This window comes from Vanellus vanellus (assembly GCF_965231255.1).
Source record: "Vanellus vanellus genome assembly, chromosome: 15".
In the NCBI taxonomy this organism is placed as follows: domain Eukaryota; kingdom Metazoa; phylum Chordata; class Aves; order Charadriiformes; family Charadriidae; genus Vanellus; species Vanellus vanellus.
Genome location: NC_138920.1, coordinates 10,318,884 through 10,463,062, shown reverse-complemented (window position 1 = coordinate 10,463,062; position 144,179 = coordinate 10,318,884). Strand labels below are relative to the sequence as shown.

Sequence of the window (144,179 nt, the reverse complement as noted above, 5' to 3'; positions counted from 1 at the left end):
AATATATTACTGCATTACTAGTCACCTTCAAAATAATTCTCTTTAAAGGAAAAGTGTGTTTAGTTAGCCGTAGAACTGTGCAGCTCTGGAATCATGGCGTAATTCAGAGTTTGGATCTGGACTTGGAGTGATCTTAAGGAGGGTGATTCCTTCTCTAGCTATGACGAGTACCAGCAGCGCCTCCCGCGTCCCTGACTCTGCCTTGCTGAACAAGTACGGCACAGAGACAAGCCGATGTCAAAAGGTTTTACTGGTAAATTAGCTACAAACACAATTTTTCCCTTTTTTGCTTTCTCGTATAAAGCCACAGACAGTGCAGCCTCCTTTCTTTGTGGATGCCTCTCACAGAACTTTAGGGGCCAGAAGAAGATTTAACATAGTAAGTGCTGTTCCTTCTGATTCAGCTCTAGGACTTGACCACTAACATGCGCTTGATTTAGCACGCTCCAAGCTAACCTGGAGCAAAAGTACCAACTTCATCTCTCTTGCATGTGCAGTGGCAGAGCCATGGGTTTCGATCTGCTGAAAGGGGTGAAAATCAGCTTTTTTTCCTCTTTGTTTCACCGTACTCCCCCACCAGGGGTTGGGAAGACGTCTGCAAGGAGGGGATATATTCTCTTAGGTGGAATCACTGCCTTCAGATAGTCTTGTGTCAGTGCAATAGCTGGACTCTAATAAAAGTCTGGAATTACGTGTCACATTTAGGACTTGATGCATGTAAAAGTGCCGCTGAGGTTCAGGAGTCCAAGATTTGCTTTTGGGGTGGAAATATGGGCTGCGGTGAGCAGGGTGTACTCAGGATGATGTTCAGCTGCAAGCAGCAATATTTTTCGTAGTTATTTGAAGGGCCTTTTGATAGACTGATTCTTCATAATCAACCTTTCACTGTGAGTAAACTGAAATAAACTCATATCCAGGTTCACATCCTGGCAGCAACACAAAATAGGGTAGTTTAGCAGCTGGCATAATCATTCCAAGTTTCTGAGGTTTTTTTTCAGTTTTAGCTCTGTTGAAAATAGGAGATTGCATAATGCGCTACGGTTTATATAACAGCCTCACATGGCTTTACGTTATAATTTCACATCAGTTTTACCTCAGAGTTTCTAACAGGTCAAGTAACCTTCTGATTTCATTTAAAGTTTCCATTATTCTCTCCTGAAAGGGAAAATCTAGCTCTTGTTTGGACAGCTTTGGTAACTCCAAAGGAAAAATTGGGCATTATAGTGAATACAAAAGATTCACTTTCCATGCATTAGGCTTTTCAATTGCTTTCTTAATGCAAAGTTGGACAGGAGAGTATAGGCAAGAAAAAAAGATCATTTTGTGTCCATGGTCAGATGTCAATATTGACAAAAATAAATGGAATGTAACAATAGATCCTTGCAAAGATATGAAGGTCATATGACTAAAATGTCCAACTAGACCTTGCACTATAGCTGTATCTTATTGCTGTTTGTGATAAATTGTTGGGGGCTTTTTTTCCCTAGTTTAAAACATGCAAAAAGAGAGTAAGCCTGGAATTTTAAAACTAGCCTGTTTTAGACAATAATATTGAAGGTGAATCAGAAGTGAAGCACTTAGAGAATTAAACAAACAAACAAACAAAAAAAAAAAAAAAACAGGAAAAAAAAAGGGGGGTGTAAGAAAAAAAAAGCCTAGGGAGGTCAAGAGTATTGGTCTCACTGAGGTCTGTGCGCATCGCTCCCTACTGCATTTTTCAAAATATCTTTCTTCAGAACTTAGATGATGCAAACTGCTCCCTCTGCCCAGGGCAGTGGGCTAAATTCCAGTTTGTAAATTGGGTTAATTAGTGATAGCCTGTAAACTCATTGTGTCTTAAACTGAGAGTTTTCTTCACTTCAGATTTTCTTGCCCAAGTCTATCCTTTTATGAAATCAGCCTTTGAGATTCTTCTGGGTTTTTTTCCTAGTTAACATCATTGCTTTAAATGTAAAAAGCAAAGAAATAATTTAGATGCTGTTCAGCATTGAAGCTTTTCCCCCAGAGGTATTTCCCAGCACGTGGCAGCAAAACACAGCGCTGCACAGCACCATGAAGCTGGCTTACGTGGATGTCTCTGCAGGTAACTTCTGGCCGCATCGGTAGTGTCACTGACGAGTGACCAAAGACTAAATGTCACACAAGACCTGCTTTTGTTAATAGAGGTAATAGAAAATGTTGCTTGTGTTTGAGACCTTTGGCTCAGAGACTCTTGAGAATTCTGAACTGCCGTCATTTATATAGTCTCCAAGCACAGTGTCTCTCCTTACTGCAGCATCTCTCATCATTGGTGTTCCTACCTCTGTCTTATTATATGAAGGTCTATAATATATGAAGGGCAGTACTGGTTACCCGAGTGCCTGAATATCTCCTGCGAGACTTAAAGATAAACTCTTAGATGCTTATTGTTCCCTGTTCAGAGATGTAGACAGATACTCACTTTAAGCCAATTTAAAAAAAAAAAAAAAAAGAAAACCAACTTCCAAGTACTTTAATTTGTAGCTGATTTATAGATCTGATGAAAGCTATTTTCTGGGCGTGAAATAATTTTTTTAAACAAATGACTCATTTTTTTTTATTACCACTACAGTCTGAAAAGTTCCTTGTGTCTTGTCTTGTATGTAGAAAAATCGACCGTTAACTCCAGAAGACAAAGCAGTAGACAAAGGTTTCCTAACCACAGCATTGTCCTTGCAGAGCTCTGACCAGCCCCGCCAAGTTTGTTTCAATTACACTGCCGTTTCCTAACTGAATCCAAAATATTTCTTCAAAAGGTTCATCTGGTTTAGGGTCACGATCATAGGTGGAAGGTCAGTTAGTCATTTGCTGAGACATTCACTTCTCACCCAAATAATCTTTCATAAATCTTAAAGGAATGCAACAGTTTATGCCAGAAGAAGCAGGGGAGGTGGATGGCAGGACAGAGTAAAAGATATTTACTCAAAATGCATTTCTTCAAATTCAGTCTGAGTATTAGTTTTTCCTCTTTGTACCTGTGAAAAATGAGGCTGTTTCTCCACCTCCGAAGCAGAAGGAGCGACATTGCTCCCAAGCACGAGAGACTTCTGTCCAGCCTCAGGCAGGAGCTGGCAGGAGACTGGGGTCAATGTGCCTCTGTTCCCCGCTTGCACATACCCACGTATGCGTGCATATGCCAACGCTGGGCTTAGCCACGTTTGCCCCTCTGTGCCAGCACAGCCGCTGTGGGGACACGCGGAAATAAGACAGGGAAAAACCCACCTGAAGTTTCAACAAAAACAACCCGCCAAGGGTGGGATTACGTTGTGGTTAGCCCGGTTCAGTATGTGGAGGCTGAGCATGGCCCAAACCATGTGAAGGGACCTCTGGACAAAACCTGGGATCTCCAAATGGTGGCCCTGGCAGACGTGGGGTGGCCCTGGCAGACGTGGCACCGTGTGCCTGCTTAACTGCTGTCCTTAGCGGCCACGTCCGTCTGGCTACAAAGGGATGCTCTGAACTGCCATCTCCTCTCCACCAGCAACCGCACCTCCGATGCCACTTTAGCAGAGCTGCCGATAACTCTCCTGGGGAGAACAGGCTGCCTGGTCTCATCCCTGATGGGAAACTTTCAAGTACTGCCAATTTTAGTGCAATGCCAACAGGCTTTTGTACAGATTAGACAGATTAATTTCTCTGATTCTGAATATGAATAGTAACACTATGGGAAATTCTTATTCTAAATGCGATCAGTCTGGCTCCTAGACTGCAGTAAGTGAGCCTGGGGCTTATCTGATCCTGGTGTAAATACAATGTGCCTGTCCCAGAAAGCCAACTGTGCTGCCACTGAACGGCAAAAGAAAAGTACGTTAAATAGATAGTAAAACGAGCTATTTATCAGATGCAAAGAGTAGAGGAAGAATTCCCAGTGTACTGTTAGTTGTGCTGGAAAAGGTACAGAAATTGTCTCAGTGCTTCAGTTTTCTCATGTAGCTAGGTTTAATTATACTCCTTCCGCAAGAGTGTTTTTCCTCACTTACAATAGTTTGTGAAGTTCGTTAGATGAAAGCTGTCAGAAAAGATGTCAAGTATTAGTACCAATATATCTGTATTGGTTTCATTTCTTAAAAAAGAAAAAAAAAAAAGGCAAAAACAAAAACAAAAAAAAACCTGACTTAATAAATCTATACTATAGATTTATCCAGTGAAAGCAGAATTTTTAGTGCCTCCAATAAAAAATATATGGGCTGATTCTCCCCTCATGATTACTGGTAGAGCACAACAAAAGAGTTCTCCACAGCATTTCTGAACATGGGTTTGATGATGAGGTGTGAAATGTTTCAGTGATTTGTTTTGTGTTTGTTCCTTTCATTTCTAGATCACTCATGACAAACAGCAATGTATCAGCAGGACGAGACAATTTACCACTGCATGAGCTAAAAGGTGAAAAAAGTTCCATACATTTTATATCCCTTTTGTAGTCACTATACTGCACTAAAGATGACCGTGGGTCACAGCGCTTGTACTCAGCATAGATTATGCGTTAATACCTTCTTCAGATGATCTCACCCTATTTATTTTAGGGTTCTCAGATAAGGATGACTGTTGCCTGGGCCCTCTTTCATAACAACCCCTTTCCTCACATGATTCAAATAATTATTTTCTTATTAAAATAAAATAAATTTTAAAAAAACAACTCAGCTGAAGCTTTTCCCCCTTCTCAACTGAATGGATTTTTCCTTTGTTTGTACATGACAATTTGGGGGGGGGGAGAATTTTGTGCTTAAACTACTCATGTGACTGTGTCACATGTACATGAGCTACAAAAGGAGCTTTGGCATGTTATGTATAAATCTCCATTAAGAGGAAAAAAAATAGGAAAGTTTTACGTGACTGGTATCTCATTCACAATAATTAACTCATTAGCCATCACAAACTACTGTACAATCAAGGTCAAAACAACCAGGAAAAAGAAACTTTTTAGTCACGTTGTGGTACGTACAGGAATAGTCGGTGTTAGTATTCTCAGTCTCTAGTTCTTATGGTATAAAGTAAGTCTTTAGGAATTAAAGCCTTTTGTCCTGATTTGTGCAGGAAAGGAGACCCGTGTGATAACGTGCTGTCTGTCTCTTTCTGTAGACGTTTCTTCTCAAGCAACGCTACAATTTGCTGCCTGGCCTGACCTGCCTGATGGGGAGGCGGAAGTCTTAAAGATCATGATGCATTTCATGAAAATAACTGGATATCAGAGAATGACATCCGTATTTCCAGACTGCAGAAAGGGCTGTAACGTGCTCAGTCTTTATTGGACCGTAGAGTATCCAACTGCATTATATGCAGGAAAACTTCATTAATTTCATGCTCATGCAACAGAAAAGACTAGAAAGATTAAAAGATGAGTGAAATGCTGTGGATACATGTCCCTTTCCCGTTTGGGGCTTACTAACGAGGCTGCAGCTCGTGGCAGCTTGTCTTGGCGGTCCTCTGATGGAGCTCACTGCTAATCCATCCTGCCCCCATGAGAAGGCTTGCCGTGAGCTCCCCAGCAGCCTGCCTCGCCTGGCTCACCGCCCCTAAGCCCAGCGCAGAAAGGCCCTCGTGCTGTGCCTTCCTTTGACAATATTTTATTTTCCACGGGGAATAGCGGGCAGCAGGAGCTGCTCTGCTGTAAAACCCCGGAGGAGACAGCGCTGCGGTAGCGCAGGGTGGGTAGGTGAGGTCAGCAGCGGCGGCGAGCGGCGATGACCTCACCTCCTCGCCGTAAACACCAAAGGGCCTTGTCTCCACTTAGTTATCTCACTGTAAAATCCCCACCGCAGGCTCGCTGCCTGGTTGTAAAAAGACACCTTTGTGTTGGTGAAGACAAAGCCTTTAAGGTCCTGGTTCAGAAAAGCTTTGAAACGTGCGCAGGCCCAGAGACGTGTAAGTCCTGCGATGTCAGAGATTAAGTTCTTCCCAAGTTAGACTATAATTGTGTTTCCAATGTAAATTATTAATTTAAAAGTTGCTTTCCCTAAACACTTTCTTTTATATCAGCAGCTGCTCTTTCTGTAAGATTTCCCCCTGCAAGCAAATCTCTTACAGGGGGCAAAAACACAAGGATGTGGGGACAAACAAGTAAAATGACTACGGTTTCCTTTTTTCTTAATTTGAAACAAACATTGAAGTTTGTTCCCAGACCTCCATCTGCCAAAGATACACAAGCCCTTTCATCTCCCACCACATAAACCCGAAAAGAAGCAAGTTGCTGAAACAGCCTGGGAGTCTGTATTTCATCCATTAGCATTTTATGTTAATTTTGAGTTAAAACTCTGCTGAAGGCGAGTTCCACTCCTGGAGAGAGCCGATCTGCCTCCCTGGCAGTGTACAGGTAACTTCTTTTTTTGGAAACCCAGTGTAACTCTGCTGTAGGACATTGACTACTAGGGCAAGATTCCGGCTTTAATACTATGGGGACCCTCCAAAATGCTCTGTGCTCGGTCAGGGCTGAAGAAGTGCTCTGGTATTTTAGACTTATCGGGGTTGTTCCTTCTGTTTCAGCCAAGAATTCACACTGGTGTACGCTCACATCTCGGGCGGGGGGGGGGCAGGAGAGGTCTGAGAGACGTTACTCTTCCAGATGAAGAGAGAAGAAGGATGGTCTCAGCCAGGTACCCCGATTCGCCTTCCCTTCCCTTGGCGGCGGAGGTGCTGAGCTAAGCCCTTGTTGTCGTTGGGCTGTAAAAGCAGGAGTCTGCATGAGAAGGAAATGGGCACATAAAGCCATCCCCTACAAAAGGCGACATCCCTGAGATTATTCTGGTTTTAAGAGGCTTTTTAATTTGTCGATCGGTGAAAGGAAATGCGACTCTTGTGCAAAGGTTCTGATAAATCCTTGTGTGTCAAGCGGCACTGGAGATGTGGTGGGGACAGGTTCTCTGCAGGTGTGAAAGGGTCTGCAGCCGACTGAGCCGCGTCAGCCGAGGGTATGGAGAGATGCGCAAAGCCCGGTTTAGCCTCCCAATAGCTTTGACAAAACAGGGTTTTATTCAATATCATGGCCAATCTGAGAGATAGGCTTCTCTCGTCACGACACATTAATAATGTTGGAGCAAGGTGGAATCGGGAGGTGAAGGTGAAAAATAACGAGTAGGTGTTACCCCCAGAAGCCCGTGTCAGCGTCTGCACAATTTCCACTTGCGGTGAGTTTGCTCCAGCACTTACGGCTGTAATTCACCGCCAGTGGTATGACACGGGCTGGTTGTGCGTCATCCCCAGTGGGAACTGCAGGAGACAGCACACCCCTTGGGAACTGTAATGTTCCCTAAAAACTTGGGGGACCGTGTCCACCCTGCTAGTCTTTGAAAGCGGAGTTAAAGCGTGCTCCTTTGTCGGGGGAGGGAATGAAACAGGCCGGCGCGGGCTGTGCGTAACCACCCCGCCATTCCCACGATTGCCAGGCACCGGCGAGCCTTGAATTTACAAGGTCAGTCTGGGTTGCAAATTGATCCCGACCTGCGTATGCATCTTTTGAATCTCCCGGCTTCACAGTTCTGGTCCTCAGGTTTCATTGCACCGAATCCTTTCTTTTTTGGGGATGATACGAAACTCCTGCTTGCGTTTAGTGCATCAGCAAGAAGCAGCTTGACTTTGTGTTCTGGGCAGTTTATAGAGGAAGTCTCACCAAAATTGTTGTTTTACAGTCATAACCCAAAGGCCCTTCCTTTCATGCTTCGTTTTAAATGCAGCTCTGATGCTTGCTAATCATGAAATACAAACTGCTCCCTGCAATTGAAAAAGCTAGTGAAACACAGAAGCGATTCTGGGATTTCCTTGTTTCCATGTAAAACGCCCGATGTCCTGTATTTGCACGGTTGCTAACATGATTTAGGTCTGGCCCTCTAAGCCCCTTTCAGTGTACTGTAGGTCTAATTGTACGATTTTTCCAAAGAGGAACACCAGCCTTTTCCCTTTCTCTGGCACAGAACCGCTCCCGCTGTGAACCTGCAGCCGGGCTCAGCCTCCCAGCGGGGCGCGGGGGGGCACTTCCAGCCCCGCTTCCTTCGCCAGGCGGGGAGCGGGGGTCCCCGGGGCTTCCCCGCCTCACCTCAGGCCGCTGCCTGCTTGGCGTTCGCCAGCCTCCAGCCACACCTGCTCGAGGCCACTGGACTCTTTTATGAGAAAAACGCCTTAATACCTTCCAGTAAAACCCCCTACTGAGGTGCCCACCCCCTGCGCCTCCCTTTCCGTCCTCCCTCTGCGTCTCCCCTCCGAACCCAATTCCCCGCCAGCGGGAACAGTCCCATCTCTGGTTTTTATACGTTTGGCATAAACATTTCCTGAAGCCCATAAACACCTTTGTCATTTATCAGTGCAGCGAAAGATGTTTATTGCCCAAATACGAGAAGTATGATGGGATTAGCGCTCCGAGAGGCTGGCTGCCCCATCCCGCCTAGGGACGTGCCCCGAAGGAGGGCCACGCTTGGGGCCAGGTTTTCATTTTGAATACAGAGGCCCCCGCTTTTTAATGACTCATAGGGATGATTGCAACTTCCAGCATTAAACGGTGAGCACTGTCTGACCAAAGCTCGTTTTACAGCAGTTCTGGTATGTACCAAATTGAAGGAGGTAAAAGAAAAGGGTCGGGGCGGTGGGGGAGGAAGAGGAGATCTATAACTGGCATGTTAATAAAACTCCAGTTTGTCACTTCAGCAGCACACCCTGAGTGTAATAACTAAGCTTCCTTTCTATACCCCCTATGAGTTCCTTTGTATTGACAGATGCCATTTGTTCATTTACGACGTGATAATAAAAACCTTCAGTTTTACTGAATGTTGTTCTTTTCCTCCCCTGACACTGGGGCACCAAATGGTTTGTACTGCACTCAGCAGGCACTTTTCATTAAAGATCATGGCATGAAAATGAACTGTATTTGAAAACCATTCAGTAGCAAAAAAGTTCTGGTATTGAATAGGCTGCGTGTAAACCTTCCCTAGCCGGGAAGCGGCTTCCCGGGTGCCCCCGCACGCCCCAGCACACGGTTGCACACGCGTGCCGAAATAAGGGGTGTCTTTATGTTCAGGCAGCGCTGCTGCATTTGAGAGCCCACGTGCACGGGTTCCTGTAGCAGTGAGTGTATGTCGCTATCAGTTTTCTGTGATTCTTTTTTTTTTAATTATTTTTTTATTTTTATTTTTAATCTTTATCTGTTTTCAGATGGCTCAAAAATATTGCTTTTGGCGTACCTGTGCTGCTTTAAACTTGTGATTTCAAATGTTTCCAGAAGTTTTCGGGTGCGCACACACACAAATTAAGCCAAAACTGTATATTCAGATGGCTGAAAACTAGCATTTGAATTGATAATTAAGTCCTTATTCAGGAATGCTTGTAAACATCAGCTCCAACGATATTTTTCAATACTAGTCAAAATTCAGGCTTACAGCACTTAAAAACATGACTTGATTTTTCAGACACCAAATGCTTAGAATTCCCATTGACATGATGAGAGCATAAATGCATAGCATTGGGTTAGACCCACCTTTGAAAATGATGCCCACAAGTTTGCAATGCTTTGTCCAAAATGTACCACTATAAAATGATTAAAAAAAAAACCAAAACAAACAGATAAGCAAAGGAATGAACTTAATTTGTTTGACACATTTTATTTATTTATCTTTATCCTGGGGGATAAATAGTATTTCCCTCTCTCACTCTGTCAGTTATAAGTCTAGCAGCTAATTGTATGTTTTGCTCTGAGTAGTAAATTTAAGTTTACGATAACTAGTAATACGTAGCAATAATCTGTATTAATTATAAGCCCAAAAAGTGATTATTAAAGCAAAAATAATTTGGTCAAGCTGGAACACAGCCACATACTGTAGTCGTTAAGTACTAACAGAGTGCTCACGGCATTCTTCCTAAGGACACGCATCACAAGCTTCTGCAATGCTGCAATATGACAGTTAGGCTCTTTTTTTAATTATTATTATTTTAATCCCTCATACATATGTCACTGTATTTGGCAAAATATCTGTACAAGAAGCATTTATTAACCACAGAGAAAAAAAAGGTAATAATAACTGTTATCATCCTTCCCTGATCATCCAGTAGAGACTTTTATCACTAACATTATCACTTGTTGCCAAACAAGTACAGAGATGTTAGCCCGGAGGATGAAATAGTTTAATCATGGGGAAACAATTTGCAGTGCACAGATCTCAGCTGGTTCCCCTTTCATCTGCTCTCAGTTACTAAGCGACTTCTGAAAATCTGTTTTGTAGCTGTAATAAAATTCATTCTATGGTCTTGCACGCACACACCAAATGGTTTGCCTAATTCAGAAGTGTTACAATCATCTGGAACAAAGAGGGAATTCATAAGTTTTGATGGGGGGGTATTTTTGTTTGGTTTTTTGTTTTAAAATCACATAAGCATAATATTTGTCTTCTAAAAAGAAAAAAAAAAGGAGGGCTTCTTGCTTCTGATTCCTTCTCACAAAAAAAAAAAAGGTTGTGGTCAAGTTAGACAAATTGTTGCAAAGATAAATCAACTTCAAATTTAAAGCGGCATTAAAATTTCAATATTCAAAACATATAAACTGACATAGTAACATAACATTTTTAAGTCTATATCCACACATGCATTTTGGAGTGTATTCTCCATATTAAATAAACACAATTTTTAATCTACAGAAATTTTGAATAGTCGCATTCCTAGAACTCCAGGAAGAGAAGGAATTTCTGGTATTAGCACAGGTAAAAAGCCTCTGTGAAATCTCTTTCTGATCTGAAGTCTGTGGGATTCTTCCCAGTTATTTTGAGTCTGTATTTTTGTCCTTGTGCTCTTGGAGTAAATCTAGGGCCAAGACATCTCCTGGCTCAAAGGGACAATATATTCTATTATAAAATTTGGACTTCAGATCGAAGTTCTTTGTTTGAAGCATGTTGGTAATTTCCTGCTTAAGCACCTTGCTGAATTAGTGGTAACCCCAGAACATCACGCTGACTTCAAAGACCAGAAACTGCTTCTGTCGTATTGGAAGTGAAGCTTCCCTCGGACTTCATGTGCTTGCAGCCCTGAAGTTCTATCCATTCGGTGTGCAGTGTTGAACTCTATTTCTCTGTCTTCTCATGTGATATTGAGAGAAAAATGCCACAAAATTATTTATATATAATTTTTCTTCTATGTTATTATTCAGATCCCAACTTGTAACTCAACAGCTTGTGCATGAGCTTCAGACTTGGTATATGGCTTGCAACCCCTGGCGTTTTGGTAAGTACATTGGAATTGTAGATAAATGCAGATAAAATGAGGAAATGGACGATGTGCTCAGGGACTGTGTATCAGCAGGTACATTTGCGTTTTGTTTCGTTGTTTCTTAATGGTCTTTACTGAAAGCCACCGACCCCGATTAGCTGTATTGAAACAGCTGAATGGTGGGCTCCGATACCCTCACTCACGTTGAATAAAGCTTCATGGCAGAAGCGACCTTGTTGAATTAAAAGCCTTTTTTGTTTGTTTATTTACAGAGAGAGTAAATTTGATCGTTTATCTTATCATGTTTTAGGAAAGCTTTTGAAACCTGTATTTGACTGGCTGGTTACAATCGGCTTCCAAACTTGATTCAGGAGACTCTGGATGTAGGCTCCAGATTTCTCTCTCGATTTAAAAAAGCCATATGATCATATAACCCATATGACACGCATTCTCACTCTCTATATAGGTATGGTTTCAACTATTAGAAGGTGACAGGTATATTTATTCAATAACCCCTTTTTTGGAGTATGCCCACAAACAAACAATTACTAATTGGCATGGGTTTGCTAGAATATAAGTCATTTCAACTTCATTGGGAGTGTCTATCAACTTCTGATTTGCTGCCTGAGTATGCCCGTTTCTTAGACTTCAATGAGACGAGCAATATATAACAATGTCTTTTGTAATACATCTTAAGAAAGTGCTCTATAACACTGTTTAAACCCCTGTAGGTCTGAGTATAAGAAATGGAAATAAACGCCTAATGTTTTTCATATTACCTTATCACTTCCTCTTGCACAAAAATCACTTTTGCTGAGCGACAGATAACATCTCTCTCTAAGCACAAAGCGCTGGGGTTAATTCAAAGAGTTCCTCACTTTTCTCAGGCTCAACTGCATGTCAGTGTAACACAGGCCGTTATTGTGGTCATGCAATAACCAAAAAGAGAAAGTGCTTGGTTCCCCCTGAAAAAGGAACTAGTAGAAACCTATCTACAGCAAATCACAGATGCAGCAGTGCAGGCAGGGCTGAAGTACAAAGGAAAGCAAAGAGAACCTTCTAATTCTTGCGAGCGAAAGCGAGGAAGTTCAGTTAGGTCAGGATGTCTCTCCATCATTACCATGTCAGATTGTGTCTATGAGTTACATCAGTCCCTGAGAGAGATTTATTGGTTACTGCTTTACAAGGAGACATGTCAGATTCAAACGCTCGGCTTCCAGCCAGCGAGCGATGGTGCAGAAGTTTCAGTTAGTCCCGATGTGTGGGGCGAGTTAAGCGAGGGCAGAAGGTAGGAGGTTAGACGGGTGATGGTCAACGGCTGGTTGGTTTCTAAGAGCATTGTTTTCTACCAGTCACCACAGTTTGGCTGCCTTTACCCCCCACCCCCTGCCTCTTGTCTCTTTATTCACACTACTTACACTTCTGAAATCCCGCACTGGGAACCTCCCAGAGTGATGATTTGGACAGTTTACGGCGTGACGCAGGGCAGCTCCAGCCCATGATTCACTCCTGCAGCCGTATTAAACACAGACAGCGGAGTGCTGACAGCTGAGCACGAAGGTAGAGTCTAGCTACTACCAGTCTATGATGTGAGCTGCCGTTAAAATCCGTGGTTTGTTCACCATGGCATGGGAGTGAGTCAGCACAGGTTCCCTATGGAACACAGATGGGGTGCGTAAGACAAAATGAGGGCCTCTTATAGACTTCTGGCAACAATTTGCCCATCAGACATAACATCTCCATGTAGTTCACACAGCTCAGCAGACACCATCGTTAATGAAAATCTCACCAATACTAATTTAGTCAGGGAGAACTGTGCTGAGGACCCTGACAGCCCATGTTCAGGTCCTCCCTCGACTGCAAACTTCCTGGGCAACCTTGAGCAACTTTGCTGCTCTCTCTTTGCCTCAGTTTCACCCTTTATACAGGGAAATGTGCAGATTAAAATGTTTCCCAATGTCAGCGTGATGTTGTGACATATCATATTCAGATACTCTGTAATGGGGACCATATAAATTCCATAGTTACTTTATCTGATCCAGCAGTCATGAGTCTGCCTGTCTGAAAGTTGCTGCTCTTGATAAGAAAAACATTCCTGCTCTTGAAATTCCTTTTTGAGAATGGAGTAAGGACGGTCTCAGTCAGGTTCTGCTGAGCAGGTGCCTGGGCTGTAGCAGATTAATGGTCACACGCTGTGTCCTGCTCCAGTGCTGGCACTTTGTTGGGTGAGAACCTCTGTAAATGTGTGTGGTGGACCCTGGAGAAGGGGGCAGTTGTTTGGCAGGCACCTTCTGCCACCTTTCTGCAATGCTGTGGTGGCCCTGGGGACAAAACTGGTGTGTCATCTCCTTTCAACAAACTACGCAGGAATTTAAAGTTACTGTTCTCATGGGTTTGCTTTGCTTTATTCTTTTAAACATCAAAACAATGGAAAGTAATCATTATCATCCTATTTGAAAATTAAACATTTTATGTATTTAAATATGCATAAAAGTTCTGTATTTTACCCACTTATGAATGAAGCCAGTTTGATTAAATTTGATGTATCTGTAGCAGGTTTTATACCAAGTTTACCCTTTTGCAATACCCTCGAAATATCTTTGTTGATTATGGGGTGACAGTTGACTCTTCACTCTCATATGGTGCTGTATTATTTATCTTCTGGTGTCAAACCGGCCAAAAGAACTCCAGAACACACACATATATTACTCCATGTGCAAACAAAAAGAGGTTTCCAGGTTACAAATACCAATGGCAACACTGGAAGCGTCTCAGCTAGGCAGACATCATGACGATGGCCATGCAAATCCTTGGAGAAATGCCATTAGTGCTACTTCTGTGAGCTCAAAGACTCAGCAGCTCTAATACTGTCTGTACACGTGAGCTTCTGACCCCGTGGCAGCAAAGTCAGAGAGACTTGTAATTTTTGTGTGTTTGTTACCAAATTCTCACCTTTCCTCTCTACCTTTTCATTTCATTTCTTCTTCATACAGTCAGTCCTGCAGGGTTAATTTAAATAACGCGTTTATTACTTCAGCAGTTCACAAGAAACATGACTTGTCTAGTTCTGTTTATAGAGCATGTAATCATTAGAATAAAATAACAACAAAGATCAAAACAGTCAAATCACCATCTGTATTTAAAACTGACCTCGAGTTTTTCCTGTTTCAGAAATACCACCGTGAACACTTCTGACGCTTTTGGGACCTAAACTACAGTGATTTCCATTGTCAACAATATACATCATTATCTTTTGTTATGGTGGGTTTTGCTGTGTACATTTATTTATATTTTGTTCTATGGTAGTTGCTTCTGGTTTTGAATGGTAGGGATGTATTATCAGTCAACTGAAATCAGATTAATTGAGCTCCTTCTGATATAAAGATCTCAAATCAATACAGTGTTCACCTTGTAAAATGCAGGTTTGGTTTGGTTTTGTTTTTTTCGTGCCTCCTGAGATCAGATGCATTAAAATCCACGTGGAACTAACTTTTCTTTCTCTTCTCACCCCCACACTTCCCCATATGTGGTTCTGATTTTCCCCTCAGGGTACCTATGGGAGGTCTGGAAAACTCTTGGGAGCTTTCAAAGAATGTTAATATGTATAACACTGCATTTTTAGTTTTAAATAAAACATGTAAAGATTTTTCTTTTTGAGGATAAACAGGTAAAGCTGCTAGTTAAAAACTATTTCTAAGAAAAAGTTCCTTCTTGCCATAAAAATACTTAATAACATTTAATTGTACTTCATAGCATTTGGCACCCATAGTATTAAGCATTTACAGTTCCTTGTAAAATGTCTGGGCAACGCTGACTTTTAATTCTCCTGAGTTGGTTGGGGTTATTTTTTTCCCTCTCTTGAGAAGAAATTTCTACCTAATGGTCCAGTGCAGCATTTGCTATTCAATCCTTAAGCATTTTGTTTGCCTCAGAGCAGAATCTGGTCCCCGGTATCTATGCTGATCTTTAAAAACCTCATGTCTCTGCTGTGATACTTACTGTGCGTGCTGTGATTGCCATCACAACCGGGAGCAGAGCTTTCTGCTATAAGTAATTCTACAGATAACAAGAATAAACATTTATAAGATCAAACTCTCCAGCTGAAGCACACATACCGGGCGCACAAAGACATGAGCGCCTTTGGATAGATGGCAATTTTGTGGTGGCGATCAACATGCATTAAGTTATTGGTTATAGCTGCACTCCCTCATTTTACCCCCACTTGAAAAGTTAGCTACTCAGTGCTTCAGATAAAGACTGTGAAATTTGATCACTGGAACTAAAATGGATGGCTTAGCTGCCTAATCTCCTCCATCCCGTTATCATCAGCTCCCAATCCCCTCCCCACACCATCTTCAAAATTGGGAAATAGCCCCAGACTTATGGGAATACGCTGCTGAGTTAAAGTAAACAATGCTCCGAGGCTGTGTGGCCTCAGCCACGGGCTGCAGGTGGACCTGATGCTGAGACCCAAACAGGGAAAATTCGCTTCTGGAGGGAGCACGTTTAGCACGAGAGAGGACGTGTTATAGCACGTTTGTCTGTCGGATCAGCTTGTTAAAGCTGATAACTGATTGTGTTGATAGTAATAGTATCTGAAAATATCGGATAGTATATTACTAAATTGCATAATCTGCCTTTATTCCAGCAAAGTATTTCTGAAGACTAAATCCTCGCAGACAAGGTATGCCCTTTACAGGAAGAAGCTGAGCACGTGCCAGGAGAATTCGATGTCTCTCGTCAAGGCAGGGCACCCATCAGCGCAGCACAGAGGCGGGGTACGCAGCCCCTCCAATGAACTGCTGCAATGGCGGTCGGGAGGGGTTTCTTTTGGTTTGCTTTGCCCCCAAAAGACGTTATTTCTCCACAGATGCAAATTAAGTCCATTTTTCTGCACTGTGTTGCAGAATGGGTTATTGCTCCCTCCCCTGCGGACACCCAGAGAGGCCAGGCCCCAGGCGAGGATGCGGTCCCAGCCGTGGTTCTGTAGCTCTGCGTTTCTGAACTTCACTGGAGGGATTGTGAGCCTGGCACACCACGCTTCTTCCACAGCAAACTCTTCCCAGCTTTGCTAAACGCACACAGGCTTCCTATCTTGTCAGTGCATATGTTTCATTAATGGAAGTTCCTTTACCAGAATCAGTGAACAAGAAGAAAAAATAATAAGATTACTACTGACACCATACATCCCTTTGACATCCATAGACCGTACTGAGCTTCACAAAGGGGGAAAACAGTTATCTACATTTTCTTGATAGCAATTGTAAAGTACAACTAAAATCCCAGTTTAATATGAGGTGTTTATTCCATACTGCAGGAGCACATAGGCATTCTCGTAATATCCCAGATTTAACTGCATTAGGTGCCGGAAATAATTCTAGCAAAAAAGGTGCTTCCTTTTCCAATTTGCTACAATCTCTATGTGAGAAAAGATAACAAAGAGGGACAGAGAGCAAATAGATTGGGTTAATAGTCTGAACCTCTGGAAGTTTCAGCAATATATGTTTATTATTAGGTTTTAACTGGATACTTTATTGAGCATCTTGATAAAGTATCTCCCTCTACATTCTGTACTAATGCACTTCCAGAAGATACGAGCTGCTGCTAATTAAGCCAGTTGTGATTACCTGAAGTGTTATACAGGAACATCGTTTTTGCCAGTGGTCTGTCAAGTCTGGGCTCCTGCTTCTGGTGGGGAGCGATGTCTGTGCTCTGGGCAATAGTGAGAATCTCCCAGGCAAAGGGGTAATGTACGTGGGACTGGGGACTTGGCTTCAGTCTTCACAATGTGGCATAAGGATTGCGGTGACAGTAAGTAAATGATGCTCTGTTTTAATGTATTATTATTCTACATTATGTATTTCCTCTATTTAATTTCAACTCAAGTGTCCTCTATCCAAAAAGAGAGGCATTTCCGACCCTGCACTCCCCATCCCCCTTACACAACCGGGGACATATTTAAAACTTAAGGCAAATGTTCCATAAAACACTGCCCAACCCTTTGCAAATTCCCCGCATAACTCTCACATGCATCCTCTAACTTTAGTCCATCCCTTTGCCAAAGTTGCAATTTGCCCTCCAGTCCTTTTTTTTTCTCTCTCTTCTTTTTTTACAATCTTTGAGATGTCAATTAGCTCAAGAGATGCACTTAGAGCTTTGCTTCAATTACAGATCCCTCTGTCTCAAGCTATACGCTCTGCTGTTTTATGCTAATTTAAACATCCTTTTGCATGAAACATCAGTCTGAATTCTCTAATTGTTCCCTCCTTATCTGAGATTTGTCTCATGCTTTCCACCCATGGGTGTGGTGATCTACATCCCACATAGTCCCAAAGGCTAACTCTTTTGCCCAGGACCGGGTTTTGTTAAAGAAAATCCCTTGAGGCAGAATCACTAAAACTAAAGAAAAAATAGCAGTATTAGTGCTGACCATTAATACAATCTTTTTCCCTCTGTAGATCTCTCAGAGCTTCACAAAGAGGAGTAAACGTCATCTGCATTTTACAGGTACATAAACTGAGGCAAAGAACAGAAAGTTGCATCTGATAGATCCGGACAAAGACAGATCCGATACAGAGCCATAAAGGTTTGGAGTATTTGATGCGTTTGAGGACGTGATGCCCCATTTTTCCTTAAATGATAATATAAAAGGGTGATATGGCTGAGCTACATGGGTTATCATGATTTTCCTTTCTCCTGCATGTCCTTCATTTTTTTTTGTGGGTTTTGTCTTAAATACATGCAGGGGACAACACAACTTGAAGTAGATGTTACTCCTGCTGTGAACCTCAACACTTCTGTTCTCAGTTTAACTCTATCAGTGCTTTCCACCACAGCCTCCAAAGGTATCCCTTCTTTCTTTCCATGAAAATACTTTGGCGCATAACAGATTTAAGGAGTGTGTTGGAAGAGAAACATTAGGTTGAGGTACCAGATATCGGGGTACCAAATGCTCTGAAGCAGTCACTGGAAGAAGCAGCACGAGATGCCCTTGAGAATTTCAAGGAAGCAAAGAGTGCCTGTGTTCATGCCAGCAGCCCTGGCTGGAAAATGACACTGGACTTAATGGCTGCAAGGACACAAAATGGTATATGACGCTTTCGTTCTTGGTCTTCCTCCTCATCCCCCAAATTTCTGCTGCTGTGTATTAAGCATCCCCCTTGTGAACTTAAAGTAGTTCATAAAAGTGTTAAGTAAAAAGTCAAAACTTGCATGGGAACTGTTACATTTTCTCTGTGTGGCCATAATGAGGTTATTTATGGTACATGTAGGAAAGATTAAAGGTTTTCATAATAAAGGAAAGCAAGAGCTCAAGAATTGGGTGCCTCCTAACAGCACTGACTCTCAAGACAGGATAAATCACCCAAGCAACCATTAAAACTTCAAGAAGATTGCTTGTAAACCTCCAAGCAATGCCAATAAAGCATATTCCTTGCCATATAGCAGTCCATATGGTGGAGCTCAGCAGTTTTTCAAAACTGAGGGCTATTCACAATTTAACCCTACTGTCTTTTTCCTTAGAGGGCATAGCGCCAATGAACCACTATCGAATCAATGCAATCTTTAAATGTGGGAGGATGGGGAGCACGGAAAGCAGACTCAGGAGAAGTTAACTTAGCAGGCAGCGAGCTTCGCAAGAGCGTGGAGATGGGTTGGATTCCTGCGCTTAAGAACTCAGCGCCGTTTTTCATTTTGCTGCTTCTTGGGGGTCTCCCATCATAACGCAATGTTAGAGACACATTTTTATGGGCTCTCAGGAAGCTAGGAAAATATTCCAAGGCCCCTCAAGGTTCTGGTTCATTCGCATTTTAAAAAGTCGAGTCTGCCCGTCCCTTCCACTCTGAAAGGCCAAGGTAGTGAAAACTGCAATCAATCACAGTGTAAGCCTGCGTGTAGCATAACGTCAGCAACTGTATGGGACACAGCCAGAAATCCCTCCTCGAGTTTTACACCAGAGGAAAGCCCCAAAGCTTCTTTTTTTTTTAGTTTTTCTTTTCTTTCTTTTCTTCCCTATCTCTTTTTTCAGGAAAACCTAACCTAGATTTAGAGATTTGATCCTACTGGCCCAGGCTGTACAAAGGTAATTACCAGGGAAAGTGATGTAGGAATTAATATGGGCCAGCACTGGCCTAAGAGTAATTCCCAGAGATGGATCATGGCTGGGCCAAATTCTGCAAGCCTTACCCAGTGGATTTCTCTTTTGTTTCTTTCCCTTTTCAAGCTTCACTCAAGAGAAGTTACTGAGTCCGCTCTTCGTGTCAATTCTTAAGTTTGATTTAAGAGAGTAGAGCAAATTTATGAAGAGTCCTAATTCTGCAGACGGCAGGCTCCCCATGGCGACGTTCAGTGAGCTTCTGGGGAATTCTGGTAACAGTCATTTCCCACAACGACAGCTTGATTCTCACTGGGGGATTTCTAGTGTTATTACATAATAAATAACAATCATTATAATAAAGATAAGGAAAACCTACCAGTATCCAAACAACTCAGATTTAAGCAAACGTTCAGATTTTGGAAAATATTTATTTTCCAGCCAGTATTATAAGAACGTATTTCTGGGAGGGAAAGGAAGTAAATCTAAATCTCCTATAAATACATTAACATTGGTCACTTGTGTAAATCAATTGGACAAGTACGGCAACTGATATAAATTGTCATTCTATTAGTTTTCATAGGGTTATTCTAAAGCTGTGCTGGAGTAATTGTCTTATTGAGTTGAAATCAGCAGACATCTCTGTCCAATAATTTTGGTGCATATGTGGACTGGGATTTAACAATAGAGGGAGATGGATCCCAAGTGCCTGTCTGTACAAACTAGACCATCACTGTCTCCAACGCAATCTTCAGGTGTCTTGCTGATTGGTACCATAGAATAGCTGCAGACTGAACTTTAAAAAATAATGAGCATTCAAGTGCCCTGGTAAAATCAAGGAAAGCTTTAGGTATTTAACACCAAGCCAGAATCCCGCATCTTCTTGGGAAGGAAAAGAAAGAAATACCAGTGCCAAAAGTCTTGGGCCTCAGCACATATTTCTCCCACGGGCAACCTGGGTACCAGACACGAGTGCTGGGACTGTATCTGGCCCAGCGATGCTGAAGGCATCCCAAGCAATGAGAGTAGAGCGGGAGCAGGGAGGTAGCCAGGCAGGAGGGAGCCATAGCCTGAAACTCCAGCAAATGCTCAGACGCGGTCCTCCTCCTGCCATTGCTCGCACTCATCTAGGAAATTCTAGTCCAACACTTAGCATATAAATGGGAAGAGAGTTTCCTGTCTGGGGACACCAAATTGCGTTTCATGCATAGCCAAAGTGTATTTTCTTTGTCTGTGGGAAGGTCAAAAGCACTAAAGAGTCAGACCTACAGTCAGAGCAAAGCAGGGGAAGTGAATTAGGAACTAATACTAAAAAATTGTAGCAAATATGATGCAAGTCCACTAAAATCTCATTCCTATTTTTTTCCGCTTCCTTACTCCCCAGAAATGTGTGTAGTGCCAGCACGGTGTCTGTATCTGATTTTTTTTTTTTTAAGTGCCCTTCAGAATTAACCATCGTATTTTCAGAGCAGAATCATGCAGCAATCCACCCAGAAATGCCCATAAGATTTGAAATTAGCCTGGAAATCTTTCAAAAGACACCACAGATAACTGCACTGGGTCTTCTATTGCATTACCATTTTATGGCATCTTTTTATATTCTGTAGTAGGCTTTTCTGAATAAAAATGAGACAGCCTCTTAAGAGGCCTTTTTATTATTTGCATTTGGCAAAAACAGCCTTAATGAGCTGTTAAGAGTCATTCCTCAGTCCTATTGTTGGCGATGCATGGGAGCCTGTAAAGTGTTGAAAAGCCAAAAGACAATTTATGATCCCTGATGCTATCCCTTCCTGAGACAATTCTTCAGAAAGGAAGATATCTGGGGAGTAGGAAGTCCCATTATTTAAATGCCTGAGTAACTTTTACTGGAGTCATAACTGTGGAATTTGCTATTTTCATTTCAGAACTGTTTATGCTCTCTGTGTTCCCCTTAAAAGCAGCAATGTCATGCCTGCGCTGCGTGCTCGTTCCGATCTGCAGCACTAGAGAATAGGAAGATGACTCAAGGAAAACTCCCCATTCATTCCCGGGATTGGATAAATCGCACCAAATTCCAAGCAGACATTAATCAATTTATGAAACTCCTAATTTTCTTTTTCCAAGCAGCGCTCGTGCTTAGTATCTGGAGGCAGCGGTCCTTTTGTCAGCACTAGTTGCATTAGGTTGGTCCGCACAGATCTGGAAAGTGTAAAGAACTCAAATTTACTGACATATGGGACAAGGGGGTTATTCAGCACAGTGGCAAAAAATGAAACAAAGAGTTTCACAAGTTTCTGCAGCAGAGGGATGTGTGGTTCTTGGCATTGTTTTCACTTTGAAAATGGGCAGCTGCCAGTAAGTGCCGGAGGTGTTTGTTAGTGACTGAGGGTGCTGAAGAGACAATCAAATATTTGTGACAAAGGCAAAGACCTTGGGTGTTATCGTTGACACCCAGGCGTCTCAAGGAAAGAGCAAATATTGCATTCATTGTATTGTCTCTTACTGTAAATGACAAAATGACATCTTTTACCAGGCTCATGTGTATTGATCGGCTTCAGCCCTTACTAACTTGAATACTGTAAATGGATGCGGGAGAGGTTTGTCTGTTTGACAGTAATTAAGTGATACTCTCACTGTCTGAACAAAGAGATGACCCAATGAGACCTTACACCAGTGCGATTGTTCCTATTTTGAGAGCTATAGTCACTTCTACTATTAAGAAAAACAAGGAGGGCATTAAAATAGGAAAGACTAAAACTTCTAAGAAGTCAGTTTTTATTTGGGAGATATTCTCTTTTAATAAACCAAATGCTATTCACCATTGTGATATTTCCATTACATGACTTGCTGTAAAATTTCAGCACAAATCGGGCGGACAATGAGCATCCTGTACGGTCACCCAACACCTGGAATTGAAGCATGATATTTAAGGGGAGGGAAAAGTCAATTAAATGGTTAATTAAAGCACCTGGGCAAGTTTGATATAGTGACTGCACAAAAAAACCCCAATCAACAAATGGCTCCAAATGCTGTTGTGCCTCTGATAAGAAACCCTCTGCTACAATCCATCATTCCAAGATCCCTGCGTGTCACCCCAAAGATGCTGAGTGGGCGCCGGTTAACAAAAGAGCAGAAGAAACCCCAAGCTGCTACAAAAGAGGGTTTGTAGCGCCAGCTCCGAGCCCCCTAATCTGAACCGGCGGCGGCTCGTTGCCCGAGTTTGGTGCGTGGCTCTGCACTCACTGGGACAGTGCTACTGGGAGCGTGATGGGAACGGTCTCAGTGAGCGGGAGCCCTATGGGGTGCACCACCGCACCCCAGCCCGGCGCAGGGGCACTCGTGCCTCTCCTTCCCTTGGTCCTTTGAGGGCGGTGGAAATCTCCAAGGGGGGTGGAGGGAGCAATCTCTGATTTTGGGTACCACCAAATTAGGGCACAAACAGACCTGGCAGTGCGAATTGAGGCCATTGTTACATTCGGCTTTTCAGCTGCTCTCAAAGGGCATGCCATGTGCTTTATTGGGATTTAGATGTACAATTTAAAAGCTACTTTTTGCTAAATAATCAAATGTGTAATTTGATCGCCTTCCTTTTATTGATACATGTAACAGTCGCTTATGTTCTACTGTAACAGAATAGAGTCCAAAAATGAAGCAACTTGATCCTACTAAAAATGCCAGCCCGGATACTATTTTTTATCCCTCTCTCCTAGGAAGCGTGATACAGTATCAGATCCTGCAGGGATTTTTCCAGATCAAATTTCCATCGATTGTAGCCTGTGCCCGATCTCTAACTTTCTCAGGCACAATCATATTTTTCTGTTTGAGTTTGATTTTTGAAATCCCCTGGAACATCAGGGTCTGACTCTGACCTCACCTCCTGGAACGAGTAGAGCGACTTTAAGACTTACTACTCCTTCTTCCATTAACAGCGATATAACCGCTGTATAATTTTGTCTTCCATCGGGGAAATATTGCCTTGCTGTTTTGTGCAAGCCTGAGTCCTTTGTCTGAAATGTAATCATCAGCAATTACCCATGTGCAGAGCATTTTGTCACAGTTACTTACCGCTCGCGAGCCAGCCATAGCCATACATAGCAAACAGTCAGATGTGGGGCCAGCCTCTCGCTGGTGTAAGCGGCTGTGAGAAGTGTGACAATAAAGCGACGCAAATCCCCAACAGCTGGATCCTTGGCTCCTCACTTGGCTTCTGATTATTTAAAAATGTTCTTCCCTTCTGTAATTTTATTTGCATAAAAACACAGCACAATAATTTGACGACTACTCACCCTCACGCTGCGCACAGAAGCAAAACAGCTTAATACTGAACTGAGCAATCAATTACTTTTTTTTCCCTGAACTCGTACGTCTTTCACTTTCTTCCCTATGCTGTGACTTACAAAAGTGACTTACAGTGCAGCTGGGTTATGTGGTGAAATGAGTGATTCGCCGTTGTTAAAAGAAAAGGATTATTCTTCTCTTAACTCGTGGAACAAAGCTTCCCAATAAATGTCGTATTCTGCTATGCGCTGAGTGCTTTTGTCCAGTTCATAGCACAAATCATACTGTTCCCCAGTGCTCATCCACAGCAGTATTCTTTAATGCTTAACTCGGTGACCTCACAAAAATAATTGGTGTGAAGCAAATTTACTTAGCCCTCCGCCTTTATTTGCAGACTGAATGGCTCAGAGAATTGTGCATATTGTTTATGGAAATGAAGAGGGAGAAAAGAAAACAGAACGTTACTCTCCAGATAAAGATGGGCCCATGCACAGAAGAAATACAGGGGCTTAGCGTGATGTCCCTGCCTGCATTAGAGACACCTAATGCGAGATGCTGATCGACTAATACAACTGCAAATCAGTTCAGTGACTGTGAAAATCCGTTCCAGCTGCTGTGATTTAAGAGAGTTAACATTTTTTTTACGTTATTCTTAAGTTAAAATTTCAGGTTTAACGGTGAGCTTTGACTAATAATTATCCCCCAGACGCGAATAGTAATGATTTATGAGCAGATTTCCGTTGATTTACAAGTGAAAGAATAAGCCTGATTCTCATCTCTCGGTATAAAAGGTCCTATTTGAAACTTTGGGGATTTTCAGCACAAACTGGGTTCCAAGCCCAGCCCCTGGTTTCCAGCTCTGCCGTGGTCCTGTGCTGGCAGAGCCAGCGGCCCCGCGCCTGGCGGCTCCTCTCCCACCCAGGGCCTTGAGAGGGGTGGGAAGGGGGCGAGGAACAGATCAAACCACTGGGTATTTCTGCAACGTATGTATTTATATGGATATATATGTAAATTTTCCCCATGAAAAAAAAAAAAAAAAAATCCCGTAGTTTAAAAGCCGGTGATAGACATAACAGAATAGTTTTGCTTGATGTGCGTGTGATATAACCACACCACAAAAGCAGCTTACCAAACAGCTTGCGGAGATTAGCTAACAAGAACTAAGCTATTCTTTTCAGAAGGTGTTATTAGCATATTTTTCATCAATACTATACTTAACAGCTACTACATAGCAGGAAGTGGTATTTAACCTCTTGTTACAATGTAACGAGATTACTTTGTATGGTTATGTTACATTCCATTCATAAAGGCCCTCCTGTGTCCAGTTAATTAGATTCACTGTTTGGCAGCATTAACTGGGAGAAAATGCAACAAAATCTATTTGGAATATTGAAATTTTAAGCTTGTTTTGTCTCTGTTTAAGGCTATATGGAGACCTATGTAAAACTTGATGTTGAGAGGTAAATGGCACGCATTAGACTGTTCTGATGGACATGGGGTTTTAACCACTTAAACCTCGAAGTTGAAAGGAAAGCTAATTCTCAAAGTTATAGTTATCTGAAATAGATGCACATCACCTGATTTTTTTTACTCAAAACCAGGTGAAACAGTTTTTCCTTCATTTGACTGTGAAACTGGGACTCTTGCTGTCAGACTTGCTTTTCAGTGAATTCAGGCTTGGTTCGGAAAAGGACAGGAGCGTTTTGAAGAAATTGAACTGAATTTAGAGTTTGGAATAAAACTATAAAGCAGGTAAGTTTTGTGCAATGTTGTGTTTCTGTTTTGAACAACTTCTATGGTCTTGATAATTTGCCTTTTTTTTTTCTCCCCCCTAAAGATTTTCTGGGTTGCAAGATGGGTGCCAGGAGTGCTATTTGTTATTGGAAAGATCCAATGTTAATTAAAAAAAAATACTATGAAAGAAAAAATAAACTTGCAACAGCTGCATATACTTTGGCAGAGAGTTATAGCAGCGTCTCCTTCTTGTAGAAGGTGGTTTATGCTTCTACAAAAAATCTTGCAAAATAGTTAAACAAGCCTGTTTTTCTATCTTCTGTAATGATACAGGTTTTTCTCTGTTTAAAAAAAAAAAAAAAGAGAGAGAGAAAAAAAATAATTAAATTCAGCAATCCAGCTTAACAATGCTACTATTTTGCTGTTTGGCTGTAGAATGAGCGTGCCTGGCTGTAGTATTACAGGCAGCAGTTTCTGTGCAGCAGCACAAAAGACACATCAGATCTCTTTTTTTCTCTCTCTCTCTTTTTTTTTTTTTTCTTCCACCCACCTTCCTAAGACTTATCAGCACACCTCTTACCCTCAGTACTTTTTTTAACCTAAAGAAAAATGTACAAGTGAACAGGGAAAATGTATTTTCATGCCCAAGATTAATATTAAAAAACAAATTAGGAAAAAATTCTGCTTTTTTTTTTTTTCTGCATGAAAACATAAAAAAATATTTAAATTATATTGAACCGCCTTAAAAAAATATTCTGAAAGTGCTAACACACCATCATGAATTTTACAGGCTGCCTCATTAGGTGGGGGAGTTTGATGAGCTAAAACCCTGAGGACAGTCAGAACAAAGTGTGATTTACGTTTTCCGAGCATGTCGATGTGGATTAAATCCACAAGCCAAATCATCCCCTCAGAAAGGAGGGGGCTGAGCGATCTGGCTGCACCTCTGAGCCCTGCCTTGGTTTTCCTGGCATGTTTGCTGCGGGGGTGGCGGAGGAGTTATCCATCCCCTGGGCAGCCCCCAGCCGAGGCGACAGGCCCCTCCTGTACACGCTCCTCATCCTTTCCAGTGCAAAGGCAGCTTTCCCTGACATCGGTAGCAATGTTCTGGGCTGCCGGACGGATACCTTGGAGGCGTGAGAGGGAACCCGTGGCCGGCTGAGCCGCAGCACCCCGGCAGCCTGCCCTGGTGGCATGGCAGAGGGCACCCGCCTCAGCCAGCGCAGCCAAATGAGCCTCCTGATTGAGGGTTGCACACTGCTGCTGGCAAACGTCCTAAAGCAAACCAGCTTTTACCCCAGCTTCCCAGCCAGGCCCCTTCCGCCCTCCTTGCCCCGGGCCGGGGGGTGTTGGGGGGTGCAAAGGAGCACCCGGGAAGGTCCCGTCCCCACGCAGTGGGTGCCCTCTGGGAGCCCTCTGGGATTTCACCCCCCAAACCTTGCAGCAGACGCGCAGCGCAGCGGTCTCAGCTTTGCCACTGCTTCTTGTTCAGATAAATTCTTTAAAATATTTTGTTTGTGCGTTTCCAGCCTGCAAAGTTAATTTAAAGGGACACTGTCAAGGTTAGCAAGCTCAGAATTTAATTTGACTGGCTGTGCCTGTTTCCTAATAAGTGTTTGAAAAGTCTGCATCGTTCTACTTCCCCCCCCCCCCCCTTTTTTTTCCTTTCTTCTCTCTCAAGACAAAGATATTTCTCCAGGGAAAGTATATCAAAGCTGCAGGTCTGACTTCATGGGCAATCCTGCTAAATCTGCCCAGTTTTCATACGTAAGAAACGAAAAGCAAATTAGAACAAAAGCAAGTTTCCCTTTCAAGTTTTCCAAAGGAATGAGTTTGTTTTAAAATTAAAAAAAAAAAAATAATAAAAGAAGCTGAACCAAGAGGAGGATTTTATAAATGGTGTACAACTCTTCAAGCAAAACTCTTTGAAATTTAAAATCCAAACAAACATAGCAAGTATTTGTCAGTGGATTATGGGGCACTTATTGACTCCTACAGTGGTTCCCACACTTCCCAGGGTCACATTTAAATAGTCTCCCCTCACATCTGCTCCAGCCCCTCCAAATATAGCTGACAGATCCTGACATCCAGACTTCTCCACTGTAATTACTGTGTGCTGGACTTATCAATTAGTCAATCGATAACCGGTAAGATGGGTATCCAACTATGTCTATTTGCAGAATTTTCCTTTTCTCCCCTGTTACTGTGATATTGCTCAATGAAACAGAACATGGTGAAGCTTTTGGGTTCTTTGCTTCTAGGTTTTTTTTTCAGGAATGAAATGAGGACACCTGCCTGTGTTTCAAGAGCAGCCAAGCCTCTTACTTGTCTATGTTCTTAAGCTGCGGAGACAAATTAGGTAAATATGAACCCTGAAACTTGCTCCTAATTTCAACAGGACTGTTCTTATTTTTTGCAAATCTTCCTAGGAAAGCAAAGGAAGCCGTAATACATGCACTCAAAGAAATCTTTGCAACGCAACAGTCAGTCCCCATCAACAGATGAATGAGTAACTGAGGCACTTGCAGTCCTTAGCATCTGAACATCAAACTTACATAGTCCCTCTGCAAAGTGCACTAGAACTGGTCACCTTATCATCACCACTGGCTGAGGGATCAGTGTTTTATTTTAAGATGCCGTGACGTACGGATATTACTAACAAATTAAATGCCTTGCAGTACTTCATATAAACAACATAGTGCTCAAAAAATAACTTCCCCAAGTTTCAGAGTATTTTTCACGTCTTTGTATTACAACCTGTGACTCTTAAAAAATACCACTCGCATTGCTCCTGCTGGCCAGGATGGCAAGCATGTTTTATACACTATTTATCAGGATCAGACCCATAGTATTTTTCTTACATTGAGATAAAATATTTTATCTCTGCAGATGCAAAACAGTGCTCCAGAACTTTTAGGAACACTGTGAATGCAAAGTGTGAAACAATGTGAATTTAGTTGAAAAGTTCCATTTCAACAAATTTGCTATTTTTCTACTTTCAAGGATAATCAAACCAGTTTTGATTATAGTTCTTCCCTCTCTTTTCTGTACACTTTAGGGTTTCTTTTCCCCCTTCCCCTGTCTGCTGCCACAACAGGGAATGAGAGAAAACACTTAAGGTGAGGGAAGAAAGAAAAAACCACTCCCCCCCCTTTTTTTTTCCTTTCAAGTATTATTATTATTCAACCAACTTCTACTTCAAAATTAATTTCTTCATTTTGCTTTTGAAATCTGAACTATTTAGTCATTGATGTAGAATTTCAGCCAAATCCCATGGACTTATTTCTTCAAATTAAATAAAGTGAAGCGCCCTCACTGGATTTTTCTATATGTTTCTTGAAACCGCTGCCGGACGTCTTCCTGCGAGTTCACTGCCTGAAGACCTGAGCTCACCCCAGCAGAGCCTACCACCCTGTTTCTCCTCGTGTAGGTGTGCAGGTGAGCTGTGTGGTGGCCTCATATCCCCCGGCCCCGCATCCCCCGCAGCATCCCGCATCCCTCGCAGCATCCCCCGGTCCCGCATCCCCCTGCATCCCCCGCAGCATCCCCCGGTCCCGCATCCCCCTGCATCCCCCGCAGCATCCCCCGGCCCCGCAGCATCCCCGGGCGGGCGGGAGCTGTCCAGCAAGGGCCGAGGCGCCTCCCGGCACGGAGCGGCTTCTCCACCAGCCAGAGGAGCCAGTTCTACCCCGAAAACCAACAAAAATGCCGCTTTGGTCTTTTATACCAGGCAAAAATCGGGGGACTGTTTGTTTTCATCGCCTGTGGATTTTAAAGAGTTGCATCAGCTGCCAAAGCAAGGAGCCGTGTGAGGGAAATGGTGTGTGATGAGTCACTCTCTGCTCTACGAGCGTAAACACGCACGCAGGCACGTACATTTACAGCCTCGGTGTTTGTGCTGAGCAAACCTACCGCAGCCCGTGCTGCCCTTGCTTCAGCTACAGGGTGATGCCTCTTACGCCTGAAATCCTTCCTGAAAAGGAAGAGTTCACCTGCACGGGCCACCACGGGAAATACGGTTCTGTTTACCTTTCTGTAAAACTCTGTGTAATGATATTATAGGTTTTTAGAGGCTCCATTGTATCACGTATGTTAAATGACTATCTGAAGAAACCCAATCTCTTTCTGCAGGTTTTTTTTTCAAGTCTCTCTTTTACCCCAGAAGCTGTCCTAGGTTTTTGGTCCCATTCCACCTCATCTCCCACTGGTAAGCCATTAAGCTTAAGACCAAAATGCAACACATCATCTGTGGCACCTATTGTGTAAAAAGATAAGAGACAACTATATATAAGGGATCAATTATTTGGCTATAACTCAGTCCTGAGTCATGCACCAAAACTTAAATGTACACGTTGTCTTAGGATTACTTATATTCTTAAAGTTGAGCACATGCGTAAGCAGTTTGTTGAACCGGGGCCTAAAATGGCATGATACTGCTTGGTATAAATTATACTTTAAATCTCATTCTAGAGCACCATGGTAAAATAAATCTTTATCTTAGGTACTTAGTACTAATGAAAAACAATATTATCGGTTCTTTTCCTATAGCAATTCACTTAAAGAGAAATGTTGTACAATTACAGAGAATGGCTAACCGTGCTTCTTGATCAACCTGATAATTAATAGGAATAGAGAAAAAGCCCTGTATTTCTGAGTGCTGATCAGGCAGCAAAGGCACTCCAAACATCTGAAGAAAAAACAGTTTGTTAATTGCTGTCTAGACAGTTTATTGCTGCAATAAGATCAAAACACAGAATACTGAGGTTTGTGGTATGAATCATGCAGACTAAACAATTGTTTTATTGCATTTACAGAGCACTTGATTTATAACGCAGTCAGCTTGGTAATAAAATTCCTCCATTGTATATCCTGAATAATTTCACCTCTTTTCACATCTCTCTGGTCTAATTCTATATCAAGATGTTTTAAAAATGTCTGGATGGAGGGGGCACTACTGTCGTGTATATATAAAGTTACTTATCTCAGGTCTCTGCTATATCATCACTGAGCATAGAGCATTCAGCTGAGCCTTGATCAGCTGATGGTATTGTGGATACACTGAAGAACAGATTTATTGGGCTGCTGTCTGCAGTGAATGCACTGGAGGAAAAGTAAGGCTGTCCCATTGCAACAGGTTTCATTCCGCTTCATATTCAGCCAAAAGGGACCAATCAGGCAAGTGACTTTTTTTAAAAACTTTATTACTCCACAAAACTTTTTTTTTTTTACTGAGAAGAAAGATTCATGTGTCCGCTTCTGCGGGTATCTCTTTGGTTTAAGGGGAGTTTTTCTGGGAACCAAGAAACTTTTGATGATGGAAATTCCTCCTGTCTATATTAAGTGCTGAGCTGGGCTAAGGAAATAGTTGCATGAAATCTGAGTCTGTGCAAAGTGCCAACTTTCCCTGGGAGCATAAAGCGACGTTGCCTGTGTCTTTGTATAAAACAACTTTATAGGGTTGGTGGGTTTTTTTCATTTCCTAGTTTTGACCAATTATGATCATCCCAATATCCATGAAGAGCAAAGAAATATTAGATCAGACAGTAGTTCTGGAGCAAAATCAAACCAGAGACCTAAATCTTAAGAACTGTAATTTCACAGGTTACAGGCTGCAATGCTGGTCCCCTTCAGTACAGTGGAAATGTTGCCACTGACTTCACTGGGTCACCATCACACCTACAAACTTAGTGAACCGTTTCTTGGTAAATGTGACAGTGCTGGGGTAAAGCAGGATGATATTTCTCCCTTTATAACCTGTTTACATAAGATTTTGAAGTAAAAACTGGGTAAGTTTAGATAAGTATCTTTGACTCAGTGTTGGAGTAAAAAAATCCTTCTGCAGAGTAATCCCCTGACTAAGAAGATCTGTGCTGTCTCATCGTAGTATCTAAACTTGAATACTGTAGTCGTATTTCAAGTTAAGCTCTTTAAAAGGGCAGGCCCAACAGGCCTGACTGGTAAAATACGTCTGAAGCAGAGGTGGTTTTGCATATATCCACGCTTGGCTTCACCAGTAAAAGTTGATATTCCTGACGGTCAAATGAAATTACTCCTAAAATGGCACTGGGTCTGTATCAAGCCTGTTCCACCCACAAAGTTGCTCTATGGACTCTTCGTCATCTCCTGGTACAAACTGCACTCCAGAGAAATGACAGAAAATAGGACTCCAGTACAAATTTTTACTCCTGCTGCCCACCTCCGCGGTGTGTGGAAATCAGTCCTGCCTCTCAAATCTCCCAGTATTACATTGCCTGTCTGCTTTGTAATTCCTCTGGCAGCTCTGCAGGAAACCAGAGTGGCTCCGTTTCAAGCTGCATCTGGACCTCCAGGTTCCGCCTCGGGCAGAACTAACCTTCCCGAACGGCCAGAGCACACGAGGTGCCGAATTTGCAGGGGAGAGATGGTCCCCGAGAAGCGCAGAGGCAGCAGCGCGTTGCAGAGGAAGAGCACTGAAGGCAGGAGCCAAGGTGAGCACAGGGGGGACTCCGGGTACCAACCCGGGCACTGTCTGTCCTGTGACTGATCCTACAGGCTTCCCGCTTCTGGGAAGCAGGAGTCTCTGGAGCACACTCAAATGAGAAGCCCAGCCTGAAGGCCGGGGGTTCAGCTGATGCACTTTCGAAAGAGAGCCACGGGTTCTTGGAGACACAGGCAAACTCAGACACACGAGCCAGTGAAGAAGGGAAAGACATGCAGGTAGATGCTGTGTTCCCCAGAATACCACCTCCACAGACCTCGTCTTTATTCTCTAAATGACAGAGAAACGAACATAAGCAGAGAATGAGAAAGTGCCTTTTTTAATAGCTGGTTTATTAAAAAAAATAAAATAAATAGTGATAGTCTTAGACAAAAGCAAATACTAAAAGCCACCGTGATAGGGTAGGGCAAGACAGGCAAATGGGCTTCTAGCAGCATAAATCAATGCCTTGTGAACTGAGAGACGCTGAAAAGAATACCTGAGATATAAGCAGAATTTAGTCATCTTGTAAGCAATCCAGGAACTGATCATTTACACCTAGAGATTTTCATTAGTAAAATTGTAAAGTAAATCTATGAGGTTGATGTCAACAATGCAGAACTATAGTTTTCCAGTTTTGAAAGGCCAGAGAAATTTTTTGGTTACTTTCTAACAAACAAGAGAATCTGTTGCTGCGTGAGAGGATTTGGCACTAAATTAGCTGGTGTAAACAGCAGCCAAAGCTCTTTTCAGAGTCCAACTTCTACACAGGCATTTCTTAAAGCTGAGTAAATATTTCCAGCAAGGGCGCCTTGGGTTTGTGTGTCAGGACACTGGCCCACACCGCTCAAGCTACCAGAGCTTTTTGATACCAATTCAGGCAATTTTCTCCTCTGGATCTCCAATGTTTCATGTAACACTATGTCAGTCACCAGCACATTAAGCAAAATTTGCGGTACCATTCCTGCACGTGCTGCCCAAGCTGCTCTAGAGTCCATCCCCTACTGCAGAGGACTTACCAGGGGGCTCTTACCCACCCCACTACGAATGGCCAAAGTGCACTGGCAAGAGTCAAGGTATTCTTATGGAGGTCTTTAAGACAAAATTATGGGAATTTGTTTTGCCCGCTTTTCAGTCTAATTTTGGCTTACTCATCTCTGATGGCTTTGAGTGTGTTATTCTGGAGAATCACTTCCCCCACCTGCTCGGAGTGTGAACCCAGGCAGGAGGGCAGCACAGATGATGCATCCTCCGGTCCAAAAGTGGCCTCAGGACAAAAGAGCGGAGGAATTTATGGTGAGGAAAGGCAGAGTGAGAGAAGGATCATGTCTAGGGAAAGGCACCAAAATGTTGTAGATACTGTGAGCAACAAATGTAGGTGCTGAAAGGCATTATGGACCGAAGACCCAGGGAGTTACAGCGCGTGACAGCCAGTGCTCCTCCAGCAAAGCACCTTCTCTCCCATCAGCGCAACGCAAGCTGTTACAAGCACACGTACTCGGGGGCAATCAGCCCTTCGTGCTTTCTTTTACACAGCTTTAAATGCTGTTAGAAGTATTTCTGTCGTTTATTGCTACTCAATAAAGTTTTATCTTGTGAAAGTCATGATTTATTTACTCCATCTCGCAGAACAGACATGTGCGCTCTCCCACATCAGCACCCCTTTACCGGATTCATAAAATGTGTTAACAATTCATTTAAAATTCATATACAAGCCAAGTACAGTTCCTTCACAAAGCTGCAGCGAGTAATATAAAGCAGCACGTGCCCTGACATATGGCACACTGTCAGCGTATGCTCTTAAGGTCTCCCTCAGCTCTAAGTACGTTAGTGTGCTTTTGTAGTTGCTCTTGTGCCCAGCCAGTCAAACAGCATCTTTCCGGTTTCCAGTTAGCACCGAGTTTTTGCTGATTTCCCCTCTCAGAGACCAGGAAAACACAGATTGTGAGAATCGTTGGTTTAGAGAGGGACTGGTCAAGAGTTTATCTCCAGCCTTTCAGGTTATCAACTGCCTGTTTAACAGGGGGCTTTCACCTGCTCAGACAAGATGCAGCTTTTTGCTGGTCTATGTGCGAGTTGCGCAAGCGAAAAGGTAAGGTGAGAATCAAAACGAGGGTTTCTATTCCTGCATGCTCCTCTGGGAAAGTCATCTTTGCCTGGAGCTCTTCCAACAGTCCTCCTTCTGAAAGATGCAATCGTCGTGTGGCTTCAGTGACCTTTTACTAATGGCTGTGAAATATCTCTGGTTATTCCCTCGCGCCGGTGTACCCAGTTTTACCGCAGCATACCTGCTCACAGCACCGATGTTTTCATTTTCCAGCACCAAATGACCCTGGCTCTGAACCTGACCCGGGAACATCTCACCTCCAGGCTCCTCGCAGCAAGGTGCCCCACTTCCAACCTCGTCCAGGCAAAGAAGACTTATGGGAACCCAACCTCAGACTTCATCACCCTCTGGTATCTCACAATATCTGCATAATTTCCAACCCAAAAGGATGAGAGGTATCTGCAGTGTGCTTTACCCTTCTATTCCTACTTTAACAGGGCCATGGACTGGGAAAGTCAGCCTGACGTTTCTGAGTTCCAGAGGGAAAACTATTGGCAATTTTGTGCTGACCTAAACAGTAATGATACAATTTTGGGGTGTGGACAGGACCCAAGTGAGTGCTTCAGGCCCTAACTGTCCTTCGGAAGAGCACCCAGCTGGCTCTGCTCCGTGTGAAGTTGGGAAGAGTCCTTGCTGCATTCCTCACAATGTTGCTACACACATTTGTGCAATATTTGGCTTATTTGTGCAACATAATTAATGAAACATGTCTCATTGGCACCAGCATCCCTAGGGACCCTAAAGCAAATGGGAGCCTTTGAAGCCTTAAAGGGTCTTAAAAGCAGAAAATATTTACCACAAGTTTATTAAACCAAGCTTTACTGGTAATAAATTAGCAGTCTGTAGCCATGCCCTTTTCTTGAGGATCTGACATTAATCTTTTAGAAAAATACAGTAACGAGTTACAATTTTCATAGCACCTTTCAATCCTTCCATTCACAGGCTGTCGATGCACTTTGCTACCAAACCCTCTAAGTTTGGTACTGTGTCCCTTCCTAAGGCAGTTCCTCTGCAGAGAACAGCGATGAGTCGAGGGACTCCTGTCCATATGCAGTTCTCAGATAGTCCATGAAAGGCATCGAGCCTTATATAGCGCTTACAGGCACACGTGAGCAAAACCCCGCGCGTAACACCATCGTTTTATTCCTTTTCCCACAGCCGCTGATCCATGACACTGGAAGTATTTTGAAGACATTGACCCAGAGTCTCCGTAATTGAGCAGGGGTGGCTGGTATGTCCGTTCTGTCCCTACATCTGCAGTTCGGGTTACGTGATCTTACCGTGCTGTTTCGAAACCGCAAAACACTGGGGGGGAGTGTTTACGGATTTGCACATCCCGTACACTGCACCATTGTATGGTAAATTATATTGGAGCCTCTCCTGAGCTCATTAACAAAAGCCCATTGTTTGAGGGTGTTATATATCCCACGTGCTCGGCCCGGGAGTTATACTTGTATCGTGAAAGCGTTGACGAGTTCGCATGAGAACCGCTCTCTAGTATTTCTGTTTGGATTTTTAATGGCGTTTGTGCAGGTGCACAACTTTAAGAAGGGCTCTCTTCTCAGTCTGCAGAATTGTTCCGAAATTCAGCTGGAGCAACAGCCGTTCCCAGCAGTGCTTGATTTTTAGCAGCGATCTCAAGAATTTTTGTCGCAAAGGCTAGTATTACTCAGTTATATTTGTTAAGGGTGTGTTTGAACATCTTTGCACTAAGTAGGGTATACGTGTGGGAGATTGCTGGTACGGCTCAGTGGGGGCTAAATCAAGGCCAGGGCAATTGCACTTGAGCATGTGTGCAGACATTAATTAGTTCATCTTTCCAGTGTAAATGCTGTCTTAAGCTAATAAACGGTTAGGGTTTATTGCAGGATCAAGCCTTATGCGCCAGGCAGTATATTCCTCACTATTTGATGGAACCTGATAATTACTCAAAAGGTCTAAAACCTGTGGACTGAACTGTGGCATCTGTGACCGTGGCTTCACGGCAGAAAGGGCTCGGTGACAGAAGGCGCTCAGAGTATTCTTGCCCCATTATACCTTTCCCAGTTCCCATCCTGAGCTGGCTCTCCATCCTTTGGGGTGGGGTTTTTTTTTTGTGTGTGTGTGTGTGTTTTTAAGCTGGATCAATTCCCTGAATGGGATCATCCCCTGATTTCACAACCAGATGTGCAGCACAGGAAGGACTGTGGTGCATGGAAGAAGAAACGTGGAGGGAGTCCTGGATTGTTGGGAACCACAATTGCCTCAAAACTCGCCGTAACATGAATCCGCAGATAAGGTTAGTCATAGCCTGCAACGCGCAGCTGATGACTGACCCCATGGGAGAATCGCTTCCCAGCAGCATTGTGCAAGGGGCTCATACTCTGTCTTCCTAAATCCTGGAGGGCTGAAGCTTATTTGTACAACAAACAAGGCTCGGTTGGAGTTTACCATGCAGAATTGTCCCTCTCTAATGTAATTCAGCTGTGTATGTATTTCATTGCAAAGAAAATATAGCTATGACTTCTTCTAGGTGCCTTCATCGGTGGCCATTACATTAGTGCTAAACGTTCCTTTGACTTATACGTGTTAAAAGAAGCGCATTGGGCAGGATTCTGAATAAATGCAAATCAGAGGTGAATCATCTAAAACATTTGGAGTTACAGGCACAAGCGGGATCCGAGTCAAGCCGCTTGTCCTAGTTTCTGTCACGCAAACGCTAACCCTTTATAAATCATTAATTTCCAGACTCTTTATTATCCGGGGGAAGTAACAAAACAGTAGTATCACATAACACATCCTAAGAATGCCCTGCTCATTTTAAGAGCAAATAAAACTAAATAGCACCAAGTTGTTAGTGGTGCAGCCTCCGAGACCAAGCAGGAACACAAAAAGGGGACCTTAATCAGGCTCAGGCCGCAAAATAAACAGGGGACTGGGGAAAAAAAAAAAAAAAAAAAGAAAACAGAAAGGTTGGACAAGAGTGACTTCACATAGACTATCTTCACATAGATATTCTTTGTTTACTATCGTGTGGAAATTGCTTCTGGTCGTTACATGGTGGGGCTTGCACCGGGGACGCCGCAGCAGCGCTATTAGAGTGCGAATGGTTTCCACAGCTGCTGCCGCTGTTACCCCGTGCCGCCTTTCTCACAGGAATAACCTAACACCTACCCGCAGGCAGAGAACAGAGCAGAGCCACCGCCTCAAAAAATAATCATCAAAACGAATTACTCCGCCGAGAAAGCAAACTTTTTGTTGTTTTGTTAGCACGGCCCCTCCTCTAATGTGTTTGTCATGTGTCGCCCGGGAGCCTCTTGTGATGAGGCAAGGGCGTTAATTCCCGTCTGAGGATGAGGCAAAGAGCGAGCGCGGTGGTTCTCTCTGCTATAACTTCACCGAAGTTCACCTTTCCGCGCAGCACCAGCCCCAGGGGCGCAGAGCAGACCCCGCCGCGGGGAGAGGATGCTACGACCCGCAGACGCTGCCAAGGCGCAAAAATTCGATCGTAATGCAAAATATCATGGCAGAGCTGCAAGCAGGAAGATGAGAGCTAGATAGAATAGGGGGGAACTCTCATTTCTTTTGTAACCTTTCAATGGGCGGTGCTGACAGCAGAGAAATGCAGAGTTATTTATTCCTCGCCGATAGAGCAATGCCAGAAACCGGACTGCTTCGGTACTGCCCGACCTCACCAGCGCAAAACATATTGGCTTTTTGTCAATTTAGCTTTAATCACTTCCCACTTTCACTAGTAAAAAGTCCTTTTCTGGCCAATATTACTGTGTTTATATTGAGCTGGCTTCTTTGCTGGCCTTATTTGTCAGTAAAGTATTGTACTTCTAAAAGTGATGTTAGCAAAACTGCAATCCAGGCCTCACGTATTATTTTGGTCCAGATGTTATTTATTTTAATCTCTTAAGGTTCAAAAATACTATATATTTACAGTTGCCTTTAAAGTTATTGTTAGTTACAAAATATTAGAAACATAATTTCACCTACAAAATGCATAATTAAATTAATCTTTACCATACTTATTTTACATCGCACAGGAAACATTTTCATCTGATGAATACCATGGACATATAATTAGTACTTTATACCATAAACTAGATTATAACTTACACTGTCCACCCTGGCTCCAAAAATCCTTGCAGATTTTAATTCAATTGCTGCACTTTATCTGGATGAAAGCATTTGAATTCAATTATTCTTACTTAGTGCGGGTTTGTGCCTTTATATAGGTTAGATGTGGTAGTAGTTTTAAAACACAAGTTTAGTGGAAGTCTCAAATTAGGCGTTTGCATCTATATTTAGGCATCTACCGGATTTTAAATGCTAAACATCTGATTTTTCTAGCTGAGGTTTGCCTAAGTTAGGGTTTAATGGGAATCAAGACTGGAAGATAAAAGTAAAGGCAAACTAATCTTGAGGTACTTCTGCATTTCAATGGGAATTGGGCACCTGACCTGCTCAGGCTCTTTTGAAAGCCCTCTTACGTGCCTATCTGTACCTTCCAGTGCCTAAATACCTTTCAAAGTCTGGCAGGACACTTTGGATAGCGTTTAACAGTAAACTCAATAAAATCTCCTTGTTCTCTTTGATTTGCTCTTTCCACCGCCTGAGAAAATTTTAGATATTTTTGGCACCGAAGCGTCCCTTGAGGTAGATCTGCCCTTTTTAATTTTAGCTGAAGAGAAATTGGATGCGGTTGCAACTCAAAGGCGTTTTAAAAATGGGATCCTGGAATTAGCCACGCGCTTCTATGTTTAGGCATCTCCCAGATTTAAACACCGAATGCGTGGTCGGGGGCGCTGATCCTCTGCGGTCCCCGGCTCCGGCCGAGGGCTCCGCCGCAGCAAGCAGAGGCAGGCCATTTATTCTCCTATTACAGAGCCGTTCCTGTGTTTATACCATCTTGTTTAGCTTACTCCTAATGCACATCCTAAGACGCACCTCTAATACACATCCTAAGACATGTTTATGAAAATTCTTTATAAGCAAAATATTTTACTTCCATTGAGTAAGTTCAGATACAGAACAGCCTCAGCGCTACGGGCCGGTTCCACTGCACTCTTGCTCTCTCCCTGTGCATCTTTTATTTAAAAATTCGGCCTTCAGCCCACCCACATTACCACAGCAAGACCCAATAACTGTAACATATGGATTCTCGGCCAATCTTGTGCTGTTCTTGCTAAGGTGTTTGCAAGCAGCGATTATTCTTCAGAAGATTAAATACTACTTAGAGCTGCAGAAGGTAAGTGGTTAGCTGGAGAACGAGCAACTGGGCTTTGGACTCATTTGGGGGTTTAATTCTTTAAATGCTTCTTCAGAGCAGATACTGCATCCCTTTATGAAGCACATACTCCCAAGGTGTGATACTCCACTGTCTGCTAATTGGGAAACCCGTTACATCAAATGAGCTCAAATCAATGGCATCACTGAAGTGGCCAAACATCACAACCATGCCTTGGCCTTAAAAAGATTTTTAACATTTTCAGAGCCCACTGACTCAGTTTGCGCGTGCTCAGCACTTCTGAAAATCAGGCAAGAAGCTTTTAAAGATTAAACAATAGCTCGACTCCAGCAGGAAGTAAAATCATTTAAAATTTGACGAGAGACACATAAAAAGGGGACGTGACATTCAAGAGATATTTTATTATATTAGACAGCAAATTCATAGGAAATGCTTTTTCAGTGAAGTGATTTATTGCACTGGGAGAGTCATGGCCACCAAGACAAGGATTTTAAAAGTTTTGTGCACAGACTGGATGACAGAACTCTCTTTGTTTAACTGTTATTACTAATGGCGTTTCTGCAAGGGTTGTTTAACCTCAGGCTTCGGGGTCTAATCTGTACGCTGATTTTCAGGTCAAGATGAAACCTAATGTGGTGTCTGATTATCTTGCATGGTCTTTTACACCATCTTCCCTGAGCATCAAATGATGTCCAGTACCAAAAGTCGCTATTGAATGAGATAGGCACCTTCCCTCCCCCTCGTTTAGTCCCACATAGCAATTTCTGCCGTGCTAAAATCACGTTTTGGTGTTCAGACACCGCAGGAAGGGTACTGTGCAAATGCCCCGCAGAGACATTCTAGAAAACAGAGATGATGAGGTCTTCATGCGCAGGAATAACCAGCTACTTAGACAAAAGTTTTCTCCCCTGGATGCCATGATTTGCCCCCAGAGTCTGACTGCACACGGGCCCGATCCCACATGCCCTAATCTCAGATTCATCAGGATTCAGGTGAGTGCCACTTCCACGCCACCGAACTCAGCATTATTTATGTTTAGTCTTTCCTGGGGAAAAAAAAAAAAAAAAAAAAAAAAAGTGAAAATATTTTACATGCTTTTTAAACTCATAAATATAAGGAATCAAGGGCAATTTGGCAAATCTGTTTTATGGCTAGAGGCCCACCTTGGATCTGCCCACTTAGTTAAACTCAATCTTGCTGAGGCATCTTTCTGCCTCTGAAGAGTCTGTCACTTGGAGCCAATCAATCACGGTGACGTCCCGTCCTTCCCCGGCCCTAGAATGCATGTTTCTTTTTATTTGCCCATTACTTCACTTCCTGCCATCTATCTCCCTTGAGATTTTTTTTTCCTTATTTTTAATACCTCTTGCAAATTGTATCTCCACAATCTATTTACCCGCTGTGATCATCAGACTAAAACCAGAAAGAGAGTGAAGCTCATATTCCCATCAGGCTGAAATCTGATTTCCCGTGCCGGTTTATTCACATATCATTGATAGTATCTGGAAAACTGAATATGCACTGGGTTTGGATGAATAAATTTCACGTAAGAGTGAGATAAATACAGCATTATGCCTCACAGGTATTCAGACAAAAAAAAAAAAAAGGAAAAGAAAACACAGAAAAAACAGATTGGCTTCAATTACCCCAAAAGCTCCAAAATGATCTTAAAGTCCTCAGAGATTTATACATATATATACACAGACACACACTGGATATATAAAAAAAGAACTGGAGATATATATATATACTGGAAATAGATATACACTTTTATTTTTATATATATATATATAAATACAGGAGATATATATACTAGAAATGTTCTGTTTACTTTCTGGGGGTTCGTGACCTTAGGGTGAACCCCACAGAGACCCCACATTTTCAAGCTTTTCTTTATTATCACATGTTTTAAGATTACTTTACAGATCCACAGAAGAAAGGCTTCTCTTAGAACCATTTGTTTCTCTAGCAACTTCAATTCTAAATGAAACATCAAATATCGTGGGAGTTAGTAACCTGAAACCGAACAGTTTGCGTCGAGAAACTGCTTGATATGAACATTCAGTGCTCTGAATAGTACTCATTCATTTTCAGAAGTGCCATCAGTCGGCCATGTAATAGTAGGTTCCCAAAATTATGGAAGTTTGCATAAATGTCTCCTCAAACAGGCACTAGTTAATGAATCTTTTTTTCCTCTTTTTTCTGCACCTGCATGGATGGAACTTCCATCATACTTCATAAATAATTACATGGAAGGCTTGATTAAAGAAATTTTTTTTTTATTGAATAAATGTTGACAGTAGGGGGTCAGGTAGAAGAGAAGCTGGTGAGGCGCCAGAGCCTCAGCTGTCCCCCATTACACCACTGCTGTCGGAGCCCATTTATACCCCCCATCACACCAGAGCTCCTGGCTGTGCCTGAGGAACAAGCCAAAGGCTTGGAGGATGCAGGTGGGAGAAGATGCTGTTTTCTGGCTACGGAGTAGCAGCACAAAGGAAGAGGTGGACATCCCACTCCTTAGGATTTAAGAAGACTGAACAGGTGAATTTATGGATGACTTTGTCCTTCCCCTCTTGTATTAGAGTCACATGCTTTGGCTGGGCACTGGTGAATGGGTAAATCAGCACCTTCAGGATTTCTCACTGGTGCGAATCCATTGCAGAGCCACGGCAGAAATCGGAGGGGGGGGCTGCAACACCCCCATGGGACAAGCAAGCTCGGTGTGTGTGCTGTAACGTGATCGAGCCTTTCCCTGTTCCATGAAATTTCAAGTCCTTCTTAAGTCTTTATCCACATGAAGCCTTATTTTGGAGTCACTGCTCCTGATTACCTCTCTCGAGATACCTAAATATTTGAAAAGCTGCTTAACCTTGGAGAACACCCCCAGTGATTCACTGCAAAGGGGGGGGGGCAGGGAGGGGAGCAGGGTATTTTAAAAAGAAAAAAAGTTATGCCCATACTATGCAACTCCATGACTCGAGGTAAATCCGCCCTAGCCCGGGAAACCGTATCCTGCGATACTCATTCAGAGTATCTCTTCCGAGAGGCTGTTTGTCTGCGTGTGGCTGCCCCGGGCCATTGCAGCAAAATTCCTGGTGCTGAAGCAACGCCATTCATACAGGCAGGGCCAGAAATAACGCGTGGTTCATCAGTATTAGCCCGTAGCTGCAGAGATAAACTCCCACCGGTCTGAATTCGGCTCTCTTCACACACCACTCCAGGAATAGAATGTAAAATACAGCGCGACAAAGCTGGAAGGAGAAACTCCCATAGCTTATGTTTACCTTATGCATCCAACAGACCTCCCCTTTTCTGGGAGAGTTACAGAATGCATTAATTGAGCTTCAGGGCGGCTGATAATTACATAATTGCAGACTAATTTCCCCTTTCCTAGCGGTGAAGTTACATTAGTGGCAAAAAGACCTTGCACAGCCTTCTCAAAAGTAGAAATCGCTCCCGAACACAGGAGACCTGATCCTGCCCTGTCCAAGGCCATGTTGGTCAGAACCTAAGAAGAAGGAGAGAACTAGGTGGTGCAGGTATCGTGGCTGGTGCAGTCCAGCCCCACGTGCCCCCCCCCCCCGCTGCATGGACCTACAGGCGTTTCTTGTGGCTGTGGTCTGAGGAAATGATCCAGCTGAGCTAGCAACTTTTTTTTACTGGGTTATTTTTCAGCCAGTGCGGCATAGAAAGAACAAAAGAGAGGTGGGAGCACAGGCTGGTTTAGCCATGATGGCGTTTAGTGCTGATATTCAAGCGTCATCGAGCTGTACTGGGAGACTTTGCTGCTGCGAACACAAAAACCCCATCTAAAGACTTGGTGCCACCTTCCTTCCTCTTCCCATCCCTGGCTGGAAACAGGGAGAGCAGAAAGTAAGTATGTTGGCTCATCCCAAACTGTAACTTCACCCTGAGAGAAAGCACCAGGTCTCCTGATGGCACAACAGCTTGGGCTTTGCCATTTTCCGCGTTGAGTCCTGAGCATCCTCACCGCCCAAGATAAACAGCAGGGGGGCAACGAGGGTGACAGCCCGCTCCCTGATTATTGTCACTGGTCATACTGTTTCTGAGACTGGTATTGGCATGCAAAAGTCAAGCTATTCTGCTTTGACTTCACCATTACTCACACTGAGGTCAGACAAGCACTCTCTTACACAGCCTGGCTGGGAGAACCGGCGGTCAGCGTTTCGCACACGGTGGGTGCGGATGTGCCACCTTGGCACTGAGTTCTTCTGCCACTGTGTCACGCGGAGGTAACACCCTGCACCTTGATGACGCATGATCGGGTCTTTCAACCCCCAGGCAATAACTTTATACCTTCTTTGACATGACTGTAGGGATGATAAATATACATGTGTTTCATAAGATTACTTCAGACGGTCTCTGAAGGCCTGAGTTCTTCCTAATCTTTTGCTTTTTCTAAAAATAATGAAAAAAGATCTCTCGGCCATCTTAAAACCTATTGGGAGGCCTATAGATTCAGACTCAAATTACAACTTGAAAAGGTTTGAAGGAAACAAGTCTGCAAATGTATTTAGTGTATGAAGAATGATTTTCTAAAAAACATACAAGATGTTCTATTTCACCTAATTCTCTGTATTGATTTCTGTGGCATCATCTTCTTCCTTCTCTTTTTCTTCTTTTAATGCATTTCTATTTCTTCCAAACACACAAAGAACTGTTTCTTTTACAAAACAGAACAAAGAAGTTTTCTTTCCCAATCAGTAATTTCGTTTTCTTTTGTAATTGTAAAAAGAAACTCCTGAAAAATCAATATATTGTTGCCAAGTCATACACAATCGGGAATGGAGCAAGCTTAGTAAATAAAGGAAATTGTAATTTTTTTCCTCTCTTTGGTCACCCTTTAGTACACTCAAGGTGACTGCCAATCTGTGCGGTGCTTCTGCTCTGCTCCCCCTCCCCATCTATCCTCCCCTCCTCCCTGAAAATTCAAAAGTTAATCTCGGAGATGAAAAGAGAAGTTTGAAAAGAATGGTTCTTGCAGTCAAAATTCCTGATGTCCTAAATTACAGCAACCCCCACCCCGAAGTGATTGGCTCCTTAAAGTAACCTGACCCCTCTCAATTAACTAGCACAGAGATAAAGATTGCTCATGCTAAAGTTGTCACATAACACCAGGTTTAGAAATTGGAAAATCTCGAGTAAAAGACAGATACCTGTTCGGCTGTATCAATAGTTTCAACATGCATCAATATTTGGATACAATTTACTCTCTCGTCGTGCAAAATTGAGTGAATTTATGCACCTAAACCTAACAAGAAGGGTTTCTTGTTGAATAACTGCTTTAATTAAAATGTACGAGAGACCATTTACTAGCTGAAGCTTCAAGAGAGCTAGGACCCGTGTTGCTTTTTTCAAGGCACAACTGTCGTCTGCAAAACACACACACGGAGTTTTGGAGCTCAGATGTGAGCTGCTTACAAACCCAAGAGAGGCAGAAAGAGATGTTTTACTGACTTGATTTGCACCTGCAATTAGACACACAGGCTAGGCTAATTTACACTGAAACCTAATTGCATGCATAAATCTTGTGTATACAAACGACATATAAATAAAACCTCTCCCAGATATCCATGATTTGTTACACAAAGGAGCCAAAAGTCCCACATCTCCTTTTTTTCATGGTGGTAGGTCTCACTTTGGGCCACAGAATTACTTTAATGCATTTGTCTTCTTCCCTGAAAATACCTAACTGTGGGATGTCAAAAAAATAAATCAGGATCCAATTTGTCCCGGAGTACCTTTAAACAGATACGCTGGTAACATTAATCAGCAAAAAGAGTGTGAGGAAACACAAGCATGTGGGTCACAATTTATTAACTGTAATTCCGTCTTGTTTGAGCATCCTGTAAAGGTGCTTTGTTGGTTGTGAGTTTTTGCATAGGGAGCCAGGATTGAGTATTATAAGGAATGGGTCAAGGGATTACAGATTTGCTGAGGCCATTTTTATCTTCTAAACAATATTGCATGTCTAGAAGGCACTTTGAGACTCCAGGGGTGAGCAGTGTACAACTGGACCAGTGTTCTTTACATGAGTGGCAAGTTTTTGATGAAGCCTAAAGGAGAAGGTTAAAAAAGGGAACACCCAACAAAAGAAAAAAAGCAACCCAAGTTGGGCAAAAATACCTCTCACGTAGCATATTTCAGCTCAAACGTTTGGGGGATTTTGAGGAGCATGTATAAGGAGACCAAACGGGGCTAAGAAGTCGGGGGCTCAAGAGACCTTACGTCATTTCATGCCTGGAGCAGAACGGACCATCATAGCCACCCTCTGAATAATGTTGGTATCTTTACAGAGACTTAAACCGAAACACGACTAGTTATTTCGAGGGTTGAATTTTAATTTCATTTTGTCACATGGCTGGTCAATTAAGAGGCTGCTAGAGTTGTTTTGTTTCTCTTCCACAAAATGTATTCTCTAGGTTTTTGCCACTTGAGCTACGAGCCTGCTGTTATTCTGAGAAGCCTGTTTATGGTGTGACCTACTTAACCAGAGCTCTGGTGGCTGGAGGCTCAGAGTAGTGCAAAGACTAAAGGCCACAAACAGGAAAAGATATCATATGAAAAAAAAAAAAAAAAGTTTTCAGGCTTTTGTCCTTTACATGCTGCAAGGTGTCAAGCACTGAACCAGCGCCGAGACCATTGTTCACCCAACTGCTCTTTTCAAATGGAAATGTCTGCAAAAGCCATGTCAGCAAAAGGAATTCTTTGCTTAAACTGTGGCTCCTAGCTTATACCCTACAATAAAACCTGAGGCCTATTAGTCCATTCTTAGGACTTGTTACTAGGTTTTAAAGCTCCTTTCGGGCACGGTTTTAGCCTAATCTGGCTGTATCACTAGCACGGGCAAGATCATGAAGCTGCAAGGTTATGTTGCCTTTGACTTGGGGATGTATGTCAAAAGTCCGGTTTATAGTTTCCACCAATGCAATTGTCTTTTAAAAAATATCTTTCTGCAGAAGGCACTGGAGCGACACAGGACTAGCTACGTCCTCACAGGAAACAGGATCAAGGATTTCCAAAGGTCTGTTGATTTTTCAGCTTTCATGCTCGAAGATATATTTCCTTTGAAGCGTCTCAAATAGGGTAGTATCCAATTATATTTGTAATCCCAATCTAATTCAATCAGGGACTCCAATTATAGCTGATCTGTCTCTTAATCTAGTTAAAGTCTATAGAGTAGACTGCACCTTAGCTAACATAACTGAATTAACATTCAAGCTGTTGAACACTTGTAATCAGGGATAACCAAGTTACAGCCAGAACTAGCTGAAGAGCGGGAGGTTTGCAAGGGAAACGGGCTGATCTTCGTTTAATGTCCAAACCTGCATCAGTTCTCCTTGCAGCTAACTCTCTGCCAAGCTTCTAATTACGAAGGGCCTTAAAAAGTACGTTCGTACAACTATTTTAGCTTTATCTAGTTGTTTTCTTCCTCTCGAACACTTCATCCCAGCTCCCCCAGCAGCGGGCTCAGGAACGCTAATGCGGGGCCACTTCCACCTTTCACCTCGCGACTCTCTGGAGCGTGTGGCCCAGCAGCTGCTCGGGCTGGCATCTTACCTGCTTCTTGGGTGGCTGTGGCACACCTGGAGCAACCAGGCAGACACCCAGGCCTCGCGCAAATCCACCCTCACCCCCACACCTCCGTGAGAAACCCTCACCCGAAGAGCCTCCGTGCTCTTGAGGGGATGGCGCGCATCGAGGGGCAGCAGGTAGATGACCTGACGTACATGGGAGCACATGGGGATGGTGCATCATTTACACTACTACAGGGAATAACCAGACAGCGTTAAGGGTCTTGTAGGTATAAAAGCAGACAGATTGTAAAAGAGCTGTCAGGGGAACTTTACAGCCGGCGGTAGCCCTGCTAGCCGGTCCTGCCGCACCAGTGTGACTTTAGAAAACACATCACTCTAGTTACTAACCAATGTTAAAACCAGCAGGTCCTAAGCCAGCTTGAACAGCCGGCGTGGATGGGGTTACAGTGAAACAACCGAGTTTCATAGGCTTGTTCTTACTTTAGGGTTGTGGGGGTTTGGTTTGGTTTGGTTGTTTGGGGTTTTTTTTAATTTGTACCAGAATTGGCTGGCTAAAGCGACCTTGGCCAACAAAACAGCAAAGATGTCCCTTTGTGTTTAATCATACTTGGGGACAGCTATTAAATTTAATTAGTTCTGTCCCGAGTGCCAGTTGCTCGGTTTCAATGTATTTACCCGCCAATTCCAGGCTCCCTCTTTCATTTTTAAGGGCTATACTTAAACTGCCTCCATGAAGACTAAAGTCTGTTTCAACCATTTGGGGAAACAATGTATGAACCAACACTCCACAATCATTTCCTCTGTTTGAAGAGAAAATTGAGTAGCAATGCTATCTTTTGCTGAAAGCGGTGACTGACAGCAGGAACACCTTGCAAAAAATGTCAGTCTACCCCAGTTTGGCCTGAACATTCTGATCCGACATAAGATTTGCATAGAAAGGCATACGCATTCTCCTAAATACAGTAATACAGCATCCAGTCTGAAGAAACGCTCTGAGATTTATAGCATTATACCTGTAGTTTGAATTTTTAGTGATGAATAAATATTTTCTGTGTAAATAAAGTCTAAAGTAATATTTCAGTTGTCCAATCTACATAGACATACTGAATAATATCAAAAGCGTAGTCTTAACTACAGTGGGCTCATTCTGCTGTGGCACCTCAGCATCTCTATGAAAAGCCAGACAAAATCCCTTTAATCATTCAATTAAAAGAACAGTATTGGAAATGTCATCAAAACTGGAGATATGCATTTAAATCAGAGTTTCTTGAAATAATATTATTTATGGCAGGCAGAACATACTACCATCTTCAAGCCTTGGCCAAGAATTGATCTGTAGGAAAGTTGGAATGAGGAGAAGGAAGGGATGACTTTCTTCCAAATTTTACTCGCAGTACAAGACCTGTGAATTTTGAAAATAGGATACCACTTGAAGCAAATTGCTCAGATATTTAAGAGTGACCATACTATTATACCCCCTCCATTTCCCCCCTCATTCCTGGCATAAAGAGTTGAGTATTAAGCTTGATCATTTTAGATATTTAAGTAATTGTTCTGCAACTAAAATAACACTTCACACACACACAAAAAAAAATAATGTAGCTCATAGATTTTTGTGTTGACTTCATTTTATTCATGGTTTTAAGTGTTAACGTTTTGGTTTGGTTTTTGCCTATTGCCTTCCAACCGTGACAGTTGGAGATAGGAGGCTTGGGGATTTTTCAGTTGTTAATTTTCGATTTTTTTTTTAACTAAAAGCTGAGCTATCAAAGGCCAGATGGCACCTCAAAAACCTGTTAATGCTCTGAATCTCCACTAGCAATTGTCAGTCCTTCATGAGGTATGGCATGAACCAAATTCACCCAAATGGAAACTAGCCAGATTAAGGACTGGGATATAACTGATAAAAGTAATTGGAAAAAAAACTGCCATAGCAAAAGAAATGGAATTAGGTCTACCATGTAAAAAAAAAAAAAAAAATAAAAATCTTACTAATCATAGTCGTAAAAGCATAAAATGAGAGCTAATTTTACTAAGTAAAAGACCCTGCTAAGGGGTGGTATTTTGATATCTGAAAATAATTCAGTTTCGATCTTGGTGCTTCGCTGACATGAACAAGGAAATTCATAATTCTCTCTCCGAGCTGTTGTTTCAAGCCGTCTCCACGCAGAGGACCGCAGAGCGCCCGAGCCCCGCTCGCAGATTTTCTGTGCAACCACCCGCAACACAGACCTGGGAAGAGACCTCCCAGAACCAGGCTCAGCCCTTTGCTAGGACAAGCGACATCTTCCACGTGCCTTTCGGGAGCTGCTTTTTAGGATAACATAATGGCACAATGTATTGACAAATCAGTTATGAAGGGTACGGGGGGAGGTTGTCCTAATTTGTTACCTACTAAGTTGTATTTAGCATTGCTGCCTGATTACATGTTTCACCCTCACATTCAGACAGGGTTTGGTGTTCACTGAAAAAACTATGCTTCATAATCAAAACCCGTTAGCCCAGCTCCTAATTATGAATGGGATCGACATAGGCAAAAGGCAGCTGTGATGCACGGGAGGCAGGGGCCGCTGCCTCACAGGGGTTATTCCCAGAGCCTTACACCACTGCGGGCCCTACACCCCCCCGTAAAAAGGGGTAAGAATTAGACATCTCCAAAGGCTCCATTACAGCTTAGTGCTAAAAAAAGGTTTGTGTACCTTGTCTGGAAGGAAACGATCTCACAGGATTCCTGTTACTATCTGTGATGTGTCATAGGGTCATGAAATTCGGTGAAGACAGCACCACAAAGACAAGTTACGCTTGCCTCTGATCTTACGCTTATTCAGAAGCAAGTGTTTGAAAATGAACAAATATTGCAGAGTAGGGGGAATGTTATTCACTTAACACGCAGTTAATCCATTCCTTAAAATACTTGGTTTGTATTCCGGGGCAAGGCTGGATCTTTCATTCTCCAGGTTGCGTCTGCCATCTAATACAAGATATTACATGAGGACACTTTTCATGCTGTGAGAAATAGGGCCGATAATGTTTACTCTTCTGTAGACGAAACGCTTGGGCATTTTAACAAACATCCAGAGATTTGTTTGTTTACCTGCCTAGCCCACATGCCTCTCATTCCTCCTGGCCGGGGAGCCAGTTGGTGGTTCTTTCAAAAAGTTACAACTCCTACGTTATCCCTTCCCTCGCCTGGGAGAGCTAAGGTTTGAAATAAGTCGCTTCCCGCCTCTTTGGTCGGATGCATCTTCGGTAAAATGTGTTTTAGATGTAAGAGCCGAGAACCCATGGGCATCAGCACTCTCTCAGTTGCATTAGGAATACCGTTATGAAGGTGGTATTTCTGTAGTGTTTATAAAATGTTAGAATTGGCAGTATCGTCAGCCTGAGTAGAAGAGACTGTTTACAAGAGGGAGGTTAACTACTGGTTTTCACTTGTTACACACCCATGTTGTTTCTTTCTCCTTCACCTCCCACACTGCAATGGAGGCGTGAAGATCCTGCCTCCTCCTCCCCTCTTCCGTCTCATCGTCAATGTCTAAATATTGCTTCTAAAACATAATGATGCAAAATAATGTAATCTCTTCTCAGTAATCCCAGCTAACGGAGCTGGAGAGAACAGTGGGCGTGGGGCAGTCAGACGACTGTGAGAGTCACAACCGGGAGAGGAGGCGGGCTTGCTCCTATCGGAAAGTTTCAAAGCCATATAAATGGCTGCTCACACTTAGCAAGTAGCTATTAATTAATAACAGTTCTGTGGTGCTGTTACATGGGCACTGTGCTTGTTTAGTGATGGGAGGAAAATATGAAGCTCCATTAATATCTTTGTTGCAGTGTTACTGTTTTACTTAATATTTTGGCTCTTAAATATTTAGGACTGAGTGTCCAAGGGAATTCAGTGCCCAGATAACCTTTAGGATGTTCAAAAGAATTGGCATCAAAGATTTTTAGCACAGTGATAAAGAAACTGAAAGCAAATTCCAGAGAGTTTCTAAATTCAACTTAAGGGGTACACCTGTTCATGAATAAGCTTTAATTATATTGGCCTGCAAACGCATCTAAAGTAGGGCCATTGCTCTAGTGAGGGTAGTTGTATTTGTATTAACAACTCCCACATGGGAGGTACTTAAGCTATATTGTGGTTGTATTAACTGCAGCTGTACTAAAAGCATCCCTGTGCCAAGAAGCAAGTTGTTCCCTGAGAAGGCGGGCTAAGGAAGCTCCTTTCTAAAGGTTTGTGCCCCATCGTTCTCCCGCTCCTCCGTAGTCCTATATCCCCAACCCCCGTGGGTGGCTGGTGCCAGCGTGTGTGTGCAGATCTGGAGCGGCAATTTGGCTGGCGGGCCAGCAGTGCGTACGCGCTACCTGGCTGCCACCTGGGTAGGGTTTGAACCATAATTCTTTCTTTCAATGAAGACATTAATTTGGATCTTTCTTCCCTAGCCAGGTGCTGATTGTCACACAGTTTGCGCAAACTCATGTCTGCGAAATGGCCCCCCATACTATCAGGTTTGGCTGAAGTGATCAGCAGGTTCAAAAAAGGAAGACGGATGGATGGGCCAAGATAAAACGTAACCCTTATTTTCTCATAAAGTAGGAAAAACTAAATCCCATAATTACCATAGTTATAATGGTATAAAAACTGTTTAAAGAGAGTGTCTCCTGATTTTGGATTCAGTTAGAGTCTAAGTCTGGAGGAGTCATAAGTACTTACCAACATGCAATTTAACATCTTTATTAACCGTTTCTGAATTTGAATGTCTGGGTCTCTGCATTCAATCTTGATTAACTGGCCCAACAATGAACGTTAATTGCCCTGATTTACATTGCCTACAGAGCTACAGCCGACTTCATATCAGCAAACTTGAGGCTTCCTAACCATGTCCCACCAGGGTAACATTCAAGTCGCCTTCCATGTAGTGGAGATAAGCCCGGAGAGCCTACACTGCGGGATTTACCTTGTGATGAGCTGCAGCAAGGTACAGGGGGACGAATACGGGAGGAAAGTGAGCTGCTGATGTGCCTCAAAGTATATTAAGACTGGGGGATTTTTTCCCCTCATCAAACTATAAAGATGCAATTTAGTGAAATGCATTTTTATTTACATTTAAATTCCAAATTTAGAAAAAAAAATATGAACCAAATTTTAAATGTTTGCATTCTTTCCAGCAATAAACTGAGCTGATCAGGGTAGGACAGCACAGGATTTAAGACAATATTCTTTCCCTTGGTGGGAGTTGGTAAGTGTGCATTTGGAGATATACTTTGGAGATAAAATATTTGTATATGTGTGTGTGTTTATATATTATATCTATCTCCCCGTAAACATACTTATCAGATTTTCCATAGTCCTAATTGTTTTGCAGTGACATTCCCGAAGACAGGAATTTCCGAGGCTGGGCAGAGCTGTGGTTCCTGCTGCTGGCAACAGTTCCTTACGGCAATGAGTTCCACGTGCCCATAACGCGCGGCGTGGAAAAAGCCTCCTTTTATCAGCTCCCAGGGTGGGGCTGGGCGGCTGTTGGAAGTATGCCTATCAAGAATGATGCCTCAGCTCTGTTGGTGGCAGAAGATTGTTCCTCTGGACTTTTCTTAAAAAAATAAATAAATGTCAAGCCAGAAGAGGAAGCCTGCTATTTTTCAAATCCAGAAGCTGTAATCACGCTAATCCATATGATCGCGCTAAAGCCAAGCAACATGCCTTTTGCATATGATGTAATCATTCAGCGTAGCCTATTTATAATCGCCGCTGGCTGGGAAACACCTTCCCTGAAAAATATAATCAGGAGAGTTTTTCCTTGGTCACATTCCTCTTCCTCCCTATATTTTTCAGTCAGTTGTGCTCTTTCTCCTACTACTGCTACGCAGCAACATCCCTTGCTTTTTTATTTTAAACTAACACTTTCCACATCTATTCTTTCGGTGTGTTACAACCATACCGACTGAAATCCCAGTCCTCTGAAATCAATACTAAAACTTCCATTGATTTCATATAATATATTCTTTTAAATTCAGTACAAATGCTCCACATGAGTCGTCTATTTCAAATATGGATCTACTGTACAGGGCTGTCTGTCTCTCAGCTTGGTACATAAAACAGCGTGTTTAATAAATTCGCCGGTGTGGGTTTGTAGCATTATGTGTAATAAATGAAAATCTGTTGGTTATACTGAGCATATCAAGTGTAAAAGGAGAAAATTCATCAATGTGAATATCTATCTGTGGATCAATTGGTATCAATCTTGTTTAACAGTCTATTTCCTCAGGACACACTTTGGAAACAAAGAGCATTTCAAACTGCTGGTTAAACAAACAAATATATAGAAGCTGCTTGGGCGACACGGGGGTGGAGTAATCGCCAGATAAAAATGGTCAGAGTGATTTTAAATACCCGTTAATCTCTTCTATTTTATATTAGTAAATACAGAGTTTCTCTTGATGTAACATGTCCATTAAAGTGCATCACAGGTAGGGGGTTGTACAACCACTATTTGCTTGCAGAGGAAAGGGCAAGGAAAGTGGCCTGAAAAACAAAATTTGTCCCCTGACCTCCATGTTCCATAATTGTCCAAGGAGGAGCGTGATACCTTCTGCTCGGCAAGGCTTTTTCTAAGGTTTGTATTATCCTTAGCTAAATAAAACCCCTTATGAGACACTATAAAAACAAAACCAAACCCCAAGAGGATATAGAACTAATTAGATCATGATACGCTGTTTACGTTGCTCTACAATGTTAAGATCTTTTCATGGCTGTCCCATGCAAACTACAGCCCCTCCCCCCAAGCATCACCAAAAAAAAAAAAAGATATAATCCTGGAGATGGACACTTGGCATGACTGTATGCACAGGCACAAACTTTAGAATGTAATAAATGTTGTACAAACCCCAGGGTTTGTTTTTACAAAGTAAAAATGCTGCTAAAGGAACTGGTAAAATGAGGCTGTGGTGTTGTGCAATGTCCTGTGGCAACTGTGTGGGCTCGTTAGGTACCATTACTTCCTCCCTCCACCTTCCTGCTGTCTAGTAAGATTTGGGTTTTCCACCCTACGTCACCCTCCTGAACCCCACGTAATCTCGGGTGGAAGTTTATCCTCACAACAGCTTTGCAGCTGAGGAAATGTCATCCTCAGTTCACAAGCGGGAAACTGAGGCACAGACCCTAGTAAATTGTTTGCTGGTGAATGCAATGGCAAGTGCACTTTGAGCCCGACTTTGACTGAACTTAGATCTTCTGAATCCTGCTCCTCCAAATCAACAAAGTCACCTCCTCATCAAATCAATCTGACTTCTAGCAATCCATTTCCTTTTTCTAGAACAAAAAGAAATCATGTTCCCACAGAGATTTTGCAATACATATCTCCATATATTCAAGGATCCTCACATTTTTGCTTATGCGAAGTCCAGCTGGCTTCATTGGGGATCGGAGGAGTAGAGGTGACTCAGCTCCATAACACTCGGGGGCTTTACAGCAAAGCAAATCCGAGGCTCAGCTGAGCTGGGTCCTGCAATCGCCTCCGGCCGCATGGACTCTACCCCCAGTGTGCCACCAAAAGCCAGGGGCCACCCAGCTGGGGCTTGTGGGGGACGATTTAAACGTGGAGCATTTTCACATGGAACCCAACAGTAGAAGAGGGGAGTAAAAATGAAAATTATTCCACTGTGTGCTTACACAGTCAACTAGTAGACACAAACACTTTAAAACTGGTGTTTTTTCACTTGCTTCAAGTTTTTCACGTGGACCTTTTACACGTCTAACGTTTTTATTTGCTGTTAAAAACACTACTGGCTTAATCTTTTCAGCTTCCCAGAAAGTGAGACTTAAAATAAGTCTTTAAACAAATGAACCAACGCCAAGCATAATTACGCGCCGTCTGGATCCGCTTTTAAAGCCCCTTAACTCGCCCACACCTCCAGGAGACCCCCGAGCTCGGCCATTGGGACAATCAGTGCTCTTTCCTTTTCCACCTTATCTAACGGCAAAGGGAAGAATTAGCATTGTCACGGGCTCCTGCTTGTTTTGGGGGGGGGAAGGGGAAAAAAAAAAAGGAAAAAGTCTTTAAAGCACAATATAAAAAGCGCAGGTGAGATAACAAAGGTATTGTCCCTCGCCAGCCTGGCAAGTCGGGCTGCCGGCTTGTTTGTTTACTCTCCAAACTGGCTCCTGCCCCCCCCCCGCTGCCCGGGGAGGGCTGCCCGGGGGCGGCCCCGGGCGGGCGCTCGCCTTTGTCGCCCGCACGGGCGGGCCGGGGCGGGCAGGGACTACATCGCCCAGCGTGCCCCGCTGCGCCCTGATCAATGGACCTTATTTGAATAATCTGTGAGCCCTTGGACTCAGGCCAATCAGCTGTCAGGGACCCATGATAAATCGCAATGCATTATTGATAATCATAATTACTCTGACATGCGCATTCCGCCCAATGGGGGTAATTTCCCAACTCTAGGAATTTGTTGTGAAGAGGAAAATAATTGCTACTATTTTGCTCCCGATGCTGGTGCACCATGTCGCGACGGAAGCAGGCGAAGCCCCAGCACATCAACTCCGAGGAGCAGCCCCCAGATGCTGCAAGTGGTAAGGCGCGGAGCCGCCGCGGCTCCCAACTTTCCTGATGCGCGGAGGCGGCGGCGAGGGGCGCTTGCCCGGGGGGCTTTTTCCACCCTCGTGTTTCACCCCCCGCTCCTTTCCCCCCCACGGGCTCTGCCAGGAGCCCGACCCCCCACCTCCCCGCAGTTTTTTTGGGGGGCATTTAAGGCCCCGCGCCTCCGCGGAGCCCCAGCGCGGTGTTGTTCCGCGGGGCTGAGCGGGGCATCGGCCCTTCGGTATTTCCCGCGGGGGGTGGGGGGGGTGGGTCGGATTTGGGCTGCTCCGGGGCGCAACCCTGCGCGGTGCTGCCCGAGGGATCCCTCGCCCTGCCCGGTTAGCCGCCCCCCAATGCCCCCCCCACCCCCCCTCGGCCCCGCTGCGCTCGGGGAGCAGCCACATGGGAGGAGAACCCCAAAACCGCCCTTCGGCGGAGGGGCTGGGGGGGGCAAACGGGGGGGGGGGGGTGGGGGTGGTAATTGCGGCCAGTCCTCGCAGGGATAGGAAACAGCTTGAATTTGGTTTCCCCCATGTATTTAACACTTTCTCGGTAGTTATGAGGATTTTTGTGGGGTTTTAAAAAAAAAAGGCGCTCGGACTATTTTTGTTGGAGATCACAATCGCCCTGGACCTTTTGTAGCTTGACCTCCAGCCATCTTTGATTTCCGACTTCCTAAAATAACTCCGGTGAGCTAATGTGGGGTGTGCGTGAGCGCTTTGTATTTGGGCGGTGGGGGGGGATTTTTGACTACCGCACATCGCTGTCCCTCCTTTTAGGGGAGCTGCCGGCCCTGGGCCTCGCTAAGGAAAGAACAAAGTATAAATTTGCGCTCAAATTAGCCCGCAGCTCCCGGTGGGGGTGGGCGTGCAGGGGACGGGGTGGAAGACACACTCGGTTGCCGGTGTCCCCCACCGGAGCGGGGAAGGGTTGGGGCCGCCGGACCGCGCTCGGCTTTGCTCGACGACGGAGCAGCATCTCCCCGCGGCCGGGCTGCGGAGGGGCTGGCGGCTCCCGGGGCTCCGCCGCGGGCTCTCCCCCTTACCCCCCCACCCCCCCGCTATTAACGCCCTGGGTGCGGCGGAGCCGGGGGAGCTGCCGCGGTGCCCGTCCCGCTCCGGAACGAGCGTGGAGCCCGGGGGCCACGTCCCGGGTGGGGAAGGGGCGGCCGGCGGGGAGCTGACCTGGGCTGCGTTTGTTAATCAGAGTTGTTGTGGTCGTTGTGCCCAAACGCTTCTGTGTGTCCCCAAAAAACTTTCTTTGGGGTCTCCGCCTTCCCGAGGGACTGGTTTTATGCGGGGTTTTTCCATCCCTAGAGCTAATCGATACCAGTGCACGTTACCGGGAGCTGCTTATTCCCAGCCCGCGGGAGGTTCGGGCGCTTAATTTTTTTTTTTTCCCTCCTCCCCCCTCGTTTCTTTGAGTCGAAATGTGCAATTGTTGGGTCCGGTTAATGGTGACTTAAGAAACAGCAAGCTGGCCAGAAGGCAATAAATCCCATGTTTAATGCATGACTGTTTTCCTTTGTGCATATGGTTAGGTTGGGGGATGGAGGTGATGTTTCCACATGTAAATCTCTGCCCGCTGCTGGGAAGCCACCTCCGGCTCTGCGCTGAAACAAAAGGGTTAATAACTCCTGATGCGGCCGGCGTGGGGCGGGGGAGGTGTGCGGGGAGGGGAGGATCGCTGCACACCGTGCTCTCCGGGGCAATGCCCAGCTGCTTTTTTTTGTTGGTGGGGCTCTTCCCCCCCCCCCCCCCGCTTTTTTAACAACAAACCCCTGAATGGAGATCCCTCCATCCAGCGATTGCTCAGGCCGGGAGGGACCTGGCGAAGCTCTCGCCCCACCGGGTTGAGGGGCGGATTCACCCGCCTCGGATGGGTCCGGCTTTTTGCGGATCGTGGGGCTCTCGCGGTGGTCGGAGCGACTGGGGGGAGCGGGGAGGGGGGGCGGTGCTGCCGCCCCGCGGCCGCGCTCCGCCGGGACCCTCCGCTGCGGCCCGGGGGGGCGGCCGGTGCGGGTCCCCTCCGTTTACTGCCTTCAGAAATACAAATCGCGTCTCCGATGCCTCTTATCGCCCGCAAATCTCCAAAAATAGTCTTGATACTCCCCGCTCCAGGTGTGCCCGTAAATAACAAGTGATGAAGCTGCATAACAAAGTCGAAATACCGCAGGGATTTGTCTGGGACATTATCGAGTATATACATAATCGTAATAATAAAATCAAGCCCTTATCTCCTCCTTTGCAACTGTGCCTTTTTTTGCAAAGCGATTTGGGACCCACCTCTGTGAACAATGCAGCGTGTTAAGAAACGGTTCTCCTAACCTGGTGATCAATTAACAGGTCAAAAAATCAGCAGGTGGTCACTGGCGAATAATGCTACATACTGAAAATTAGCATTTTCACAAAGGGGTTGAAAATGCCCATTGTGCTGGATTGCTGCCATTAAAAATGTGGTTCATTCCTAAAAAAAAAAAAAAAAATACAGTATCAAAACTGCAACTTTTTTCTCAGGGTAAAATTGGAGATTTCCTTTATGTAGATCCGCGGTCCGCGCTTTGAGCGATGCGGGGCGGTGGGAGGGGGGGGAAGATGTGGATGGGAATTTTAACGAGGAAAGCCAAGTTTTCTGGTAGTTTTCTCGATTTTATTTTTGTTTTGGGTTGCCCGAAGCTGCGGTCGGGGGAGGGAGGGGGGGAGGCTGGCCTGGCCGGAGGGGCGGGGGTGGCAGCATCCCCCGGCCGTGGCGCGGGCGGTGGGGCGCTGCCGCGGTGCGAAGGGGGAGAGGGTGCCGTTGGGGTGGGGGGGCGATGCCCGTCTTGTTTTTCCTTTTACGTAAGTGAAACATTATATTGGTTGTAGTGTTGAAGCCCTTGTGCCGGGCTCGGCGGCATGTGACGTTTTGACAGAGCTGCTGCTCTAACCTTTGCCTCCTCCCGCTTGCCGTGGGTGGTAAGTTGATGTCAGGCTTACAATTAGGACTCTCATGCAATTGACCTTGGCAGCGGGGTTTGTGCCGTTTAGCTCGGTCTTAAACACTGTACTAGTGTTAAGTGTGGTCCGGGGCCGCGGCGGTGGGAGGACCGGCCGCCGCCGAGCAGGTAGGGCCGGGGGGCGGGTGGCCTCCGCCGCCGCTTCTGGGGCGAAACCTCTGCGTTTTTGGTTGGGGTCGCTTTATCTCGAAGCGGGGTCGCGAAGCACCCTTTGCTTAAAACGAATCGTTATAATTGGTAATGTCTGGGTTGCTGCTGGGGTCGGGGGGGGGTGCCGGCGGGGGGGGGGGGTTCCCCGAGGTGGCCCCGCCCGGGGGCGGCCGGTTCCCCGCCGGGGCCGGGGCGGGCAGTGCGGGGCGTGAGTGCCCTCCACCGACCGGCACCGGGACGCGGGGCTGCTGGCGGCTTCGGCAGGTAACCGGCAGGCGGTTTATACATCCAGAAACTCAGTTGGGTTTGTGTTTTTTGTTGGGTTTTTTTTTTTTGGTGTTTGTTTTTAAAGCCCTTCCGAAGGAGTGGAGGAGGCTGAGGGTGCGGGGCTGCGGGGGCCGCTCTGCCGTGCCCCCCTCCCCTCGAAGCCGGTGTCGCCCATCTGAATTTTTCCTGCGTGTTTTAACACTTTTTTTTTTTTTTTCTTGCTCCTCAGAAGCGTTTGTTCACAGTTCTGTCCTCGGCCCAATATTTCTCTTGAATAGATTGATAATTAAAAGGGTGACTCAGTAGGTAGATAATCAAAAAAGCCTAAAGCCTTGAGAGAGAACCTGAAAGCACGTGAAATCCTAATTGTTAGGTGTAACACGTTTCTGGCTCATTCTTGGGTAGAAAAATGCTGCTGATAACTTCAGTGTAGAAAACATCAAGGGTTTTGGAATGTTTTTCGAAGTAGTCAGTCGTGTGTTTCGCTTACTCAAGGAAGTGATTTTGTTATAGTTACAGTTAACAAAAATGCTTTAAATGGTGTTTTAGAGTGGGAGGATGGAAATTTCGGACAGTTTAAAGATTTTGGGAGTCCTAGCTTTTCAGCTGGGAACAGGAGAGAAAAAAAATCAGGGAAGCACGGTGCCTGAGAACAACGGGGAGCTGATGGCAGAGGTTTTCATGTCGAGGACTGGGGTGGATACTTGCTAATCCTTCATGAGTTAATTTTAACTAGGGAAGCGGATGGTTATGTTAATGTTAAAGTAAAAATAGTTGATCAAATGTAGTCTGTGGGAAAAGCAAGCTCACCAAAGGTATTAAACTCTTGGAAAAAAAAAAGAAAATGGGTGAGGAAAGCTCGAGCTCTGACTGTTTCCTCCCCATTCAAGAGAAATATAATTTTATCACAGTTGGAATAAAAAAAAAGTCAGTAACTGCTCAGGTGAGGAAGACCAGCAGCACCCTTTTTGAAATCACATCAAACCAGACAAGACTTATTTCACTCATCTTTTACAGATTCTCTTAAAAGAAAATAAATTCATGCGAGCTGTGTGGATTTTATCAGCCTTCCTTGTCGATGACCGCCTTGTCCTACACAATAGTGGATTTTTTCCATCCATTTGCCAGTGATTCAATCTAACCCCCCTGCTGGGTTTACTGCATTCTTCTAACTTATTGGATAACTAGATGCTGAGAGATAACATTCCTGAAATTCGGGGGTGGGGAGATAAAAAAAAAAAAACCACAGTAGAAGTCCTATCCCTGGGAAGCCTTTGGAGAGGGTTAAGCAAAGTGCACAAGCAATTGTGGTGGCAGGGCTCTCCGCTCCTCGGTAAATGCTGGTACAGTACGTGGGCAGAGCTGGCTGCACAGGGAGGTTTCTTTGCAGAGAAACCCCACGTTTTCAGACCGTTAAGTTGATGAGATAACTGCTGGGGGGGAGGCAGGGCAGGGCTGTGGGGGTTTGGGTAAATGAGGTGCTCTGATTGCAGGCGCTTGGAGCTCCTCCGAGCCTGGGCAGAGGATGCAGCTAGAAATCAAGATGAAGAGTTTCACAGAAGCTGTTGGGGTTTTTTAGAGAAACAGTAAATTACTCCCGTGTTGTTCCTGCTACCACACAATGACCACACATCCTGCTCCTACTGATTGTATCTTAAAAAACCCGTTTTGAGATGGGGAAAGCTGTTATACTCCCTTTTTCTAAGGTAGAAGGGATTTTTTTCTAAGGTAGAAGGGAATATAAGGCATAACTCTTCCCTACTTGTCAGGCAACAAGTTGGTACGAGCTGGGAATTGAATTTATTTGGAGACCTGAGCTACTAGTGCCTCACTATCAGACAGGGGAACTGGAAACTCAACTGTGACAGTGGCAGCGAGGGCAGGCAGGGGCAGGGCTGGTGACCTGCCTGCTGCTGCCCAACACAGGTGCCTTCAGTTTACTGGTTTCTTCCTCTGAGGTAGCAACCGGTGCTTGCGACCCAAAAAGTTGCCTTTGGAGCTCCTCAGAATTATGAAAATTAGGAGCATGGCTTGTGCTAGAGTTTGGAAGAGGGGGCTTTGAATTTAGTGTGGTCTTATCAGTGGAAAAACGGAAAATTAAGAAAGTGCTATGGAGGGAAGGGAGATAAACGATCGGATGCTTTGAAGCAGTTAAAGTCTGAGGACTTGTCTAGACATAGTTATCCTGGAATATCTCCTTGGGGGTGGGCAACAGTCTTTCATGCAGACATTTCTTCTCCACTTGAGACATTTTGCATGGCCACTGTGGAGGTGCAAACTACAGGGTGAAATGCGTGTGCTCGTGGAGGAGAGACTGGAAGAAAGAGCTTTGTGCTTTCTACAGTAAAACCTAAGGTGATTTTGCAACATGGGGAAACTGTATTGTCGGGCCTGGGAAATTGGACTGTCAAAGCCCTAATGCTAAAGGATTTGGAAAAGAGTTTTTGATGTTTTAGTCCATTCTGTGAAGAATGATGGAAACAGTTAGGAAAGTAGTCAAGTAAAGACCGCGCCAGTCAGTGTACAGAGTGGTTATGGAATCTTCTTGTCTTTTTTTCAACACCAGTGCTTTCTTTCCCATTACATCTGCTCAGACTCTTGCAGAGATGAGTCTAAAAACATCCATTCTTGGCTTCAGTTGACCCTATTGACCAAATTCTGACTCACGTGCTGCTTGTACTTGTCTGCAGACTAGATTTCTCTGTATATTTTTCCAAAGAGCTAAATCAACTTTAGAGGCGTCAAGTTAATGATATTTGGGGTAGAAAATGCATGATGCATGCTAAAACTATGCTTTTACTCTCATTTCCTTAAGTTGTGGAAGTTCTTTGGGCTGAAGGGGGGAGGGAGTATTTAGTTCTCCCTGTTTTAGATATGAAGGATCCAAACAGTTTTGATCATAGCTGCGCTGAGAACACATGTTCAAGGACTTGTAACTCTGAATTGTACGTGATTAACAGAATTGCATACATATAGATTTGGATTTATTGCTCTGCAGACCATAGCGTAACAGGCCTCTGATACTTGCATTTTTTAATTGATCGGGTTGTCTGTTTTTTAAGAAAGAACTTTCGAGTGCACTTTCCATCACTCAATATTAAACAATTGAAGTTTGATTTGTTAAATACACATACAATAGCCTTGTTGCCTGAACAAAAGTCAAGGTTTGCACTATCCTCCCTTACTGTTTTGGGGTAGTGTAAGAGCTCTGTAAGTCAATGTGCTTGAGTTGGTGCTTGGCCATGCTTCCCCTCCACCCTGCCATGTACAGGATATACACGTGTATCAGATGTGTGGTTCAGTTACACCTTTAAAATGAAAGCCGCAAGTAGCTCCTGTGCTTGCAGAGTCTTTGGTTCCCCTTGTAAGACAGCGTGGGCTAGTAACGTGGAACCAGAGCTGAGCCCTGAGACGAATTACTGGAGCTGTAAGACCTGAACAGAAGAGATCTCGTCATGCAGATTCCCAGTTGCTGTGGAGGTCTGCAGCGTGCCCCGCTGGGCGTGTAGGAGGTGATGTACTTGGTTACTGCACCCTTGGCACCCATCAAAACTGGGCCAGTTAATTAATAGGAGTTACGGGGCCCTTCACCTGATTGGGGTGGTTGTTGGATTGTCTGCAGTCCTTCCCGCTTCCCCCTCAGCTGTATGAGCATCACGGTTTACCCCCTGAACCCTCCTGCCTCCCGTACCCCGTGTGCTCGCCCGCCTCGAGCTGGGTGCGAGTTTGTTGTTTGACGGACCGCCAGACTTGAGCAAAAACATCCTGTTTTGGTGTAGAATTTCTCTTAACCTCTCTTCCCGTTCCGATATTTCCCCGAGTTACTTGTTTGGTTTTTTTTTTGTTGTTGTCCACGTGCAAATTATGCTCAGTCTAATCTGTGGGGCGCTGGTGGAGGAAGGGCCGGAGTGGCCTTTCTGACTGGCATCGCTCTCCTCCCCCTCTCCCCGCTCCCCCAAAGCAGGTGAGTTGCGGATGCAGCTAAGCAGCCCGTCCTGAGTGGGTCGGAAACGACTTGGGGTGTTTTGCAAGCAGGGCTTGGTGCTTTACTCTCTCATATGTAATCATCAGGATCAACGTAGGCTCATACCTGCGCGGGGGGTTCTGTAAGTTAACCATCTTTTCTTTACTACTCTGGCTTTATAGAGGTTGTTTTTTATGTGAGCGTGCTTTTGAAGTATGTGAGAGTTAATATTGGACTTACTTTTGCTTTTGTCAGCCCTCTTTGGTAGTAATTACTGCCATAATGGCAGAGCGAACGTCATTTAATAGATCAGTGTACTGCTCTGAAGTTCTTGGGTTAACAATCTTACATGAATTTCCGTGGGATGGTTAACTAAGGATTACAAACTGAAGTGCAAACACTAAATAAGTTGATGTGATGTTTTGCTCAGCGTTACGATGCCTTCTCTGCCTTCCCCGGGGCGTGTTCCTCGACGCTGCTGTGCAGGCACTAGCTGCCTTGCTGCGCTCTCCCTTTACCTGTATCTGTATAAAGGCATTTGCGATAACCCTCTTGGCACCAAGCCCTGTGAGATTCCCTTTAGGTTACTGTTTTTATTGAAAACAGAACTAAGATGCGGATTTCTTGGGGGCTGCAAACGTATTGGCAGCAAAACAAAGAGCGGGAGTTCAAGTCGATCTACAGACTTGATTCCAGTGTCGTGTGTCTTTAACTTGCAATTCAGGTGAAGTCAGCGGTCTTAAGAATAGGAAATAGTCTCAATCTAGCTATTAATCATGTGAATTTCTTTTGTTTTAAGGGAGTCCACAAGACGTCCCAGGTGACGGAGATGGTGAAATGAGTTCCAAAAGGTGCCGCACGGAGGAAACTAAAATCTGTGAGAAATGCTGTGCAGAATTCTTTGATCTCTCTGAATTCCTTGAGCATAAGAAAAATTGCACTAAAAATCCGCCTGTTCTAATCATGAACGACAGTGAGGGAACAGTACCCCCTGAAAGCTTCTCTGAATCTTCCCTCGGGAGCTTTCCAAGCGATCGCATGGAAGGCAGGGCACGCAAGGACATTCAGGCAAAGGGCTGCACTGGTTCTATGGAAAAGAGAGAAGGAAAAATGGATGCTGAATCGGTAGGAGGAGTATACCTTAAAATAGAACCCCCGGCCACGCCTGCGGCTCCTGGGCTAAGCTATCTACCAAAATCCAAAGTACCAAACACTAATGTGACTTTGCAGACGATACGTGGCACTAAAGTGGCTGTGAACCAGCGGACCTCTGATGCCATCTCTTCTCCAGCAGCCAGTTTTAATGCTATCCCGATGATCCTGGAGCAGCTCGTGTGTTTGCAGCAGCAGCAACTCCAGCAAATTCAGCTGACGGAGCAAATTCGCATTCAGATTGCCATGATGGCTCCCCATGCCCTGCATCCTTCCATAGCAGCTGCTACTGACCCACTAAAAGCTCTGGGCGCTCACATGTCTCAGCAGCTGTCGGCTGCTGTTGCTTTAATCGGACAAAAAGCTGGAAGCCAGAGCCTATCACTGGAATCCTTGAAACAAGGAAAACTACCTCATTCTAACACTGGCGTTGCGGCCGCCGGCTCGCTGGCCGCTGGGCTTTCCTCCTCCTTCCCCTTGAAGCCGGAGGCGAGCAGAAGCCTCCCCGGCTCCATTTCTCGGTTCCCAAATCCTTTGCTACCTCAGTCCTCCAACTCCGTCATCTTCCAAAATCCGCTTTCGGCCGTTTCTTCTGTAATAGATTCCTCGAAGAAGGGGAAGGGAAAACCTCCCAACATCAGCGTGTCTGAAAGCAAACCGAGCGCAGAAGAGCCGTTCTTCAAACACAAGTGTAAATTCTGCGGCAAGGTCTTTGGCAATGACAGCGCGCTGCAGATTCACCTTCGTTCCCACACCGGTGAAAGACCCTACAAGTGTAACATTTGCGGTAACCGCTTTACAACCAAAGGAAACCTTAAAGTGCATTTTCAGCGTCACAAAGACAAATACCCCCACATAAAGATGAATCCTTACCCGGTTCCCGAGCACCTGGACAATGTTCCCACTAGCACTGGGATCCCATACGGCATGTCTGTGCCACTGGATGAGTCTAACCTGATTGTGGATAGCAAACCTCTCTTAACAACCCTGCCTACCTCTGCGGCCACCAGTGCGCCTCAGACCGCCCCCAGCCTAGCAGGCATTAAGGAGTCTCTGCCCGGTACGTTCTCGAGTGACCTGCAGTCAAGGCCTTCTCCAGACAGCGAGGGTGGCTCTTCCTCGTCAGGGGCAGTCGGTCATGAATCGGGAACGGAGCAGAGCTTGAGTTCACCACAAGCTACCTGCAGCATGAGCATCTTCCACGTAAGCGGGTCAAACGAGCAAGGCTCAGAAACATCAAAGCTTCAGCAACTGGTTGAAAATATCGACAAATCCACTGCTGACCCCAACGAGTGCCTGATCTGTCACAGGGTGCTGAGCTGCCAGAGTTCGCTCAAAATGCATTATCGTACTCACACTGGAGAGAGGCCGTTCAAGTGTAAAATCTGTGGTCGTGCCTTCTCCACAAAAGGGAACCTTAAAACTCATTATGGTGTCCACCGGGCCAATACTCCTTTGAAGATGCAACATTCGTGTCCTATTTGCCAGAAGAAGTTTACAAATGCGGTTGTGTTGCAGCAGCACATCCGCATGCATATGGGGGGACAAATACCCAATACACCAATGCCGGAAAACGCCTGCGACGGTACTGATGCGGATCCTTCTTTGGCTGAGAAGAACGGAGACATCAGTCGCCCAGACGAGACCGTGGAAAGCATAGAGATGGAAGAGGACCTGGACTCTCAGGACGGCCCTAGGAGTTCTTCAAAACCTCCTACTCCGTACGATGCACAATCAGAATCTCCAGCCACGGCAGCCACCTTCTCTGGTATTGCAGCACTGGAGAATCAAATGAAGATCGTCAACTCTGCTTTGAACTTGCAGCGGCAAAGCAGCTTGAAGTCTAGTGACAATGGCTCAGCGGAAAGTGATGGCATGACAAATGATTCATCTTCTGTGGCAGGAGATCCAGATTATCAGAACGGCAGGAGTCCTGCTGCCTCCGAATCTGCGTCGCTCCAGGCTCTGTCCCCAGCCAACAGCCAAGCTGAGAGCGTAAGGTCAAAGTCGCCTAGCTTCAACAACCAAGAAGATACAGGCACGGGAAATAAATCAGAGGGTCCTGAGAATGCTTCTGCAGAAGTGGAAGGGGTTGTTGGTGCTCTGGATTTAACTTACGGCAATATTGGTCGAAAGGTCATTAAAGAAGAACCCGGGTTACACTTTGCAAATGGAGAATATGGTGAGTAACATGAAATGCTGGTGATAACTTGGGGTGGAGTAGTGGGATTGGAGGGAATCCATCTCTAAAAGGACCAACAGGAGTCAAAACCACCTCCGCTTTCCCTTCTTCCTTCTCCTCTATTAGGATAGGGGCATGTGCCCTGTAATGTTTTCCTAACTCAGACTGACTCAAAATTCAACAAAAGTCAAAGACTTAAGCACTGGCATCTCCTGCAAGGGGGGGGGGGGGGGGGGGGGGGGAGCATAGAGGTTCCTTAAAGTAAATAGAGGCTGTGCGCTTCCTGTCTTCATGGGCTCACCTGATACCTCCCTGTAGCTCTCAAAGATAGACGTTTGTGTTTCATGGAAAACTGCTTAACCCAAGAATGCGGCATTAAAACTCTGGAATCTTTTGTGAAGTTTTTGAGCTCTTTACCACTGAGGCTGATGTTGATCAGAAAGTGATGTTTTATCAGAAACTGAGACTTTCTAACTCCTAAGCTCACCAACAAGAATAGGGATGAACTGATTTATCTCAGAGCATCCTAGCAAGTGTAGTAGCAGCCCTCCCATGTGGCTTGGGAGGGCTTTGCAGGCGTGCTCGGCAGGCACACGCAGCTCCGAAGGCAGGGCCTCTGGTATCTTAGCCAGATTTATGTTTAGAAGCAGAAGAAATTTAGGATAAATGTTATCTTTGCTTTCTTTCCAGGTCGAAGTAGTATTCCAGCTGCTTTTGTTAGAGCCCCGCCAGCCCTCATAAAAATGGAGATGCCCAGCGAGCGTCCCATTAGCACTAGCCATTTCATTGGCCCACCGGCTCTCTCCCCTGGTGTTGCCCCTCTCCTCGTGCCACGACCGAAATTCTGCCGTCCTGCCAAACAGCACATCTGCACTACGTGTGGGAAGAACTTCTCCTCTGCCAGCGCCCTTCAGATCCATGAACGGACCCATACTGGCGAAAAGCCGTTTGCCTGCACCATCTGTGGGAGAGCCTTTACGACAAAAGGAAACCTGAAGGTAAGTCGTCTCTTGCGTTGGGCCCTCCTTTGTTGGGGAAAGTCATACCAGAGAGGGAAAGACTTGCTAATATTTGTCCTGCCTTTGTGGACCACTTTGATTTTTCTTTTCAGTTCCTCAAATGGTTACCTTCGACTTTCGTCTCTCCTTCCTGAGTTTCTTCACACAACTTGCTAAACAGTGTACTGAGGTCACCCACAGGAGTCTTTGCTACTGTCCTTGACTTTCCTTTTTGGATGGTAGGAAAGACTTAGCCTTACTAAGCAAATTGCTTTATTTTCATTTGGACTTCAGTGTGTCAAGACAAGCATTTCATAGTCTGAATGCTACAAAATGATGCCTACAGAATACGTGCGTTACGCTGCACTGCTGGAAACGCCATGCAGGATGAGGAAGGATAAAACAGAGGATAATCCTGAGATGGCACAAAGTATTTGAGGATTTTGTGTCTAAGCACTTGCGGAAGAAGTCCTGCAAGTCTGTCCTTATTGTCAGTTTAATCCATGCCCTGTAAGGGACCGGCAGGTCCCTCGCTCGCACAGAGGCTCTCACTTCCTTTGAGAACCTCTTCAAGCTCTTCTGTCCTCTTGCATAAATGCTGATGGGGAGGGAAAGTACTCTGCAGTTTATGAACAGTCACTTGCTGGAAGCACTAGCAGTACATTTGTGGTGTGGAAGATTTTAGCTTAGGTGTGCCACCTCTCTTCCAAATTCCTTGGTGAGTTTTTTGCATTAACTAGTAATTTTTTTTTTCCAAATGTAGTCTGTTCACAGCAAATAATGCGTCTTTTATTTTCTTGGGGGGAGGGGGGCATCTTTGTCAACATCAATTACAGTAAGTGTAAAAACACAGTCCTACAGGCACTTGAGGAGTGAACTGTAGAGAGCCATGGTGATGTCAGACAGCATGTATGTATGATGTCAGACTGTATCTTACACGCGTCAGCAAGAGAACAAGTAAGACAAGAACCAGCCAGCTTAAATGCTTACCTGAATGCAGATGGAGCATACGGGACTCCTTTTGAGCAACTTGGCTGTAAGCAAAGTGGAACATGGGTATACCCTAAAAAACCTGCAGTATTAACAACTCTCTTTACTTCTTTCCCCTCTTGGAAGGTCCATGTAGGAACTCACATGTGGAATAACTCTGCCAGGCGGGGAAGAAGGCTTTCGATTGATAACCCCATGGCTCTGCTGGGGAACGATCCCAAGAAGGTATCTGAAATGTTTCCAAAGGATATAATGCCTCCTTCGGTGAGCATTGACCCCACGGTATGGAATCAGTATGCAGCGGTACTCAGCAACAGCATAGCGATGAAGACTAACGAGATCTCGGTGATCCAGAGCGGTGGCTTACCTACCCTGCCAGTCACCATTGGGGGTAGTTCGGCAATAAATACTGCTACGGTCTCCAAAATAGATGGGGCCCAGTCTGGGACTGGTTCTGATACGGAGAAGGCCAGTGGTGCTGCTGCAGACAATGTGCCAAAACACCAGTTCCCTCACTTCATGGAGGAGAACAAAATTGCTGTTAGTTAAAAACTCAAGTGAAGTTGACGTACAGAAAGAACAAATATATATATACACAAACATATATTTTTAAGAGATTCCACTTCAGCCTCCTATTTTCCTATTGACGTGCAAATGATTTTATGGTTGTCTTTGTAAGAGTTGCCCAGAGTACAATCATGATATTGCTTTGCAAATAGTAAATAATAAAGAATAGGATTTCCTTCTATTTGGAAAGATGCGGGTCTTGCAAAGTAGTTCTTACGTGTGACTTTAATGTGTACAGCCTTACAGAAGTTTCTACAACTTGAAGTTCCAAAGGTTAGAATATTTACCTCTTTGTTTAGAGTGAAATACTTGGGGGTTTTGAATAGAGTGGAAACAACCTACTGTTGATGGACAAGCTTCTATTTACTGATGAGAAATGAAAACTATTAATGCGGGTAAATATCCTAGAATGTCTGCCACCCTCTTAGAAATTGTTTTTCTGTTTGGATTTTTGGCTCTGTGTGGTTTCTGAATGTACTTTTTACTATAATGGCTATAAAAACTACAGAATTTTTTTAATCCTTTTTTTTTTTTTGCCTCAGAAGTTCTATGAAAAGAAAGTTGCTGTTTTTCTTTAATCACTGATCCTAAGGAATTAATTCTCTGTATTGTTGACTGCTGCTTATTTAATACTACTACTAGGACAGTCCTTCAAATATAGTGCCAAAACTCCTACTTCCAAAGATGTGCAGTTTTTCCGAGATGTTTTATTTCAATACCGAGAGCCCCAAACAAGCATGGGTGGGTATGTATATACTTTTTTTTTTTTTCCTCTCTTGAAAGGGAAGACTTGCCTTGGGAAGTCAGGTCTAAAAGCTCTGCAAGGAATCTCAGGTGACTGTTGCAATTAGGCATGGGAACTGGTTTCCTTAGCAAGAGACTTTTTTATTTTATTTTTTTTTTCATTTGGGTAATTTAGAAGATCAGTCTGTGTAAACCTGTATTTAAATATGAAGTATTCATGCTTAGGTTAAATGTTTTGTGGGTTTTTGGATGGCATTCCTACTCTGGTCATTAAGTTTCTTGGTGGTCTGTGAATTTGCATTCTACCAGAATGGTGATTAATGATCCATGTGTATTGTATGAAGGTTGCTGGGATAGTCATCTGGATTCTAAGTTATCTACCTCATTTTTTCCTTTTGTAGTTGTAGTGTCTATTTTTCTATTAATGACCACTGTAATGAACTGAGATTCAAGCAGATGCTTCCATGCACTATCTGAAACCAAAACCTGATGTATTAGTGGAAGCACCTGAAGACTTACCGGACTGACCTTTCACTATTCCTCTAACGTCTGCTGGAACTGTATGTGTAATGGGATCTAAACCAGACTGGAAAGCGAGCATTTAGTATGGAAGGACTGAACAACGGAAAGAAGTCTAGTTGTTGACTGCAGGAAATCTTCAAGTCCAGTCTCTGTTGTGGAAGGCCCCAAAAATGCAGATTACCAAAAGTTTGTGTAATGTTGTTGCACCTGATTCTTGCTTATGATCTCTGTATGCCGAGTTGTGCCTTTCCTGCTGGACTTGTAAGTAAGAACATACCAGTACCTGTTTACACTGTAAAATGGATATTGTTACATAGACCATGCAAAAGGCATCCCAATTGTCAAGTTTCTGCATTGTGAATGTATGACTTTTAAGAACTCTGTAGTTTTGAGTATCTACTGATGCGTTTCTGTTGACATTTTGAGAATAAATTTTGGGATGGCTTTTTCACACTTAGTGCTTAAATTTTTCTGGCAAAGCTTTTGTCTCCTGAAGAGCAAGTTCAGTAGGCAGCGTGCTGTCTCACTCCGGTGTCTCTTTTGAAATCCACGATCCAGGGTTACGCTGTAGTTGTTACTTAAAACAACAGAAACCAGGTAGCAGTGCGCGAGTTTCTAGATCGGTTTCTTGGGAACAGCTGGGGCTCGATATAGGGATTCACCTGAACTAGTGAATGTATTTTGTGCTGGGGAGGTAATGGTGCAGAACCAGTCTACCTTGAAGGTGCAGCCCCCAACAAGGGGCAGGGACCACGTGTGCGTGCCCACCGCTGCCTGATCCTGCTGCCCCTCGCACAAGGCTGGTGCTTGGGGGTGGAAAAAAGCAGAAAGGAAACGCCTGTTCTCTAGGCTGTACCGCAAACTCTGGAGGAACGGAGAAAGAAGGGGTGGGGAGGGCAGGACCAGGTGTGAGGTGCTCCAGGAAAGTGGGCAAAGTAAACAGCACGTGGTGGATGTGTGGGAAGGTAGGAAGCGTGCAACAATTAACTAGTTATGCAGAACATGCAGCTGTTTAAAAGCAGCGCTATAGTTCCAGAAGGCAAAATATTTGGCGCAAGAGAAGATGTGACTCTCCTCTGCTCAGGGAAACCAAAGGATTATAATCTGAACCGCAACGGATGAGGATTATAGCAAGAGGTCTCTCAGTGGTGAGAAGTAAAAGTAAGGTGTATGTTCGGGCTAGTGTGGATGCTGTTTTCGACCACTGAGCTTATACCCCACTCTAAAAGTGGCACTGCTCTGGGTGCCTCCATGGGCTTGCTGTCAGAGCTGCTGCTCTGTCCCTTCAAACTTTGGGCTGGATTTCAGGCTGGTTCCTCACACTGGTGATGCTGGGCACCGCATGCAGGATGTGCTGCTGCCTGTGTAGGAGTAATTGCAGCAGCACCAGGAGCGATGTGGTATGAAAAAGGAGGTGTTGGGTTCCCAGGAGAGGTGGTGGATGACATCTGAAGACCTGCCCTAACTGGGAAAGCTGCTCTCCAGCATGGGCCAACCATGCAGCCTGTGATAACAAGTCTGCTCTCTGCTGACAGCTTGATACCAAGTGGTATCATGATGCTGTGAAATTGCTAGCAGAGGAGGAAGGGAGCAGTTTTGCTAGCAGGACGCCAACAAAATCTGCTGTCCTGGGCTTTGCACCTTGGTAGTATCTGTTGATGTCTCCTCATCCAAACAGCTTCTGAGGCTTGGGGTCTCTTTCTCCTTAAATGTAGATTCTGAACCTGTCCCATGAGGGCTGAGCTCACGTTACAGCTTTAGCTCAAAAGGCGCAAAGCTGTGGGGCTCTGACTGCCTTTTCATGACCATCTATAAGAATGTAATTATGTATTTCAACCTCTGCCTTCTTTAACTGTATTGGTCAACAGGTTGGAAATTAAGGGGAGATGGATGAGGAGGGAGGAGTAGTCTACTAAAGCATTGGCTCTGGTCTAGAAATAAAATGTCAGGAAACTGCTGGGAAACCAAGACAAGAAGAGGTTTTGGCAAATAGTTGTACCATATCCTGCGGCATGGGATTGCTCAGGGAATGGGGCAGGTGCAGCTAGGGCCTGCTCTGACCGGGGGGCAGCAGTGAAAATGAAATGATGGGGCTTGGCACAGTCACTGCAAGGCTTTATGCTCCAGGCCACGGTGTCGAGCTCTCGCCGTGCCCAAAGCTGTATGTCACAGCGCCAGGCTGGAGCGTAGCAGGATCCCCAGCTGAGCCGCTGTGGGCAAGTCATGGATCTTATCACAAGACTTGAAGAACAGGTAGGACCTACCTGACCACAGCCCCCATGGCAGAAAGCGGGCTGTGCCACAGGGATGTTTCTGCTGGAGGTAGCTGAGGGGGCAACTGGGGTTCTGAAACAAGCAGGGCTGGGAATTAGCTGTTCTCCCGTGTGCAAGAGCTGAACCAACACCTTCTGGAACTCAGCGTGGTGGAACTCACCGCACTGGCAAATGTGTGTGGTTTACAGCAACACTGCACCTTAACAATTACAAAAGACAGCTGATTCTTTTCTTCCCTATGCTGATGTAAATTAAGAACAAGTTTGCTAAAGCTAATAGAGCTACGTTGGTGTGGGAGCAGAAGCGAGCATGGTATGTGCGCTGTCTCTGCTCATTAGCCTCTCGTTTTGCCTTAAGGACTCCCCTGTTCTTATTTGTTATTGCTTACTTTGCTCATCGCATAGAGGATTTGCCCAGGCTGTTGCTTTTGTGAAAGTAGTATATTTACTTGCGTGAGCTAAGGTAAAGTCTGGCTTACTTAAAATGTTAAATTTGAACTTAATAGTTTCATTGCTTTAAAAAAAAAAAAGTGTATTAGGTTTACCTTAGTGTATAAGCTCTGTTCCTTTAAAGAAACATTCCTCTTGACCTACTCTTTCTGTTCAAAACTTTCCAAAAAGTCAGTGGGAACTCTGAGGGGTGAGTTTTTTCTGAAAATCATGTCATCAGCTCTGCAGGCTGAGCTCCGTGAGGCTGATTGCCTTCCCAATAGCTGGCAGCGAGGAGCTGGGAGCCTTCCCGGGGCTGCCGATAAATACAACGTGGAGGAACCAGAGAGGGGAAAGGACCTGGCTGAGGTGCTTGAGCTGCTGGGAGGGCAGAGAGAGACTGAAGCAAAGGAAAAGGTATGAGTATTGCATTAATTTTTAATTTTTCCTATTGAAAACCGCTGTGCTTGCTGCAGGGTTTGCAGTACATTTGGAATCGGGAAAGACGATTCTGTTTGCAGAATAACAGCTTAGGCAGAAAGCCTTAGTGTGATCCCATGAGGTTGCTGCTACGGTGCTGAGCCCTTCTCGGTCTCTTTTTGTGTTGTGTGTTCAGATGAGAGGGCTCTTCTCTACGTGCGCTGCCCACAGCCTCCCCGCTCGCGCTCACCGGGGAGTGGTGGGGGTGTGAGCACGGACTGGATTCACGTACGTTTGACTTCAGCTCACGTTCATCACTGACCTAGAAAAGCGTCTGTCAGTGCACAACCACAGCAGGACAGGAAACAGACGCAGAGAGAAGAACTGGCGATTGCACACTCCTGCCTATTTGCATATTATCTATTTCATTACCATATTTTCTATTTGCTGCACTTTGAGTTAATTGCTTATAAAGGGCAGGATTTTTTGCAACATTTTGATTGCCGTTAATACCACTGGTACTGAAAGCTGTCTGATTTATTGGAAAGCATGCTCTTTAATGTCTGTTATAACTGAGTTGTGTGCTGGACATCCCAGCCAACCTAAAGCAGCATCCCTCTGATCCTTTCAAACTTCTTTATTAGCCTCTCTGGTTGTCACATCTTGCAGTTCAAAGATGAACTTCTCTGATTCAATTACTTCGTGCAGAATGTCTCAATTCAGAATGAGAACGGGTAGATCTCACTGTGCCTTATTTTCCAATACTTAGTTTAGGCAAAATGCAGACATTACTAAAGGTTTGTATAAAAACACCTCTCTATAAAGAAAACTAACAAGCAAGTGAAAATTGCAGCGGTATTATAATTATTTATTTACTTACAGTAAAACATAGAATCTAAATATATGGAGGAAAAGCAGAGGTACTGTCCATAATTTCAATGCAATACCTAGAACTCTACGAGCAAAAGAGAAGAACGGGGTGAAATATAAAGACCACAACCTCCAGCAGCAACGGGTATCGGTGCAGGGTCAGGAATCCACATCCACTCGTGCAGCGTTTCAGTCTCTTCGCAGCGGAGTGCGGTCACCTCTGCTGTACGCTTGGAAGCATGAAAGCCAACTCTGCTGATAATATGCTGTCAAACGGATGGTCGCTAAGGGATTGCTGGGGCAGGAGGGAAAGCTGAAGAAGCTGAAGGCTGTTTGCCTGCAAGGATGTGTTCCCCGGCTCCTCTCCCATGGCAGAGCCTGGCGTTGGTGGGCAGATACTGCACCTGAGCACTCGTGGTAGGTCGGGATGCCTCTGTGTTCCTTCTCCATCTGTTAAGCAGGACATGTCAAACAGCACAAAACCCCTTTTTAAAGACAGTTTGATAATTGTGTAGAGATGTTCCTATGCTTTTGCTTACATAGGTTTAGGAGCAAATATGATTTAAAGCATAAATAAGATATACCATTTTTACTAATAATGATCTTGTCTATACTTTAATCAGCTCATTTAAGCTTTCAAATAAAAGAAAAAAAATCCAACAAAAACCCAAAACAAACTGTGAGCTGACTGAAAGTCAAAGCAGCTGGTTTATGAAACCGTGAGAACGTGAGGGCCAGGTGCAGAAAACATGGTGTGTGTGAACAGAAAGGTGATTCAGCAGGAATATATGGGCTAAATAACTACTTGACAAATACCCTGTGTTCTTACTGTAGGAATGTAGAATCTGTCCGGAAACCTTTTATGCATATTATCTTCCTGGATCCTCAATGGCTTTGCAGCCCCATGTACATGATGACAGCGGATGCTTTTAAATCAAGTTAACTGAATTGGCTTAACCACCCTTTACGGTCCTGTAGATCCACTTTATGAAGTTTGTTTTAGAAAAATTTGTCTCCATGCAGTCTACGTGTTCAGAATACCAAACATAATTTTCTTAATTTTAATTTTTTTTTTTTGATGGACAGGTTGTTTCCGTAAAACCAGTTTCATTTTTTAGGTCCTTAAAGTTCAGCACACATTCAGGTGATTTGCTGATCCGGGGTACCTAAATATCTGTACATATTAAAAATACTCCACACCTCTCAACTCATGATGACCAGATTTGGAAAAAATCAAATTTCCTCATTATCTATTCTTCTGTTACCCCATCAATTCTTTCAGTCTTAACTGACAAAATAACCACTTTATGTAGGGGTTGGGGTTTTTTTGTAAAATATGCAAATATAAAATGTGTAATTTATTCTCAGTTTATAGCTTTACATTTTTTTATCACACCCATAGGATGTGTAGCACAGAAACAAAAATCAGCATGGTGAGAATTTGCAAAAGAGTTACAGCTAATAGCAAAATCATTTCAAGAGCTAACAAAACAAAAATGTGAGTTCATTTGCCTAGGAAGCTGCACCTTTTTCTTTCTTCCTTTCTTATATTTGACAGCCATCCTAGATGAATGACAGTTTGACTATTATTGTTTTGAAAATCAGGGACCGAAGGGTTGTGTTCTTCTTGATCTACAACATATAATTGTGCGAGGAAGAAAAAGATCCTATACAAATAGTACACTTCCTCGGATCAGCATGAAAAGTATCTGCTCTGAAACTTCATTATGAGAATGCCAAAGGTTCTCTCCATAACAGAGCCTATGGCAGTATGAGCTTTATTGTAGTTTCCCTTAGCAAGTGTTGATGGATTTATGGGGGGCTTCATTAAATATAGGCTTAAAGGATATCCGCTATCGCCCACTTGTCAAAAGAAAAAATAATATCAAAGCCATGCGTGCAGATCAGAGATGCAGGTGTTAACAGTGCATTATAATCTGGGAGTGTTTAACTTCTCAATTAATTGCAGTAGTCTTGTCTGAGTTCAGACGTTTAAAAGATAAATTTAAAAGATGAATGCATCTTGTGTAGGCTTAGGGCACGTGTACAATGATACCACATTGCTAATGATTCTTGCTTCGGCATCCCAGTTCATGTTTGCATTTCTCTTACTGAAATGCTCCTTCCTAGCAGCGACTCTGCGCGCGTGTGGCCGCGAAGCCCTGGGAACGGGCAGCTTTGGCACGTTTGCTCCTATTTAGAAGGACTGAATGTCATAGTCCGAGCCTGTTTCAGTACTGTCTTGAGAAAGAGTGATGTTTCACCGCACCAAACCCACCTCTTTCCTTGTCATTTGTGGGAGTGAGTCAGTAGCACGGGGAAATAACGCGGCGTACGAGGCTGCCTGCTGCACAGTTACTGCATGGCTGCAAGTTTTCAAGCCCTTAGCAACCAAATCCCTGCTCCTGCGCGCTCGTCTTCCTTACAAATGGTGCAGCTGCAAACACAGCTCTGAAACAAAGCTCAAGATACCATGTGGAATGGGCTACGTTTTCAGACGAAGAAGGTGCACCCTGGTATTTGTAAAACATGCACTTACGAAATCAGATAATAACTGGTACAAAGAATAATGTCACAACTTAAATTGCCTGTGGAATCATAAACATTTTGTACAACCAGTTTCATACCTATAGTCTGAGCCATCTCCTTAGATGTCAGAATTATCTATAATTTGATACTCTCATTTAGAGGGGGGGGGGGAATAAATAAACAAAGTAAGCAAAACCAAATATAGTTCCAAAATTGAATTAATATTATTATTCTGACCACCTACAGTGTTCATCAAGCAAAAACACTGGAGTCTTATGCATAAAAAAAACAATTATTTATTTAGTAGAACAACTAAAATGGAAGAAAATTTATAGCATATTGTGCTAAACAGGCAATGAGTATAATTTGCAAGTGCATTGTCAAAACCACCATCCATTGTTTGAGTGGGAAACTGGCACTAGGACTTGCTCCTTGGAGGAATATAGGCACAGCCCAAAATACAGTTTATTTACGTGTTCTTTAATCAGCGGAGCTTAGAGACCCGGATGCATTTGAGGATCAGTGAAACGCATTGGAAGGCATCACCCACCTGTGGGCGAGAAGGTGTTGTCACAGGCAGAGAGGAGGGGGCCAAGCCGTGGGGACGAAGGGGTGGCGGTGCTCTGGAACAGAGCTGCAATGGAGAACTGGGGGAGAAAGGCAAACAAGATAAGGCGGGAAGGCTTCCTTCCAAAATACTGGGAACCGCTACGGTAAAGGCTCAAGGGCACAGAAATTTCTGGTTTGATCTGGGCGCACGCTGGCAGCCAGTCCATGGGCTGCGCTTTGCCAGACTGAACTTCCACTTGTCTTTGCAAACTGGAATGGCAGACCACGAGAGACTCACGACTCTTCAGTGCGTAAAACATAATCCTACTTGTAAAACAAGTGTGCTTGTGCTGCCTGCTCTGGGAAAAGGTAGCAATATCACTCCAACCAACAACCTGCTAGTTTCGTAGAACCCTTTGCATCAAAAGCTGGGGCTCAACCTCGGACTTGCCGATAAACAATTTCTGGTTTTGAAAGGGGATCTATAACGTGCAGTGATAAAACCACTGACCGCATCTGATAAACCCTCCCTGCAGGAGACCCTCAGGGAAGGCCAAGTGGTCCAGAATTGGTTCTATGACAAATCATTTGGGGGAGACAGAGTGGGGAGAGGAATAAAAGTCTGCTTGCTGTGCTGTTAATTTAATCATCTGGGAAAAAAAAAAGTCCTGGGAGAAAAAAACGTAGATAATGATTTAAAATTATGGAAAACAAATCAGCTCCTTTTAATTAGCAGTTGTGTAGAATGAATTCTGCAGCTTTCAGGGCTCCTTTGTGAGCCTCAAGTTCTGTGCTTACAAAAATTGAGCATCAGAAGAACAAGCCAGTGGCATCAGAAAAGCCAAAACAGGTTTTATTTCACTTGATTTAACAAATCTAACTTCTCAGTCTGAGGCTGGAGGTTTTCCTTTGGGCATTCCTTCTCAACAGGCAAATGAACATCAAAGGCTAAGAAATCAGGAGAGCGCATACCTGCTGTGAATGGTGAGAGCACATGTAAAATCTTTATAGCAAAACTAATGCTATGCAAGAAATATGTCAAGGAGTGGGCTTAGCCCATTGGGCTACAGCCTAGCTAGATCTTTCACAGTGATTTTCTAACTAAAAATCAAAAGCGTTACGATGCAAGACAGCCAATTAGAGTGCCCGTAAGGGAGGCCTTGAAAGTTTGTTCGAATCTTCAGATGCTGCGGGAGTAAGTCCGCGGGCTGCAGTATCACTGTCGCTTGATTTCTGTCACCGTTTGTCAAATTCATTATCCCTGATTGTGCAGACCTGTGTAAACCTGGCTGTGCATCCCTTTGCTCCTCTTTTAGGATTACTGGAATTGAGAATCACCATACGATGGTTCCTACTCCCATGTTCTTGGATGGCGTAGTTGGGCAATGTGCAGAAATGATGCGAAGGCAGTTTAGCTGCTCCATATAAAGGAGGGATGTCGTTAATTTCTGTTTGAAACACATAGATACCAAAGGCCAAAATGTGGTGCTTAAAAGAATGTTGGCTGTTTTAAAATCCGGTGCCACTTCCACCTCAAAGTAAATAACAGTGACATCTGATAAATTTTATTTTAATTACAGATTGAACCTCGAGGCTAGGATTATAATTTCAGCCAGTTTCAGCGTCAGGCCAGTGGTTTTGTGGCAACGATGTTATCACTTGTGACAGATTTGGTCAAGTACAACATCCTGTTTAGGTTCTTCAGTTGCTCCTTTCGTTAAATTATCATTTCAAGTGAATTCTATCATCATATCTTTTCTCTCATTTAAAAAAAAAATAATCTGCAGTTGAATATGAGAAAAAATGGAGCAAATATGTTTCATGAGCTGAAATGTTTGTGGGAGGAGAAGGGATTTCTCTTTCTACTTCAATTGTCCCCGTGAGTGGATAACAACAGTAGATTGAGAAGCAAGAAATTAAAACATGGTATTATTAAATTGAAATACAGTCTAAAAGTCAGTTCTACAAACAGTTTCTGTAATAAGACTGCCCTAGTTAGCATAGCATTGAAAATATCTGCCTAAACATTCTCAGTACTGGTGCCTGAAATTGGTGTAACTGCTAATTATGTTGCTGAAATGGCCTCATTACAAAATGTCAGGATGACTCTGCTTCAACTGCAAAGAAAAAAATTTAAATGACAATTGCAGTTTTTGTGCTGATGTAATCCATAGTGTAACCCGAGCTAGAACGCAGCAAGGGCAGGAAGCAAAAGAGAACTACCCAGCGACTCCGATGCGACTCCCTATTCTTTGCTCTTCTTTTTTTTACATGTATTCTTTGTTTTTCTTTTTTTAATAGTCTTAATTTTTCACTGGGAAAGTACTAACTCTTACTTAAGTTTACCTTGAGCTCGCTTTAAGATCTACGCAAGCATCCCTCATCCTGAAAGAGCAGTCAGTTTGGTATATGCTACTTTTTAGTATGTTAAAACAAATGGTGATTTTCAACTTACGCTTGGGCTTACCCACACATTCTCTACTCTTGGTCGTTGTGATGGTGGTATTTTAGTTCTGCAGAACCACGAGCTGTCTAGATTGACTCTGCAGGCAGATGGGATCTGGCAGCCCGGGACAGCAGGCAGCGGTAGGGAGTAGCTACAACTACTACACAAGACACCCGTTGTAAGTGGTGTAAATATGGCTGCACGTAAGTAGGCACAATGAGTCTCTGCCTAGTGAACATTTCCAAGCAGGTTATTTGTTAAATGAAGGATTTTGCAGACTGTTTGCAAAGGGATGAGAAATAAGCTGGCTGTGCACTAGACAGTAGTTCAGATTTTGTGGTGACCGGGACTGCAGTGTAAGATGCTGAGGTGGATGGGTAGGTCTGACTATTTCATCCGATCGTTATCTGCACTGGGCTTTTCCTCCATCCGTATCACTGCACCGGTGTAAGTCTTGGTGGTTTCAAACAGGAAGAAGCTACGCTGGCACGAATGACAGCCTGCAGCAGGTTTGCTGCCCTCGCTGGCATGGCTATGCAGGTGGCAGCAGAAAACTGGTAATGGCAATACGCATGGTGGCTACAGCACTCTTACTGAAACGGTCACCTTGTCGGCTGGCTACTGTCAGCACCCGCAGGCACCTGCCCACAGCAGCCACAGCCGCAGCTACTGCTCGGTGCAGGGAGGGCTTTGGTTACAGAAAATGCCCAACGCCCGCGTTACAATTTCCCTCTGGGCAAACCCAGCTGAAGAAACTCCTGGTCCAAGCCCATGCCCTCCTGAGGCTGCAGTGCTGCTTGGCTGTTCCCAGGCTATGCGCGGCATCCGGCTCCTAATGGGATTTGATTGAAATAAATAAATAAAACTACTCTCCCAGACAGATGTTTTTTGTAAAACCAGTCCTTTTACAGAGCTGACGTAGAGCATGGTCATGCAGAGTGGAGAGCATTGCAGGGGAACAGCAAAGTGGGAGGAAGCAATTTGGAAGGGTGGGGGCTGGATCCCCATCAACCAGCGGTGACACACTGACACGGGGCCATCATCTAACTAGTTACACAAACTGAAGCTATTTTTTCTTTGTTACTGTTACTGACATTTTCTCAATCACTTGTTGGTTTTCTACACCAACTTTAACAAAGCTTCCACCAGGCTGTCATCACATTTTCTGGTGTCTGACCAGATACCATTAACCCTGTTAAACTTCCCTATTTGTGGTTTTCTAGATGTAATTAAGCATTCCACATTTTAAGAAGGTTGTGTTAGTCATGAATATTTGTCTTGACCATTTTTTTTCATTATAGTATCACTAGTAAAGTATATTACATTTCAATAGGACATTGCATTACCAGCTTCTAATCTGCCCTATGAAATACATCTTTGTCACTGGCAGTTTTGTTTTTCCTGTTTGAATGAAGAATAAGGTGAACAGCATGAAAGGTACATGGGCTGGAGGTGAGCAGGATGTGCGGTTTTTAAAGGATTCCACTGCTTTCTTGTTTATGGCAAAGAAGAAAATGAAGGCATGGAGATAGCAGGAGAAAATGCAATGGAGGTAGAAGAGTTTGAGAGAAGCAAGATGAGTGGATGGAGGAGACAGAACAGGTGTCAAAGGCACTGGGACAGGCTGCCCAGGGAGGTTGTGGAGTCCCTTTCTCTGGAGATTTTCAAGACCCGCCTGGATGCAGTCCTGAGTAATGTGCTCTGGGCAATCCTGCTTTAGCAGGGGAGTTGGACTAGATGATCTCTAGAGGTCCCTTCCAACTCTGAAAATTCTGTGATTCTGTGATACATGGGCAGAGCTCAGCTGGGACAGGAATATGAAGCAACCAGTGGGAAGGACTGTGGTGGCATCCAGGAAACGTGTCTGATAAAACACAAACTTTGCCGGGCCAAGCACATATCTCAGCTTCTGTAGCCCACCACTTTATTGGCATCTGATTTGTATACTTTGTTTTAATGAAGATTTAGTCACTGTGATTGTAAAGAAAAGCTTGAAGTCAGAAACAGAAACGATGGACCCATTTGTGCCTAAATTTGCAGAGGAAATCTGAATCAGAATCCAGAAACGAGCATTGCCAGGAGTGGGTGAAGGTCACCGAGCAAGAAGGGTGCAAGCAGCAGCCCTGTACCGTGGGTGGGGGGTGATAGAAAGAAGCAGAGATAACTCGCACCTCCGCTGGCTGTGAAAGGCAGAGGACACGGGCTGCGGTGAAATACGGGAGGCGGTGGGTGCAGAAGGTCAGCGGTGCCGGTACGGCAGTGCGGAGCCCCAAGAACCCCCGGGGGGGAGATGAAGCCGGGATGCGCGGGGCCGGGGCCGGTTGGGGCGCGGGGAGCAGCGGGCGGGACCCGGCCCGGCGCCCCGGGTGCGGGGTTAAAGGCAGAACAGGTGCCGGGGGGCCGGGGCCGGTCGCTCCGGTGCAGGCAGGCGGAGCAGCGAGGTGCGGACCGGGGCGGGCAGCCAGAAGAGAACCGGGCCGGGAGGGCGGAGCGCACCGGAGCGGGCGGGCGGAGCGGGAGCGGCACCTGCGTGCTGGAGCCCGGCGGCGGCGAGCCCGGCCCCCTCGGCGGAGCCGCCAGACGGCGGCGGGCCGGGCCGAGCCGAGCCGAGAGCCGAGGCGCTGCTGGGAAGCGCATCCCGCTCCGCCCCGGCAGCCGCGGCCATGACCGACAACATCCCGCTGCAGCCGGTGCGGCAGAAGAAGCGGATGGACAGCAAACACCGCAGCGGGTGAGGCGCTCCCGCGGGCCCACGGCCCCGCTCCCCGCCCGGCCGCCGCCTGTGTTGCGGGCGGCGCCATCCCCGGTTCCCCCCCCCCCCCCCCCCCCGCCTTGGGGCGGTGGCGGTGGTGGGGGAGCCCCGCTCGGGGGACCTTTGCGGGATGCCCGGGCGCGGAAAGGCGGAGGAGGGCAGGCGGGAGCCGCGTCGCGCTGCGCGGCCGCGGTCCGAGCCCGGGAGGAGGAGGAGGAGGAGGAGGAGGAGGAGGAGGAGGAGGAGGAGGAGGAGGAGGAAGGGGTGGTGGGGGAGGCAGGCGCTGACAGGTTGCTCCTGACGCCATTGCCGTGGCACGCCCGGGCGGAGGGCAGGGTCCTGCCGGGCGGTGCTGCGCCGCGGCCGGGGCGGCGGGGCTGGGGGGGGTGGGGGGTGGGGGAGCTGCCGGTTGGCAGCCCCACGCGTGGGGAAGGCGATCCTGCCGGCCAGCCCCTCGCCCGCATCGCCGCCTTCCATCACAGCCCTTCAGACAAAGCGGTGCCGGGGGGGCGGGGGGGCGGCGGGGCCGGCCCGCAGAAGCGGGGCAGCAAACGCCCGCGGGCGCCGCCGGGGCTGGGCCGGGAGGGGCGGTTGTGTCCCGGCTGCCTGGCACCAGCCCGGCTCTCGGTGCTGTGGATTAGAGGCTGGTCTGGGCCGGGAGGGGTCTCCGGGCGCAGCCGGCTCTGCTTAACTGTCAGCTAAAGCCATGTAGTATCCCTGGGGGTGGGGGGGGTGGCCAGATCCTGAGCGTGGGGTGTCTTCCTAAAGAAGATGTGTGTGTATATATTTATACTGCTATTCCTATGCGGGAAGTTAAATAAGAAAAAAAAAATGATCCTTTAATGCTATTTCGGGAGGCAATTGCATCGCTGTCCAGGCAGGGTGGTTTGTGCGCAGTGGGGCGGCCAGGCTCTCCGAGGTACCCGGCTGGCTGTTAATTGCAGTGCTTCTTTTGTCCCTGGGTATTTTGTTTTTTAAAATGTGGTGAGTGGTAGGAAAACAAACCAAAACATCGAAGGAAATCCTGACTGTTAAGAGGAAATTGATAGCTTTCCCCTCGTTTGTTATGGTTTTGGTTGATAGTTTTGATTCAGATTCCTCTAACTGGAATTGTTCTACATAGTTTATTCATTATTAGAATTATTCTTTATTAGCAACATTGTTTCTAATAACAGATGTAGCAATAGTCGTGCCAGTTGATACTGAACTGGGAGGTGTGTGTGGTGCAGCAAGTAATTCCCCAGCGCCTGTGCAACATGCATCACTGGGCGAGTTCCACAAGGTGCAGCCACCATGGCATTAAATTCGGTGATGTGATGGAAAGGGGTCGGGTAGAGGTGGATGCCTGAGAAATTTCTCAAAGCTTCTTGAATGATTTCTTTTCCTAGAGTTCTCTAAGCTCCACCAAGACCCTCTTGGGTATTATGACGTGGTTAGTAGTGTCTAACAGAAGTTGCCCTCATCTAACCTAAGGTATGGTTCATTGGTTGTGGACTCTACCTGATTAGCAGTCATGGAGATGATGTTTCCTGTGTTAGCAAGAAATTTTGGCAGCAAGAAGTTGTGAAGGGAGATTGCTTACGATTTTTCTCAATAGCAGTTTGAATAACTTGGATTTGGGGTTTATGTTTGGTGCGGTAACTCTGTTTGGGCATGGGACTTACCGTATTTTGGGAACTTTTGTTTTACTGATGAGTAGCCTGTAATGTTATTAATTTGATCAAATAATAGTGCGGATAACAAATCATTGAAGTCCATCAAATCCAAAAAAGTATTATAAACCAAAGGTGAAATCAGCCAGCAAGTCAGGGAGGGTCCCAGGTGTCACATCCAGAGTGGAGTCCTGGGAATCCTAAGCCATAATCAAGACCTTCTTTCTTCTGTTCCCTCTGAGAAAAGCCCAAACAAAAGGACTTCCACATCATCTTCCTTGATACATATGAAAACTCAGGGCTAAACAAGTCTTGAGAGACTTCACCTTAGCATAGCCCTGACCGCAGTTTCTACTGTGGGGGTTTCCTCGCACCAGTGGGAGCAAGTTCTCGGACAGAGATTTTTGTCAGTGTGGTCTTCTGGAGTGGGGAGCAGATTTCTGTTCGCGTACTGAATGATTTCATAGAAATCTTCATGTATGTTAACAAAAAAGTGAGAAATACGTAATTCTCGTATAGGCAGCAAAGGGCAGGTGTCACCCATGCAAGGCTTTTGTTACAGCCTCAGCCGCGGGTGTACTTTGAAGAAAAGCCAGGGAGGAACTCGCACAGTAGCCTTGCGGAGATGAATGATGGTACAGGCAGCTGAGATCTGTGTCGAAGAGAAACCATGTGCTTAATGAACCAGTGGGAGAAGTGGTTATCTGTTCCTGAACATAACTTTAATGTGGATCTTCTTTGCTGCAGTCAAAGGCTAAGCTCTAAATTCTGCAGCTGTGTGTCTTGAATTCAGCTATATTCTTCCAAATGCTCAGCAGCACTCTGAATACCACTATGAGATATGTGCCAATTAGGAGGGAAGGATAGCATTAGCTGGGCAGGACTGTTGGTGGCACGGCAAGTGAGGCTGAGCTTCCCAGGGGCTGAGCTGTGCTGGGAAGGGAGCTGCAAGTTCCTGAAGCACCCCAGATGCTCCATTCAGTGCATGACACAAGTTTTTCCCTAAATAGCTTATGGTCTCAGTCCACAATCCTGCAAGGCATTTTTTTGAACCAGAAAACTGCTGTGCTCCTGCTGCCTCCGCAATGTAGAAAGGCCTTGATCCAGAAACGTGGGGGGAAAAACGGAGAATGAGATGGGGAAGGAGGAGCTTTACAGTAATATTTCATGCAGCCATTCCATTGTATGTGTGTGTGTACTCTTTGGCTCTATTTAAAATGGCAAATTCCATTTCGAAGTCAACAGAGAGAGATGGGAGCTCCTGCCCTCCATCTGCTTGCGTGGGGGTGTGCCTCAGCGCGTGCAGAGCTGAGTTGGTTTCCCACAGCCGGTCCGGTTCGCGCGGTGGCCCTTGGCGGGTAGGCAGGGGTGGGCTGCAGGGATGGCAGCCCTCCGAGCCCCCTCCTGAGCCCCCCCAGCTGTGCCGTCACACCGTCTGACACAGGGGAGTGCTTGGATACTGTGGAGGTGTATAAAAAGGTTAGGTGGTTGTGCACGGCTCTGGTGGGGTTTTTTAATCAATGGAAAATTCTTCACATGCTTTTAAAAAAATGAAATGTGGAAGGCCGGTTTGTTTATTGAAGGTGCCAGGGGCTTAACAGCACAGCCTGTGAGAAGCACGGAAACATCATCTGAGAAATGTGCTTGCTGTAGAAGTGGTTAAATATGCTGATTAACTTCAGCACTAATTTGACAAATACTACCCCACTATTAGACAAATATGACACTTCTTTTCCATTAGGTTTGTTGTACATGAAAAATGCTTATGAAAGCACTTTTCATTTGCTCTCTCAAAAACTTCTCCGTCAAATGTGCTGCATTTATAAATAAAAACTGCTTCTTGGTAATGGCTGTTCATCTGGCATCTGGCAGTCAATCTGTCATATTACTGCTTCTTACATCATCACTGAGAATGCGTTTTTGTAAACAAATATCCTCCCAAGTGAAGGACACAGTAGACCTTTGTGCTCTTCACCACCTCCCCATTCATGTAGATCCCTGTGCAGATTAAGGGCCACATCACTTAACAGGACTCAAAGTTTCGGATACAGTTCCCATTTAAAGTGGTGCTTTTGAGTGATTGTGATTTTAATTGGGGATTTGTGAGTTTGGTTTTTATTATTATTTTTGCCAAGTTATTATTTAAAACACGAATAACACAATGCTGTAGAAGCTTCCTCATATAAGCTGTCTTCATGTATTTTTCCTGTTCTCTCTGTAAGATAATAATTTTTAAAAGTTCATGGTGCACAGTGACTTGCTAGTTTACTATACTTCAGAGGCTATTGCAATGCTGTTCTTCAGTGCTTCAGTTGCAAAATGGAGAAGGAGAAATATTTGGGAGTGTGTATTCCTAAAGTTTTGTAGAAAACTGCCTGCACTTCTGTAACTTTGTGATTCTCATTCCTGGAAAGTGCATGCTAATTTTATCTCTAAGCAGCAATGTAAACTTTCAGCTGTTTTTCTAGACAATCTTTCCCTTTCAAGGACTTAGTCTTCTGATTTACCGATAGAAAGTATTTTATTATTCCTAATAATGCCAATAGTTCTCTCCTGCCAGAAACAGCCAACTTCCTCCAGTGTCACTGACCTTCCCCTGAGCAGAAACCTTCGGAGTAATGTGATGGTCTGAGCAGCCCCTTCCCTCATCATCCAGGTCTTTAAGTTTGATGCTCAAAAATAAGGATGGTGTCCAAAGAAAGAGTAGATCACAGAACTGTGCCATACCTGTGAAATTTTGTCAGGGAGGAACAGGTAAATTAACTGGAGAAAGCTGGTAGCCCCAGTCAAAAGGACTTCTTATTTAATGAGCACCAGGATAATCTGAAAATGCATTTGTGTACTTGTTTGTATGTGCTCAGAGTACTTTGTTTGTGGTACCTGACTGAATGGATTTGTTAGAATGTTTTTATTGGGGTTAAGATTATTCAGTGTCCGGAGGAGAAGAAAGGGAGAAGGAGACTGTCTGAAATGGTCCTTGTTGGGTTCACCACTTGTCTTTCTGTGTCTTCTTTCCCTTTTGCTGTCGGTATGAGTTGTGTTTTGGCAAACCAACACATGGGCACCCCAAGCTGGATATTTAGCAGCACAGCCCAGGACTTTGTACCCTAAGGGGGGCTGCCTCTCCCCGTGGTACAAGTCCTTGGCAGCTTTGGGGGCTTTTGCTTTGGCTCCTGCGATTGTGCAGCAGCCGTGCAGTGCCAGCAAGCGCCTGGCTTTCACCGGTGTCACACCACGTGTTCTGCCAACACAACCTGGTGCAGTAATGAAAGTGCCTGTGGGGACCTGTGTTTACTCACATTGCAACATCTGCACATGTAAGACACAAAGCGTTCAGGTAGGGAAACTGTCCTGTCTGCACGTGGCCCTGGTAGGTTAATGAAACCTGCCATTAGTCTATTAAAACACAATCTGCTATTGCAGCCGCTCCTGGTTGTGTAAAGCACTTTGTAAGGATCACAGATGTCATGTAGAGGATTTTAAAGCAGAACTAATGAGCTTAGTAATGTATTCTTCCTTAATGAAGTTTAAGTCATCATTGAAAAGTTTTAAAAAAATAAAAATTATGACAATTGCATATCTTTGGGGAGGGGAGTGATAAACATGTGGCTAGATGAGCAATGCACAATGCCAAGAATGAGCATGTGGTTCTGTGCTTGAGAAATGCCTGTGTTCTTACCAAAAGCTCGTTTTCTAACTTATTTCAACAAGCCATGGCCTGGCACTTGCGCAATTAGTGTGCAGAGATAACCGTCACCGCTTAACATTCCCCCTAGCCTGGGGTTGGGACTGGGGGCTTGTGCTCTGTGCCCACCCAGCAAAGCACAGGCAGTGTGCTGGGTGGTTCGTGGGACAAGAAGGAAAAACAAGGTCACGGAGTAGGCAAGAGTTAAATGCCAGCACTGGGCTTGACTAGGTGTCCTCATAACAAAAACTCTTGGGGGATCTTTGAATGTATATGGGATAAAAATCAGCATTTACTGATTTTTTCAGGATTTTCAGCCGCTGGTGCCTGAGTTCCTTGCTGAGCGCTCCAGGCTCTGGAGGAGACTTCCAGACAATGACGTCACGGGATTCCTGAGCGCTGATAAACCTCCCCAGTTAAAGTGTTGCAACGTGCGACTCTGTTATTGCTGGTTTGTTGGTTGTAGTATTGTGTTCATTGGTTGGATTTTTTTTTTGGTGAATTCCTCTACGTAGCATGGAAACCTTGTGCTAAAAGGCTATCTGTGTAGGAGACTTTGTAGTAGAAATGCTGGATGTTCTTTACTTGAGCATTGATACTACTGATAATTGCTTTCAAAAACTTGCTAGGCAGGAAGTTTTTCTTTTGTTTGTCTAATTAGGTTTTCAGTTTGCTTTCCCTGTAATTCAGGAGGTTGTGAAAACTGTGACTCCAGCCAGGCAGGAATTTCACAAAACATTTATTTTTACACAACAGATTCTCCCATCCCCTTTCTTGCTTATACTTGGAACTGCGTTATTTTTAGATTGATTCACAAACCTGGTAGTAACACAGCATTTGTAAATTCAGATTCTTACAGCAGCAAGTGTCTTTGCAGTGGGAAAGCTACAAGAGGTCATGGCTTTAATTACAGAATGTGTGCTAAAATTTGGGTAATTTCATGTCTGTGCAATTGCCTTCTACTTCCCTGCCTTTGTAGGTGCTGTCAGTATCGGGGGCTGCCATCTCATTTAGAAAAGCACAAATGTAAGTAGTTTTGCAGTGCTAGGAGTTAGCATTCGGAGTAGTGAATTCATAGTAATTTGGAAAAGACTAAAAACAATATAATTGTACGTAAACAGTTGGGCAGAGCACATTCTTCTTAAGGCAAAATGTTCTGCTTAGTTTGTGGGGTTCGTTTGCCATTTTCTTGCACGCTTATGAAAAAATGATGATAAGTCATTGAACTTAATAAAATGTCTGGAAGTCTGATTTGGAGATTTAGGTATTGGTTTGAAGATCTGCCCAGATATTTGGAAAGTTCTTTGGAGCATATCGGTGAATGTTACTTTGTACCAAAAAAAAAAAAATTAACAGCACAAATAAAAATATTATTAAACTAATAAGGATACTAAGTACCCTCTATTAAACTAATAGACGGTACCAAGTAGTACCCTCTTTGAGCCTTATCCTATTGTAAATATTATGATATAGGTGTGTGGGTATTTTTGCTGTTGAGTACAATCCCTGGAAGAGGCCCAGCCTAAAAAATAAACAAAGGTAACTGGTTTCAGATGTCTGATTACAGGGACTGACTGACACTCTAACTGGGGAGCACGTTGTGATGAAACGGGGTGTATGGACACCAGGTTTGCTCCCTTGGGCAAAGCCTCTTATTTGGAGTTTTATCATAGAGATCATTCTGGATTCACCGTCATTAAAACACGGAATCAAGGCTACTCTTGTGTGATTATTATTATTTTTTTCCCCCCATCATGACAGAAGGAAAACTACTCCCCTGCCCCCGAACATAACTAACCCACCATTTTCACTGTTTTCCATTAAAATATATTTGGGATACAAGTGACTATTTGTCTTAGATCTTCATCTGCAAACACAAAAGAAAACTGCAATTGAAAGGTATCAAGCTAATTTACTTCTGAAGCAGAGTTTATGAACTTGAGTGTTTAACACCAGCTTTACTGTTTGTCTCACATTGGTAACTGTCTTTCAGATATATTATACACAGCCATGGGAAGAAAGATCTACTAGTTAGTGTTTCCTAACAAGAAAAAAAAAAATGTTTGTGTATTTGACAGAAATTGATAGTTTCAGGGGCAAGTGTAACTTTTTGAAGTGGGTTACATTTAGAGTACTTTTGTTAATTGTGGTTTTATAGTACTACGTAGGGAATAGTCAAAGATGGAAGTCCATTGTCTTAGAAACATTACCAATGCAGCATAACAGGTAATGTCCCTGTCCAAAGGCAAGCAGAGATGGCAGTAGTGGGGTGCAAGTCTGTAGGAAGTCAGGTACCTCTTGTAAATACTTGAACAGGAAAGCATCTCCAGTTACTTTATTCCGGTCATTTGATCTAGCTGTACGTTGCTGTCAGGGTTTTGAGCAGTTTGCATTACCCATTGTGTTTTTCTGTCAGATCTTCCTGCATTCTCCTAATTTCCTCTTCAGCAAATGAACAGTTTGCAAGTCTGAGTTGACAGCTACCGAGGTTTCGATAAAGCTGACCTCTACGTGGTCAGTGATAAATGTGTGTTGGTGGAAGCAGTGGGATTGTTATGGCAGTTGGAGGACCTTACAAGTACTCTGGTTTTGGAACGGAGAGCTTGACTTGCATTAAGCTGGTAAGAGACTATTTGGCACCATCCAAAATTTGTGATTTCATGTTCCTTCACTACTGGTGCGTGGGTGCTATGTAGGGCTCTGTGATCTTGTCAGCATTTCGGTCTGAAAGCAGCTTTGAGCGAGCAAACCTTCTCTTCTGTGTTTGGGTGGCACCTGCGTGCTTATGGCTTTGGTTGTTCTTGAGTACAGACTAGAGAAAACCCACCTTTTCAGGGCTCACCTGCCACTCTTCATGAAATAGAATAACGTCAAAGTAATTTGATTATGCAAAAATCCTTTTGTCTAGTTTAAAAGCTTGTGAGAAATTATCTTGTAAGTCAGCCTTGTGAAGTTAATGCCTGCGCATGGAGCACAGAATCCCACGGCGACGCCTCTTCTTTACTCCTGGAAGCAAAGTTGATTTTTATTCCTCTTACATACTGAAGGAACTGACTTAACTGATAACACTTCTTTCTGTTTGTTTGCATCCAGCAGGGCATAAAACATGGTATCTTTGTGGAAAACCACCCTCTGTGTGGTGAGTTGTAAACTCTGTTCCTTGTGCTGCACGTGTCTTCTGGCAAGGCAGTGCCTTCAAGGGCTCAATGCTTTGTGTACTTCCTTAAATAGTTACTTATTTCATTTAGGTGTGTATTTAACTGCACTTTTGCAGCAGAATGCCGTGATTCAGGAGTAGATCTTAGCGGTGGTTTCTGGAAAGATGTTTGTAAGAACTTTGAGGTCTTTGGTTATCAATCTGGCTGATACTGGCTTTCCCAAATGTCAATGAAATTCAATAGGGCTGTTTTTAAAGGAACAGGGGGGATTGAGAAGAGATTGGCTTTCAGTAAGAAGCAGCGACAACAGAAAAATGACCCTTTGGGGGTTTGGGGAGGGTGCAATGCTGCCGTTCTGAACAGAGGCTTTTTCTAGGTACAAGAGGGATCGCTGATAAGTCCTTGCATCTCCCACAAAGTAACCGACGCTCTGTGGAATTCATTGCTTCAGTTAAGGATGGGTTACATCCAGCAGCAGAAGGTTTTATTCCCTCCAGCCCGTTTTGGCTGGCTGCAGCGGCGAAGGTCCCGTCAGGCGCCTGGCGTTGATGGCGGCCGGCCTGCAGGCCGCAGCGGGTGGGCTCCGGCCTGTGGAGGGAAAGTGGTGGTTCTCTGCTGTTACTGTTGCTTAATGAATTACATGTTAATCCTCTGTGTTTTTCTAGAGAATAAGTGTTTCCTCTCACCTCATCCCGGGATCTTTTAGTTGAGACAAGCAGCATCTAGCCTGGTTTGTAGGCAGCACAATGGTTTCCAAAAGAGGGAACACAGTTTTGTGTGTGGCACCCAGCTGTGGGCTGGAGGAGATTTTAACTTGGATAATTTCAAATATGGGCACAATTTGTCATCGCTAGGGTTTCTTTATTGACTCTGGTGAGTCCAGTGCTCCCTGACAGTGGGCAGTGGGGAAAGGTGGGGCCACCGGCCGGGCCAGGGCTGGCGAGGGGACCCTCGGCGAGGGGAGGGAGGTGGGAAGCGTCGGTGGTCCCACCAAGCGCTCGGAGCCCTCCCTGAGCTCACGTTTCCTGCCCTGCCCTTCAGATGTCCCCCCCGCAGAGAGGAGAGAACCCTTTAGGGACCCTGTCCGTTCTAGTGAAGCTGGTGTGGCTTTCCTGAATTCCCATCTAGCTTCTAGCAAAGGCCAGAAGTGATGTTAAATAAATGGCTTTAATGTAAGCCTGAATTGAAAAAATTAAAAAATTAGCATGCTGACATGTTCCTATTTTATGTATTTTGGAAAACTGGCATTGCAAGATAGAAAAAGTAATTGTAGTGCTGGATAATTGAAACATGACAATATTTAATGGCACAAGAACTCATACTGCTGACAAAGTAGACAAAAATACAGGAAAAAAATTACATCAGAAACTATATTGGACTAATCTGGTTGAAAATAGGATGAGCTTAAATCTCTGCAGCTGTTTCTCTGGCAGCTCGGGTTTGTGGTGCTGGGTCCAGGCGTCGGTCTGGGCTGCCCAAACTCGCAGCCTCCGTGGTGGTGCTGAAGAGCAGAAAATACTGATTACTACAGCTAAAGGAATCAGCTGAGTATCTGGATATACAGCGCGTGTTGTCAGTCAGTGAAAATGTGTATTACTCATTAGTAGTTAACATACAATTTGCTGTTAGCGTAAACAGAGCTAATGACTGTAATACTGTGTAAAAATAAAATCACTAATCATTTAGTATCTATTTTCAGATTCCTCTTAAGGTTTCATTTTTAGAGGATTATAGATTATTATTCTTTGGCAAGACTCTTTTGAAGTGCGAAAATTCAAATATGCAAATATTAAATCCATCTGTTTAAAAAGGTATAAATTTCTATGACGTTGGGGTTGCAGGGAAGAAGGAGAACCTCTGTCCATCTCCATCTTTTCTTTAGGCCATATGAGATCACTTTACATATATGTTTAAGTTCAGTTTGTAAATGGGAAAGCCCCCTTTTGAGGGAGTTCCCATACACCAACAAGGAAAGAGAAATAATAGAAAGCACCTGTTACTGTTTTTTGTTAGTTTTTGGTTTGTTTTTTTTTTTTTTTTCATGGGAGCTTTCTGGCATAAAACCTGCAATCCAGGATCAGTGCGGGGGCACCTTTCTGCCTGTACCCCACACCTCACTGTTCCCCGAAGCTCTCCCAGCAGCCGGCACTGACTCAGTGTAGTGATGAGCTCTGTCCACCCTTCTCCATGCATCATTTTCTTGACAGCAAAGTGAGGAGCCTCTCCAGCCCTCGCTGCTGCAGGCACATTTCTAGCACTGCTGTGGGCCTGCCCAGCTTTGAGCGCGTGGTTGCATGATGTAGTTACAGATCCAACACCGTATGAGATGTTTGCCTGCAGCTGGGTGGACTGCAAGGCAGGTCTGCAGTGGCTGTAGCAGGTGGAGCATCTGTATTTCGTAGAAAGTCAAGCTCTGAGTTTTAAGATGCTCATAATACAGTGGATAATTGAGAGATGAGAGGTGGTGAGTGACAGATGAAGAAGTGATGCTCAGCTGTTCTGCCTGGCTGGTGGAGAGGGTCTAGGGTGCATGTGTGAATCATAGAAATGTGTTTAAAATTAACTCATTTGTTAATTAATGTTCCTTCTATAGGTGTTGTGAGTGCTTAAGATGCTGTGGGAGGAGAGATCCAAGGCCTCGTACTGTTTGGCTTGGCCATCCAGAGAAGAGAGACCAGAGATACCCTCGCAATGTGATCAACAATCAAAAATACAACTTTTTTACGTTTCTCCCTGGGGTAAGCATGAAGACAGTTGCTTTTCATCATCTCGCCCCAACGCTTTCCCCAATTTCAATGGTTTTACAGTAGATGGGTGCAGAACTTGGAGCTGGAGGAAATAATTAATGTTCGGGTTGTGTTTGGTGGGCCTCCCGCAATGGGTGCCTTAGGGCAGCAGCAAACCGGACATGGGTCTGTCCTGAGTGTTCAGGACTACTTTAAGAGTGCCCTAAGTTAGCATTTAGACACTAGAGGAGCATACAAATATCATATGTTTCTGGTGGTTAGTTCAACTTCTGAACTCCATTAATCTCCTCCCTCCTTTTTTTTTTTTTTTTTTAGGTGTTATTTAACCAGTTCAAATACTTCTTCAACCTTTATTTCTTGCTTTTGGCCTGCTCTCAATTTGTCGTTGAAATGAGGCTTGGTGCACTTTACACATACTGGGTTCCTCTGGTAGGTAAATTAAGGTACTTTATTCAAGAAAGTTTCATTTTGATGAAATTTCTTTTGCTGCCTTTACTCTAGGGCATAAGTTTGCACCTTAAATCAGTTTATTGGCTTACTTCTTCACACATGTCGTAGTGTCAATGCTGCTTCTGGCCTTAAGCTTTATTTTGTAGAGGTTTGCAGGGATGGGAGAGGGCTGTGCCCCCAACTTGTTCATTTGTGGGGTGTTAACAGGCACAGAGCTCTTGCCGCTGGTTGCGGTGACTGCAAGGGCAGCAGGGCTTCGTGAATAACATGAAGCAACGAATGGGGACGGGAGCGACGTGTGTGTTGTTCGTGGCTGTGTCTGAACACAGGCTGTGCTCATGGTGGGTGTTGGTGGGGTGTTGCGGCCTCCGGGGGTGATCACGCAAGGGCCAGTGCTTGCGGGAGCCCAGACCAGCCTGGCAACTGCAGTGAAGGACCGAAGGGCACCTTTCAAAAGTGACCTTAATGAGTGGCCATATGTGCAATGATGGCAAATTATGCTCTCCTGCCAAACAGTTTGACCTGTGGCCTTGGGATAGGTCAACAGGCTGCTTCATAGTCTAACCACATTGTAAAAAACAAATGAAAAAACTGAGAAACACCCTTCCACAAACCTCCCGCCTATAAAAATCAATATATAGAGGCATGTTCACACACACTCGTTCACACTCACTCAAGGTGCAGATAGTCTTTCCTTCCTGTAAATTATTTGCCCTCTTCTTTTGATAGCCATGTGTTTCACCTGCAATCAAAGGAAATCAATAATAATCAGTTTTGAAGTAGAAACTCCAGTGCTGTCAAAGGATAGAAAGAGGAATAGTTGCATAGAATGGGCTTCTTAAATCTCTAAATGCACTGCACGAGCCAGTTACAAGCACTTAAATGCTTAAATATAGGTACCTATATATTTTTTTCTTTTATCCCAGTAAAACTCCTCTTTCTATGTGAATAACTTCTTTGCTGCACTTCAGCCCAGAGTATTGTAGAATGATTTTGGTTCAGAGGGACATCTGGTCCAACTGCTTTGAACTTACACTGGTTTAACTTTTCTACCTGAGTTTTGAAAATATCCAAGATTCTTTTGACTAAAGAAATGACACAAAACCAACTGAGAATTGTTTAAAAAATGCACAGGAATTTTCTAAGCCACTGCTTGTGCACTGATTTGAGAAATGGTGGTAAAAATTCATGGCTCTACTGAGGGAGCTGAGGAGGGGCAAAGGAAATTTTTCCTGCCTTTTAGACTTTCAGTACAGTAAAATCCCTGGTAAAGGCCAGAAAGAAGTGAAGGGGGCAGGTTTGGGACATTGCTGCTAAAATTCTGTTTGTATTAAAGCCTGGATCTCACTGAACTTTCTCTTGAGTGTGTGCTGTATTGCATTTGCTATATGAATCTAATGCTAGTTTTGGAAGATCCTGTCCTATAAATAAAGTATACATGCACCCAGAGGATCTCTCTTTCTGGGTTTTGTATAGGCAGTTGTGACTTCTCTGTGCCAGGTGAGCAATTAGAATTTGGCCTATGAGCTGCCAGAAAGCAGGATAAGAAAGGTCTTTGTTCCTTACTGGCTGCTAATAAGAGTGTTGGGGATGGAATGACATATGAGATGACACAGTGAGTTAGCACATGTGGGAATATTTTGAGGTGATTATTTGAAGACTCTTCAAACAGCGGAAAAGTAAGCTGAAAATAACTGATGCTTTTTTATTTTATTTTCTAAAAGCAAATAGGGATTTGTAGCTAAATACACAAATGCTACGTTTAAATAGAAGATAAATGGTCATTCTTTTCTGGATTTGTTAGTTATGGGAAAGGGATCATCCATGGTTGTGGTCCTAAATGCTGAGGGGTGAAAAACTTCTCTGAAAATATTGTATTAATGGCTTCTTACTTTCAATGTTTGTAAATGCAGGATTGAATACAGGCAGTATTCAAAAAAAAAAGCAATTGCCCATCCTTGGGTCTCTTCACATGTCTGCATTTTTAAATATGGCAGAAACATACTACACTGCTTTTCAAGACTGATAATAATTAATCTAGATCATGCATTTAGATGCATCTGTATGTACTAGAATTAGGGACTATTTAGTTTTATTATATGATTGTGAAAGCTGGCAGGTGAAGTGTTCCTCAGTAATTTAATAATTAAAGAAACTACTTTCCTTCAGTCTTGGTTGCTCTTAGGTAATTCTTCATCTTTTTGTTGTTTTTTAAAGAAAAGGTGAGAATTTGAATTGGTGTTGTGTTGGGTAGTGTTAGCCATGCTCCACAGCAAAACTTTCCCAAGGTGGTTGTGGAGTTGAGGTTCACAAGGTCTTTGTGCCCAGCTTAACAACTCGTACACACAGTTTTTGGAGGGGGGTACGTGTAGCCATTCTTTCTAAAAATGAAGTTGTTTAAAGATGGAAATTGCAACCTCCTGGCAAAGTCATCTGTTTGGGTAGGTGGGTATTTACAGCTACTCTAATGTGTTTTTCATGTAACTCAGTTTCTAACATCACCCTACCCTTTTCTTAAAATAAAAAAGTTTCTTATTGACAGAAATAATCAGTACACGGTTGCAATTTTCAAGAATACAGGCTGTAAAAAGTTCGTTTTTATTCTGTAACAGATGAGGAGTGTTTTAACAGTTTAGTGAGTCTGATCTGAATAGTGCCTAGTAAAAAATGGCTTTGTGGTACTAGCCCCATAAAGCATTATTTTGTATTATTTAGTTATTTTTCTATATAGTGAAGTATGTAATGTGGGCATTTTCCTCATGGTAAGAGGAACTGCTCATATCCACAGAAAAGTAGGACTGAAACCCTTAGCAGACAAATGTGTAATTATGCTGCAAGTGGTTCACATTGATATATTTAGAGTGCTTATTTGTGTAGGTTGAGTGTGTGTGTACATACGCATGAACAGACATATATAATATATCTGTATCTATTAAAAAGGGGTTATATAGATTTCTATATAAAGAAATCTCCCAGATTAGGTGAGCTAACTTTGGCTCTGTGGTGGAGGGAATACTGAGATTTGAGGGACCCTGTTTTACACTGGAGTTTTGTGTAACCCCTTTTGGTCTTGGTTACTTACCTGTGAAGTGAGATGAAACGTGTTATTTACACTCTTCAGATAAACTTTACAGAGATTTGCTCGGGGAGGTACTTGGCAGAGCATCATGGTAAAGCTGAGAAACAACCATGTATTTTTAAGCAACAAGTCTGTTGTCAGTCTGCTATTGGGAGTTCTGCACAACAGTGCATAATATCACTATGATGATTAAGTGAGAGAAGATAGAATAAGGAAATGCAGATTGTTGGCATTGGTACTGATAAATATTGCTCTTATTAGAGGCAGATGTGATTTTTCCTGACCTTTTCATCCATTCTGTTCCCCCCCCTCCCTCCGTGCTCCTTTTTAGGGATTTGTGCTTGCTGTTACCGTCATCCGAGAGGCCGCGGAGGAGATCAGATGTTACATGCGCGACAAGGAAGTGAACTCGCAGATCTACAGCAAGCTCACAGCGAGAGGTCGGCTCGGCGGCTCCAGCGCGCCCGCCGCATCCTGGCACGGCTGCCGCAGCGCCAGGGGTTGCAACTCAATCAAACGCTGCTGACAGTCAGAGAAGCAGAGTTCAAGGAATGGGGAGGGGGGTTATGGGCTCGCAGGCACGTGGCTTCGTGGCCACGCCACCGCTCCTGCTGCCGCGGAGGCCTCGGGGGTCCGGGTGGCTTCTCACGCATGGCTCCTCGCCAGGCTGCAGTGGATGCTGGGCTGTGCTGAGGGTTTCCGAGGGAGGTGCACAGCTAACGTGGGGGTTCGGAGGAAGTTAATTGCCTCGGATAACTTCAGAGCATCGTCTCGGTGACCCGAGGCGTGGGGAGCAGGCAGTCAGTGCGTTCTCGGGCGCAGGAGCCTGGGCGGTGGGCTGGGAGTTCACTGCCGCCAGCACCAGGCAGGGGTTGACTTCCAAGCAGCTGATGGGATGTTTTTAATCCCTGCTGGCTCCTAATTCCAGTGTAGGCCAAAACTTCTTCCCCAGTTATTGTCCCTTCTTGGTGAACTGGAGTCACTGAAGAAAATGAAACTGGATCCGAATTGCTCGGTGTTGTGGAGGTGGATGTTTCCAGAAGGGAAATGTGTTTTCCTCCCTGCAAAGCTGTGACGTGAGACAAGTGCTGCGTAATGTTGCGTGGATGAAGGGAGGGAGAGGCAAATTCAGCAAACAGCACAGTAGGAAGAAAACAAGAATGGAGCTATAGTAGATGTGATACGTTGTTTGGGGTTTTCTTTGTTTTTCTTCCAGTTTGGGTAATGGTGCATCTGTCTTCCCCCTGCATGTGTTTTGTGCTTGTTCACCGTCAGTAAGAGACAGATGTAAGAAGGATTCCTATAAGCTACCAATTCATATTCTTTAATGGAAACCACAAATGTGTACTTAAAAAAGGGAGGAGGATCCACATAGATAATTTGCAAAAGGATTTTAGTAGAAGAATTAAACCTGGGTCTGTGAAAATGTCAGAAGATGGTTATAGAGAGGTAAATTCAAATAGCGAGGGTGAAAGTAGGCTGTGTTCTGGTGTCTAGGACTGGGCACCATTTCCATACAGGTACCACAAATTATAGTTACATACAAGTCCTCTGTGTACTGAAGGAGATCGTGAGTGCATGTGTTAAAATTAAGATGACTTGCTTGACATACTGCCGTGTTCTATCACTTATTGAACATGCAATACGGGTTGAGTTTCATAGTTTCTTCTGGGTTCTACCAGACAGAGACTTACACTGTGCATATCCTTTGCTAAAAGAGGCTGTGTGATACGTTATCACATCTTTTGTGTTTTTCTGTTAGCAGCTACTGATGTAGTTTTCCAATGTCTTCTCTTGTAGTTTTGTATACATCCTCTTTAGCTCCTTTCTCCAACTGTGAGGAGTTTGGAGACCTCGTTTGTAAGTGAGCCCAGGCTGCAGCTCAGCTGTGTCTGATCCCTGGCTCTGGCCATTGTTTACAGCTGTGCCGTACCTAACAAAGACATTTAAATTCTCATTTGAAAAATAGAATGCTGCCTCACTATGGAGTTACTCCTAATACCATGACAATGATGGTGAGGCCAGGGTTTTGTTTTTAAAAAGGGAATGAACTGAATTTAAGCAACTTCTTTTTTTTCATTTCCAGTTTCTTTGTTATGAAGGGTTATACCCCTGAATTAAGATGCAGTGAACTAGGTGTAGTAAAAATATGTTGCTTTCAACACTTGCACTTTTAAGAATAAGGCTGCTTTTTAAATGTAATTGCTTAAGGCTGTATATATTTCACATGCCGGGAATTATGAGGCAACTCTGAACTAGAGAGTTTGAGTTTCTGAATATTAAATCCCCTTTTAATAACGTGTTCTTACTACAACACTTAAAATGCTTGGCAACCAACAAAAGCCTCATCCAAGAGGGGTGTACTACATCTATTTAAAGATATAAAAGAGTTGCCTTCTGGATTCTATTCAATGATCTATAAGGGGCCTGACCTCTCCTTTAGTTCTTTTCATATTGCTATTACGTTTCCCATGAATGATTTCCCTCCCCCCAGTCCTTTAACTTTTCTAATTTTGTGAAAGAAACCAAGGAGGATTGGCAGCTGGGCACTAGCTGAAAATCTTGAGCCACTTTATTTAACATGAATTTGATGCAGAAACAGGAGTGAGACTCTCTAACAGTATTGTTTAGAGTAGGAAAAACACAGGAAAACTACGTATAATTTGACTTCTGGTTTGGGGAGAAAAGTGATTTTCAGTCTCTCACTGAATCCAGTGTCTCTCACTAGTTGAGCTTTCCAAGACACTGGAACATCCACTTTTTCAATGATTAAAACCTTAGCACCCTTGAGAATCACCTGGGAGCAGGGGAGTCCCTTGTGAGGCCACCATGACTGTGGGATGGAAAAGTGTTGGGTTTGTTTTATTGTGTCTATTAGTACAGTTAGAAAAAGTAGGCAAGCTTTCAAGGAAGCCCTTCGTCAGGTTAGAAGCAGAAGCAGCAAATATCAAAATAAGCTGAGAACAGCCAATCTTAACCATTAATTTTTAGTGTAGCTGAAAAAAGTCCAGGTAGAACTTGCCTTGGACAAACAGTCTTGTTTCACTTTTTTTTGGGTGTGTGTTCAATAGCACGGTTCGTGCTTCAGGATATTGACACAGCCCTGTGCTGGAAAGGGGCAGTGCAGAAGGGTACTGATGCACAAACGCCTTTGGAAGTCTTGCTCTACAGTTTTTTTAAATGTCACAATAGTTTCATCTCTAGAGCCAGTATTCTGGGGGAGGAGATTAGGCAAAGCTCCACACTGAGCACTGCTGTTCTTGAACATTGGCTGTAATGGATCAAATGGAGCGCTGTAGCTTTCTCCAAGCCATTTTTATTTCCCCTCTATTTGCACTAAGCTGCTGTTAAGGTGGCCGGAGAATAGTTTTTCCTGTCTCCAACCTTCGTCTCCCCAGCACAACCCCAGGGATGTAAATACATTCTCAGGTCTGAATGAAGTCAGGGAGGCTTAAGCACATGCTTATATGTGGTTCTGAGTAGGGACAGCAGTACGCACAGATTTCAGTGCTTTCCTGAATCAGGATCCTCATGCCCTCTTTGCGTGGGGTTCCTTGTGCCCTCCTGCCGCTGGCCAGAGCTCTCCCACGCCAGCACACCCGCCAGCCTGGTCCCCCACCCTGGGGGAAGGAAATTTTGGACATGCAACTTTGCTTCTGTACCTGAAACTCTTTTCATGCACTCTTCTCGTTAAGCTTTATAAGATTCACTAAGCTGTTTGCGTCGTAGAGACAAAGGGAGAATCCTCTTTGGATCACATTTTATCTTGAATATGGTTGTTGAATTCCAGGGACTAACCTTTTTGGAGGGCAGCGTGAGGCAGAGCAGATAGTGTATTTTCTGTCTTCCTTTATGTTACATAACATCAAAAAACCTCCACCCTGAACCTCTTTTCTCTTTCTACTGATATGATCCATTTGTGTTCCAAAATGATGAAGCCTTCTGGAAAACTCTTTTTTTGTTTTTCTTTTTTTTTTTTTTTTTTAAATAGAAAGCTCTCCATTTAAAGGACGGCTGTTTAGATTGTAATAAAAAATAATCAAATTTCCATCCCCTATTCATAAACCTACAAGCTGCCTTGTGTTCAGAAGGCTGTGTGCTGACTTTCTGCTTGATAGAAAGCTAGAACTGTGCTTGCAAATTCTTGGTTTGTTTTTCTTCTCTCGCAGCCCCCCCTCCCCGGGTAACACTGCATAATGGAGAGAAACTCCGCAGAAAGAAATGGGAAGAGACCTCCTACTGCGGGGTGCTACTTAAGATACAGATCATTGGCATTTACCAGCCATATAAAAACAATATTTTCCCAAACCCTCTGAGTCCTGCTCCACAGTTTATACAGCATAAGGCTGCAAAAGCCAAAAGTTTGGTGCAGCACATCCAAACAACCCTTTTTTTTTTCAGATGCATTTGGCTTGTTTTAATAAACCTCTGGCTTCATCTTTAATGCCAAATTAAGTGTTTTGATCTGTACCTTAGTGAAGTTCTGCAGATCTGTTGTGAAATCTTAAGTGCTCACATGGCTAATACTTTTAATACTTTAAATAGTCTGCTTCATGCTGCAGATTTGGTGATAATTCTGAAGATCATAGCTGAAGTTGGAACAAACTGTTTGCATTTTATTGGGTTCACTTTTTTGTCTTTAAAAAAATATATAAATATATAAATAAATATATAAATATAAATAAAATAAAATATATAAATATATAAATCAGGATACAGCAAAGAATGAAGCAAATATCGATCAAATATTAAGAACTGATTCCTTTTTTTTTTTTTAAATAAAGATCAGGACTAGTTGCTTTTTTAAATTGTGTCAGTCACTGATTTGTATTCTGATTAACTTCTGAAAATATAAACTGGAAGCATTGTAAATGCTAAATAAAGCTATGGGTATTTAGAGGATGCACTTCTAGATGCATTTATAAAAGCAGTCATTATTACAAAACTGCTTTAACAGCAGAGAGATATTGGGAAATGAAGCAGTTTTGGTTTTAGCTAGTTTCTTAAATAGTGTGAGAAAACATCTAATGTTTAGGAGGTAGTTTCCCCTAAACTTTTTCAGAAAGAAAAAGGAATTACAGAATTCCCAAGATCAAAATAAAACTAATTCAAGTAAGTTGCTTTATGGGAGTCCTGAGTCAAAGGAAACATCTGGTCCCGCGCCTTCTTAGCAGGACATATGGTACATACTGCAGAGATGTCATCCGTGAGAGGCCAGGAGTATGGCTAGAAAAGCAGAATTAGCTTTGCTACCTAAAAAGGGCATCTCATCTATACAGGAGTTATAAAAATGTGTATTGGGTAGAAAGGTCCTCTCTTTCTTTTACCTTAAAACAGCTGAGGTTGGGGGGGGGGGGGGGGGGGTTATTGAACAAGACAAATCTGCTCCAGCTCCTTTGATTTTTCTTGCATTGGAAAAATTTTAAAGCAGATGATATTGTTTTCAGAATAATTAATGATCCAAAAAGCCTTTTATGTGCGTAATGGTAGGAAATCATCACATTGTAGCTTTGTCCAGGTGTTAATTTTTCTTCTCCAGTGTGAATTTACATCATTAAGGAAAGCACTACAGAACTGCTGTTCATTCGTGAACCCTGCAGGTAGTGTTTCCCCTACTGATAGTCTCCAAGTAAGTCCTTGTGATCTTTGAGAGAAATACATATAATATGGTTAAAGAAATCCACCTCTCCTTCCAAGAGCTTTTTGCACAGTGGCTTAGGAATTGCTATGCCTGTGTGGGGAGAGCACACAGGGTTTTTTTTTTTTTCTCCTTTGCACAGGAGAATATTCAAAAGCACTTTTTGTTGTTTTGTGAATAACCGTATTAAAAGGGGAGGAAGAGATGTTATCTGTCAGACCCTTTTAGTGTCATAGTACCTAACTTTGTATAGCCCATACAGAAGACTGCCAGGGATGCTTTTTTGGATCCTCTTGGATTGCGGCTTTTCTTTTCAAGCCTCTGCGTAATGGACTCTTAATCCCCGGTATGCTTCCTGCCCCGGCAGAGATGTCTTTAGCCCAGCATTCATTTTGTTTACCCCTCTTTTTTTTTTTTTTTTTTTTTTTTTTTAAACTAAAAACCTCTCAAGGCAAAAGCCAGAATCCGCAAAAGACCCGAGATATTTGTGAAATGGGCCAGGACTGCTTATAATTTGTAGGAATAATTACAGCATGTAAGGAAGTCTGCATTTATTAGCAGCAGTGATGAAGCATGTTGTTAAGCACACAGTGTGTCACCAAAGCAGCAGGCTGCCGGGAGCCCAGAATGGCTTTCATTGTTAATTTGGAGCAGAAACACTGAAGCATATCCTGAGAAGGATGCTAATGAAGGGACTGCCAGTAGTAAAATCCTAGTGACCTTTGTGCTTTGTGCTAATTTCTATTCCCCCTCCCTTCCCCCTTCTCCTTCCCCCCTGCGCTGCTATCTGGCCAGTTAGCCCATGAATTTCGAGGTACAGTAGGAGTGTTGTCCGTGCCGGGGTGAGCTCCACGTGCCTCCCCCACTTCCACTCAAATCACAGCAGATTAAAGAGGCTTTTGTTGAAATATAACAGACAGACACATAGAGGCAGGGTTCAAATTAACTGATTATAAATCACTAGTTAGTCTGAGAAGCCAAATCTAGAGCTGGCTAATGATTTGGAATTACTAGCCAATTGTTAAATTAATCCCGTGTTTTAAAGCAACTGGGAAATGTTTGACAGCTGCAAAGAAATAAATATTTACACGTTTTCTGTAGGACCCGAACTCTGCAGGGCTTGTTCAGGCTGCGACCGTCGAGGGGCAAAGGAGAGGTGGTGGAGCTGAGCCAGATGCAAGAGCTGTGGCACGGAAGGGAAAGAGCCTGGTTTTTAAGATGGGCCCGTTGTACTCATGGCTTCCAGGTCTTGGCTTGAGAGTTGAGCTTTAAATTTTCAGACACCTGAGGGAAAGGATTCGGGAGTTGATGGTTCCCTACTGTCATTTTCCTGTTCTTGCTCTGTTCTCTGCCTGATGCTGAAAGTATTTTCAAATTGCTGGGTTAAGCAGTACAAAAAAGAATTTTAAAATCTCGTTCAGAGCTGTCGCTAGAGAGTGACCAGTGGACTTCTGTGTCCAGGGCTGAGGTCTGGAGCTGTTAGGTGAGAGATTTCCAGCCCTTTTTGCAGCCTGAGACCCACAGCTTTACCCAGTGGGACCAGCGGGCTCAGTTAGTCTTTACATGGCAGTGTTGCCAAATTCTTATGATAGAAACATTACCTATTGTCTCCTGAATAGTGAAGTGGAAGGAGGGGAGGTAAGGAGCATCGCACAGCACCCGCAAAGCCCATCCTGCCGCTGCTCTAATGCACTGCTGTCTTGCCTTTGCAGGGACTGTGAAGGTGAAGAGCTCGAATATACAAGTAGGCGACCTCATCATTGTTGAAAAGGTTAGCCTTTACGTGTATCTTCTCCGTGTAAAGTACTTTTTTCGCAAGACATAGAAAATGAGGTATTTTTAAGTGATATTTGTTTCACAATAGGCTTAGAATGTCAAGTGTTGAACACTCATTACAATATTTAATCACTTTTCAGGGTGCCCTCACCAAAATAACATCACCGTCTTTACAAATGAGAGCAGATCTGTAGATATGCGCCTATAACCTAATTTTTCCACTTACACTATAGCAAGATGAAAAGCCTCTCTGATCCTAACTCTGACTGTTAAACACCGGTTAAATACATGATACAAATGCAACATCTAAATGCTGCTTTGTGAGTAAACAACGCAAGTATTGGGAAACACAGTGGTCCATTTGCAGGCACTGGTATGTATAGGTATATGTCCCCCTTTTTACAAGTTTATGTGTGTGTTTTTTTTTTTTTTTTTTTTTTTTATCCACTGATTTATGTATTTTTTCCCACACACTCTGTGCAAGCAGCTATGACCTCTAAAACCATTAGTATGAAAATAACTCTGAACAAAAAAGAGGAAAAGTGGCAGCTGTAGATTCCAGATACACGCTTTCTTCTAGCATGGGACTTCTTGAAAGGAAACCAGCATTAGTTTAAAATTTCTTCATACTTCTAGAGTTACTCACTAGCCCTTTTGTAAACCTAGCTGGTGGGTCTGATCAGTGGGAGCTGGCACCAGTTATTATTCTGCACTTGGAATTCTGCAGGGAAGTGAGTTTAGGATTCAAAGCAAACTGAATATCAAGCTTCAGTTTGACAAAGAAATCCTCTTTCTCCTCCATACCCCCTTTGCTTGTCACGGTGGGGCTGTGGAGGGCGGCTGCACACGCGTGCAGGGGTGTACGCACAATAATGGCCTTTCTTCTCCGAACAGAACCAGCGGGTCCCTGCTGACATGATCTTCCTGAGGACGTCGGAGAAGAATGGTAAACATCTGGAACCAATTGTCAAAATAGCCATTAACCTTTCACTGGTTGTTTAGAGAAAATTATCTTTTGGAAATGTAGAAGAAATAGATAATCGTAAAATTTTAGAAAGACAGGGAATGCAAATGCTTTTGTGGACCGCCACTTTTCGGGATGTTATACTTTGTTTTTGTTTGCTAATCAAAGATCGTAGGGGGTTTAATCCAGGGTAAATCAATCTGGTTGCATAACAGTTTGTGGTTCAGATGTAAATCATTTTACTTGCCATTCAGGTTTGGTTTGTGAAGTGTGGGATAAGGAAATGTTTGATCAGAAGGATTAGAAAACATAAAGACTAATGAGGAGAATATTTCAAATGTCTTAAAGATACGGTGCAGAGTCTTACTGTATTCTGGACTAGTGGAAGGCAATGAATGTGTGATGCAAGAATACAATTCTTATGTTATTAACAAACGTTACTTGAAATTAAATACTGTTTTCAAAGAAAGAAGGGCGTCCTAGATACGATGAGTTATAGATGTACCTAAGACCGCTCTGGAAAGAGCACTGACTGGTGTTGAAAATCCACAGGGTCTTGCTTCCTTCGCACCGACCAGCTGGATGGTGAGACAGACTGGAAGTTGCGGCTGCCTGTTACCTGTACTCAGAGGCTGCCAACTGCTTCTGTAAGCTGCCTTCCTACAAAATACCCTACTTGGCAAACACGCGTACCTGTCTTACCCGAAAAATGTTCAGCTGCTTCCGTTAATGGGCTCTTTTAAGAAACAGGCGAATGCAGCATTGCTGTGCCCAGGGCTCAGTGCGTGCTACAGATTAGTGTTGGCAGCGAAGAATATAAGGCCAAACCAGCTCTTCCCGAGCTCCAGGCAGGATGTCGGGTAAGGTGAAGTTGGGTGTCTCTGTGCCATTTGGCTGTCACCGCAAAGCTGTGCAGATGGGCACTGAGCTTGGCAGCTAGAGAATGACCGTGCAGCAGGAGGTGGCTAATGGTAGGATGCTCCTATTTTCTCTTTCCTCTCCAGAGACCATTACAGTAACTTACTGCAGGATCGGTCTCATCGCAGGGTAGGCACCCTTGGTGGTGGTACTTCTGAAATGCTCCCTTTTGTTCCTTGCGCCTCTGAACATACTGCAGTGCAATTCATGCATTTTCATGAAATGGCTTTAGAGGCTGTTAAGTTTTCATTGCTCGCCTTTATGAAAGGAGGAGTGCCCCCATGGAAGCTCTACTGTATGATCTGAAATAGGCTTATAACCTCCATCAGACATGCTGTTTCCCAAAATTTCTGGCTAAAGTAGTTAGTGTGGGGGTTTTTTGTTTGGTTGTTTTTTGTCTTTTAAAACAAAAACGAAGAGGGGATCAGAGTACCTGCTTTACTCATGTTCTGTCTGTAAAAAGTGCAAGAAGTTTATTTTATACAAAGGCTTTGAGGCAAGGCATTCTCTCCATGGAGCGAATAGTTCATGCGTGTGTAGGAGTCAGCAGTGAAAACACTGCACAGAATTGGCGTTTCTTCTTGTCACCACAGAAATGTTCCTTGTGACACTGACGTCTTGAACTAAATATTGAGTGATAGGGTGTTCCTTGGTTGCCTTGGAAGACTAGTCCAAACCTTCTTTGCTACGAAGTGTTAAGTGTCTTAGGTTGTGTTGATTATTCAGGCTGAAATTTCTTTTATGGGGCACCAACATTTAAGTAACTCCCAGGAGTCTCTCGGGTATCAGTTCAATAAGTACTCTTTAGTGAAGCTGGTATACCAATTTTCTCTTAGACAGTTGGGCTCCAGTAAGTAACACAATTTAGTAATTAACTTGATAAGTAACTCTTACTCAAAGTATTTTGCTAGAAACATTTGTACATTATTAAAATGAGGTTGTCTAACTGTCTGCCAAAACATGTCTGTTTTATAGGACCTCCTGCAAATTCGATCCTATGTATATGCAGAAGAACCCAATATTGATATACATAACTTCGTGGGGACCTTCACAAGGGTGAGTCTTGCTGACATATGCTTGAAATCATATATGTAGTGTTTGCTATGCAAGCCTGCTGAATGCTACCAGGATGCCAGAGTTTTTCAGGAGAAACAGTGAAGTCTGTCTTGCTATTCCTTGTCTCTTCTTTCTTTTTTTTTTTTTTTTTTTTCTTCATAAAATCTAGGAAACGAATCTGGAACAAAAATACGGTTATTGTAGCTTTGACTTGGAGACAATATCATAGGTTGTTTGGGATTAAGGACCTTACTCTGAAGGTATTAGACCAGAACATTCAGATAGAGATTGGTAGTTATGTATTCCTGGTGCCTGTTCAGAAGAAAATCTGGACCACCGTGGACTCTGTAGGACTAAAATCCTTCAATTGTGAAAAGACAGGGGATCTTAGCTAGATCGGGCAATAACAGTCTTAATTCTAAATCGTTTGGGGTTTTGCCTTCAATTGCATGCAACCTATGTGAACTATTATATCTGCCCCCTATTTCAGAGGGCAGCAGCTCAGAGCCACTGTGAAATATCACCATTCAAAATATCTATATCTTTTGACTTGTTGGGAAGATGCATTGCCTACTTGGGGCAAAAGGTTGGGTTGTTTTTTTTTTCTCTCAGTGGGATTATGAAAATTTTGAGAGATTCATCTAATGCCTTTGGGGAGCTTTCAGAGGACAAATGGTTTTGTAACAAATAGGAGACAGTTACAGCTTTTTAGAAGTTGTCTGCGGGTATTTTAATTCAAAATTGTACATTTTCCCCTTTTATCTTTATGTGGCACAGTTTAATCTGGTTTAATAGCCCTGGCATGGAAGAGGAGTTTGGCTTGGGGAGGCAGTTCTTGTGTAAAACCTGCACAGACATTAATTTACTTTCTCATGCAAAGGTACAATCATGTAGAAAAAAATCTTTTGGTGCCTAAGAGGAATCACGCTTTCTTGTAACTGTTCTCTGGTGCGTATCAGACAACTTTCCAGGCACCGCTGAGCAGTCCAAACAGGTTCTCAGTGAGATCTTACGGTAGAAGAAATGCTATTAATCCGCATGAGCCAAGTGAGGGAACATTTTCCTGTAGTCCCTGGAGAGCTGCTGACAAATCCCTTTCTCATTTATGATTCCTGGGGGACTTCAGCAGGCAGAGGTATCTTAATAGATTTTTTTTTTTCCTAGCCCTTCTGCTCCACTGAAATGAAGTGCTCATGTTCTGAACCCAACCAGAGATTTACTTGGGTTTATGAAAATCCTCCATCTTATCAAGAAGCCCTCTACCCCCACTCCAAGCATCCCTCTCCAAACACCTCTGTGTAACTCAGTCATCCACTGGCCTTTTACACTACTGACAAGTTTGTTTGTTTGTTTTTTATCTTGTTGTAGGAGGACAGTGACCCTCCAGTGAATGAAAGTTTAAGCATAGAAAACACCCTATGGGCCAGCACGGTGATTGCATCAGGTAAGATGGAGGCCCGTGTAATTTTTTTTTAAGGGAATATGTTAACAATTTTTAAAGGTCTTTTTGTAATGGAATAATAATCTCTGTCAGTTGGAGAAATTAGCAGTTGGAATGAGGTTTCCCGCTTGTCCTAACACCTCTAGGGAGCTGAGCTGACGTCTAATTGCCTCTTGGACATTCCTAGATGAGAAAGAATTGGAGTGGCCTTTGGGCACTCCTTTAGCATCTAGGACCAGAATAGCACTTAATTGCTCTCTGCATTGACATCCTAATCTGTAACAGAAATGGTGTCAAGTAGATTCTGGTAACAGAAGCTAAGATGAAAGATTTTCAGGTAAGTGCTTCCATTGGGTTCATCTTACATACTTTCAAAAAGGAAAAAAATAAATTCTTTGACAGATTTTGGTTTACATATATAATAAACTCCCAAGGCCTGAGATTAATCAATGCCCTCTTGTAAAGGCTTGTCAAAGTAAAAGCTGTGTTCCTCTCCTGTCCGGTGTGCTTGCAAGGTTTGCAGGGCAGTAGCTGGAGGAGAGTGAAATTTTGTTCTGGGATTGAAGTTGTTGAATGGAGCGACTTCACAGTGTGGTACCTAGGCATACATGAAATTAATAATAATGGGAAGGAACGTGAACTTCAAAAGATTTTTTTTTTTCCGAAGCACTGAGAAGATTCTGATTTGTTCTTTTAAAAGCAGAAAACAGTGAATAAATTTTATTCCTGTATGTTCCTCTCTAATCCTGCTCTTACTCTTCTTTGAGATGTATTACACTGTTGTCACAGTGCTGTGATCAAGGGATCGTAAAAAAACATTGCCCAAATATAATTTAATCAAGTAGATTATGTTTATAGATTAGTAATTGCCATGCAGTAGGTAACCTGTGTTCCCTCCCTCTGAGTGTAGACACATGTGGTCAGCCTGGCAGCTTAAAATACCCATCAGCAGCTTAATGCAGGAGTCTCAGCTCATTCTGCTTTTGAACAAAATAAATGGAGAAATGGAAAGCCATTTTCCTTGTGATTCTGTCCCGTATGGCTCCTCTCCCTGCAGCATGCTTTCCCGGGGGGGCTTTCTTGCCTCTTTTATCGAAGCTTTAATTTGTACCAGCTCTTGAACCGCTGCAGATCTCTCACTGCCGTGGCCAAGCCTAACACGGGGGTATGTTACAGAGAAAAGTCCCATTTCAGAGGGAAATGCTGTCGTCCCTCAGCACACTCGCAGCCAGTGCCTGCTGAGGGTAAAAGCTCTTCCTCCACTGTGCACAGTATACATGTGGGTGCAGACATTTTTCCCCAAAGGAGGACACAGCGCACACTCTGCTCTGCCTGGTCGCTACTTCGGTGCTGTTTAGAAGTCCCGGGTGGTCTCGGTGCCTGTATCGAGGCACGCAGTGACCTCTCTGCCCAAATGTCTGAATCCAGTCCTCCCTTCTAAATGTGAACAAAGTTATTTGTAGATAGACATCTCTTGAGTTCAGTTAATAGGAATAACATTTGCAAATATTTTCATAATTTCACGGAATCACGGAATTTTCAGAGTTGGAAGGGACCTCTAGAGATCACCTAGTCCAACTCCCCTGCTAAAGCAGGATTGCCTGAGCACATTACTGATTGATTGAGCACATTACTCAGGACTGCAAATGGTTTGTGCAGCTGAGTCTGTTTTGAATGGCCATAAAACAATCAGAAACACTTTTCATACATACTAGTGCGCCTTCAAGCTGTTTTCTGGTCCTGGCAGGTTCTTCCCATCATTTTGACTGACTTAATCAATATAATACTCAGTTTTGTTTCTCCATGGCAATAACAAATAGCATGTTGTAGGTTAATTCTGTTATGAAAAAAATGGGGATATTATTTTTCTTCTTCTGTAAGTGAAAGCTGTCAAGTTGTGGTGATGCCATCTCACTGGGGCAGCCTTTGCTTGTAAGATGAAGTAGAGCTATGTGGCTTTTTCCATCTGCTCTAGTAGGAACAGGTCTGACTCTGACTGTTTGCAGTTGATTTGGAGTAGCTGTGCCATCTGCTGATTTGAATTGTGATGATCTTACCACCACCTGCCATCTGGCTCCAGTGATTTGTTGTTGTTTTTTGTTTTGTTTTGCTTTGTTTTTTAAAGGAATGTTTCCCAGCATATTTTTAGAAACCACCTCTTTTGAATCAGTCTAATTTAAAAATAATTCACTTGCATTGTGCTAAAACTTTGATCATTAATAGGAGCAGGGGAATAGCAGAGTATAAAATAGCAATGTATTTGCAGTGGTGCTTTTTTTTTGGTGGTGTTTTTCTCCATTTTTACAGACTCCTAAAATTTTCTAGTAAAAAATCAGACTTTAGCAATAGCAACTTTTAAACTCTTGATGGTAGATAGCTTTTTCTTTGTCTTTTTGCAAAGTCTTTAAGAGAAATCTGTAGCAAACCAGTAATTTATGGTGCTAAACTCCATTCTGTTTCTATGAGAAGAAAAGGGAGAACTTTGTTGCTCTCAGCTCTTTAGAAACTGTGTGACAGAGCATTAAAATACACTGATGGGCTCCCAGCAGCTCCATCTGTTACAGTAAGGTAGGAGTTGATATGATTCGCATTTTGGTGGGAACAGCAATTAGGCAAATACTTGCAGTAAATCATAGATTTTAAAACAAGGCAATTCTGTCTTTGAAAGCTGTTGGAATTCATTGGCTTTACTCTGATTGTGGCAACCTTCGCCGATAAAGAATCGTAGCCCAGAGCACTGATTTGATTTTGACACACAATGAAGGACCACTATCTGGTGTGAGATGAATTTACCCACACCTAAGTGGGACTCAGAGTGGTGGGAGGAAAACCAAGAAATCTTTCATCCTTAGCAACTTTTATTTATAGTGGGGAGAGACAACTGACATCAAAAGGGGGTCAGAGAAAGTCAAGAGAGCAAAGCAGATGACTCCACTTCCCATGTGCGTTAGTTGATGCCGTCTGTGATGCTTCATCAAGTCCAACCATATGGGCAATGTGGTTGAAGACTTACTGCCTTTTTGTGGGATATCTTCTGTTCAAAGTCTGTGTTTTCATACAGTTTATATTTCAGGAACCGGCTTTTTTAATTTCTGGTTGCTGTTGCTTCTGAAATTAGCCTGCTAAAAATCCTTTACGACTGTCAAGCCTTTGGATCCAACAAGTATTTTTATAGAGAAAACAAATGGGGGTTGTTTTTCTTCAGCTGATGCATGCTGTTTTGTTTAGGTACCGTTGTGGGAGTTGTCCTCTACACGGGAAGGGAACTGCGCAGTGTGATGAATACTTCAAACCCAAGAAGTAAGGTATGGTAAGGAAGCAGTCTTATAGTAAATAAAAAGGGGCAGAAATTTATTGCTGGTGGTTTTTTTATTTAAAGAAAATCCTTCCAAATACTATGTGTACACTCTATAGGGACAACCTCATAGAAATAATGATTCGTATCTTCCAGCCTATGATTTAAGGTAGTTACCATAGCAGAACCTATTTCTCCTTATTTTTTTTGGTCCTGTTGTACACGTGTCATCTTACTTTTTTAGGATTGGTAAAACCATTATTTTACATGGCTATAATGAGATAGTCCCAGTTAGAATAGGAAAGCTTATTTTGCTGCATTCTTCTAATATAGCAAAGCTAAGAAAAGATGCAGGGTGGTTTGTATAGTGCACAGATTTTGGCAGTGTGAGTCCTCTCACACCTCTTTATGCATTGCTTAGCTTCCAAAGGATGGAAGTCTTATTTAATAAGTTGGCAACAATACTGCTTATAAATTTAAATATGTTTGTAGTGTTTTAAAAGAGAAGAAGTTGACTAGTGGAGAATGGCTCTTTGGAAATGGCAGTTGATTCCCTTTGTGAATATTACATTGAGCTAACATCTTCTCTTGCGTGTTGTGTTTGAAATGTCTTTATTTCTTTAGATTGGTCTCTTTGATTTGGAAGTGAACTGTCTTACCAAGATCCTGTTTGGGGCTCTTGTGGTGGTCTCGCTTGTCATGGTGGCCCTTCAGCACTTTGCTGGCCGTTGGTATCTTCAGATCATAAGATTTCTCCTTCTGTTCTCAAATATCATTCCCATTAGGTAAGGCAATTGCTAATTCTTCCCAGCAAATACTGTTTCCTTTGCATTCTCCTCCATGCTTCTAGTACGAACAAGCACATAAACTTATCTATTCCTCATTTGACAAGTAAGCAAATCTAGAAATAGAAATCAAATTACTGTTCAAACATAAGAATTGCTTTGTTATTTCTTCTGAATTTGTTTAGCATATTCACCCGTTCACTGACTCTAATGACTGTGGATTAGTCATTTAAGGCCCTTTCTCTCAGTGTTCAGGCTGACTGGTTACTTTGATAAAAGCAGAGCAAAAAATGGAAAAGGAGAGATATTTATACAGCATGTAGTATAATAGGGCCCAATTGCCTTTTAGAGGGGACTGAAACTTTAATATTTAATTGCATTATATTAATAAGTAGATTGTTACTTTCGGTATAGGTCTGGGATTCACTTCAGTTCCATTTTTAACCTGCTGTCCGCCTATCAATCACACTGCCCTTACTTGTCTGTGTCCATCTTCCCCTCAAATTATATCTGTTCTTCTCAACATAATTTTATCACCTATCTTCGAATTACAGTACCACTGCAGCAATGCGCAGTCCTCCTCCCCGTTTGCCACCTGACCACTGACTGTGAATATACTTCTCCCAACACACCCTCTCTGGCAGCTCAAGTTCAGCGTGGGAGACATGCCGTTTCAGTGCGCTGTGGCAGTTCATAATGGTTTTTTTTTTCCAAAGTTTAACTGGAGATACATTTGCTTTTTCTTTTTCCCCTTCCTCCTGCATAGTTTACGTGTGAATCTGGACATGGGGAAAATTGTCTACAGCTGGGTGATCCGCAGAGATTCCAAAATCCCCGGGACTGTGGTTCGGTCCAGCACTATTCCTGAGCAGCTGGGGAGGATATCCTATTTGCTTACAGACAAAACAGGTATCTATGTAGAAAATACAGTTTTGAGTCATGGTATGTTGTTGTTTGGATTCCGTTACATTTTTGGGCAGTTAGAGAGTATAATGTATGATTTATTTGGACTAGAAGAAATATGCATTTCCTGTTACTTTGATATGATTTGAAAAAAAATTATGGTTTTTTTTTTGTTCTGAACGCACTATAAGTAAGATGGGATAGGAATATTACACTACTTCAAAGAAACACTTAAAGTGTGCTATTAAACTAAAAGCTGAGGGTAAAAATAAAACTAAAAGCAACTTTTTAGAGTTAGTTTTCAAAGCCAGATGAAGATGGCTTACACACATAGGCAGAAATGTACCATCAGTCTGCTGCTGTTCTTACACTTTTAAAGTTGAGCTTGAATTCAGAACACCTAAGCTGTAATGAAAAGCTCAGTCTGACATAAAATCCTGGCCCATTGAAGTTGTTTCCAACTGCCTGCAGCTCCTACTGTCATCAACTTTGGGGTGAATAATGTCATTCTTGTTTACTGGCATGGTAATGTCCATCACTCCTTCCTGGGAGGATCGGCCTTCAGGTTTGTTAATAGTGTCTTTTTTGTTGACCTGAGCCTGGTACAGTGACTGATTCAACTTCTGGGCTAGTTTCTCCTGGATTTGGGATACAGCAAGGACCAGAACGTGTGCTGGGGAATAGGCATCTTGGTGCCCGCTCCAAGTCTGATGCTGCTTCTGTTACAGGAACTCTTACACAGAACGAGATGGTCTTCAAGCGACTTCACCTGGGAACGGTAGCTTACGGCCTGGACTCCATGGATGAAGTACAGAGCCACATATTCAGTATATACACACAGGTAGAATTAAATTGCATTGCTTAACTCTTTGTTCACAAAACGGTTTTCAGGGTTACTGGGCTAATGGTGAATTAGTGTGGCAAGAATTTGCCTATTAACGTTTTGGAAAACTCTGAAGGTCATTGGATGCTTAATACATAAATATTATCATGATTTCTTATTGCATTCGTAGATTGTTTCACATCCACCAGTCTTTAACTGCCACAGCACATGCATGGGTCTGTAAGTGTAAGCGTGTGTATATGCCTGTGTTGCTGCTGAGGTCTGATTGTAAAGTAACATACTTTTATTTAGATATTCACCATTTACAGCAACCACAGCGTTTGCTTTGTTGAAAAATTGGCTCTGGGTAATATTTAGTGGATTAAGTTCCTGTTTGAAACGCTGTGTACTGGCGCAATAAAAAATGAAGAGGAACCATTGGTAGTCAGTGAGCAGTAACAGAGAACAGTGTACCGGTATCGCTGTTTTAGTCCTGATGGTGAAAAAAGAAAATGGTAAAAGTGGGATTCTTTCAGTAATGCACCACTGATCTTGTATGGTGCATCACTGATATCTGCTTTGAGAACTGTCTACACCTAAAGAAGGCAGCAAAGTCAGTATGTGAAGTATAGAACAGGAAAATCCTGGTTTTGGATGTCTCTCCCTTGCATTCCTCTTTCAGTATCACAGGATGAGCCAACATCTAAAAAGCCTTCGTTTCTCTTCTTAGACTTTTATTTCAGTTTTGTATGATAACCAGGTAATGCTATGTGACTTGTCTGGGTCAGCAAACTGTATTCATTAGCGTGTTACCAAGGACAAGGTGCTTATGAATTGAAAGTTCATATAAAGACATGCACTTCCTTTGTAAAACAAAGGATGAGGTTTTATTTAAGAATACTACCACCTTTAAAAAAAAAAAAAAATAAAAAATCAGCTGTCAGTGGCTGATGTTCCAGCCATCCCTCCGAGTGGTACTTTAAGATTTAAGACTTAAGAATTGTCACTAATTACATAATCATGGAAGCATTATTTTTCATTTTCTGTTAATAACTGTTCTCTCAGCTGCAGCTAGATAAACTTTTTTGGTGACTTACTGACAATTAGATATTTTTTTTTTTTCTTTTGTGAATTGTGATTCCGCAGATGTTAGTGATGGGTTACTACTCCTGTGTCGTATGTCAAGCATTTTAATTTCTCAGTAGTTGTGGAATTGCTTCATTCCTACAGAAAGCTCAGAAGTTGTTCTCGAAGTGTGTGTGCTTCTCTTTGGGCGTGCACACCCAATGCAGTGAACCGGGTTTTTCATGTCACATTGTTTTTGCTTTGCTCGAGAGATTTTTAGACTGAAGTGCTCTTTCTATACCCCCCACAAAGTGAAACACGAAGCCAGCATTCTTGTCTGGAAAAGGGCACTATGTACTGTAAATAGGATTTTTATTTTTGGATTTTGTTCATGGTGGTAAAGATGCACAGCGGGTTTCCTTGACCTCAGCGATCTGTTTGGTGGCGTAGCTTTTCCCTGGACAGACTACAATGTGCTTTTAACTAAGCATAATACCTGGTATTTTGAGTAATTATCTTTTTCATTGGCATGTGTCTTGTGCAACTTGTAACTCCTCTAGCTATCTCTGTCTTTCCCTCCTCTGCTTTCACAGCCGCCTTAGCATCTGGTTCTTCTCTTGCGGTTGAGACCCTTAGGTGACTGAACTGTACTTAAAAAAACAACAAACAACCAAACCCCAAAAAAACAGACTTCAAATCTATCTGCCCTTGTTTTGTATGCAATCTCCAGAGAAAACTTGCCTACCGGTTAATTATTTGCCAAAGTATTCAATATTTGTCAAGAACCTTTTGGTGACTGTGAGTAGTCCAGTATGTGACTAGTGCTACATGTCAATCTAAATGCGCTTCAGCTGGGGGTTTGCTGGTGTTTGATTTGGTTAAAGCCTGTTGCAACAGTGCTGATGAGCAGCATTGTTAAATTTAAAGATCTTGCGTGTCCTAATCACTTGAGTGTGGAAAACAGCACGTGGAATTACCCTGCTAAAGGATATGTCTCATAAAATGTTTATCATTACCGAGTGAGATTCCTTATAATGAGAAGCATTTGCTGACAATGATTCATTTTGAACTGTAGTTCTTATTCTTTGCTCTTATTTTTACCATGTTGTGGCCTTTGACCTGGAAGTGAAACTTTTGTCCTCTTGACACTAAAGGTTAACAGAGCAGGAAACTAGATCACTGTGTGTCCCTTCTTCAACCAGGATAATTTAGTAATTGTGCAATTATCTGAAGACTCCCATTCTGATACTAAAAATAGTATTAAAAATTAAATGAATGTAATTAAGATTTTCTAGGTCCATACGAGTCATCTGTTTTCTGGTTTTGGCAATTATATTCTTTTGCACGTGAAACTCTATTGACTCAATTTTCGAATTTTTCTGGTCTTTTGTGGAGCAAAAAGTGGCTTCACTGAGTCTTCTGATTTTGGTCTTTTACCAGTCGGTGTTTGGTGGATCTGCAACAAAGGGTCTTTCTCTCAATGTACTGTTCCAAAAACTTTGGTAAATCTTTTGGGGCACTTTACTCCACCAGTAACAATGGCAAAGAAGTTGCATTATGCTGGGCTGTGTTCCCAGCGACGATCTGAGTTAAGGCGTCTCATTCCTGGGGGGACAAGACTCTGCACAGCTGCTGCATAGATGGTCTTCACTGATGTAAAAACTTAATTACTTTTTTTTTTTTCTGCAATAAGACTTTATTCTGTTTCCTTTTCCATAAGCAATCTCAGGACCCACCTGCTGTGAAGGGCCTTACCTTAGCCACCAAGGTGCGTAAGACCATGAGCAGCCGAGTGCACGAGGCGGTGAAGGCAATCGCACTGTGCCACAACGTGACTCCGGTGTATGAGTCCAACGGGGTGACGGACCAGGCTGAAGCTGAGAGACACTATGAGGACTCCTGCAGGGTGTACCAGGCCTCCAGTCCTGATGAGGTTAGTATCCATTTGGGTGTATGAAAACATAAATATGACCTTGCTTGTTGCTGAAAAAGAAAAAAATATTGTTTGGTGAAAGTACTCCAGTCCAGTGAAGAGGATAGTATTTTAATGCGTTTATTGCACTGATAACCCATGAATAGACCATAAGTGCCCTCTCAGCTGATATACTTCAGCCAAATCTGCCTAAAGCTACAGAGCTACACGGTCACTAGTACCTGGCTGTTGTATCAGCCTCTGCATCGTGGAATTTTGCTCATTTTCTGCACTTTTTGTCCAGGGTATATTTTGCAGTTCAATGCCATGAATCCCTCTGATCACATTTGGTAAATTATAGGCAATTTTGTCTTGTTTTGGAGAGGGCCAATTTGTGAGAGGGGGTTTGAGCACTCCCACAAGTCAGCTGGTCCCTGATCTGCAAGGTGTTCGAACTTCCAGACCAAGTGAAAAGTTGTAAATCCCGCCGGGTAGCACTGTTAAGCCGGGACATGTCCCTTCCCGTGCAGATGGGACAGACCTGCAGCCTGAGTTATTTCCGCAGAGTGAGCGAAATGCACAGGAGTTTGTCTCGGAGCAACGCTGTGCCCTGCCAGTTCTCTGCCGGCACCCGTTCCAGCCGGGGCTGCACAGGGTGGTACAGGAGAGAGAAACTTTCCTGCGAGTCTCTGGAGAGCTGCAAACTTTTACTGAACACTCGTGAGATCAGGTTCGATACAGGACTTAATCTTAAAGTACTCTTTGCCACCCTCTGCAAAACTTGGAAAACCTAATTGGAGTGTTCTGTGACGAAGACAGGAGGAATAAAATATGGTTTCATGTATTGGTTGTGCTTCTTGGATACATCATCTTTAGTGCAACCATGGTAAAACAATTTGTTTTCTCTTAATTTGTACAATTATGCTTGCTCTGTGCCATTGAAAGAGACTGAAGTTTGAAACTTCCCACAAGAATCCTACTGATGTTATGAGATCATGTCACCCATTCGACTACATTTGAAGTGTTCTTCCATTTATTGCCCCAAATGAAACAGATTTGCCTCTGATAATAACTTTAACATCAAAAGAGAAGCTGGCGTTCCTCATTGTTAGAGGCGAGAAATTGTCTGCAAAGAAATAAATTTATTCGTTAGCCCGGCTATGTGAGGACTCTGTAATTGTTGGATGTATTAGTATGACTGACGCGCAGAGTTAGTTTCTACATTTCAAGTACATTCAAAATATTCCCTGTAGTGTTTTTCTTCTCAAGTAGGCAATTCATTCATTTCATATCATGTGTCTGTATTATACAAAAGCTGCATCTTTGCTTTTTTCCCCCCCTCCTCCACTGATGTGCCCACCGTGGCAACAAGCACTTACTCCTCCCTGCCCTTGGAGCCGGTGAGCAGTGTGCCGGTGTGTCCTCTCCCACCGCGTAATCGGGGTCAGTGTTTTGCTTACTTGCTTTTCTCCTCTAATGTGTTGCGCTCCCCTGTAAAGGCAGCTTACAGAAATCAACTGCCTTTAGATTGAAATAAGTTCGGAATTATTTCCAGATGGGAATTTTTATGATCTGCGTTTAAGATTTTTTTTTTTTTTTCCTAAAGCATTTACTGGCTATTTTTGCACAGATCCTGTGTTTATTTACAGTGATGTTTATATACAGTTTATATACAGTGATGTATAGTGAAGTCAGTGATTTTTCTTTTGCTTTTTCACTTTATACTGTTTTGTCTTTAAAATATTTATGCAGCAATTTGTCTCAAATACCCCAGGGATTATTGTTTGTTTGTTTTACTGTAGCATGATAACTTATCCTCCCAAGATTATTGCATAAATTCTTTTTTCCTTTCTTGTGGTGTCTCAAGTAGAGAATTACAGTGGGTTCAGAAATCAGATATGCTTTGCTGCACTGAGGAAACCTTGTCTATAGGTCTTAGATATACAAATATCATTTAGACATGCTCTGTGTATGTCATACTAGATGGTACAAAACGCAGGATCAGCACAAGTCGAGTCCTTGAGGAAAGAGTGATGCTGTTAAATAACATTCCCTGTAGGGGAATGGCTTTGGACTCCTGTTAAAGCCAGCCTTTGAAATCCTATATCAATAAAATATTGCCATGGCAGGGAAGGTCAGTTTATGAAATGAGTACAAAAACTTGTATTCTCTTTACTTTAACAGCAAGGGTAATTTCTACCAGTTGGCATAGGATTCATTTCCTGTAACAGAAAGCAGGATTTCCTAAATTTGTTTCCTGTGCACGCTGCCATTTAGAAGTCTTGAAGTATCTTTATTCAGATATCGGTTACAGCCTTGGGGCTCTGCAAGCGTGTCAGTTGTAGCCATACAGTAACTAACGGGGGAAATGAAATAGATATAATCTGATCAGAGATAAGAGTGCCTGGGATTCTTGGGCAAACAGTCTTTAACCCTGACAGCCCACCACAGCTGCCAGGACATGAAAGGGTGCACCGATCAATTGGTTTCTGCCTGTTGTGTATCTGCCTGGACAACCCTAAATGGGACGTTTGTAGAGCAACTCATGGCACAGAAGGATCGATTTGTCTCTTTAGGATGAAATTTATTAGTTGATACCCACTTCAGTGGTGGCTTAGGTAATTTAATTGTCAGAAAGAGCAAAGTTTGGGGGCTAGTGTGCCGAGCTGCTGTAGCTGCTCTGCTTTGTAGTGCTCAGTTCTGTATCTCATTTGGCCTGGATGGAGCCACAAACTCTTGGAGTGCAGTCAGGGACTTTATTGATTTCTCCTCATCACTGCTCATGGGCTCTCTTGAAGGCGTATGAGGAGTTATAAGCCTGCGTACATCTCCTCGATTTAAGCTGTAAATGTAATTTTGCATCTTGAATGTTTCTCATCTTTTCACTGTGACTGAGAGCACCTCCGGTTACCGTTTGCATGGTGCAGAGTAAACCTCTTCTGTCTGGCACCGAGCCGGGAGCACGCTCCCCATGCCGGGGTGCCCGGACCCTGCCCAAGAGCCATCAGCGCTTTGTTGTTGTCCACCGGTGGCGCGGCGCTTCCCAGAGGCCGGGCCCATTGTGCTGCCTATTGAATGGGGACGGTAATTTCAATGCTTTTAGTACATCTGATAGGAACACTTCAAAATTATATCACTTTCCCTCTCAGTAATTATTCATTAAGTACTGTAGAGGCTGGGAAGTGGCCTGTTCAAAGGGGTCAACCCCACTTCCCCCCCGGTGCTGAATGCGCTTCACCTGGAGGGCCATTAAGGGCTGACAGGACCCACGCCTGCTCCGGAGCGGCACGGAAAAGGGGGATTTCTTTCATTATTCTTCCCCTTCCATTGACGTACCTTTTTGTGGTCTCGGGGCCAGCCGAAATGACTGGCCTCGCGCAATGCAGGGCAGCTAGTTTGAAGCGTGCCATGTACACGACGTAGCGCCTCTTGACGTGCTGCTCATCTGTTTGTTCCTCCGCACAAGGCTTTTCTTTCGGGAGGTTTAAATGTTTCCTGACATAGGGTTTAAGGGAGACGCTGGCAGGGAAGGAGGGAGGAGGTGTCTGTGAAAGAAAGTCGCAAAGGAGATGCTTTAACGGGCTGAGCGGGGAGCAGAGATTTGTATCTCCAGACATTTACAGGTTACCAAGGTGGGGAAATCAACAGCCAGTGCTGCGCACGCTGAACATCGTGTAACATCGTGCTGGGAAAAAAATCTTGATAATTATTTATTAACCAGAGTATTAGGAAGCCAAGCTCCATCTCCGCTCCTGGAGACTGTTAGGAGGATTATCTAACTGCACACTTTAATGCACTAAGGATGGCTTGAAGAAACTTTTGAAAAAGATAAGCTTGAAAGAGTCTTTGAGTTGTTGTAATCTTTGTGAGTAAGCCTGCAAAAACTTGCTAATATTAAAACAAATATTGATTCAAGTTGATTTAAAGGTCTTTCAAGGCAAAGCCAACTCAATTTTTTTTTTTTTATCTGGTGATTTAAGACTACTTTATGAAAGGAAAAATTTATTTTAGGTTGTCTTTTAAGCCTAATTGTGGATGAAAGGGAGCTGAGTTAACATAAGATTCTCCAGTTAGACCCAATTGTATCAATTAATCTAATAAAATCTTGACTCAATGCAAGTATTTATAGGTTCCATTTTATCCATATCTCATGTATGCGATTTCCCAAAATAAATTCCATTTTTGTCTAAGGTATTTGTGGTCACTTAAGGCAGTAAAGGCAGAACCTGAAAGGCACAAAGGATAATTAACCTTCAAGTCAGCAGCAGCCATGTCCCGAGCACTCTAATGCCTTTGAAAATGTCTCTGTAAAATACTTACAGTATTTCGTGTCTGTTTGGAGAAAGTACCCCTTGATCCTTTCTGGAGGCCAGTGATATATGGGCTCATGTCAGCTGCTGCTCCCATCCATTACTGGCAAGACAGCTTCTAGAGTTAAACCCCCGTATCTCAGCAGGCTCAATCTTAGATGGATGTGTCAGCTGAGGTGGGGGTTCTGGGGCATCGTCAAGGAAGTGAAATAAAGGCTTTGGTCTTCTGTCATGACTCTGGTTGTAATCTCGTGAAAACCTGTAAAGAATTCAGTGTTGTGAGTCGTTAAATACTAGAAGCTACAATCAAAATGATACCTGCAAAATTTCATTTAACTGAGTTCTGGTGTGTGCCTTGAAAAATCTGGGGTTTGTTTTGGGAATTTTGTTTTGTTTGTTTTAATGTTTGGGGAGAAGAGGTTCTCTGCTAAAGCGTGTCTGTGAGCCAACCTTCAGCCATCTCGCTGATCAGTACAGAGGCTGAAAGTTGTTGATGAGTCAGTACCGAACAGCATATAACACAGAGCTCATTTGTTTGTTTGCTTTTTAAATATGAATTTTTAATGTGCTCTGCATCAGTGTTTCTGGCTTTGATACTGTAAATCCAGGGTGAATGCATCGTTTTGAATTCTCGATCCCATAAGCAGCAAGCTGGGAAAGAGCACATTCATAAAGTAAGTATTTGTAAAGAGATTTACCTGATGTGCCCAAGCAGAGGTTCGGGCACCCCAGGCCTGGGTGGAGGGCATTTGTGCCTGCCCTTGCGGAAGGGTTGTCCTTCTGGACGTGGCAGTTGAAGGCAGGGAGCCAACCATGAGACCATTGAGAGTGTAGGACAGCCAAGCAGTGGAATCAGACAGGAGCTGGGCTGCCCAAACCCCGAAAATGCTGTTAGTAAGCTTCTAATTTTGGGAAAAGCCCACAAGCTATCTACAGGAGCACCTGTGTATATGAACAGCTCACTCTATAGCTCCATTAATGACTAATGAACTTCTTTGCAGCCCCCACCCGCTGTCCCCTCAGGGGAGGCATGGTGTGGGTTGGCCGCCCTCACCATGGCCTTCTCTTCTCAGGTGGCCCTGGTACAGTGGACAGAGAGCGTGGGTTTAACGCTGGTGGGCCGAGACCAGTCCTCCGTGCAGCTGAGGACACCGGGTGGCCACATCCTGAACTTCACCATCCTTCAGATCTTCCCCTTCACCTATGAGAGCAAGCGCATGGGCATAATTGTTCGGGTAAGTGGCTCTGGGTGAGCTTTCCTGTCTTTGTCCATCTCCTGCTAGCGCAACGTGAGACACATAAAACATTTGTTCTCAGCTGTGCTGTTCTTCCTGGCTGAGCTTTGCTGTCTCTCCTACCTCAGGCTATAAGCTGGTTCTCTTGTTTTGAGCTAAATAGCACCTCATTGCTGGGTTTGTTCAGTGACACGTCCTTTTCCTTGGCCACCTTTGGCAGTAAGTGCTGTAGTGCCCCAAGACATCTTTGGTTTATTGATCTTTGGGCCCTTGTTCGAAGTAACAAGGAGCTGAAGCTTCCAGCTTCCTCCAGCTGCTTCTTCCCGCTCACACGTTTAATTCGTCGCGTGCTGTGGCGTGGGTTTGAGCTGTGCAGCCCCCCAGTCTGCACACACCAGCTCCTGAAGGGCACTACTGGGGCAATGTCAGGTTGGGGACGTGTGTGTGGCCAGTCCCTCAGCCAGCGCTGCCACCGTGATAGCACGTCCTTGGCAATGCTGTGGAGCCTCCAGGATGGCGCTGGGAAGGAAGAGGGAGCTCGAGCGTTTCCCTCTGGCTGTGAATCCGAGGGCCCTGGGGATGCTGGAAAATGCTGGGAGAGGATTTTTGCTACAAGTGCAAGGTAGAAGGGGACATAGGGACTGGTGGGGCAGAAGAAGAAAGCTAAAGTGTGAATGTTTCGGCTGTCTGTGTGCTGACCCAAGGCTCAACAGCTTTGATAATCGCAGAGATGCCACTTTATCTCTCGGGTAAGGCTGTTTCAGGAAATCTTGAAGCCTGCAAAAGAAATAATCACAGTTACCCTGTCCCCTGGGACCCAAATTCTGTGTCCCCTCCTACAGCGGCTGACACAGCGAGGAGGAAGAGCAGCCCGGTAAGGGCAGGACTGCTCTCTCCAGGGGACCGGGCACCAGCACCGTCCCAGGGAAGCCTGAGCTGGCTTTGAAGCCTCACTGTGTGTCCCTGGCGTTGTCTTTTCATCTGTCCAAAAGCTCCTGCCCTTCCTGTTGTGTCCATGCCGCAGTCAGGCTGGCAGAGCTGGGGGGGGCTATAAGGTGGATTGGGGCGGTGAGCCAACCCAGGTCACAAGTGCTTTTCCCCCTCAGGGTCAGCCAGGAGCGGGAACCCAAGCAGGTTCACAGGTCCAGCTTACACTGCACCTCCAAAGCAGTTGTGATGGTACAACAGGGGGTGATGAAGATGGCAGCAAGTGGGAAGGAAGGAGGGGATCCTGGACCGATGCTACAAATAACTGTAGGATATTGTTAGAGGTATTGTGGAAGTGCTGCCCAGATCTCTGCCAGGCATCAAAACTCCTCTCAGACCCCAGGGAAGTACAGCACTGCAGGAGGAGGCACTTGTAGCTGCAGGGAACTGTGGAGTCTGTCTTTTTTTGAGTTGTTTAACAGAGCCTGCAACCGTGCCGAGGACACGGTGTCATGAACAGGGTTTGAAAATAGCTAAGGTTAAGGTAAAAGGTGCATTTGTGCAAGTATGTTTAGCAGCAGCAGCAGGCACTGCGCATGCTAAATACCTGCCCAGCTGAAATTGTACATACAACTTTGTGGTTCTATATACAAATACAATATGAAATCAGACTCTCAGAAGAAAATTACCTTGAAGAAGAAGAAAGTGTGGGTGTTAAAAGCAGTGGAGATCAGTTGTCACCATAATCATCATTAGTTGTCAAGATAGTGCTAGAGAATCAATGTTGGTAAGAGAAACCCAGCTATGGTAGGGCACTTGCATTTGCCTGCAAAGCAAACAAGGTGAAGCAGTTTGAATATTTCTTTTGTAGATAATTATAACGTCCTTGTTATTTTTTACTGAGAGTACAGACAGATAATTGGTACCAGGAATCTAAAACATGAATATGAAACCTATAATCCAGGGCAAGATATGATTTGTTGTATCATTTAATGGGATCTGCAGCTTTGTTATTTAGGGTAGGGAGAATGGGTGAGATTAATTTTTTTTTTTTTCTCCCCTCCTTGTATTTTGTGGTAAAACTGGGTTGCTGCGTATTTGTTTTGGGGTATGTGGAAATCTCTGGTACCCGGGTGTAAAAATATCTTCTGCCTCATGTATTCTAAATTACAACAGTAGGAGGAATAGCCTTTGGTTTTAGTTAGAAGCATTTGGGACCAGTGTTGCACGTGTGGGCCTCTTTGATAGCAGATTAATTTGGATGGCTTTATTGGCTGACATTTGGTAGCATGACAAATCTCAGCTTCTCTGGACCCCTGGAAGAGCACAGTTAGTTCCTGTCAGAAGCGGCACCATGAAGGGGTGGTGTAAAATGGAGCGTGCAGTGGTGGTATTCAACAACAACAAATATTACAGAGAACTTCAGTATTCCTATTACCAAGAGATCTGGCGATAAAGATGAACTGTAATATGTGCGTATAATTATTTTCACAAACCCATGAAGGACAAACTGTATTCAGTGCAGACTGAAAATTGTTAAAGCTCATGCAAATAGATGTAATTGCATTACCACACCTGAGTATTTTGGACCTAGATCTCCTGTTGCTCAAGGAACTGCTTTTAAGTTCTGAATCACACACCACTGTACGGTTTAGGGGGGACAAATTTGTGTTTCAAGTTGTTCCAGGCTTTGGAATATTAAAACATGCCCAAGGGCAGGAATGTTAGTTGAAGTGGGCTGATAGGCTGAGCTTGTACAAAGTAATCAGTGTGTTAAATCTGTGAATCTAGAGATCCAACTGAATGCGTTTGAAAGTACACAGTCATCAGTGTTCCCACGAGCTGGGATAGCCGCAACAAGTATAGTACGTATCTGTTTGGATACAGTAAGTGTAAATTCTAAAGATTAATTATCATTACAATGAAAATGATGTGGAGACTTCAGGCAACCTTTTCAAGACCTAGAATAAAAATATTAGCAATAAAGGAGGGAGAACTAAACAATCTCCCTCCCCATTGCTTACTGTAGGTGCAAACTTTTGATGAAGTTCTGTTTTATCAAAGGTATAAGAAGTGAGCTAGCCATCGATGTCAGGGTACGCTGCATTAAATTGTGTTTGTATGCTCAGCAGAGAAGTGGATGCCCTGACCTTTTCTTATCTAGGTGGAAAGGAGCCCTCTTTTTCATCTTTTATTTGAAGCTTATTCCTTTTAAATTATCTATTATCTATATTCTCCACCTTTAGGAAGAAGAGTATTCCTATTTTGCATTTCTGTATTTATAATATTGTTGCTGCCAAAACCAGCAAAACTCCCACTTGTGGTCAGCGGGAGCAACATCAGGCGTGGATCCTGATGGCAAATACTGTTAATAGAAGCATTGGCCTCTCTCTGTTGTGCTTGTTAATTGAGTGTCTTTATTTTGCAGCAATTGAGCTGCTGCTAAGCCACTAAAATCAGGTCCCTGTATACCCTATGCAGAAGTAGGTTTTGAGTAGCAGATACTGGCTCCCCGAGTATTACTTTGCCATGTTCCTGCATACTCCAAAATAATATCTTCAAGCAGGGGTTTTATTTTCATTCAAAAAAAAAAAGTTTATAAATAGGTAGTTTTCAAGTAAAATTTTCTTTTATTAAACATACGTGTGTGCATGTGTAGGCACTCTGTTTGGTTTTGATCCAGGACTTGCAAGGTATTTACCTCTTCAGTGTATCTTCTAAAACCACGCTGCTTATTGCAAAAACAGACATAAGGGAGGGACAGTAGCATGAAGTATCCAGAAGACAACAGATGCAGTGAGCAGCCGCAGAGGGGAGGGAGAAGCTGCAGAATGAAACTGTTCTTGGGATTGTAGTGAGTAGAATTCAAATGGTAGTATTTTCTGCTCAACTATACCGATATTGCCCATCCTTACAAACTGCTCTTTTTTCGGTTAGCGGGAGCCATTGCGATCGTCTTGCCAGGCTTCCTCTACAATATGGGTATAGAGTTTCAGCAAGCGATTCCTGCCTCCAGCCCAGTAATGCTGTTACTGAAATCCTTGGCAGAGACGCCCAGCTGCTGTGCTGGTCCTGTCCACTCTGGCTCCTATAAAAAGATCTCCTTCAATACATAACTTCTAGTAAATAAAGTAGTAGTTAATATTGAAAACAAGTAGCAGATGTTGCCTCGTTTGGGATATTTTTGCAATATCTGCTCATTTACTTGTGATCAACTGTCATTTCTGTAGCTGATTATTGCAGTTCTAAGAAATCTTGTTCTACCAAAACAGCCACTCTTTACCGTACTGTTTATTGACTTAATCTTCTTCTTGAAAGAAGGCCTGTTTGTTTGACCACAATATTTTCCATTCTTCTTCTTCGGTGGTTTTTTTTTTCCCCTTACCCATGTGGAATGATCTTTGTTGTAAAGCAAAGATAGTGCTATTGTCATATCTGGAATTGAAAGAAGCCTTTGAACCGTGGCCAGAGTCAGACCACGGTGGAAAAAGATGCCTCTCCAAAACAATATAACTGGCAAATCTCTGTGTAGATTTATAGTGTGATCTTACCATAATATGAGAACGCACTAACCTCCTATTGAACTCGGTGAGAGGAAATGACTAATGCAAGGAGATAGCTGATACAGTATTTATATTGGACAAAAAATCTAAACTATCTTAAGCCAGTTCTGCAGCACGGGAAGTGGAGTCTTTATTCAGTTTCCTACAGAGATGTTGTTAGACACTTTTTAATCAAATAATTTAATAGATAAACCTTTACCTTTGGCTACTGCCAAAAGCGTTGTGTTTTATTTAAGCAGGTTCTAGTTGTTTTGGTAGAGTGACACGCATTGTGCTTTGGGGATGTGAGATGTGTGGGTATCGGTATATGAAGGCTGCGCGTCTCAGGACATTGAAAACCATGTTTAAGCTTAATCATAAGAATCTTCCTTGTGAATATCTTTGAGCTTGGCAAAAATGCTCAGTAAAGCAGCTTCGTTATCCTTGGCCACTTCTTAATTTCCCTAGCAAAAATGCTTCTTTATCTTCTTTGCATTTTTAGTATCCGCATCAGGTGCTGCGCTTTTTTTTTTTTTCCTATGGAACTAAATTCTGTTTTAGCAGTGCCATGGGACATTAGGCTTTTACCTACTGACTCAAACTCTGTGTGTGAGAACCTTCATGACTAGTTTCTGTAACTGCAGAACAGGTTGACCATGTATATTAAATAGTGTGAGGATGGAAAAGTGTCCACTGCTTTTCTTTCATTTCTTCTTTTTCTAAAGTACTTTTTCCCTTCCTTCATAGCTGTCTATTTCCAGACCTTCCTGGGCTTTTTGATTTTGCGTGTTAAGTTTATTTTCTTCCTATCCCTGGTGGCTCTCTTGGTTTACAGAGCAGTTTGTTCCTTACTCATTGTTTTGTCTCCTTTGAGGAAATTGCCAGGGTTTCCATTAGCTTGTAATACTAATAGCTGTGACCTCCTTAGGTATCTGCCTGGTTAGAAGGGATTTTTTAATTTGTGGTAATGTAAATATGCAGTCTACAAATTACTTGTATCAGATAAGGCAGGCAGCAATCTAACCTTTCTGCGGCAAGCGTGAACTTTAATTATGCTTATGCCATATAATGTAACAAAGGGGGTGAATTAGACTGATTTTTACTGTTAAGCTTCATGCATCTGTTTTATTGTTTCAAGTAACTATGAAATAAATTTTCAAGGCGAGGGCTAGAGGTTATTCCAAAGGCACACGCAGGCGGGACTGAGAGGTGTCTGCATGGAGATGCCACGTTGCCGATTAAGAAGCTGATCATCCTTGTCTAAAGCATTATTCCTGCTGCGAGTAACAGAGTTGCGATTGAATAGGCATCATCAAGATGCTGAGCAAGATGAACCTTCAGCCTGACCCAGTGCATTTTTCTGACGGTTGTACAGAAAACTCATCGCTTAATGTGCTGAGGCCGCTCCAAATACGCTGATATTGGCCCAACTTAGACTCTTGTGGTTTTTATCTGCAGGATGAATCAACAGGAGAGATCACCTTCTATATGAAGGGGGCTGATGTGGTGATGGCTGGCATCGTGCAGTACAACGACTGGCTGGAAGAGGAGGTATGGGGCCCTCCCTCCTACGTACGGAGGGTTTCTCCTGCTTTTCTCCTTCCAGGGCAGCGCATGACTGTGGGGCAGAGTGGACATAACTACTAAAACATCTGCGAGCCAGAAGGTCACTGATCTTGGCAATTCATTGGATTAGTCTTCAGGCAAATATATATGCAGTAGCGAGGGAGTCAGGTGGCGAGTTCAACCTATTTAGTGCAGAATAAGTCCTGAAAATGAAATGAATTTTGCTCAAAACTGATTGCCACTCAAGATCACCAGATTTGTCCTGGGCTTGATCCTGTGCTTGGATTTATTTTAGACTGAAAGGTCTAATTTCAAAACTACATTTGGCAGCTTTGTACTGGGATATGTTTATCAGGTTAGTAGGAATGTTGACACAGAGTTCATAGCAGTAGCTTCAGTTACGGATCCTCCCCACCCCCATACCCTGGTGTTCAAAGAAATAATAACACCTTGGTCTTATTTTAAAGAGTTTATGGCCGAAGATCTGAAGTCTACAAATCAAAGGCCTGTGTCCTTTTACTTAAAGACAGAGGAAAATTAAATCAATGGGATTGTTCTTGCCACACTGGTGTGGCAGAGAGGGCATTTCTGTTTCTGATCACTGGGACAGATTACAAACTATTGCAGATCTCCTTTATTCCTCTCAGGTTTATCATGCACTTTATCAGATGTTACAGACTCACTGGAGTTGCTCAAATGGGACAGTTATTTTCTTAACCTGCTATCTTACACTGCCATCTCTGCAATGCTGCGCATGAATCATCTTACTTGAGATGCAGTTTATGGTTTACAATGTGATACTTCTTTCCAGTGTGGTAACATGGCTCGGGAAGGCCTGAGGGTTCTTGTCGTAGCCAAGAAGTCTCTGACGGAAGAGCAGTATCAAGACTTTGAAGTAAGTTTTTATTTGTTTTTTTTTCTTTGTTTTTAAACAAACAGTCGCTGAAGTGATTCTCACAGACCTCCAGTGATAATGCTGCCTCTCATCTCCCTGCTCCTTCTGCTAGAATTGTCATTCTTCAATGTCTTCTGTTCTCTTAATCAAAGTGGCTTTTTAAGTGATAAGTATGAAACTGGATCCCAGCCAGGACCCTCCAAAACAGTTCCTGAATCCCGCCTTACAATCTTTTGTGGTTATAAATTCTGCAAATATTCATCATTTGTAAGACAAGTTGTGTTTGTGTGGGGAAATGTGTTGGCTTTTCATTTTCCTTGTTACATTCTGACATCCAGGGAAACTACAAACAACCGGAATATAACCCCGTTGGGCTTCATGGAAACACGGGTGTCACGCGTGGGGTTTGTTAGATGGGTCGATACGCACAGCAGTGATTTGCTTACCCCGGGCAGGCAAGACGTGAAGGAGAACGTTCAGTTAAATGCAGAGATGAGATAGTGGAAGCGCTTAGGGCTGTGTTGCCCTGTTTGTGGATGTGTTAGCTGCAGAAGCCCCAGTGAGAGCTGTGGGGCGAGGGGGGCACTCCCAGGCTGTCTGCGGTGTCACTTCAGCAGCCGCTGTGCGCTTGTGCGCGCGAGGACGCGCCGTGTGCCCGGCTGGCACAGGGCAGAGACAAAACAATGCGAAATTCCTGAAATATCTTCCACCTTACTCTGCGACAAGCGCCTCCTGTTCTCCTGTTCGACAGCCATTGCAGGTGGCGTTCCTGAGTGACAGTTAACAGAGGGAGGTTAACTGGTTACCCCTCATGCTGGTTAACCCTGTATGCCACAAAAACGCAGGCTGGCTGTGTGCGACCGGCTGCGTCTGCTCTGTCCTCAGGCACGCTACGTCCAGGCGAAGCTAAGCGTGCACGACCGCTCCCTGAAGGTGGCCACAGTCATCGAGAGCCTGGAGATGGAGATGGAGCTGCTGTGCCTCACTGGTGTGGAGGATCAGCTGCAGACGGATGTCAGACCCACTCTGGAGACGCTGAGGAATGCTGGCATTAAGGTCTGCCTAACCTAACCTTACTCCTGGCAGGAACACGTACACCCTCTGGAGTACGTGGCACTGTCCTGCACGCAGTGATTTAAGACGGTTTGGGGGCCCTGTCGAGGAAAACATTTCACAACCCTTTGCCAGTGGGAACAGCAGGACTGGCCGATGGATTTTTAAACACCACTTTGGGAACAGAACATGCTGGAAGTAGCAAATGTTAACTAAACACACGAAAGCGTGTCATCTTTTGTGGTTTTCTTCTCCCAACGAGTTCTGGTTCCTCCCGCAGAGAGGCCGAGTGCGTAGGCAGGAGGGGGAGTAGCTACAGGAGACTTTGGGGCAATTGTTTCTTTCAGGTGCTTGCATGAAACAAGACGGATTTGGGTGCGTTTGGTGCACCAACTCCCGTGGTGGGGTTGAAGCACTGGGCTGTGAATGTCCATGTTTTCAGTAGCCACTAGAGGGGGTCTGAGCCAAGAGAATCGGGGGCTGCACATTTTTTTCCCAGGTTTCTGGGCTCTGGCGTCAGACTGGAGACACCTTCGGCCTGAGCTGTGCTCAGCGGTTGAGGGAACCTTAATTTATCTCTCTGAAAACTCGTCGGTCAGATCCCGGAATTGAAAAGGGGGGAAGAATGGGCTAAAAATTCAGATTTGAGCAAGAAAAATGGGTAAAAGATTCTGGTTGTGGTTTCTGTCCTTTAAGTAACAGAGTGGACAAAATACTGAGCCGTGTTGTGAATCCAAAGCAGGGCTGTGTGTCTGGGATTTAGCTAGGGAGTGGAATTCCAGGCTTGGGACAGGCTTCCAAAAGTGCTTTCTCTTTGGAGCCGTCCCTGTAAATAGCGGGGACTTCAGCAGAGAAGTGAGAAGAGCAGAATCGGACAAAGCTCCTTAGCAGCACTGTGGCTGTCTGCCCCTGCGGCATAGTCCCGGGCAATTATTCCAAAGCGGTTTCATTTTTTCTCTTCACCTTGGCTGGAGTGGGTGCCGGGTGTGGAGCGTGTCGTTGCACAGCGAGTGTGGCACTTCGGAGCACTCTGTGCAATGGTACGTTCATTAGGGTATTGCATGCAAGAAGTAAATCAAGAGTGAAGGCAGTCTTGTAATTCATTACAGGGACCATCTTGTTAAGATCAAATCTTTTTCCAGCCTCAGATTATTATACAAATAAGTGAGTCTTTGTGTTTTTCAGTTGTTTTTTTCTTAGTTTTGTTAAATATTCTTGGGCGGTGTCTTGAAAGAATAAAAACACCAGGGGAAAAAAACAAAACAAACTCTGATATATTTACGCTGCTGAGGGAATTCCCTGCCAGATTATAACAGGGTATTGCTGCTGAGTATTGCTGCTGACATTGCTTTCTAATGCCCGCCCCCCCCACCAGCACAAAATAAAAGGAGCAGTGTATATTTAAAAAAAAAAAAAAAATCTAAAAAAAAAACCCAAACCCCAACCCAACCAAGTTAGTCTGTTCCAGATGCACACATCAGCAGTGAGCTAACCCCAGTTGCATCATCCACATTTCAGGCTGGGCCGTGAGGGATCTTTGTGCAGCAAGGCCCGCTTATTTCAGCGTGCGAGAAATTGCTGGGGTGGGACATAGTAACACACGCATACACATTCTTTAGCTTGCTTTTTGTGGGTTTATCAGCAAAATCTTGAAATATTGCAGGTGGGAAAAAAATGTTATACATAGTTTGTAACTTCTTTTGCGTTTCAGCCTCTTTAAAAGTTTTGCTTTCTTTCATCTGTGAGAATTTTCTTGTATGTTTTAAAAGAGGGCTTTTATAGAAAAATAATTTGTATATGTGTTCTAACAGCCCATTTGTATGCCTGAACTGGTAGGCAGTACTTCTAGATGTCCTGCAGATGTGGTTGTTAAGTTTTGTATTTAATATATTAAATATCTGGATTTTAGGTGTGGATGCTGACAGGGGATAAGTTAGAGACGGCCACGTGTACAGCCAAGAATGCACATTTGGTGACACGGACACAGGACATCCATATATTCAGACTAGTGAGTAACACCTGCCTTCCCCTCTCTCAAGACTTGTTTGGGACCCCAAATTCTGGGACAGGAGAGCTGCTGAGACCACAACTGTTTTCCAACAGCAGACCCAGAGTATTCTTATCCTTTTGGCCCAGCTTTCTATTCCCTGAGCTTTTGTTTATCTCGCTGTGTGCTCTGAGTAACTCGGTGTGCTGCCTGCGCGTATTGCTTTTGCTCCTTCTGAGACTTGTTTGTTTTTTCACCCCGATGAAGCAAACACTTCCTCAGTTGCCATCTTTTTCCCCAGGTGACGAACCGTGGAGAAGCCCACCTAGAGCTGAACGCCTTCCGTCGGAAACACGACTGCGCTCTCGTTATTTCTGGTGACTCGCTGGAGGTAGGCTCCAGACCCCTCAGGCTGTTCAGGAACAGCCCCAAAACGCTGTGGCCCAATTAGGATTTTTTTTTTTTTAAAAAGAAACTTGCATAGCACAAACACTGGTGACGCTTCTGATCTCTGTAAATTAGGTGTGTCTGAAATATTATGAGTATGAGTTCATGGAGCTGGCTTGCCAGTGCCCTGCCGTTGTCTGCTGTAGATGCGCTCCGACGCAGAAGGCCCAGATTGTGCGCTTGCTCCAGGAAAGGACCGGCAAACTCACCTGTGCAGTAGGTAAGGGACTAGCTAGGGAGGAGTCATCATCTAGGATGGTGTCTTTATTATTTCTTCTTTTGAGTGAACAGTCCCGTGTCGTCTCGTAACACCTGGAAATACTGAGTCAGGGAACAGTGATTTTGCCGGATGATTGATAAGATGAAATATTGCACATGGCAACTTCACTGACAAACTAGTCATAAATATTTGGGGTGATATCTTTGCAAAACAGAGCTCAAACTTGATCAGGTAAAGTGCCATTGTTCATCTGTGAGCTTTATTTCAGCATTGTAGGTATAATGGTACACAACAAGTCAGATAAAGTGATCGGTGACCTGTGGGACTTACTAAAGAATTTAAATTCGTGACTTCTATTTAAAAGACTGCTTTTGTTGATGGGGTTAAATGTGTCTTCCTTTGGTGGGGTTGCAAATTGCCTCTGCTGAACTACTGATGTCGTTTGTCTGTGCTCTGACCTCAGGTGATGGGGGGAATGATGTCAGCATGATTCAGGAGGCTGACTGTGGTGTTGGAGTTGAAGGAAAGGTGAGATTACCTCGTGTTTAGTAAGGTTTCCTATGGCAATTCAGGAGCTAGTTTGCACCTAACTCTTAAATCAGTCCTCAAAAATTTGTGCAAGAAAGCGAGAAGCTTCCACAAGAATAGTCATCAGACTGATAGCCTTATCATGAAAAATAATTTGGCTGTAAAGGAGACTACTGTTTAACAGAGTTCAAGTTCATTGTTTGGTTCTTGGCACATTCCCTGAGTTTGGGCCATCGTGGTTAGTTTGGGCTTTTTTAGTCATGCACAGATGCTCCAAATGCTGGAGTTGTAATTGCTTTGATAACATACACCCTACCTGTACAATTAAAACCTGGTTATATTAGTTTAGAAAGCAAACTCTGGGTAAGAGCTCTGGTTCCTGCATGTGGAGCTGCTTGGAGTGACAAGACTGGATTTGGCGGCAGTGGAACGACTCTGCTTGCAGTGAGCCAAAACATTAAAATTGAGTGAACTTTTGAGACTGAAAATTTGTGTTCAGAACTGACTTGATATGAGTGTCACGTTAACATGCGTGTTGTGAATCATAATCCAGAGGGTTGCTTGCAGTTGGAGGCCAGGGTTCAAATGGGAATTCTCTTCATATTTTTGCTCTTTGCTTAAAAGCCACGGTGGAAGGCAGAAGTGCTGAGATAATACTCTCCCCCACCTAATGCATTGTAAATTTTCTTGGAAATTCTATCAGTGATAACTAAATAATAATATGATATTTTTTTGTTTCAAATAACGCAGTGATCTCACTATGCTTTTACTTGCTGTTGTACGCAGGAAGGAAAACAGGCATCGCTGGCAGCTGACTTCTCTATCACTCAGTTTAAGCATCTGGGTCGTTTACTGATGGTGCATGGAAGGAACAGTTACAAGCGGTCTGCAGCTCTCAGTCAGTTTGTAATCCACAGGAGCCTGTGCATCAGCACAATGCAGGTAAACAGGCTGTCACGAGGGCTTTTGCGATGGGGAGTTGAAAAAGCAGAATCAAAAAGTAAAGGTTCTGTGTCTCATTTTGGATGCAACTATTTCTTCCCCTGAAAATTTTCATGGGTTGGAATTCAAAGCTGTTACTTTGATATGAAAACACATAAGAAGGTTCTTGGTGTTACACAAACACGAGCAACTTTTCCAAAATTGGACAAACAATAGTCTACCTTAGAAACCACTGCTTTCGTGCAGCTGTTATTTAGTAATGCTAGGAAATACTGAAAATCTGAAGCAGGGCAATAGTCTCAAGGCCTCCTCTGAGAAAGCGCGCTTATTTTCAGATGTGTTTTAACTTCAGCCTCGCTATTTGAAGGCCTTACTTAGGTAACTGAGGGGGACCTGGCTCAGACCCTGAGTGAGGTTACGGGAAGCTCTGTCTGGCGTGCTGTGGGGTGCTCGGAGGAGCCACGCCGCAAAGGCTGCTGAAGCACGTGTAAACCTGCCCAAGTGCTTGGCATCTTGCTGCAGCCACGTGGAGGTGGTCTATTCCTCTCCATTTCAAAAGGAACCTTAGAAACAGATTTTGTATTCACAAAATTTACGTTGTTCGTGTGTGCTGAGCCTCAGTGTAACAAAGATGCAATTGCCAGTTGGCAGGGAGAGTTGAAAGAGATTTTAAGAGTTCGTGAGCCAAATCCCATTCTTAGCTGTGGTGACTTGAGTGAAAGTTACAGTTAAGGACAGAGGTTACTCTTTGGGCGTTGCATTTCCATGCCATAGCATACTGATATATTCCTTAAAAACACTAAGGGTTTTTTTAAGTAAAACACTTGATATTTTTGAGAAGGCTGGCTCTGCCCTCTCCTCTTTTTAGAATAAACACATTGGAGAGGGAGGCCTAGAGACAAAAGGTTCAAACTCGGGGGGCAGTCTAGCTTACCCTGCAGCTAAAAACAAGAACAGAAAATAGACCCAGAACTTCTGACAAAAGAAAAGTTAATCGTGAACTATTTGGAGTTTGTATTAGTGAGTGTTTGCACTTTACGTTGCGAAGGCATCATCCAGGCATAAATAAGTACTCACCTGTCCTTCACAACATCTGGATGGCTTTGATCAAACTAGTGGGCTTTGGAGGAGAAACTCTTTATGTTCTTTCTTGTGGAGTTACATTACCAAAAGTTTTCCAAGTCCAGCTCTCCGGTGTTTGCTATTAAACATAGCTTTCAGCCAGGGTTTGCGTAGGAATAAAAAGGGTTGATATTACATTCTTCTGTATTTATTTCAGGAATTTGGAGAACCTGCTGCAAGTACATTCCAGTTCTAACAGAGTATATTTTTAAGCCATTACTTTTACTTCAGTATCCAACGCCTGAAGAGCTTATTTCTTTTCTTTTCTAGGCTGTTTTCTCATCAGTATTTTACTTTGCTTCAGTTCCTCTCTACCAAGGCTTTCTCATCATTGGGTAAGAGTTCACTTTTTACTAATAGTGTGGAAAACCTTTGCATAATGAGTAGATTTGGGCTAATTAACATGCAAGGCATGCACGTCTCCACTCTGCATGTTTCACAACACTGCTTCAGAAGATGGTTGTGGTCCTTGTCCCCTTTCTGTTCCTCTGAGCTGAGCAATGCCACCGAGGCAGCACAAGTACTTCTAGAAGCCTTTCCAAAAGTGCAGTTTGTCACAGTCAGAACATGAGAAGCAAACCATCCTCCAGGAAGCACTCCTTCGATCCTAGTCAAAAGCAAAGGGACAGCTGTTATGCTCTAGTGCCTGGGTGGCGCTGGCGGCCAGTGCCCAGTTCCTGACAGCCTCAGAAAGGGGGGACAACCCAACCTCTTAACAGGAGGAATCAGTTCCTGTCTAAAATATACTGGGATTACACTTTCCCATGACTTTATAGACTTTTGAGTACATAATTTAAAAAAAAAAAAAAAAAAAAAAAAAAAATAAAACAAACACAACAGCAAATTCATCTCCGTTGCCTTTTGATGCAAACAGGATCAAGCCTGAGCTGTAGAGCAAACTTTGGGGTGGGGACAGGTCTGTCCTTGGCGCTATTAATGACCCTATAACACCAGTTGCAATGCTTGAACTAGTCGTCTGTGTGTATGAGTGTTTCTAATCAAAACCCATTCAAAAAGCAAATTGTGCAGGTCTTTCCTACATGCAAAACTCTGGTGTGTTCCATTTGCAAGTCTTTATAATACGTACTTCATTTGGCACTTCAAGAATGCTGTATTTGCTTTCTGAAGACTAGCATTTCTGTTTGCTCATCTACACCTTAGATAATTTACTGGTCTTCTACCTTCTTCCCAGGTACTCCACAATTTACACGATGTTCCCAGTGTTTTCTCTAGTCCTGGACAAGGATGTTAAATCTGAAGTTGCAATGTTGTACCCAGAGCTTTACAAAGACCTTCTTAAGGTGTGAGAGTCTCTTGCTTGTCTGTTTTGGTTTAAGGCAAGATCCCTGTCTTGGTTTGAAACTCTCTAAATGTGTAAAGTCAAATATATTATCAGTAGATACAGAACTTCATGGTGCGTTGTCAGGCAAAATTGTTTTAAAGGCAAATTTGAATTAACAGATATAACCAGATTTTCTGGCAGTTTGTTATTGAATGCTGCATGAAATGCAATTTATTAAAAACGGCTGGGGAAATAGAAGTTCCATTCTGTGGGAAATTCTAAGGATTTAATATTACCGATTTGTTCCAAAATAAAAGGGAAAGAGAAATTGTCAGGGATTTGGCACTATCCTAAAGCCAGGCAAGGGGGGGGGGGGGGGGGAAGGGATATGCTTATTTTATGGAGGGAGGAGGTTATCACATAGTTTCTTGAACAGAAATTTGCCTTGCGGATGATCTAAAGGGACCTAAAGGTTTGGTTGCTGTGCTGTTTTTGTAGCTTTAGCGTGAAGTCAGGTCCTTGTCCTTAGACAAAGAAAACTTTATTTGGTGTTTACCATAGAAATATCAGGAAGGTAAATCTTGTCTTAGGTTCTTTTATTTTTTTTCTTCCTGGAAAATTTTTGAATAACTGGGGTATGCAGACTGGGAACATCCTTCTTAATTGAAGGAAAGGGTGGACTGAGTCTTCAACAGATCCTTTCCCTCAAGGATTTCTGTTAAACAGATACACTCAGAAGCAAAGCCTGTTTTTCCAACAGCCTGAATAAGTCTCCATCTGGTTTCACTTGTATGTTGTCTCTTATGTCATAAACCACTAATTCTCCAACCATCCTTAGGCCTGGTCTAAACATAGGGGGGTTTTGTACTGGTATAGCTGTATTGGCTAGAGATGCTTTTATTAAAACCTATCTGCCTTCAATATGATGCTGATTTGTGTGTGTGTGTGTCTAGAAATATAATATTAATATATTCATATGTATGTGTATACACACGTCTTATATTTCGCAGTACAATGACTAAGCTCGTGAGACATCTTTGCATTGAATTAATCGTGTGTGCGGTAAGGGCGAGGTTGTACTGTACTGTGCAAGCAGTGAGCTTCCACCGTCCCAGGCCTCCTCCATGCTCATGAAAAATGGGAATAAAAAGGCAGTACCTCAGGGTTGGTGGATTTGTTTTGTTTTCTTTCCAAATCACCTTCAAATTCTCTTTTATTAATTGCTGGGTTGATCGGTAAGTGAATGTTTATAGAAGAAAACCCAACTGAGCTTTGTCTTTTTTTTTTTTTTGCTTCCCCTCCCTAGGGACGACCGTTATCATACAAAACGTTTTTAATATGGGTCTTAATAAGCATCTATCAAGGTAAGAAATCAACTTCTGCTTGTGCCTTTGGACATTTTAATGAATACAGAATATCTAATTGTTTGTATTGTGGGAAGTTAAGTAAGGCATGAATTGAATTTAGCGATGCATCCTTGGGATAATGAATAAATATTTTTTTGTTGTTGTCTTGGCAAATGTTGGCAGCATTACCAAAGGAAGAAATTATCTAAAACTAAATATTGGCAGCAACTGGTCAACCGTGTTATAGGCAATGATGGAGAAGTTCAAAGCATTGTGCGTCTTCCCATTGGGAACATCCTTTGTAATTTTGTGCAAGTTCCTTTCAGTGCTTTAACTGCTCCATCTGTAAAGTAGAATTTGTGACTCTTCCCTTCTTTTGAAGAGGTTTTCAAACCTATGGATTATACCGGTTATGCAGTCAGCATGCAAAATACAGAATCCGTAGCTTTGTGTATTTTGTCTAAACCCCGTCTATTAGAAGTGGCAATAGTTCTGGTTACTTCATAGCCATCTGTAATGAAGGACTAGAGCAAAGCTCAGGTTCTTGATCATGCCCCTTACGCTTTACTCTGGCTGCTAAAAACAAATGCCCTAATTACAATGCATCTGTTTTCCAAAAGTGGAGGTAGTAATTGGGGTATATGTCGAAGAAGGTCTTGTCTTTTCTGTTTGTCCTTTTTTATCAAGTAACCTCAAACTCAAATAGTTTCTGTAAGTGTTAATCAGGGAATTGTGGAAAACGTGTAAATAAAGTGGAGCTATAAAGCTAAAATGGCAATATGATTCTGTGACAAAATTTCTTGTTTTCCAAAACTCCTTTATCAACAAGGGCCAGAATAAATGTGCCAAAGTAAGCGGCTAATATTTACTGATTTAATTGATATTACCATCCTCAGTAGGGAGTGAAACCAAGAATATAAAAGCTGTCTTGGCATTATCTTCTGAAATCTAATATGGTAGAAACCCACAACAGGGATAATGGTTTTGTGATGCCGTAGAACTATGATGGCAAAGCCAAGGCATTTATAGAAAACTCACAAGTGGTGGAAAGCTAAAGCCAGAGGGTGATGCATTGAGGGAAAGATTTCTTCTTGAGCTAAGACCACTATCTGGTTACAATATTTGGTTAAAGTGACTTCACCTCTGAAGTGCTAACTAACTCGAAAACAGCAGGCCAAACAATTGGGCTAGTTGCTAGCAGAGATGAGCCTGACTGAGAACTTGAACAGCCCTAAATTTTGGAAAGTTCACAGCTGGATTTGAACTTTGTGGGCTCGAGCTCTAGTCACTTGCAGGTTTTCCCTTCCGAAACGAGCCTAGTGTGATGGATGTTGGTGCGGATTACTCATGCTGCTAACATGAGTTATTTGTGCAGGTGGCCGTGCGGGTCCTTGTGAGCATTCGCTGGCTAGCCAGAATAGGAGCACGAAACAATGCATCGTTAACAGTGCTTTAATGTGTGCTCCGTTTAGGGGGCAGTGTAAAGGGGGGCAGAACTTGCCCAAAGTAATGCAAAGAGAGTCAAACTTGTATCCACTGAGCTTTCCAACACCTTGCTTCCATCTGGGCACTGAGGCAATGCAGTAGGTTTTAGAAGTATTTGATATCTTTTAGCTTCTGAGTAGTGACCAGCTGCTTTCTGGGAGGATAGAGTTTCGTGATGTCAGAAACCTCCAGTTGCCAAAATAACGTGTATTAATTTCCTATCTCCATGTGTCTATGAATATGATAGACTGTTATAAATGTCTGGGCACCTATACTGTAACTTTTGCCTGTCTTCTCACCAGTTCTGTCTCCTAAATAGTAACTGATTCATTGTCGTTACGTTCATCAGGCTTCATGAAAAACAGTCTCAAGGCATGATTATGTTCCAGCCTTTCCACTGGGTTTTAGAGCTTAGACTGATGTTTCAATAAAATACCCAAATGTTCTATTCCCTTGCAGGTAGCATCATCATGTATGGAGCACTCCTCCTCTTTGAATCTGAATTTGTCCACATTGTTGCCATTTCCTTCACGTCCCTGATTCTCACCGAGTTACTGATGGTGGCGTTGACGATCCAGACGTGGCACTGGCTCATGATAGTGGCAGAGCTGCTTAGTCTCTCCTGCTACATAGCCTCTCTGGTCTTCTTACATGAGTTTATTGGTAAGGTTAAGCGCGTTTTCTCCAATTAGTTAGTTTATGACCTGAATAGTAACAGGACTATAAAGAGCTGAATTGAGCTTAAAGGCTGTTGATGAAGCCAACAATAATTATAATGGAAGTGCTTCTGACCAGAAGAAGGTCTATTTGATTTGAAGGCACTTGAAAGATATTTCATGGCTCCTTCTCATAGCAAAATGCTAGAGGAGGTAAAGGAGGTCAGTAGACTGTGTGCTGCCCAGTGAATCTCATCCATACTTTCAGAGCTCCACCACGCATCAGCTGTCACATGTAACAATGGTCTTTGTTTCCGTATGGGAGCTGAACTTGTGACGACAGATTGAAGCTTCTGTTGTTGACTTGAAAGATTTCATCTTTTAGCTGTGTGACAGAGCTGCCTCCTAAAACTTACCTTATTTTATCTGATTCATTGGAGCCCTTCTCTTGAGAGTTTGGTGGTTGTGTTTGTTTTTTATTTGCCTGAAACAGAGCTAATCCTTTTCCCTGGCTAAAGGAAAAAGGGTGAGGAATTCCCCCAGTAATTGCCTAGTTGCAAATATCAGATCCGTAGGGTTTGCTCCCGTTTTCATTTGGGAACCACAAGATGTCACTACTTCTTCCATAAAGCTCTCTGCTAACTCTGAAGACAATGAGGATAACTCCCCAATGGGCCAGCTCCGTATCTCTTGCATATGGGTATACCAGCTCCATTTTGAACAATGCTTCAGCTATTTTTGGAGCGATTCTGAGGTATTACAACTGCATCGAGGGTTGCGTTTGCTGGACTACCGGCAAAGTAGCAGAGGGCTGTTCCCAGAGTCAGAAGACAGGTAGTCCATTTACAGGAAGCTTACTGTTGCCAGGAGGTGGATACCCCTGTCTCAGATGGGGTTTGTATGGGCACTTGCCTGTGAGGAGTTGCGTGCCTTACTGAAATGTGCTGTGCAGAAAGCTGTATCTTTTGTGGAAGAGAAGGGCAGAAGAGCGAAGGACCAGGGATCCTATAAGCTTTGAACTTGCATGTGGAGCAGGTGAGGCTGTTTAAGAAGCATTGGTAGATTGAATTGATTTGCTGCACCTCTTCCCAGAACGTACTTCCCGTCATCAGGGGCTCTGTGCTCTTTTCTTTTTACAGATGTTTACTTCATTGCAACTTTGTCGTTCTTGTGGAAAGTCACTGTCATCACTCTGGTGAGCTGCCTTCCCCTCTACGTCCTGAAGTACCTGAGACGAAGGTTTTCTCCACCAAGCTATTCGAAGCTCACATCCTAGGGCTGCTCTCCTGGCACACCAGAGACAGACACTGCCCGTGGCTGAGAGACAAAATCATGTAGTTGTTACTATAACAAATACGTCCGATATTTGCGTAAGGATCATGTGGTAATCTCTATTACATGCTGCTTTATTGAAAAAGACTTCACAACTGCCGTGAACAGAAACCTAACGATAAAAGGGAGTTTTTGTGAGGGCAGAGGCACTTGTTATTTCATCCAGCTTTTGTCTCTTTTGTTCATCTTAACTGGGGTCAAATGCGTGTAACTGTGATGACGATGGGTTTCTCATGCGTGGTTATATGTATCTGAAAGCTGCTAACTGACCTTGGCATTTACATTTGACAAGTTCAAGTTACTTTTTAAAGTATCTGTGCTGATCCTTGTATTGTGTTATGTTGGTTTATATTATTTATCTTTTTGATTCAAGTAGTTACGTTCTTTTTTATGTCTTGGAAATCCCTTAATGTAGGTGATGCACTATACTGCTGACAGCTTATTCCTGATTTACGGCATGCTGTTTCCATAATGGGGCTCCAGCATGTCGGATCTACACACACTTGAGAATCTGAGCATGTTTGAGATTTTCCTTCAGTTGAAAATGTGGTCAGTCACCCTAGTGATTTTGGAGGTATCCAGCCATTGATAAATATGGAGAAACCTAATCCAAAGTGAAGAAATTCAATTTTGTTTAGCTTTTGTGCTTCCTGTTAGAAGGAGCTGGTGACATAATAGCTTTACTCTGTATTTATTTGTATAGGAGAAAATTATCTAAACTAAAGCAAATCCTCTTTGGAAAAGAAATCCGCAGTTGATCAGACTTGAAATGTGTCGACAACGTGAGAAGAGACTCGTACTGTTCTGCAGACAATGTGGCAGACGTGTCTTGAATCCTTGGAGACCGAAAGGAAAGGTCACAGAGCTGCTACTCCTCACAGCTACACGAAATCTGTTTCCTGTTAGGGTGAAACTGCGAAGATGAGCTGCAAATAAGCTGAGGCACTCCTAGGTGGATGTTCGTGACACGCTCCCTGCAGAGAGGCAGTTTTTTGAGAACCTTGCGCTTGCTTTGCTCTAAACACCAAACTTGAATCACAGAGGCAGGCGTGGGGTTCGTACAAAGGGGTTAGGTTCGTGCGCGGAGGAAATTTACTTGCTGATTTTTAATTCTCAAAAATTAAACTCAATCAGTTCTGTTGTTATAATAAGGATTGACCCACACTGTAACACTGTGAGGAGAGCAACACCTACTGAGGCTGCTGAGGAGAATGACGGAGAGTTACGAGAACCCTTTACCATTGGGTCCCTGCATCAAACACGGATGAGCTTTTGCTGGCAGCCGTCCTCATTTAAGGGCTGTTTAGTCTGTGCCAAATTAGTTGCTTGCTGTCTCATTTCCACATCACAAAAACCACCACTGGAGTTGGCACTGCTTGGCTGCGTGGAGGGACCAGGAAGGGCAGAGCCCAGAGCCGGAGCTCCCTTCTCCTCTCTCAAGGCCACGCTTCCAGGTCAGGGCAGCCACGCCGCTGTGAGGAGCAGCAGCTCCCTGGTTGTCCCTGCGCCGTGCTGAACCTCTTTAATGGACTGCCAGCCTCTGTTGCCATTGCTGCAGGCATTCCGCTGTCGCAAGGAGCACAACGCTGCATTAAAAGGTCTGGTGTGAAAATCGGTGGAAAATGGGAGTGTTGTTTTAAAAGGAGAGCTGGAGTCTGCGTTGACCCATAGTGGTACATCTTGAATTTTCAAATCTCAGATAGCCGTGGCTTGTGTGGTAGTTGCTCCAGGGAATGTTTTGCAGAACCTGACCTGCCTTCCTTGCTCTCGGTTCTTGTGAGTAAATATCAAAGAGGAAGGGAAGCAATTTCCAGAAGATTTAGGGAAAACTTGGATGAGCTTCGTAATGCATGTGGCTCGGGGTGAGAGAAAGGTGCAAGTCCATATGACCTTGTTATTTCATGGGGGGAAACTCTCTCTTAATTTAGAAAATTGTGTTTCAAAATCCTT

General features: G+C 43.7%; 2 protein-coding genes and 1 long non-coding RNA gene across 4 annotated transcripts; all 3 read left to right on the top strand.

The window, feature by feature from the left end:
* Window positions 1–30,434: 30,434 nt before the first annotated feature.
* Window positions 30,435–36,011, top strand: LOC309678034. Of its 2 annotated transcripts, XR_014269726.1 has the most exons (5): window positions 30,435–30,451; window positions 31,555–31,743; window positions 34,054–34,235; window positions 34,999–35,071; window positions 35,959–36,011. It is a non-coding gene; the product is annotated as an uncharacterized lncRNA (long non-coding RNA). The 2 variants fall into 2 exon arrangements; XR_014269727.1 differs by lacking the exon at window positions 35,959–36,011 and having other exon boundaries at window positions 34,999–35,374.
* Window positions 36,012–55,131: 19,120 nt separating this feature from the next.
* SALL4 (spalt like transcription factor 4) lies at window positions 55,132–68,455 on the top strand (the record flags this gene model as incomplete). The annotated part of the gene is made up of 4 exons (XM_082491193.1): window positions 55,132–55,201; window positions 63,384–65,918; window positions 66,609–66,916; window positions 68,033–68,455. 4 exons carry the CDS (start codon window positions 55,132–55,134, stop codon window positions 68,453–68,455), a joined length of 3,336 nt encoding a protein of 1,111 aa, XP_082347319.1.
* Window positions 68,456–81,918: 13,463 nt separating this feature from the next.
* ATP9A (ATPase phospholipid transporting 9A (putative)) lies at window positions 81,919–142,447 on the top strand (the record flags this gene model as incomplete). Its single annotated transcript, XM_082491084.1, has 28 exons — window positions 81,919–81,986; window positions 93,096–93,240; window positions 93,565–93,678; window positions 97,110–97,218; window positions 104,129–104,187; window positions 105,087–105,138; window positions 105,709–105,803; window positions 107,050–107,130; window positions 108,499–108,574; window positions 111,800–111,876; window positions 112,491–112,651; window positions 113,418–113,560; window positions 114,283–114,395; window positions 117,163–117,375; window positions 122,738–122,899; window positions 128,827–128,919; window positions 129,746–129,829; window positions 130,715–130,885; window positions 132,792–132,890; window positions 133,171–133,260; window positions 133,392–133,536; window positions 134,000–134,064; window positions 134,851–135,006; window positions 136,399–136,463; window positions 137,321–137,429; window positions 138,717–138,774; window positions 140,701–140,904; window positions 142,037–142,447. The coding sequence occupies 28 exons, from the start codon at window positions 81,919–81,921 to the stop codon at window positions 142,171–142,173; spliced, it is 3,144 nt and encodes a 1,047-aa protein (XP_082347210.1). The 3' UTR covers window positions 142,174–142,447.
* Between the last annotated feature and the right edge of the window lie 1,732 nt (window positions 142,448–144,179).